Below are 144179 nucleotides of genomic sequence, written 5' to 3'. Positions count from 1 at the left end.
ACACAGACTGATGCTATAGCCAAGGATCAAACCACTGACCTCTCATTAATTCACCTCCTGAGCCTCTGCTCTCCGCAAGCTTCCTCTGACATGAAGGAAGTTAGTCATATTTATGGATGTTTTGTTCATTTCACTCTTTGGCATCATGTTCATCAGTTAGCCTACAGATAAATAGTTGCTTTGGCTCTGTATTTTGAGATAGGGACATTTTCCCCCTCCAGTGCAGCTTAAGTGTAGCTAAAACAGCTCCTAACTGAAACGTAATCTTCTTTGTTCCTCTGTTTCCCCTGAAATAAATGATGTTTTCACTGTCATAAAGCCTCTGGGTGTTCACCAGTTGTAGCTCCCGCCATGGTAACACTGACAAGATGCTTGTGGTTGGCATCGAGATGTCATATCCCTCAGAGGAGAGTGTTGTTTGAGCTGCATTCTCTAGTTTTCTTTTATTGTGTCCTGTTTTGTTAGGAGAGCATTAAGAAGCAAACATACATTCATGTTTGAAACATTGTTTGAAACGTTGTTTTTTTTGTCACTTGGGGTCATAAGATGAGCTAACATGCTGAGTGTTACTGTTTGGCTTGTCAGTGTGTTTAGAGCTAGTCTTAGTCGGACTAACATACATAGATAATGCGATTCATAGTCCAATTACTCCTGCATGTACATGCTTAGTTGGACTGGAGTTGGACTTGGTGTTTCCTCCCCGGACTTTGACCTGGAAGTAGAATCAGATGGAAATCATACAGTGGCGGTGGCATCTTTCTTCGGACAACACAACAAGCACAAGAGTCAGACTTGATCTAATTTGTATCATGATTAACACGTACAGCAGGTACAAAACATACAGAACCACAGCACGATCCATCTCACTGTTCGCTATTTGTTTTTCTGTGAAGTAAAGTTTAACAGGGAACTGATTCAATACGCACTAGCTTATAGAGAGATACAGCGCCACCTATACTCAGACTCGGCAAGTTGTCCGATTGCCTGTCTTAGTCGGACTACGGTCATATCTCGATTAAACTGTGCATGTAAACGTACTGACTGAGAGTAAATGTTAGGAACATCGAGGTTTTGTTTTTTTAATCACTTTGTTTTTTTCTTCCGATATCTGATTCATTTCATTTAATATAAATGTAGGAGAAACTTTTCAAGTGTTCCACAGTACTTTATCCAGTCAGGGTCAAGGGTTCATGAGGTGACATAGGGAGAAGCGAGGGGAATGTGCAACAGACAGGAAGCTTGTTTAGCCAAAAGACAACATTGCTACAGGTTTAAGAGTTATTTCCCCATTCGGGAGCAGAACAGACAGCCTTTGCCCAGACTGATGTCATGAGATCACAGTGTCTCGAGTTATTATCAATTATTTAAATGTTTATGTGCTGAAATAACTTTTTGGAGGGGGAACTTGGTGAAGCTGAAAAGCCTCGCTTTCCAACCTGAGCTGGTCATTTCCATCTGGAAATCCATTTTTAGTCCTGTTTTCAATAACATTTATACAAATGTTGGAAACTCCAGTTTCAAAACAGGAAAAAAACATTGCACATCCACTTCTTAAGACAGGTACATATAGAGGAAAACATAAATCATGGAGTAGCAATGAGGCTCTCACACTGTCTAAACTTGCAAGAATGATTTCATTGCTGCAACATTTCGGTCCTAGACCTCCAACAGGCAAACAATTTATAATTTTTTTCAAAACGAGAAACCATCGTAAATAGAGTGCGGCTGTAGGAGTGAACCATCCAGTGAAATCAAAATCATGATGAAATATGACTTTAAGAGGGATTCTCATTTAGAAGAAAAAAAGATAAAACATGCACCAATAAAATCATTCTTGCAAGTTTAGACAGTGTGCTCTTTGCTACTCAAGGACACTTCCTGATAAGCAAATAAGGAACGGTGATACTGTTTACACATTGCACCCACCTCCCCCCTTGCCACGATACGCAGAAATTATGGAAATATGGAACGGGACGTTTGGCAACCCTACCATCAAGAGCATTAGCATTACCATATCCCGCTCATGTTTATTGAAAAATACAACTGACGGCAACGTGGCTGATACGAGTGTGGATTTACGACGCAATCCGTGTAAATGTGAAGCAGGTAATCAAAGGGATTGCTCACATGAACATCTGTTGAACATGTTTGTTTTTGTTTGGCTTTGGTTAATGGATTTATCTGGAGAAACTTAACAGTTGGACTCATTGTCAGAAGCAGAGTGGCCGAGTGCAACATAGGATGTCGCTTACAGAGGAAGTGGCCTGATTTAGGGTTTCTGGTAATTCTGGTAATTCCCTGTGCAGCCTAGAGTGGGTGGTTTTGTTTTGAACATTGCTCATCCCTGAAGTAATTAGAAATAAAAGTGGAAAATTGTGCCTCGATGGACAAAGGATACTTGAGATGGCCAAAATCAGTTTTCTAAGCACATTCCAGTTTAGGACATAAACTCTAGCTGTGTATCTGATTGGCTGCTGTAAACATAATTACTGTTTGCTTACTCAGCAGGGGTTTTTTCACGTTTGTGTATCCTCAAGGCTTTTAAGGCCATCTTTAAACACTGGAAGATATTGCAAAGTTCTCTTGACCCTGTCATGCATTCTCTCAGTTTTTCTTCCTGTCTCTCCTCAAAACTTCCCTCTCCTATTTTTAGCTGCTTGCTTGCCTCTCTTTTTCTCTATTCCCCTCTTCAACAAGTTTAAATCTCACCGCTTACATGCTGTAGAATAAATCACAATGTGACATTTAATACAATACATTTCAATAGAATCGTACAGTGGACTATACGAGTGTCACAACTTCCATTAAAATATAAGCCACAATTTCAGCATTGTGAGGGGACAACAGTACAGCACTGCTGCATCCCTCTTTTCACAGCCTCCACTAAATTCTATAATTTGTCTTTAAATTCTCTTGGGACACTGACTGTAGAACATTTCTGCATCTTTGGCTGACAGCGGACTGACTTATTGAAAATCAGGAAGTGGCCTTGCATATAGTCAATGAGTGGTCAGCATCATATTAAGTTTAATTGTTAAGTTCAGTGAAGTCTCCTTCACAAATGAGGCAGGATTTGAAACAGGAGGTCTAAATGATCTGAATAAATCTTACTTAAACTTAAAAAAGATAACCGCAGGCTGAATTCCAGGGTGTGGATGCATCACAATACAGAGAAAAGCTAAGATATGTGTATGTTTTTGCCAATTTTTATTTGGCCCTGACTTAATGTCCGATATTTTCATTCCCATTTGCTCATCAGTTCACTGTAGTGCTCGACACAGACGTCATTATTTCTTCCTGTGTTTGAAGTCTTGATCCAGTTTCCCAGGTATCGTGATGATTCATGCTGATTATGCAAAGTTGAGAAAGAGTACGAAACTGAGTGTGGATTTCTGTATGACACAATCTGTAAAATCAATTCAAACTGACACAACTGTTGTAGACTCAGTTACCTTCTTTCTTCATGTGGTTGTTAACAATTACTGTCGTTGTTGGACTTGTTATACAAATGAATGTCAGTGTTGTTGTGACGTTTTTCACCTGTGCATGTACTGTCTTTAGTACTCTACCCCCTTATCCGGTCTGCTTACCCCACATCACACAGCCAGTAATTAAAACATATAATAATAATAATAATAACGATAATAATAACTCCAGTATCAGAACCTAATAGTTACATAAATAAATAACGGGGCTCTTCCTGTGCTGATGTCATGTGTAAATCTAGGCAATCTGAATTGGCAAATCAACTACAACAACAATAGATTTAGTCATGTAGCTCATTTCCTGTAACGATGCAAGCCATTACCCCAATATTTTCAGATAATAAAATCCGACAGATCTCAACAGTTAAACATTAACAAAAGTTAAGACAAGTTCCAAGTTCCCCACATTTTTGGACAATAGAAACAAACTAGCCTCACAGATGTGAGACATTGTGGGGACTTTTAAAATAAAGACAGTTGGAGATCTGAGGTTAATTCCAGTATCTGAAATACACAGTATAATGAAAAGTCCTTCATTCTGGTGTTCACCATGAGATGAGAGTGCTTTGAAAGGGAATGGAAGATGGTTTACTGTATGTTCAACTCAAAACATGCCCATGATTCATTAAGTACAACCTTTTATGATAGATGAGCAAATGTGGATTTGGACAGTGTACTTAAGCCCATGCACCTAAATTAAGAGAGAATCCATTGTTGATTTTTGGACACGTTCATTTCCCTTTCATCTTCTCCCATCCTAGTCTGACCCATTCTTAATCCCCTTTGGAGTAGTATCTGCCCAGTACAGCCACATGCACCTTTCACATTTAAGCCGTAAACCATGTAGTTACTGGTCTGGTTGAGCAAGATAAACAAATCTGGTGACTTTCCAGACCCCTGGCCGTGTATCACACAGCCATTGTCAGTGTGACAGAAAGAGACAGAAAGACCTTAGTGGAACAGAGGGATTGGTTTAAAACATAGAAGGAAACATATGCAGCTTCTTCTTTTTTTTTTCTTTTTTGCAGCATGTGTTTTGTAGTTTTGTGTCAAGTTAAAAACCAGATTTAGCCACAAGGACAAATACATCAAGCTGTCTATGTGATGAGATTTTCTGGCGGGTGAACCAAAAGTTGAATCAAAATAGTCCTTTTTTAACCATAAGGAAACTGTACAGTTTTTTTTTTTTTAGATGTATTTACTTACTTTTGTCACATTTAGCTGCAAGAGTCAAGCTGTCTTTGCGATGAAGATTTTGCAATAGTTGCAATCGAAAAATATGGAACACCTCCCCTCACTTATTCCCCTCCCCATACACACATCCACATGACCATAAGCATTTTTCCTTATGTGTGATAATGCACATTCTCCCCTCATGTGGAAAACAGAATACGTGAATGTAGGTCAGCACCAAAGACTTTTTCTCTCTAACAGACATTTGCCAGGCATTCCACGCAAACTCCAGGTCGGCATGAGCCCACAGATGCAGTTAAGGGAGGGGACCAAATTTGAGTCAGAGCAGCTCACTTGTCCAAACTAGTCCTGCAAGAGCCCGATTATCTGCGATTATCCGATTATCAGCGTCTGACTGGAATCTGCGTGCGTGTCCTTGTTTTGTGCTAAGGATGTATGAGATTGAGTCACAAATGTAGTGTGGCGACATACCATCAGGCCCTCGTGTTCTGCATATGGAAAGTGACGTCATGGCAGTCTGGGTGAATGTAGTTACACCTTGTCCTCTTCTTACTAGACATTTGGTATGCAGTGAAACGAAAAGGAACTGTGTGGACCTGCTTCTCCTTTCGAGTGTGCGGCTTTTCTGGAGCTGCAATGAGAAGACTTTTGGCATACCATTACTGCGGCAGTTGTTTGCTATGAGGCTCGTCATACTGTAATACAGACACACCCAGAGAGCAATTCAAGCGTTAGCCAACAGCCACATGTTACAGCTTTTCTGTGACACCATGTATCTATTGTTGACACCCTAACGTTGTACTGTCTCACGTCTCATTATTAGACATGAATGACTTAATCTGATCACTTCAGATTAAGTTAAACATCTGTATAACACAGTTTAAATTGTGAGCCCACACACGAAATAAAAGTGTCAGTTTCCCTGTTGCTCTGGATAATCAGTGGAACACAGATGGTCTTTGTTCTTTGAATTCCCGCGGGGTAACTCTGTAATGTTGCTGTTATATATGTTAATGTAGTTTTTTTCTGTTTTACTGAGCAACACAAATTAAATTCACCTGAATTGTAGCGTGATGAAGGCAGGGAAATAACTGTCTGCATGGCTGGATACCACTGCGTACAGGTGATCAGATATAGAGTCTCAGATTGACATCTCAAACCTGCCCTGGCAAAACTGAAACAACCGGCATCACTACATACCAGAGTGAGGGGAAGATCGCCGGTTTAACATTTAGGTTTGTGTTCAGACAATTCCAGCTAATTAAAGATCATCATTTTCTTTCTACCCCCAGGCGCCTTTGCAAAGGTGAAAGAGAGCCAGCGGATGACTGATGAAGGGAAGATGGACCAGGACGAGGCAGATGGGATCAGGAAACGCTGCCGGACGGTTGGGTTTGCCCTCCAGGCAGAGATGAGCCACTTCCATCAGCAGCGAGAGGTGGACTTCAAAGACATGATGCAGGCCTACCTCAGGGAGCAAATAGCTTTCTACCAACGTGTTGTTCAGCAACTGGAGCGCACCCTGCGCATGTACGACTGTCTGTAGAGACACCAAACAGCTGCCCAGTACAAGAATGCCGAAAACCGCAGGAGAGATCAAGTCTCAGTGCTTGTTTTATCAAGGCATTTTATGTCGGATATATTTGGCTCAGTTGGAAAACACTTGCAGACGAGTACATTTACTGGAAGAGATAAAAAAAAAAGCCGGTCAGTCCTAGGGGCCATTCACATTTAGCATCTTTGGCATGCACAAATGCATTGTTTCAACGCGCACATGCACAAAAACAAGAGTGACAAAAAGTGACGCATATGCTTTTCTGGGAGCATCCAACCTGCACCGGGATGAAAGAAACCTCAGATGTGACATTGTGCGACCCCCAAGCGCCTCAGTTTAAAACACCTCTGGCTTCGTCCATGCATTTTTAGATGCTACATGCAAATGGCCCTTTTACACTTTGATGGATTCATAGACATTTTTTTTTTAAAGACCTACTGTACCATTTTTATTTTCTGAAATACACATAGGAAGAATATTGTAATTTAAAGTGTTTGTAATATTAAAATAAGAATTCCGATTTTCACTTTTATAGTGGATGTATAGGTGATCGTAGTGTACCACATGACAGCCACGAAACGGGTTTCATTTTGAAATTGTCCCCCTTCTCTCTAACATCATGCACTTTGGCTATTCCACAGACTGATTCAAGATGTTTTAACTATGTTTAACAAAAAACAAAAAAAAATCACAATATATAAACATTCCAGATGTTTCTTTCTTTTTAATATAGCATTGTAGGAGTTTATCAGTTCAAACAACTGTAGTGTAGGGGAATTTCACCATCACTGCCTTTGGTTCTTGATCAGGACTCAACTCGCTCAGGTGTTCACTGTTTTGTTTTGACTCATTTTATCTCTTACTAAGAATCACAGCACCCAGACGTCATGTCATTAGGTTTCATGTGCTTCTTTTTGTTGTTTTTTTCCATAAAGCAAGTGCCTTTGAGGATCTTAGGCATTCTGATGGATTATTGGTTAATGCAACGTCTGTCTTGTTAAGTGAAGTGTTGGAATGATCCATGTTTAGAGACAAGTTTGCACATTTTATGTACTGGCGGGTGAGGGTATGTGTTTATGTGGAGGTGAGTGACACAAGTCAACAACTGTGCTGATCAATTCTTGTTGCCATGGCGGAAAAATCAAACGGACACTTCTATCTTTTGATGTCGCAGTGGATTGTTTTTGCATTTTAATATGAACAATAGTCAGATGGTTGGGTGATGCAGAATATCCCATAATCATTTCATTGTTAAATTACTTAACAGATCTTTGAGGGTTAGTTTTTTTTTTTCTTTAGTATGATTTGTTAGAACTACATTTACTGCACAAATAAACCATTGTCTCTTAAAAGACAAAATATCAAAGTACATTTCTAATATTTCTGAATAAATATTTGTTACCACCCTCATGTTAAATGTGAGAATACATCTATATTCACTTAGCTTAGCATGAGGACTGCCAGATTATTTGTGTAGGACCACAGTCTGTGGATCTATGTGGCTTTATCACTGCACTGTTGGGCGTATAAAGGCCTGACTCAGATTCGTACTGCAGGGTTTTTGTGGAGAGTAATTAATCGGAAGTATCGGAGCTCGATACTGAAACTTAATTTATTGATGGCTGCCAGGACCATAGAAGTGTTTTCATTCCATCAGCAGGACCATGTTGTGCGCTTTCTCCACATCCAGTGATAATATCTGTGCCCCTGTCATCTCCGTCTGAGTGAGTGTTTATCATTAAATAAGTGGTTCCAGGCGTATTACTCAAAGATGTTTCACTGAAACTTGTTTTGCTTTGCTGACCTTAGAGATGTATGTGGAGTCTGCGTCACTGTTACCAGCATTACTTTAAGGAGTGTACTAGTACTTTTTTTCACCTTTTTCTTTCTTTCCTCAAGTGGCTCTGAGTGTTGATTAGTGGTGAGACACTGTTTATTTTGATGGAAGTGGGGGTTGATCTCTCACTGGTGTGTTTGGGTGTGAATGAAAAATAAAGTGAAAATGAGTTTCAGAGTTTGGTTTCTTCCAGCACAAAGACGTGCTGAGTCAGAGTGCAGCAAACAAAATGGGGCGTGCGTGTGAGTGTGTGTGTGTGCGTGTGACTCAGATTTGTGTTGTCTCAGTTGCTGGCGCTGCTTAGCCCACTTTTGCAGCCGTCTCAATGTTGCTTTGTTCATTGTTTGTTGATTTTTGAACAAACCTCTGCTTTTCACGTCAGCATTACGCTCATGCAGTTGGTTTTTTTTGCAAGACCAAAGGTTTTTTTTTTTGGTTTTTTCTTTTTTACACTAAGCTTCTCTCTCTTTTTAAACTCTGTTTTCTGGTTCTGTGATAGAAACTGGAGTCTGCGAGGAAAGAAGAACGAAACATTCCCCAGACAGGTTTCATAGTGACACTTGGCTCCCGTGCTCCAAAGCCTCGTGAGAAGTTAAATGCCAGGCATTTCACATAGGTGACTGTTTCTCAACATGGATGTGTGAGCTGGTGAACTGCTGGAGGTTCCAATGCTTTACTTTATGTCTCTGAAACAAACAGATTTGTGATTTTTCAGTTCGTAGTTTGTCAGATGATTGTCGGGAAGGGGGTTCAAAAAAATCTTAATAAAAGTTATGATGGTGATTTTGTTCTGTCTTTGTCATCTATTAATAACGTCCAGTGAAAACACTGCAATTTGAGGTTTTTTTCCCATGAATGTGATGTGAGCACTGTTCAAATACGTTTTGATATATTCTGTATAAAATATAACACATGCCTAAACACTGACATGAAATGTATGATATGATATTATTTTTCGATTTGAAAGGACTCACAATGTCATGGTTTTCCACACACATACTCAGTGTGTCATGATTGTTGTGAACGGGCTGTAATGACAGATGAAATCCAGGACAACAGATTGTTCTGAATATAATCAAAACAATTCATGACGGCCAAGAGCTTTCATTCACATCTTTGTTCGTGTAAACACACTCGACATAATGATGTAATTGCAAAACTAATGATACACAAAGAAAAAAATTTGCACAACTTGCCAAAAGTCTGAAAAGAGAAGAATCTTTTTTTTTTTCATCATGCTGGAGTCTGGGAATGAGTAATAATTTTTGCTAAGTTTATTATCGGTATGTTTTTTTAAGCCACATTATAGTGCTGTGGCTCTGCAGATGGCAATGCTGCACTGTTGGTTGGTGGTGGACCACTTTGGCCCAGACTGAAATATGTTGAACTACTGGAGGGATTACCATGATGTTTTGCACAGACATTCATTTTGAATCAGAGGCAAATCCAGCTGTTTTTGAGTATCCTGCAAATGTTCTAGTGCCTGCATGAGGTTGAAATGTGTCATTGTATAAAGTCTTAATATCAGTTGGGTGGGGATTTCATAATGTCACATTTTCCCCAAACTAAGTACAAAGCTATTGGCATTCACGCTCAGTGCTTCATTGGCTGTTGCTATTGTTTAAAAGGCCACTCTACTTAAGTTGTATTATTTAATAAGTGATGTAGTGCTTCTCTGGTTAAAGTGCACTCATGTTGGATCCAAGAACTATTCATTGAAAGTTTCCTCCTACTGCGTTGATTCTTTGAGACATTTGAAAAACACCTAACTCAAGCCGAGTACAATATGTTATAATCCAAGCCAGGCCTCTTTCTTTAATATGTTCCAGATGTTTTTGAAGCAAACAAACAAGTGTTACTAATACAACTTGTAGTTCCTCTTTGATTCTTAAAGATCACCACCACATCACTGTCTATATCCTGGAATATCACAGGTGCACTTGGTCATCTTATCTTATCTATCCTTCGAAATGAATCAATCCAGATGTTTCTATTCCAACAGAATTCTTGGGTCTAATTGCATGTGAAGCCATCAAAGGGTATGATGAACTGAAGGACTGGGATGATGTCACCTTCATGACATTTTGCCAGGGCGAGACATGAGCATGAAGAAACCCAAGGCTGACATAGGAAAGAGACTCTGTATTTAAAAGAGATTGGTGAAAGCCAATGTAGATTAAGTTTGTCTGTCTCATGCTTATCTGACGCTCACCACAAACCAGTTGTGGTGCCAAAGGGGCCTCAATGATAGTCAATTGACACATCATAGAAGCTGTTATTAACACTTGCGGTATTGCGAGTCATTCTATTAGCGGACTTCCCTGCAGCAGTAACTCAATTTGTGTGATTGAGGAAGTGGAGGAAATGAAAATCTGTTAAAATTGTCACCCTTGTAGGCTTTTTCCATTGGACAGAAGTGAAGCTTGGACGAGTTTACCGACTTTCCATTAGAAATGAACAGCACTCGTATGGTGTGAAAGAGGAAGTGGTGAAGTGAAATTTAAAAGTGTCTGGAAGGATTAAACTCCTTCATTTATCACAACAAAATAATCCTGTTGGTACTGGATTCCTAATACTTGGGTGTCACATTCAGATTACTCTTGACTCTTAACTCTTAACTCTATTTCATGCCATCAACTTCCAAAGTGACTCGCTTTGTTCCTCTACAGGGAAAAGCTGTTTTCTTTCAGGTCTGCAGTGTGGCTGCAAGGGCAGATGGTAAAAGCGTTATGAGCCAAAGTGCCAACAGATGTCTATTAAAGAAAAAGGAAAAGAAAAAGATGATGCTAAGTGAAGGAAAGGAGCCTTTTCATGTCTGCATAGTCAGGCAAGGTATCACATCGAGTACCTTGATATGATACCTAAAAGAACACAATGTACCCAGAGTCCTCATTTGTTTCCCTTCATTTAAAATGTGTCTGAGCTCAAAGCATTGAAGCAAATGTGTCCAATCCCAGCTCTAAATGAATTTCTCTTCATTTGGGAATAAGCTTACCTGGGGTGTGTGGTCTGCAACTTTGATGGATGGCCATAAAAATGTTGTCTCACCTCTGAACTGTCTGCAGTGACATGGACTTGACCTCCACAGTGCAGAACATTACAGAGTCCTCCTCCTCCTCCAGCATCTGTACAAAAAAGGGCAACAGATGGTCAAAACACTGCACATGGTGAGTCTGGTAATCCCTCCTCCTGCCTAATGCAGGGGGCCAATCACAGCAGGGCTACAAACCAACATTCAAACCAGATTTGTGGCTTCATTGAGTTAATTTAGAAGGAGAATCAAGGCATTGCAAGTCTTTTGGTGTAATTTAAGTCTCCTCATTGAATTACTAAAACAACAAACAATCTATAGAAATCCTACTTTCTACTACTTTTTTCCCCCCTCATGTTTTGATCAATTGTGAGCTGTTCCTTTACTCACAACATTTTAAGTTCATCTATTCGCCAATCATCAAATCTAATGGTGGATTCTATATCTATTCTTTATATGCTGGTAGACTGAGAAAGAGAGAAAGTTATTAGAGAGAGAGAGGGAGAACAAGCACCATGGTCAAGTCAACACCTTGCAATGACAGTAATATTATGAATAAAAAGAATGAAACCCCCAGACCCTGGCTCCATCCATACACCAGAGACCGTCCACAGCAGACCCACAGTCCATCCGGCCCAAACCCCAAAGTCCTCCAGGACAGGGCAGCCCCTCTGTGTCTACCACCATATCCCCCCCAGAGATACTTAAATTAAAAACAAAATATAGAGATAAAAATATTTCTGACTCAAAAAGGTGGAACTATGCGTGAGGGCAACACATTATGCAATAGTAAACACTGCAGTCCAAAACAGACTGCAATGATATGATCTAGCTTTGGTATGGCACATGCCATGTCTAATGCAACAGGTGTTCAGTGTGAGGTACCCCATGGTTTGGTGCTGGGCCCATTCCTCTTCCTCTTCTCAGCGTATTCTTTCCTGTAACTTTAAGACTGATATACTTGGTCACTAATTACACAGTCACAGTCCTATTGGTGACTCAGCATTGCAGAAATCTTGGAGATCATATCTACTAAACATCTGGCAACTTTTAGTCACATCTTTATTGATATTCAGTGAGACTACTGTAGTTTATTAATTTCTGGCATCAGTGAAAAGTCCCCCTCTTGTCTCACATCTCATCCACAACTCTGCTGCCAGGATTTTAACTCTAATAAACATGATGACATATTTGTTTCCTTACCCTGGCACCCTGTTGTTTTTAAAGTAGCTTTTTATTATTTATTGATTACTCACAGAGCTGCAAAAGGCCTCGCTCTAAGTTTTCTTCTTTTTTTTCCCAGATCTCTTATTTTCCTTTGCCCCTCCCAAACAGGGGGTGAATAACCTGCCTGAGGAGGTCAGAGCTACACATTCACACTGTTGCCTTTTAAATCATATATCATTATACTTTGTTGTTTGTGTCAGGATAAAGTAAGATAAGGCACATGACATGAAGGTCTGAAGGACCTTGACTGGAAAGACCTTACATCTTTGCCTGCTTTGTCTCTCTTTCTTACGTTTTATGTCTCTCCATCTGCCCTCGTTCACCTCCCTGATTCATTTCTGTCCACCCACTCATTGATAAAGAGGAGGAGGTGACCTGTGCTTTCAACTGAGTGGTTCCAGATGCATCCTACTAACAATCAGAAGAGAGAGAGAAAGAGCATTTTAGGTTTCTGAAGAGGTTTCTTACCTATGCAACCTACATCATGTGATGCTGTCCCCTATTGTACACAGGCTTGGTCACAAAATATAAATGGGAATATTCATCTAGGCTGCACCAGCTCAGTTTAGCTGCATTATAGTTAACTCTAATCCCCATGCATCTCTAAATAGTAGTGATTGTGTGTGGATCAAACGTGGTAGCACTCTCATGGCTCCACTGTTTGGTCTGATAGTCTTACAGGGCACTTACGATAAAATTACCCATTTTATTGGTCGGATAAAAATTTTAGCTGAGTCATGTTTGGGCTGTGTATTTCTCCTTTTTGGGAGAATATTTGTATTTGTTATTTGTAACACAGTTGGAGAATTATGTCTTTAAAATGACTGGGCACAAATGTGTTGTTAACAGCTTCATAAATAGTCCAAAATGACTGTATCGGACAAATATCGGTATCTGTAGATACTTGAGTTTGTGATATTGGCATCGGACACAAAAAAGTGGTATCGTCCCATCCCTAGTATTAACATTTTTTACACTCTCCCTGACACTCAGCTACCAGAGAGGACTTTCCAGTGGGTTGGACACAAAATGACTTCACATTCTTTCCAGATAATCCTTTGCAAGTTAATGAGGTCACACCAGTCTCAATAGGGCTGCAAGGTAAAAAAAAAAAAGAAAACCTCATAAAAATCATAAAATCGTTTGTTCTCCTACTGACTTAACTACACAAAAAGCATTTAGAATTAAATCTCAGTGTATATTATGACCATGAGAGGCTTTCATTTGTTTATGTTGCTTTACTTAATAATCTCTTCTAACTTCAAAACATTTCAAAACAACTTTGGGCTTCACATCAAATTTGTCCCTGTCAGCTGAGGTTTCCCACCAGTGGATCTCCAGCCAGGCTGTCAACGTCCCCTCTGGAGACAACAACCATTTCCTCAGAACACAGTCTGCATTCCTGAGACATTGTCCACTGACTGTAAACAACATTGTTTGGGGGGAGTTACCTAACTGTCCGATTCTCCTCTCCAAAAATCTTTAATGTGCATCTTCAGCTCGCTCGACTGCCAGTGTCTGTATGTTTGTGGCTTATGACACTGAACTGCAAACACTTAAGTACTTCAGACAACTGCAGTGGATCTGCTGCGACTGTGTTACAAACTCCAGATTTCCCCCCCTTAAGACACTGGTGCATTACTGAGCTGAAAATTCCTGGAGAAGATGTAAAGTCCTTGGTTTTGGTTCCCGGCAGAGACAGCACGCAGTGAGTGGAAGTAATTAAACAAAATTCTGAAGAATGAATACGAATAGGAGGCAATTAAGAGGCAGCTGAGGAAAATCTGACTGAGAATGTTCATTTTCACAACATGAAATGAATATACTCTTGCGTACACGGATTCATTTGTGTCCCACTACAAATTGTAATGTGGGGCCTGACACTCTTTATGCAGAGAGCCCATGTCTTAAATTTTGAAGACTGTACTTAAGAGACAATGCACAGGGTTTATGAGGAAATCATAAACAAAACTGCTCTCAGTTCTCCCATTAATGTGTGCATAATTGTTTATTTCATGACAGCAGATGGCAGGACCTTTGACTTTACACTTAAACCTTGATAGGAAATGGACTGAAAAATGCTGCAATAATGAAGCTGTCATTGTGTTAGCATCAAAAACCAGTGTAAACAAATATCGTGGAAAAAGCTCCGTCTTGACTGCAAAATGCAAGTACAGTTGTCCATAAGGGATGACTGTTTTGTTGTGAAGAGTAGAAGCCAAAAACAGGTTTCGAAATCCAAAAATCTGAGCAACTGACAAAAAAATAGCCCAAAACTAAACAAAATCACATGCTTACTGATTGATGAACAAACTGATTTAACCTTCAAAAGGGAGGAGGCGTGGCTGAGCGCTGGAATCACAACAGCCCCAGCCGTCCAAACACTCCAGTCTGGTCCGGTTGTCTCATACTAAAAAGGCTCTGCCCCCAGTTCCACAGGGACGGAACAATCTGTCTGTGGAATGGACAGAGCAAATGCCAACACTGGATATTAAACTGTAGAAATTACAGAAGCAAGCGTGATTAGAATGCTATTCTTGTTCCAATAACACTGACATCCAGTCATAGTTATTCAATACTCCCTGATGTGCAAAACACATTGCTTCATATTTCCACACAACTGCAGTTCAGCCAGTATACATCACCACTCACTTTTAATGAGTTTCACTTTCCTCGCCCGCAGTGCTCAAGATTGTGACTCTTTTTTTTTTTTAACAATTTGTTTTCCTAATCTAGGAAGAACACCAAACTGTTGTCAGGCAGCTTGTTGGTCAATATGCATGAGAAGGCAGATTTAGGCATTCATACAGGAGAACTTGCATAAGAGCTAAGGCTAGTTTTCCCCAGATAACAGGCTACACTCATAAGTGTTTTAAAAGATGGTGAATTTACGTTAAGTCAGATATTCCCTTGTTAAATTGTATTACGCCATAAGAAAACATACATCGGAAACCAAAGCAGGACCAAAACTAAACACACTGCATCCTTCTTTTATCAATTCAATAACACTTTAAAAGGTCAAATTAAAAGTAGGAATTAGATAGTATTATCAGAGAGTGCACAAATAAGATTGGGTCATACAGTGCAGTGTCGGTGTTTAATCTGTTCACATCAAGCCCTGTACAAATGTCAGAGCTCGGGGGGGGGGGGGGAGATAAGAAAAACTCCTCCTGCTTGTTCAGCTGTGGAAGTTTGCCAACATTTTTCCCCTCTCGTCTGCAGCTCGGTGACTTTTATTTTTTGTTCCACTATGCTCTGCTCACTGATTGTGGTGTTAAGCATTCCTGGGTTGTTGGAGACTAAACTGTGAACAGATATTACCATCAATTAGACAGACAGAGTTACACACTTAAACATTGGAAAAATAAACGTTCTCTCTTTTGTAAATTTTGTCATGACAAGAGAAAAAAAAAAAAAGATAGTCTCATGTATATCTGTTTTAGTTAAACATCTTTTATTGCTCATTAGCAGCTGTATAATTAGCACAAAAAAAGAAAAGCCTTTTTTTTCCGTCCACTGTGCGACTTCACATTGTGGCGGCCTGTATAATAACATCAGTGATGAAAAACAGTGGAGTCAGACAGCTTTGAGTGAATTTCCAGAAGCCCTTTCCCTTAAAATAACTTCCCAGTCAGTCCCTGCATACCACGTCTCTGTGTGTGCGCGCCGAACCCCCAGCCCGCCCTGATCTGACCACCGCCGCGTCTCTCTCTCCCTGCACATACACCTTCAGAACCACTCTTCCCCTGGTCCGGTTACTGTTTGTTGCCTTTATCCTTTATTACAAAAACCCGCCGTTCACAAAACAAAAACACAAAACTGTGACTGAAAACCTGTTCATGCACAGGCTTTTAAACTGGTGTAGTTTGTTCCGCTGCTTCCTGTAGTGACACAATAAACCCTGGAGTTAGATCTCCACCCCATCAGCTGGAAAGGAGCTCCTCTGGAGCTCTTGGGGAGAGGTAATGAGGGTTCCACCCTGGTGTTTTCCTGCTCGGTCCAGCTTTTTGGCCCGCCTTCATGGACTTTGAGGGCATTCAGATGGATGAGGGGATAGTGAGGAAGGAAGTGTGCTTTCTTTGACGGTGTCTTGTCTGCTTGGTGTTTTCATATGTAATGTTGCAGGCAAGGTTGGAAGGCAACGTTAATTATGTTCTTGGCTCTTTTCTGCAGTGCGTACCCAGCCCACTGCAGGGTATTACACACACACACAGACAAACTCTCAGTCGCACAAAACACAACAGACATTTCCATGACAATAGTGTTCCAGCCAGTGGGAATAACAAAGCCGGGCGACCACAGTGCATTTCTCACCGAGGAGGAGACGGCGAACGTGTCACTCAGAGCCAGACCAGCGGAGTCATGTCACGTCACAAAAGCAAACAAATAAGCAGTAGGACTTCAGAGGGACGTTGGTGCAGAGGCAACGCTGAGGAATGAATCGTGTGAATAAATCACTGGAAATCTTAATTAAGTGATTAAGAAACTGCGTCATGTTATTTGATACTACACCACGGCAAAAATACAAAATAAAACCGTTCCTGCAGGATTTTACAGTGATTCTTTCTGTGGGTATATCTCTGATGTCAGATAGTTTATAAACCACATTCAGGCTATCGCCTCAGTTGAATCCATGCCTCTGCTCCTACAGCCACTATAGGCGTGTTGCCTTTAATGGCATTTCGGCACAGAGTTAATGTGATTCTCATTAAAATGGTATAAGATGCCCAACTGTGAGTGGAATGTAGCTCCGGGGACATAGTTTATGGTTCAAAGGGAGGCACAGAACTATAGCATCCATGGTCGTAATGTAACATAACCTGGTCCTTAATGGTCTCATTAGCTTTGTCATATGCGAGACAATCATCCTCACTCATGTTTCATGCTTTACTGACAAAAACCTTTAAACATATCCAGTAACCTCTTAAATCCCCATCTATGTGGTTTGCAGGCTCTATTGTGCAAAAGCTACAACGCTATTTATTAACTGGGCTGCGACACATGGTGAAGAAGTGGCTCGCACCGTTGCCTTGCAGCAATAAGACTTGGGTTTGTGACACAGTCCGACTGAGGGCCTTTCTGAAACCGGAGAACCCGTACTCCAGATTCTCTGGTTTCCTCTCATAGTCCCAAAAACATGCAGAATTGGACCCTCTGAAAATTGGACCAATAAATTGCCCATAGCTTTTTATGTGAGAGTGAATGGTTGGTTGTCTCTGTGTGTTTACCCTGTGACGGACTAGTGACCCGTCCAGATTGTAACCCCGCCTTTTTGCTCCATGTCAGCTTGGATCGGCCCCCCGCGACCCTCATGTGGAGGATAAAGCAGTAGAAGATGAATGAATGAATGAGTGAATGTTAATGGTTGCAAATCATAAAGAAAGCAAACACAGCACATGGACATAATGCGTCCCTGAGTTGACAGCTCTTGTACTCCACAGTTAAATATACAGTTATATTATTATTACTGCTGTAGAAATGTGGTTCTTCGTTTTTTTTGATTACATATATTTGTAGTGATGAATCATGACTGCTCTTCACTTACAGATTGTTTTTGGAGTGTGAGCTTTAACACAACTCTTGTTTTGTTGTCATTTTGTGACATATTTGACGTGTTTAATGTTATTCCGTGACTCAGGAAGACAAACTAACCTCCAGTGTGTAGGAATTTGGGACATCGCCACTCAACCTCCCCTCTTCTGCACTCTGTCAGAGAACGACATTGGCCTTCACCAAGAAGTAAGGATGTTGTCCTTCTTTGTTTGGGCAGTAAGCTTCCACTTCAAAACCCTCTGTGTGATTTGCTGTAGAAACATGACGACAGCACAAGATGGAAATCTCCCTGAAGCCTAACGTACATAAAAAAAGGGCTTATTCTGAAGCTATGAAACCAAACAGCTTTTATTCTAAAGCAATTATACACTTACACAAACATACATACGAGTATTATATTCCATTTCTGCCAATAAACCATCCTAAATGTTACACAATGAACCTTCACATGAAAGTAAATGTTTTCATCAGGAATGGACAGATGTAGTGTGGACATTTTAAGAAATGGTGACAGGATTTGTTCTTTTTGAAGATAGAATGCACACACACACACACACACACACACACACACACACACTGTACAGTGGGTAACAGGCAGAGCCACAGAACACCATGGTTCCTCCAGCTGTCTGTCCTTATGAATGAAAGAGCTTTCTTTCTCCAGGACTGACCGCAGCAGCAGGCTGGTGTGTGTGTGTGTGTGTGTGTGTGTGTGTCTCACCCCAGCCCGGGAGCTGACACTCGTCTTCTGACCCGAACATACGGCCCCAGAGAAAACCACCTCCTCACTAACAGCTGTGTTTTACACACGTTCACAACGGATCTCTGAAACCACGTTTACAGTAATCACAAATTATAATATTATGACTTATTATTACTTTAGAGCATTTTATTGTCTAACTGTGGTTTGATTTGGGATGATCACAACAGATAGTGAAACATTCTAAATCAGTTTTTCTGTTCCACGCAAACTTACTTCTCTGACTTTCACACGGTCAAAGACGAGCTCGGAGACAGATGCAAAGTTCAATGTCCTTCAGTTAAAATTGGCACACAGGAAATGAGTCCACACAACAAAAGGAACCATGGGGTGAAAGATAAGACGTAAACTACAAATATTCAGAAAGGATTCAAAACACTATGGGACTCTTTATGAAAAGGCTGTTACATGCACTCAGTCGTACAAACTGAGGCAGGAAACACAGGAGAGAAAGATGCAAAGACGCCTGAAATTAGACATTATGTATTAAAAAGTAAAAAGAAGAAAGAAATTACAAGGAAGAGATTCAACTAACGGGATGTCTTAGAAGACTTAAGGAGATACACATTAAGTACATTTTGATGAACAGGGTCAAAAGGTCAATCAGTGAAAGCTTCTTTTCCACGTACAGCTCTGCCTCTTCTTCCCTGTGACACATTGTTTTCCACTGAACTGAATCAGAACTCAACTCGCCCAAAATCTACACAGCACGACACGACGGCTCCTCCCAGACTGTTTAGATTCGCAGCAGATACCTGAGAAGTGCAGCAGCACGGCAGCTTCTCCAAATGTAACGTCAACCATTTTCCCTCCAGAATGAGAAGTGAACAGGAACTTGCTGGTGACCACATGAATTTGAGAGAAGCTGTCTGGGGGATTAAGCTCGACAGCAGTGACGCACCACTCAACCAGAACATGTTGGTTTTTTTTTTTCTTCTCTGAGGTTGCATCTTTCCGTCATGACGCGAGAGATGTCAGGGGAAGGTGAGAACAGCATGCATCGAAACACGTCCAGGTTCTGTGGTTTGTTTTCCGCTCATTCCACAAATAGCGTCTCGAGGCCTGATGGAGCCTGGAGATAATGTAGCCGAGTGAAATCCAAAGCAAACAGGCATGTTTCTTGTACTGGGGCTGACTCAGAGCTCACGCCAATGTCAACACACGCAGCTCAGACTTATATTGAAGGTTAACAAGCAAACTAATATTCTGAGAATCTGAGAGGCCGACGAGAAGCTCACTCGGTTACCTGATACTCTGCATTTATAGTCATTGTAAATGATTGTTTTTGAATCAAAATGACACCACGTTGTGTATTTTTTAACATAAACTGGCACAAGTACACTTTTGTTTCTTGTCCTTAATTCCCACAAAAGGTTCTTTTTCTTTTCTTTTTATCTTCACCAGCTCCTCCTCCCTTCCTTGAGTGTTTTCATTCCTCTCGGTCTTTAGGGAGAAAAGAGGAGGCGTTTTGTTTCCAAACTGATGCTGGATAACATCTGCCAATCAGCAGCTCAGCCTCTCCAACCAGGCCAAAGCATAAAAGAAGAGTCATGGTTTGGAAAAAACAAAAAAAACAACAACACATTTTCATCCAAGTCAGGAATCTGGGATCTACCAAAACAAATTCAAAACTCCAACACATACGTACAGTCCAGTGTGGGAGTGGACAGTGGACAGTGGGTGGTGTCACTCACTAGTAGGAGGAGAACATTATTTTCTTCCTTGTCCATGTTCCCACAACAAAGTTAGTCGTCGAGCTGAGATAAATATCACCATAATCACTCCTTATAACAGGAAAAAAACTATGCTTTTTTTTTTTCAGTCAAGTCTATATTTTTTTAGTTAGACTTCCCTGCTGATGATGAATATGTTTAATTTTGCTGAGGTCACATGCACTAAATATACCGTTGAACTGAAATTATACTGCATATGTGCTTCATAACAATCCCGTGGGTTGTTGCTTGTGTCACAATCACTTTCACCTCCATTTTGGCTCATTCAAAAATAGCATAATTCAAATGGACCAAGTCTTTCTGCTAGTTTTCGGTTTTCTAAACGTTCAAAGTCAGGTCTGGAATCGCAGTGACTGTATCTGAGGGATCGGATTCACTTTCATTCTTTCCTTGTGTTCTCATATACTGAGTTAAGTTTAGAATGACACAGGAGAACCTTCTGTGGTCGAGGACTATGACCTGGATGACTGGGAACTTTGTTGTGATCATATGCAAAATACATTCAAACTTGAGACTTGACATCAACAGCACAGACAATGACACACGCAGACACGTGGAGCAACAGCTGTAAGGGAAATATCCAGCTGCAGCCCGAGCGCGTTCCTTAGACCACGCCTTTCAAACAAAAACACGCCCATTCACGGCAGGAGAAGACGTCCAAAACACGCCTACATCTCCACCCCCCCTCTCCCTCTAAACCCTCACCCTGCAGTGTTCATGCTTCCTGGCTGCAGCGGAATATTCCTGTCAGCATATAAAAAGCTGCAGAGTGAGCAGAGACTTTTCAAAGCTGAGAAAAACGTTAAAAGCAAAAGGCCACTCACTGGAAACAATGACGGACGGAGGCTGCAGAGGACTCGCTCACTTCTCTGGCTTCTTCTCATGTCTGTCTGACTGGCTGCTGCTTCACCCTAACGCCATCTGATGGTCAAACTATGCACAGCAGGAGACAATAAAATGTTGACAAAAAGACGTTTCCCTGGGAAAGACGCGCCACTTTTTTACGTCCAGATTTACCCTCTACAGATGTTTTTTTTTTTTTATAACGCTTTTAAAACCACTAGGTTCAACACCTATACACTTAATTGTTTCTGCCGAGGAGGTGATGTTTGTGTTTGTATTTGTTTGGGGATGTCAGTTATTTAGACCACCAGCCAATGGAAGGTTTATGCACAGCTGCTCTAAATTAACAGCATTGGTAATAAATAATTACCAATACAATTATTTTCTGTAATGGTTAATACACCAGCATGTAGAAACTCTTTAAATGAAATGATATTTTTAATGCTAAAATGTAATTATTATTGTAGTCCATGCATTTTCAAATGTAGTGTTTTAAGAGAAAACATTAAAGCACATTATTATTTCTTGATTAAGATGTCAAATTACACCTATTAACTTGCATTCCTGAACAGAACATGTTGTTTTAGTAGTTATTTAGTAGTTACCCAAATTTGGGTTACAAAAGGTGAATTCAGTTTGTTATTTGCCAAATAAATAACAACATTTTAGTTTAAAACAGGTTTTTGAAAGATTTCTAAAACATTTGTTTTCTCATTTTTATTACAGGAGGTCTAATATATAACCAGTTATGAATAAAGGGTGTGTGTGGGAAACATTGTCTCGGTGCATTTTCCTGTCTTCATTTCAATTCATCTTCAGACAGTCAACAAAAACACTGCACTATAAAACTGTAAAAATGATCAAGTTATATACGCCTGCTGCTAAATAATCACGTTAGATTGACTTGTTCTGATAGAATGCAGCACTTTACAAAACAAAAGTTGCAGCATACTACACACAAAATATCACAGGCACTAGAGCAACACAATAGGTATTGTCTCAAAACAGTAGGATAGAAAAGAAATGATCAACTGATGTGGAATATCTAGCCTAACAGTATGTGAACAATACGTTTCTCTGCATGAGACTTGATTTATGATATAAACCCAATGTAATTGGAGGCAATGAATGGAGGTGTTAAAGTATTGCACTTATTCGTTCTTAGAGGACTGCCTGCATCATTTTCAACCATGAACTGCAGCCTCTTGGCCGGGGCAGGAGTGAATCAATCCCAGTAATCTAGCTGTGACAACACAAACGTATGGATCCAATTAAAAATAGCAAAATAACAAAAAGACTCATGCAATGTGATAATGTATTCTACATGTGGCACGTTAACAATAGCTTAAAAACAAATGGAGAAATAATGTTCCTCCAGAGATGCAGGGAAAACGGAACGATTCAAGGAACACACAAACAAACAAACAAACTACACATGTGTAAAAGTCACAACAATGTACTTGATCAGCTGCCGTGCATGTTTAACCTCGTGCAACTTAGAGAGGGAGAATTTCGGCCGACGTTACAAACTGATGAACACTTCGTTTCGTTGCATTGAACATTTTATTTCCATTAGTGCTGCGAACAAGCTCAGAGGCATACTGAGGCATACTGAGGCATACTGAGGCATACTTTAATAGACGTGTGTTTCGTATCTGCAGAATTGAAACACTGGTTTGTGTCGCCACATTTTTTTCAAAGGTAACCCGCATTTTTACAGACATTTGACAGTGAGTATGAATTGATGTGTGGGGGTGAGAGAAACAATAAATAACGAAAACAAAATGAGGAGTGATGATGAAATTTGACAACGTGCACACACACACACACATACAAACACTTCATACTTTGTAGTTGACCAAATTAATTAATTAATTAATGTGACACCCCCGCCCCCTGCCCCTTTCTCTGCGATACGATTGTTAGAGATCATTTTCCTGGAAATACACACAAACCTGTCTCAACTCTGTGCCGTCTGTACAGTCTGCACTTACCCTTCATGCTCTCAGAACACTACAAAATAGAAAATCAAAAGGTGAATATGGCAATAAAATAATTCTATATTCAGTATATGACTAATGAAAAACAAGGTGTCATTGGTATACAGTATGAGAAAAGAAATATACAGCAAATTGCAACACACTTGTCTTTTCTATAGTGGACCAAAAAAAGAAGAAGTATTTCTTAAATTCTCATTGTTCTACCTCAGCTTAAAAATCACATAAGTTATCTGTGAGTGACAAGAGAAGATGACAAGACAAGTCTCATTTACAGTAATGCTCAATATACACAACAAGTCCAAAGAGTTAAAAAACAACAACATCCTGTCTCAATGTATGAGAATCTGTATATTCAGCTTACATGTGGAATGTTTGAAATGAACAAAAAAAAAAAAAAATAGCTTAGATTTGAACTCTGTCAGTGTCTTCATTTCAAAATCTCCCAAGTGGAGGATGTTATTCATAATCCACATGACGTCTTAATTGCAGACTTGGAGACTTGGAAACATCCCACTCTAACATGACTTCACCCATGCCTGTCGAACAACACAGATATGTTAAAGACAGTTACTACTGAAGTAAACACACCACCCGCGGTCTACAGCTGTAGTTTTGCTGTCAGTGCTGTGCCAGTCCAGTGAACATTAACACGCACGCAGAAAGACCTATTGACACATGACAGACGACGACATGACCCAGAGCTAAATCCAAGGAGAAATAAAAGTTTTTCACACATACTAATTTGTGGGTTGATGTTTAGGATTGGATATTTTGCAAACTTTCTTGTTGAGAGGGGTTTGATACTTACATGGACATAATTCACGAACGCTTGTGTAGCATGGGTTCGGCAAATTGCGACATTATGGGAGTCTTCAGCTCTGTTGTTTGGTAATCTCATGCTCCCCTTTAAGAAGAAGTAGCGTAACCATGGTAAAAGATGTTAACACCATGTTGAGCTGTGAGTTGTGAGCTGAATTAGTGACCACACTTTTGGGTAAACATACTTTTTTTTGCCAAAAATGAAATGACCAAACTTTCTTTAATCTGAATTTAGCCCTGAGAAGCAACATACAACAGCAACCTTAACATATTAAAAATGAAGAAAAAACAACGAGAGCAGTTTGTGATGATCTTCTTCACAATGGAGCGACCTATTCACCTCATCACGTACTTTATGTACATTAACTTCTGATAAGCAAACTAATACCAACACTGTAAATTACCTACGCGTACCCACTCCGACGAATAATACTGCTTTAGGATATCATATCGAATACAAGGACAGAGCACACTCAAAAAATATGTTTTGCAAACACTTGGCATGTTTATGTCTTCGTCCATGCTCTTTGACAAAGAGGAATGATAAAACAAAAATAAATAGACATGGCAGGAACCTTCTAGGATAAGAAACAGCTTCTTTTTCTTTGCCAATAAGTATTCAGTGTTTCATTGCCTGAGAATTTGTCCACAGTTGTGTTTAGTGAAGTAAACAATGGCCATCAAAAACTATTTTCATTTAAACTGCTGTGGCAAGAGGTCTATAATACTGAAAGGAATGATTTGAGAAGGCTTCCAAACACTTGAGGATCCACCTCAATGTGTGCTTTTGGATCTCAAAGTGTCTCAGACCCAGTACTGGTTCTTTTTCAGGGCCGGGTCTGTTGTCCGACAGTGCTGCAACAACTCCGGGTCTGTTTCTTTGGAGTCCATGTTGGACATAGGGATATTATTGGCTGGGTCAGTCTTGCGAAAGGTTTCGGCGTTGGCTACTTCTCCGTTTTTGGGCTTCGAAGCCGCTGTCTGGACATCATGCTTGCCTGTCTTGTTTTTACGGATCAGGTAGTAGGCCAAGACGGCTGCCAGCAGCAAAAGGAGGAGAATTACGAGGATGGGGATGAGAATAGACCAGATGTTGCTGCGTCGAGAGACATGTGGTTTCCCATGGGAGTTCGAGCCAGAGGATGCTGTAGTGGCGGCATCTCCATGGGGCCAGTCCATGTTGCTTTTCCAGTGAGGGCTAGCTGGAGTGGCGACTGGGTCTCCTGAGGGAATCCTCAGCAGAGTGACAGGGTAGACACCAGAGGCATTGTAGGGGCCTGTCTGAAAGAAAAGCACACATTCGGCAGGAGGCACCCCATGGGCTTTGAGCAGAAAGCGGGCTTCATCCTGACTGACACCATCTTGTGAACCAGAGGAGCCATTTAGGATTTCCATGGCTACATGGCCTTCGTCCAAGTCCCTGTGGCTGAACGTGTCCACTGGCTGACCTTCACCAGCACCTCCAGACCTAACAAAACGAGCCCCTCGTGGCTGTTGGATGACAGTGAATGTGGGGGATGCTCTGGTCTTGTTTGCCAGTGGAGATGCATCCAGAAGCTTCCTGTCCAGCTGTACAAGAGTACCTTGGGGTAAGAGAGGATCCTGAGCAATGTTAGCCAGTGGCTGCACTGTGATGTTGAGAACAGAGGAGACATTAGCAGCACGACTGCGGGCCACAAACGCGACACTATCTCGAGGTGATGTGGACTTCACAAAGCGGACACTCACTCTGCCTTCCTTGATCTGTTTCTGGGTGAAGGCTGAAGTGGGTTGCCGGTCCACCATGACAGCCGCATACTTAGGAACACTTGTGATTTTGTAAAGGATGTCCTCCTCCACCGCACCCCCAGTAGTGACCTGCAGCATTTCTTCAGTCACAAGTGTCTCATCATCACCTTGTTTCACCTTGATCTCCGGAGCTTTGTTGAGAAACAAGGTGCGAGCCAGGACACCGATGTGGAGCGTGTGTGGCTCTGTTTGGTGTTCTCCATCTGACACGATGAATTCCACAAAGCCGGCTACAAGGCTTCCATCGCTGTAAAAGCCCACTTGCCCACGATTGATCATCTCTTGTGTGAAACCAGTGATAGGGCCTCTCGTGTTTGAGTCGACCAGTCGTCCATTGCTAGGGGCTTTTGTCACCTTGAAGTGAACCTCATCTGGTGGACTGTCCTCATCTTGAGTGTTGAGGTGCTTCTTGGTCAAGATAGTCATGGAGCCCTGAAGCACCTCCAAAAGCATGTCTGTAGTAACAAGTTCAGGGGGATCAGAGCCTCGTTGTTTGATTGAGATGTTAAACATCTCCTCCAAGACCACAGCATCGGCAGGTGAGGCCACATCATGGCTCTCAGACTTAAGACGGGCCCTAAAAGAGAAACTGTCAAAAGTGGCCCTTGAGTCATCATGGAGATATTCCAGCTTTCCTTGATTCACATCCTCCTGCATGAAGGTCGGCGCATCACGAGGCAGGTCCTGACCCCCAAGGGTTATACGACCACGGACTGGCAAGCGCTTAATCTCAAAAACTACATCCACGTCATCTTGCTCAGCCTCACGTAAGCTAGCCAGAAGGTTGGAGGCATCAAGGATTGTATCATCAATGGTTTTCCTCTGGCCCTGTACTATTTCCAGACCTGAATGGAAACAAGAAAAACAGACAGAAAATGTGATATAAACGTCATCATATTCAGTTTTCGGAGACATTGTCCATCCAACTTCGTCTCCTTTTGCTGTGTAATTATGCATCACAGTACATCAAGGCAGTTGGCACATTAGGAGAGACAGCTGTAGCAGAGTGCTTGTTGTTTAGGCAGCGACAGATGCAGGCACGATAAATCTCTTTATGTGGACTGTTCGGGCAATTACAGTAGATAAAAAGAAAGATTCTCTCTATGAAAAATTCAAATTATGAACAATAAAGGACACCCGAAGCCATTCCCCAGCATAATGGCCAATCAATCAGAAAGGGACATAAATGCAATTTCAACCACAGAGTAAATTAAGATTCAAAAAGTGCTGCCATTTTCAGATCAGCGGCTTTTTAAGGCAAGACGGCGTGTTGAATGATCAGACACTCAACAAAGAATAGAACATAATATTAATGTGAAAATATTGTGTCCTCTATCATTTTGATATTTACCTTTGTTCTTCCACAGCTGTGAGGAGACGTTGCTGTGAGCAGCATAGTAAGAGATGGTGATGGGCAGAATGTGACGGACATCTGGAGCTGGTTGGGAAGACAGCGCAAGCTCTACCGAGTCTCTCACCACCCAGAAAGGCTCATTGGGCATCTGGTGCTCATAGTAGATGGCTCCTGACTCCAACTGTGGGGGGAGATAGATAAATAGGTGGATGAATGGATGGATGGATGGATAGATAGATAGATAGATAGATAGATAGATAGATAGACAGACAGACAGATAGATGGATAGATGGATAGATAGACAGACAGATAGATAGATAGACAGATAGATAGATAGATAGATAGATAGATAGATAGATAGATAGATTAAATGTAAGCTCAGGTTTTAGAGTGTTGTGTTTGCAGTCACACTGATAACATATATTTTTTTAACTTAAGTCATTTTACAGACAAAGACCAATATATTTTTAAATAAGTTTTACTGCTCCCTTTCCCACTGACATTGGTAAAACCCACAGTAAGAGGGAGCTCAAATGGCTGCAGCAGTGGTTTGGCTCAGCTGAGCTGGGTTACTGGTTGGAGACTGTGGAATGTGATGGCCTGCGTTCACTCTCTGAGGTCACCGTGTCCTAAACTCAACTCTCTCCTTTCTACGTCTCTCTTGCACAAACAAATGTGCATGAAAATATCCGCGTATGCACGCACAAACATACCGCTGAATAGTGCAACTCATCAAATCCTGTTTTCAGCTCAGTCTACTGTCACTATAATCTAAACTGAGCAGTTCGCATGTGAAGCATTTGTTCCCGTGTCCGTCCAAGTAGGCTAAGACGTCAGGCGTGGAGATGAAAGGATACGGCCTATGACGCATACACGGTCAACTTGTTTAGCTGTATAATCTTAAACCACTATCAAATACACCAGCGATATATATGTTTTCTTGAATGCAATCATCTTATTCACTGGAACATCACATGTTTAAGAATATAGAAAAGTAGCAGTGATCATTTGCCTTAATCTATAAGATAATGGCCTAATGCTCAAGGGAGTGGAGATCCTGGTGCTAAGCAGACTGCAATTAGAGCACACAATAAAACTTAATTTGTACATAATCAGGTGATAAAACAGGTCAGCATGAAGTTGCAGGGTTTCATTGGTTTAATGTTAATTAATAAAAGGGAGTAATGAGTGTGGACTAATGTGTTTGGACTGGGTAAGGGTTGCAGAGAGTAACTGATAAGTATAAAAATTGCTAGTATTTAAAAATGTGTCTCTGTGTTCATTAAAGTTACAACAAAACAGATTGTATAACAGTTCAAATGTGCTTTTCTAATTTGTAATTTCTTCGTATAAGTGCTGTTAGGATTTAAGAGACTATAACTATTGAGTTAGACACAATAAAGTAGGAAGGTTGCACTTCACACTACTGCGAGACAGGTTGGGAGCTTTTGTTGGCTTTAGTTATCCTTTTATCTATGCACTGAGATATAATAAGATAAATTACCTAAAACTTAAATGTCTTATGTCTAATGTCTGTCTTATCTTATCTTATCTTATCTTAACAGTTTGAAGCAAGAGCATCTTAGGGTTTACTGTTTATCCGGAGCTGCAACTTGAAACATGACACAAACCCAAGCTGAGTTTTCATGCGTTCATGTGGCATTACGTTGTCAACAACTGGACGTTCTATGACTCCAAACCTGTTATTTATTCATAAGAATGATAAATATTCAATTCAAAAGATTATCAGCCCTCGCGAGTGTCTTCGATTGAAGACGCTATTATAATAATTGTTGTTTCAATATTTACTTTCATTCCAGAATCGTTATCATTATTACTGTTATGAAACACTAGTCCAAGGAAGGGATACTAGTTTAATGTGTGTGTGTGTGTGTGTGTGTCCCACCACCACACACTCAGAGTGAGAGTGAGAGTGAGGGAGAGAAAGAAAGTAATTACCTGTGTTTGTGAGAAGCGTGTAATTTCCTCATACTGGTTCCTGTCATTGGCCAAGATGAGTCTTCCCAAACGAGGTGGGCGGATAAGTGAGTAGCTGATCTCGTTTCCATCCTCGCTGGTTACAGCCCCCAGGTTGGCACTCGTGATGGGCTGCCGTGCTCCTGTGAAAACACAGACGCGCACAGACAAGTTCTTGACTGCTCAGGTGATTCTGTGGAAAGTGCACTCTCTCTCTCGCTCTCTACAGTGTAGTTGAGGCTTGTAAAATTAGGCAGTTCATAAATGTCACAACATTTATTGCCGGGAGTAAGTTATGTGCATCACTGTAAGGAAGCACATCCTGATGTGTAGTTAGTTTCATGACATCATTTTGTCAGAGCTTCAATAAAATATTTATTATGAAAAAGAACTTAGGTTACTGCCTGTGCTGTATCCCTATACCATCACTTATTGTACTACACACTTTTATATCATAAACTAGAAATTATACAAATAATATATCTCTCTGGTGCACAGCAGCTTCTGAAATAAATATTCTACAGGCACGGTGACATAAAGAGAATTGTCACTGTGTGACAGTCACAAAGAAAACACAATCTTATGAATCGTATCGTCTTATGAAGAGTTGAATGTATAAGCAATAATTCAATGTAGTGCTGCTCCAAAGTAATTTTGTTGGTTATGAGCAATAGAAAGGGTATATAAGTAAGAACGTATAAGAGCACATAAAGTTTTAAGTAAGATAAATACAACTTTACATGTGGGGGAAAAAGCACTATAGCAAATTGTTGATTGTGATGTCTAAATGTGTTGATAGTGGAGTTATAGAAGATATATTCCAGTACACACACTGTAAATTATATGGATACAAAAACAAAACAGAAGAAATATAAATACAGTAAAAAAAAAAAAAAAAGACGCAGTCGCCATGGTTATCTTTCCATCGCTGTGGTCTTCACAGTTTAAATTCTAAAAAGGGTTTTGGCATCATACCTGGAAATACCATGAGCTCCTCCTGCGTTACCATGGTGATGGTGAGAGGCCTGGCTGTGATGACAAATTGGTAGAGAGGAGACGTGTGCTCTCCATCTGTCACAGTGAAACTGAAACCACCAGACTCCTCACCTACAGCAACAGATAAGACGCTTGTTAGTGGCCATTTAGTTCACTCAGTGTTCGCTTCCTTTTTTTTATTCCTTCTGTTTATGTTATTCTTTCATTTACACACTAATACACTAGATTACAGAGATTACCAGATACACTGGAACATGTATTTTCATTTGTCAAATGCAGTATCACAGCATATCTGTCAGGACTCAATAGAGTAATTGATCAATACCAATTGATTACTTTGCTTAGTGAGACTCAGATAGTTGTATAGAAGCTGATCATTTGACGCTGTGTTGCTATTATTGTGACTATAATCCTCACATGTTAGTGTAACATACACTGCTAATGTAAACAAATAAACCCTCACCCTCGTGAATGAAGACGACCTCCCCGTTGTTTATGTGAGCCTGGGTAAAATTCAGGGCGCTCTCCTCCGGTGCCTCCTTCAACGCCACCATCCCATTGGTCGGCGCCTCTACGTTGTAAACCAGCTTCTCGGCTGGAGTGTCAGCGTCCTCAGTGTTCAGCATGCTGGAGGTGATATCGGCTTCCTCCCCAGCAAGAACCTGTGAAATGGAAAGAAAAAGAGAATTTTTCTTTAGAATTAAAAAAAACAAACCCCTCTTTAGTTGTTGATACAATCAATAAAACATGAATTAAGACATACAAAAACCACTGTAAGAAGAGTAATCTAATTGTAGTCATGTTTTTACCATCCAAACTAAAATGTTATTAACTCGTCATCCAAAATATTGAGATCAAGAGAAAAGATTAAAGTCTGAGTTATGTTTGCAGGTTTGTAATTCAAGCGAAGGCTCAGGAGTTTGTCTGCCGATTGTTAGAGGAGATGCCACATAAATAAGATGCTACACAATAATGTATAGCTGTTATCCCCAGGTCATTTTTTAGACACGATAAACTACAGAGAAAGTGACATAATAACAAAAAAACAAAGCCACAAAAATAGAATACAGACAACCGTGTGCAAATCAACTATTTAAAAGTGTAATTATTTCTCTGTGACAGTCTGGATGCTCCTGTTTTCAGAAGATGGAGCACAGCGCCACAGACTGAATGATTCTCCCTGGGTGAAGCAGCTCTAATGGACATCTAATGGTCGTCTGGCTGAAAGGAGCATTAATTGAAAAAAATGGGCCACGTCCCCCCAAAAAGACATTCTTAAATAGCTGGAATCAGCTGAAAAAGTGAGACGAGGCTTCCTTGCTGTAAGAGGTGCACATCGGTCTTGAAAGCCATTTGCCCTCTGATACCTTTCTCTCTCTCTCTCTCTCTCTCTCTCTCTCTCTCATCCTGCTTTTTTTACAAGTAACAGAACAAGAATCTCAGGAGAACAGGAGACAGGAAGCTTTAGAGGTCCATGTCTGTCCTATCCACCTCTCTGTGACTTAATTCATTCATCAAATGAGGATGGCTGTCAAAGGCTCAGGTTTTGTTGATGTTTTTTAAAAACGCACAAATGCCTTGTTGATATTTCCGCTCCTATCATACACAAAAACACTGTGTCTACCTGTGCCCAGAATTTACAAAAGGCACCACCAAATAACGCAAGAGGGCTAGAGAGGCACGGCACATTAACAACAGCTGCACCGGGGAGTGGTTTATTGTTAGAGCCTAAAAGCCTAATTTGGTATGTGCAAGTCTGAAGACTTATGTTGAAACACAATTTAGTTCAAAAGTATGCAGCACACACAAAGACACACACAAGTCCCAGTCAGAGGTACATACAGGTGTAATGTTTAGCTGAGGTGGATGGCGGGATGTTTGTTGACAAAATAAAAATATAAAGCTCAATATAAACTCATTGGTCAAGAGGAAAGTTGACCGGTATTATGTACTGACCAAACCGGTAAACATTCCTCCAATAGATGCCAGAACACACAATATTATGATTATGTAAATCAGTTGAAGATAGAGAGGAAGTAACGGAGGATTCATTTCCGGGAGAATGACAATGAAGACAATAATTCACAACCCGATGTAGTTCTGCAATAATGGAGCTGGGATAAATATAAACAGTCTTTAAATTGCCTTAAAAAGCCAAATCAAAGGGTTCCAATGTTCAAATGAGGTCACATCACTGTGCATGTTGTCAGTGCAGGGCGCAGCCCACTTTTTGAACAGTACAGTCCACAGTTCTCAACACTAGGTGGCCTCATCATCCCACTACAAACGCCAGCAAAGCAGCAGACAGGCGAGGGCAGGTAACCTGAAAACAGCCTTGCAGATCGAGGGGTTTATATAACAATCAATGCATTTAGCGCCTAAGAGGATGGGCTGCAAATTTAATTTGATCGGACACAAAGGCTAATATTTCATTTGGAGGAAGGAGTTACCATAGACAAATGACTCCACAGAAGACCAGCGTCTCTTAAATGTTTAAGACTGTGAGTGCGGCTCGGGCGACCACAACTCTATCTCCCTCCCTCTCTCTCTCTCTCTCTGTCTCTCTGTCTCTGTGCAGGCCTGAGAAACCTTAAGTACAAAGCACCAAGAGTGTTTTTAATTGCACGTAGGGGGAGTGGGAGTTAAGGCTGGACAAGCTGCAGGCAGACACCGACAGGAGAGATGATGATAGTGGCTGCTGTAGCTAAGAAGGAATGAGGAAACTTCAGCTTCAGCTCCTCGTCCTGTGTATTTTCCTCTGAGACACTGATATTCACCACTACTTTTTTTTTTTTTAACGTACTTTTGACGTAAAACACGTAATATAGCAAGAGATTAGGCTGGCATTCAAACAGTCAGACAGACAGACAGACAGACAGACAGACAGACAGACAGACAGGCAGATCCAGTGGGGAAACTATTCGAAATGTCACCAAAGTCAAGTTGAAGCAGACGGAGACAGAGAGAGAGAGATGGAGAGTGAACCCTAATCAAGACCAGCTGCATCCGGCAGACCAAACAGGATCAATGTTGAGCTTTAAACAGAGTCTGATCACGACCATGTTAGTCACCATGTCTGATCATCACTGCACACACACACACACACACACGTACACACTTGCACACTTCCTGCTTTAAATCGATCCAAAACGCTGCTGGGCGAGCCTTGGCTCCCGTGTATGGGATAGAACATCCTCATGGAATTAAGTCCGGCACAAACGCACCAGCAGAGGAGGCACGGGGACTGGATGCTGCTCCTAATGCTGCTTTGCCAGAAAAGCTGCGGTCTCATCGACCATCTTGGTTTTTCCAAAAATACGGGTTGCTACGGAGACGTGGGAAGAGAGGGCTGGATGACACAGTTGGTTTCCAGTTCTGTGAGCTGATTACTGCTGCCTTTTTTTCCAACAGCCCTAATCCTGCGTAAACTTTTCTTTTATGACTGACAGGAATGAAATGTGACAGTGTGTCACAACACACACAGGGTGAACCTCCTATAGACTTAATTAAACAAGAGGGTATTGAATAGTGGAGCGTCTGTTTGACACAAGTGAATCACTGCCTCCTACTGCAGTTGTTGTATGTGGCGTATAGTGATTTATTTTCCCACTTGTTAGAGCTAAAGAGCCGAGAATATGCTAATCCACTTGTGGGTCTTAATAAAAAACAAACAGACAGGTCAGTATTCTTTAGAGTGGAAATAAAAAGTGTCTTTTCACAACTGTCTGCATGTTGAATTCTGGACTGTCGACGGAACTACACAATATGGACGTGGGCAAGATCAGTAAATGATGGAGTTCACACGGAGTTCATTATAGCCCTGAATCTTAAATCTATCATCCAATATCAGCTCAGACCATTTGACCTCTGGAACCAGTAATCTTAAAATGATCCAGATGTGTTTTCACGTCTAATGTTACTCAAGTTGGCAGCTATACGTCATGAAATTCAAACTGTCACAGATTTTCTTTTTGTCTCTTATTTTTATATTTTTTAATAGGATTTTTAAACGATGCAAAGTCTTGGAACGGGCGGGGAACGTCTACGGCATCTTAAATCACACATGCACAAGTCTTTTTTTCACTCACATGGTCTAAAATATTAATGACAAGACAAACTATATGCTGGAAGTGGAAAATGTCCCCGCAGGGAATGAAGTTATTGTTTCCACATTGTCATTTTTAAAGCATAAAACAGTCACACGATACAAAAAAAGTGTGTTCTTCCTCCATCGCTCAAAAAAGGACGGCTTGAATTCCAATCAGCTGAAATGTAGAAAAAGAAAACAACAAAACTGGAAGTGTACACTTTATAGGTTTAAAAGATTTCCCCATCATTTAACATTTAAAGCCGTCGAGTATATCTTTCCGAGGAATGGCTCAGAATATCGGCTTGCATGTTATCAAAGAGCAATACATTACCTCCAGGCCCGTGTTACGTGTCAGTTTTGGCGGCTCGTCGTTGACTGGTATGACAGTCACCGAGATGGTGAGAGGGAGGCTGCGACGCTCAATCTCATAAGCCGAGGCGGAGAGTGTAAAGCTGTCCTCGGTGCTCTCAGTGCTGTCATGCATGTAGTAGATGTTTCCAAGTTTCACCTGGAGAAGACAAAAAGGATCCAGATGTCACTCAGATCTGAATCACATGCGGCGGCGAGGAAACGAACGGGAATACAGTTTTCCATTCACAGACACGGTGTCTCTTAACACCTATAACTAAAGAACACCACTCTGTCCTGGGAAAACGTGAAGACACTAAATTGGGAAAAGTAAAATAAGGTTTATGCTGAATTTCCAGTACTTGGACTTTCCTCAGATAAAAGAACCTCCTGTTTGGCATGAACACTACAAATTTACAACTCAGTCCGTGTTACACAAAGGAGCTTGAAGCATGCAAGTGTTTACACGGAGTGTGTTGCTGGGTTTTGTTTGTTGCACTGTGGCAAGTGAATCTCCAGTGTCAAGCAACTCTTTTACGGGGCTTATTTTCGAAAATGTTACTTTGTTTGCAAAGTTCCCATATAAAGACTACAGTCAAGGCAAAGGCAACATTTGGCAGCAGCACAGGATCAAGGAGAATCTCCCCTGTTGAACAAAAACCTTGATGGAAACCAGATGCACAATGGAATCAGTCATAGTGTTGAATGAGCTCGATGGAAAACAGCACCTGTGGCCAGGACAAGCCCGCTCTGTTGACGCTCTATATATACACAGAAGAAGAATGTCAGAGTCCAGCGTGGCTGTGTGCTTGTTCTCCAGCCCTGCTGGCCTATATCCCATAATATTCCATCTATCTCTTCTCCCTCTGATCCTTTTTGACAAATTTACAAAGATTCAGGCTCCCGCTGGGATGACAGTGAGAGCTGTTGTCTGATGAAGTCAATGAGCCGCTATGAGGGGACTTGCCTCACAGAGCAGGAAGTGTCAAATGGAAACCATATGACGGGCATCACTGTGGAATAACAACCCCCTTCATCATTACTGATCGGGTAAAGTCGGGGAGACAATCAGTCTGCATGCTGGCATAATAAACAGTGGGTGGTTGTTGTGAAATGTGGCCCTCGGATTTATCGGGAGAAAGACTGATGCGGGTGTCAATATTTGATACTAGCTGCTGTGCGGGTTTATTTCCCTTTCAGTGGGGATTATTGTGAAATAATGGTGGATGCTTACCTGGTGTATTTGGGAGAAAGTAGAGAAATAAAGCATGTAAATGTCCTCTGAAACCATTTTATGCTTTGTGAAAAATAAAGGCACCTGTGTTTGCACAGCTAGGGGAACTAATGGAGAGTATTTCAGCAAATTGCATTTCTTCAAGTTGGCTCCAACCCAAAGCAGCGTTATGTTACTGAATGTGTACGTTGCTTGCGTTTATTGTCCAAACTGTTTTATACTGACTTTGTTCTTATACTCGATTGCTATTTTAATGCTTTGATATTTTCCCCATCTCGTTTCATTTGTACGATACATGTTCCCGCATTTTGCTTTTAAATACTTTCGTTTGGCTCGCATTCCTTCTTTGTGTCTTGTAAAGCACGCTTTGAAAGGTCCTATATAAAGTTTATTATCACGATGATTACTTTGTTTGCCAAAGCCGGAGTTAATCTTGTCAGTATTGTGGTTTGAGCCATACGTATTTTCTTCCACTGATTGAAGCCTTATGTTACACATCGGGTTACTTTATTTTCTTGTTAATCTCGATGTTGTTACCTTACTGCCCCTGCCTTATTGGAACACTTATGATCTGGTTAGAATGCAGTGCCGACTGAAGCGTGGGCATTTTATCATCATATGGGAGAGCTGACCATTTCATTCTCTAAGGCTAATAGTACAAAAAGCCACACATTTAAGTCTCCAGAGAGTAGTGATTTTTTTTTTTTTTTTTCCTTTCCTTTGTGACCTTTCCACACCGGAAGATGATGATGTACGTTCATCTCCTCACCGGCAACATAATCGCAACTATGTTCTGAAGCCATTCAAGCTGCACTTTAGGATATGTGACACACTATAAGTGTGTCTGGCAGTAGCTAACCACAGGAGGTTTTTGTGCACTCTCACATTATTATAGGAATATACTGGGCCAGTTTATTTTGGCTCCAGGCGGTCAATCGCGTCGTCAGTTTTTCCACAATGGTTCGGCAAAGAGGAGCGAAGAGGCGGCAGGGAGAACAGGGCGAGATGTAGGAGCTATAAGATATGTGTCCAGACATGTGTGTTCCACTAAACTATGTGGTCCATTGAGAATGCATGAGGTTTTTCCACTGGTAGCTACTCATGCATTTTTAATATTTTCCTAAAGCTGGGGACTTGACCACATGGAGGGAGACCAGATAAGTGTGCAGCAGCAGCTCCACAGTCTATCTCATATTAAATCCAAACAGTACTAAGTAGTAACTGGGGAAAGTTCCACAGTGATGCCATGCAGTCACAATCCTCTTGAACAAACCACCATGACCTAGTTGTGAGAGAGGAAGATGTTTTGCTTCTTGATGTTACTAAGACAGGATAAAATATAGATAATTGCTTTTTTTGGGGGGTGTTTAGTTTTGTGGCGGATGGAATAAAACGCATGAATCTGAGGAAACTTAGCTGTTTGGTACGGGCAATTATAAATGGAGGATTTAATGTTTTGGTAGCTTTGGCAATATATGTGGTGCGTGGTCTTTGCTAGAATCTGATGCAATCGGACTAAAACAGTTTGATTCGAGATGAAAGTGAACAGAGCAAAAACAAATGCCCGAAGGAAAAGGAAAAGTGTAAACAATAGTTTCCTATCAACAGTGAATAATGTTACAATTTGTGAAAACTGCTGCTCAAAGTGAAAAACATCAAATCACCGTGATCACCCACGCTTAATGCTCCACTCAGGTGGAGCCAGGTTGTTGCGTCCTTGAGTGGTAAAAGTAATTTACATTACTAAACCTGGAATATACAACTTTTTGGCTTAAACTTGTCATTATGATGCCAGGGGGGAACTCTGTTCCAAAGACTAGAGCTGCAACTAACGATTATTTTCATAATCGATGAATCTGTCTATTATTTTCTCGATGAATCGATGAATCATTTGGAATGATTCACTTTTAATGATTTCTTTGTTATCCAGAGCAAAGAAATGAAGAAAATACTCACAATACAATCAGAAATTTTGTTTTGATCATGAAAAAGCTTTGAGCCGATTAATCGATTATCAAAACAGTTGCCGATGAATTTAGTAATCGATTAATAATTGATTCATCCATTATAATTGTTTCAGCTCTACACAAGACTGGCTGATAGCAGTTTCTTTACTGGTGTCTCTGCACCATCACGACAGTGACACAACAGGAATCACTATGGCCACAGCGCCAACATATAAGCCTTGAGCTTATATGTAAATGTAAATTGTAAATTTGAACCAACGCGTTGAGTGCACGCTAAAATGAGTGCATTAATCAAAGGAGCTTCAGAGGTTCATTAACTGCCAGCAAGCGACCGTCTGCTCATCAGCCAGCAGCAGAATAGCATCATCATCATGTTGAGGCACAAAAATTATCTTGATTGTTGATTGAAGTTTACATAAATAATAATAAAAAAAAAAAAGGAGCAGCAACATTTAGATATGTCATCGTTGTGTTATTGTCTATGTGTGAATGTTTATTTTCTAAATTCCTCACGTAATGAAACCACATACCTCTTCCCAGGTAAAGTATGAGAGTACGTCTCCATCGAGGTAGCGGATGTCTCCGTGCTCCGGTGGCTCCTCCACGAAAAAGTCTATGTTTGCTGAGCTGTAGAAGGGATGTGAGATGTTTATAGTCTCAGCAGTAATTGCTCTGCTGAGGCCTTCCTTCACAGTTAAATTGAAGGTCTGGATGGGGATGAGCCGGGGGACAATGTTCACCGAGATCTGCAAGTCCTCCACCGAGGTAAAACCATTGCTGACGTCCACCGTGAAGGCATCACTGCCCTGAAAGAAACGGAAGTATAAATACGTGACGATATACTGCAAGTAAACCCTTACACTTCAAACACATGAGAGGCAGAGGTGTGTGTATGAGAGGGGAACGATGTGCTGCAACACAATAAATGAAACGACAACAAACCTGGACGGACGCAGACACATAGAGGATGTGTCCCTGGTCAATGTCCTCTTGACTGAAGGTGTTAATGTAGTCGAGGACAGGTGAGGCCATGCTGTCCGAACTGTTTGTCAGCTTGACCACGTGACCGAGCTGCGGGGGCTGTTTAATGGTGAACACCATTTCTGTGGGCAGAATATCGGCTTGCCCCACCTCAAAAGGGAAAGGCAGAGTTCAAAAATCAGCGCAGTTAGTCTACAACATTGACTTAATTCAGAGTAAAATATATACTTTCTTTACTAATGAAGTGTTAAACATACACACATAATTTAATTTTTTTATGTTGTTTGTCAACACAGTATACAAATTGTGAAAATTAAACTGATGATTAAGCCTTTCTGTGCTCTGAAGACAGATACTGTTGTCCCCAAGTACACACACAATGGAAGCAGACAAACCTCTTTTAGCTCTAATATAGCATAAGGGTATGCAGCTCTGCCAATGACACTTGGTAAAAGAAATCAAAACAGCAAATGGCATTTACTCTAAATTTAGCGTGAACGACATGGAGTTAGATACCTTGTACCAAGCATGTGTGTCTGTGTGTGGAGATTATGGAATCACAGTTGCTGATATTGTCAGAAGATTGTCTGTAATGTCTGTACTATACTGTATATACAAACAGAGTGCATTGAAAGTAGTCCTGCTATGGTGTAGACTGATGAAGTTTGAGTACAGTACGGCAGAACATGAAAAAGTCAATGTGACTTTTGGTTACATTCAAAGCTCTGCTGCAGACTCAAACACAGGTAGAGGAGTTTGAATGAACTCCTTGATGCCTTGGTGTAGTCACGAGTCATGCTTGGGTTCATACTATTTTCCATTGCATAGTAAGGAGACTAAATGGAAATGTCTATGGAAGCCAAGTCAATATTTTGTCTTTCAAAGCTCATTCGGCTGAGGCTCTGCTGAACGCATATTTCAAGAGAATGTGTACAAGCTGTTAAGGGTGTTTCCCAGCCAATACTGTAGATTTAAGATGTATGAACTATTGTGAAATTGAACTTTAAAAGACAGAATACTTTCATTTCTAAACTGTTAAAGTCAAGCTATATTTACAGGGAATATGTAATGAATGGGCCGACAATTTAAACCTCATTAATCCCTTTCAAGATGAAGTGCAGGCAGACTCCTTTCATAAATTACAGTGGGCTTCAGAAGGCTCCTCGGGGGATGCTTAGTGCTCTGTTTTCCACACTCCATAGACACTAATTTAGTTCATAAACTAGATTAAAAGAAGTAACTGCATAGTCATATTTAGCGCTGCTTTCATGTGGTAATAATGTAGATTAGGGAGAGAGTTTAAAGTCATGCGAGGGGCTGAAGATCGTCACATTATTACTTCATTGCAATAACACTAAGTTATGTCTTTAAAATAAACAAACAAACAAACAAACTGCGAGGGTTAACGCTTTAGTGCTTCATTTGTTCCTGAAAAACGTTTCAGTGTTATTTGTTGAAACAACATAGCCATCAATAAATCAAGTTGTCTAGAATATAGAAAAAAGGAAAACATGTGAAACAGTAGGGGTTTAGAGAAACTTGCAAGACTAAACATTATCATAATGAACTGCATGGGTAAGCAGGTGGGTGAGTGACAGGTACGCGAGTGAATCAATCCATTGTGGACTGAATTCAATTATTGGTTGTGTTTTAATGTGAGGGCTACTGACACAGGATTGTATTTTTTATTTTTTCACAGACAACTTAATTCAATGATGGTTATGAGAAAATAAACTATATTTAAATGCCATTAAATAAATCATATACAAAAGTCTATGGTAGAACATCCAATGCCACCATCAGTAAAAGTTACCTTAAGTTGATCCTGGCTGATGATGGTATGTTCTCCCTCATAGGAAATTAGGACCTCATTGGTCATCACCTCAGGCTCAGAGAGGTAGCCTTGCTTGAATATTTTAATCCTGAAGGTGCCTTGTTCATAATATCCACGGGCTTGGACAGTGAAGCCAAACGAGTCCTTGGAGCTCAGGCTCTCATAGTTGTTCTCATACGACACAACGCCTTTTTTGAGGTCCTTCTGGGAGAATGTAGAAGCCTCAATCCCACTCACAATAATCTTGCCATCACTAGGTGGGGATGTAATCTGGAACTTGATCTCACTTTCATCCCTGATGTCCATGTTGGTGTCAGCGCTCAAAACTGTTGTGTTCAGAGTCTTAGTGCTTCCATGGTCGATGACAAGGATTGTGTTGCTCACCATTCTTAAGTAGGGCTCACCGGCCTGGATCTGAAGCAGTGCCGTGGTTTTGTGGAAACCATCTGACACCTGGAGTGAGAAACGCTCCTTATCTGCTCCGTGGTGAATGAAAAGGACTTTCTTGTCTCGCAGGTCAGCTTGCGTAAAACGGAAAAGAGGCTGTGATGGATTAGACATTGAGACAATATTGCCTGAGAGAATTCCTTCCCGAGCGTAGACAATTTGAGTGTCATTGAAACCCGAGTCATCGTCTTTAAACTGGACGACATCAGTTGTTAGTAGGCGCTGACCGTGGCGGACAACGTTGAAGACCTTTTCCACAATCCTCACAGGAGCGTGATCATTCTTGGACTGGATTGTTATTCTAAAGACACCATTTGCCATTTCCTGTGTGTCTGAACCTTCTGCTGATTGATCAAAGGCTGAGAAATGGAACTCGTCACTGTCTGTCTTGTAACCATCATGTTTGTAAACAAGCCTGCCAAGATCGAGGTCTTCATTACTGAAAACTCTAATTGCCCCCTCAAATCTAGGCTGACCAGGAGGTGAGTCCCTCATCAGTCGGCCATATTTTGGCCCCTGTGTGACCCGGTAAAGAAAATCTGTTGAAGTTGGCGACTGCATCCAAAGGTAATTGCTGTTCAGAGTTTGCTCACCACCCTGGAGGACAACTAGTCTCTCATTGGTCAAAACAGGGGCATCTGCATTGGCAAGGATATTAATTGGGAAGGTGTATACAGGAGAGTACTGATTCTCAAAGAAGAGCCTGAACTGAAACTGGTCAATACTATCCACAGCGCTTTGCACTCGAACCTTGAAGCTAACGGTATTGTCCAAAATGTCCTTTTGGGTGAAGATATCACCCTCATATAGTTCTTTGTCTAACAAGAGGAGACTACCCAATGTTGGTGGTTTGACAAGGACGTATTTTACGTGTAGCGGATCTGGGTTTTTGCCTTTGACTTCAGCCTGAATCTCTGTAAGTCCAATTGTTCGCTCCTCCCCAGCCTCCATCTCCAATGGAACCAGGGTTGAAACTTTGACTGGTGCAGGAATGATCTTTACTAAGAAGGTGTTGTTCCAAATGGCGAACAACCCCAGGTGGGTGTTGAACTGAATGCGCTCCACGACAATATCTTCCTGGTCGCTTGAGTCTGTGCTGACATAGAAGAGGCGATTTTGCTCGAGATCAGATTGATGGAAAGACGTAACCTGCGTGTACGTCCCATCATTTGCTCTAATCTGTAGTTCACCAAATAATAATGACTGTGTGACGTTATATAGTATAGCTCCATTACGCGGATGAGCAAGAACAGCCAGATTTTGAAGATCTATGGACGAGTTGCTTCCTTGAGTTAAGAGAAGGCCTGTGTTTGTGACAAGCGTGATATGTGGCTGGGTGACGGACATCTTTAAAGTAGTTGAATGGCTTACTGACTCTCCATCAGACACTTCCAGGGTAATGCCGGCAGCAATACCCCCTCTATGTACAAAATATATATTCCCATCTTTCAACTCCCTGCAAGTGAATTCGGAGATGCTTCTTCCCGGCTGTTGACCATTTTCTAAGTAACCAACATCCATGGATGGCTCTGAGGTTACAGTTACTACCAAGTCATCACAACGGGTGTCAGAATCCATGATTTTGATAATACTGGAGCTCAGTCGAGTCCTGCCGTTTTCTGTGATGATAATTTCTTCTCCACTAAGTTGTGGTATATCGTTGACAGGAAGGATTTCAATTGGAAGGATATAATCATGGGCCGTTTTTAGACATTCTGGAAGATAAGCATCACTGTGAGCAACCACCTCGAGTTGGATTTGATCTGCGTGCCTTTCATTTCCATCATGCATGTACTTAATCTTTTTATTAATAACATCCAGAAGAGTGAACTTTTGCGTGCGTTTTAGGTTGACGTTCACATCAACGAGGCCATACGAAGGATCATTCAGGAGAGTAAAGATAATCTGTGACTGCCGCATTCCTGCAGCACTGAGGTCAAACGTTGGGCTTAAGTTATTGATATCAAGAAATGCTTCCCCACCTTCCGGCACAAGCAATGGTGTGACATTCAGAAGTTTTGTAACGTTTTTGAATATGTCCGGCATTTCATCTGTTGGGTAGCAATGTTGGTCATTCAAGTCCAGATCAGCAGATGTGTATATGTGTACAGGGGGAGAGGTGGTAGTTGTGTCTGCATCATAATAACTCGAGTAGTCATAGTCCTCTCCTTCACATTTAACGTGAACATCCTTGGTCACCAAAGCATCCTGGAGGCTTCGGTCCTTCTGATTCACTTTGATTTCCCCTAAACAACCGATGAAGGATTCAGCCGTCATTTCGTCCTCTACACGACTCAAGGACCCGCTTTCACGGAAAACCTCTTTCATTTTACCGTGGATGCCTCCTAAATACAGATTTCCAACTAAGTCGAGGTTTTGCGATGAGTTGAAATGGAGGTAGGAAGGCTTGCTATCTACATTAATAACAAAAGAATTCTGACTGATTTGAACCTTGACTCTATGCCACTGATCATCATCCAGCTGCACCCAGGTATTCTCCAGTACCTCCAAGCCATTACCGAGGTCCAGGGCACCTTTGAGATAGCCTTTCATGACACCAATAGCAATAAAGTCTGAATCTCTTCCAGGGTGGAATACAAGCAATGCATCCTCAATGGTAGTTTTCATGAGGAATTCCAAAACCCTTGGAGCACCACTAGCACCACTCCAGGTGGGAAAGGAAACAAAGGAATCAGGAGTGCTGAAACTAGTTGCCTCACCATCACCAGCCTCAAATTCACTGCTGCAGGATTCTTTTGTGTCATGACATTGTTTAAATGCTGTGCTGAGAATATCAAACTGATGGGACTCAAATTTAACCTCAGTCATACACCCACGGAAAGGGGGGATGGCATTGCTGAGGTAGGGAGCAGACAATTCTCCTGTTCCTCCAAGCCAAATGCCCAGGTCAATATTAAGCTGTTCCCCATCATCATCCACGGGAACATATGTTGGAAAGAGCTCATCGATTATCATGGTGAGCTTGTCATCTTGCAATGCCAGGGAGATTTTGTGGTCCAGGAGGTTGTTCAGTTGTACTCCCTGGGATGAGGACAGTGTCACCTCACCAGCTCCTAAATTCATTCGTGCCTAAAGGAGAAGAAAAAGATAAGGTTGTTAAATATAAGGCACACACTTATGCTTTTATGGTGTGACAAATAAAATATCCCACACACTGTCCAACTTGCATCGGCAAAATTTATCGTTTGCTAATTTACAACACTCGACCTTCATCAGCCTTTTTTGGTTTTGGTTTCATGAGCTTTTATATTGTGGCACATGCAGTATTAAGTGTTTGACATTTGTTTGGTCATTAAAACTGATTAAAACCAGATCAAACTATGTTTATCATGGAAAATCTGAAGGATCTAACCCTAACCCAAATCTGAATGCTGAAGGACTATGATCACAGCATCTGATGTTATTTTTCATAATTAAAGGTTATTACTACAGGTTTAGACTTCTGTCTGGTAACACAGGGCCCCATACCTGCTCAAAGGATGCAGTGAGCTTTCTTAAAAAACATTCTTTCTGATGAGATGGTAGCTAGAATAATTGGGCAATAAAGTGGAGATGAAAGTGACACATTGTGGTCATCCAATGGGGACCAAAGTCGGAAGACAAGTGGCTTTCCACACACCACAAACAGGAAAGTAAGCATATATTTAAAACGTCCATTATAAATCACTCCCACAAAACACAATAAGTCAGACCGATGGGAGAAAGTCTGCAGACGAAAATGGATGAAAGTAAAAGATCCAAGAATCTGCAGTGCAAATGTCTTCCACTGTCATTCTGCCATGCAAACCGTGCACGACAAAATTTCCCTGGTGAAGTGCATGCTGATACTCTTGAGTGGCGCCTTGCCAGAGGAGTGAAATGCCTGTGAAATAGCGTCACACGGCCAGTGTGGTGACAGGTGTACAGCCAGAGGAATTCCCTGCTCTCAGCAATGCACAAACAGGCACAAAGCAGCCATGTGTGCAACACAGCAGGACAGTGTGCACACTGGTGTCCATCCCGTTAGACCACGAGACATGATGGAGTCAGGGAGGGGGCAGATAAGTCAGTAATAAGTAATTACACTAATACATTTTCATTATAAAATTGAAGTAATCTCTGTTCATGCGAATGTTTAAGCTCCAAGCGAGATCGTTTTCTGTCAACACTAACAAGCCCAAAATCACTTGTACAGTTTAACTGTACAACAGCTGGTAAGGACAACATGGTAAGCAATGTTTGTAATTTGTTATTCATGTTCCATTTAACACTGGCAGTCAATGCTGATTCCAATGTGTTTCCTCCTTGAAAAGGAGCCACAATGGAGAACAGTATGTGAGTTAACAGATAGAAGTCTATGTCTCCAAACTTTCAGGCAATGTTTTATTAGAGGTTGATTAAACACCAATCTGTCACCAAAGGCCCCTGAATGAGCTCTTTAATATCAAGAGAATGGTATAGTGTGTAAAAAGAATAGAACAGATCATCTATTTCCTCTGAGGTCTTGGATCAACAGTCAAATTCTCCTCCTGTTTTAATAGTTCTGCAGTTATGATCATTCTCAAAGTAATGAGTATTGTCTCATATGCATACACGCCAACTAACCTCCACTTATGACTCACTTGAGTCTAAGCACAACTGAAACAACATTAACATTAATGACTGAGTCATCCCGGGTTTATTATTAACATGTTGACTAAGCCATAGATTAAAGATTAAAAATGAAAAAGGCTCAAAGTTAAACATTGTTCTTACAGTTCATACACATGCACGACAGGCTAACAAGCAGAATGAACACAAGAATAATTCACACATACCATGAGATGCCGCTACATTAAAAGCAAATATTTTGTCTTTTGGGTGAAATCACTGTAATTGCAAACTTAATTGTGCCGATTTGTGAATGCATCGTCATTGACTTTGGTGGAAATATTTTTTTATTCCAGTTAGACGACAACATATTTAAATGTAACTTAGCAAAAACGCAATTGCTTGATTTGAAAAAGAAGAAGAAGCACCAAAACTGTTTCATTCATCATTCACAGTTTCTTGAATTATTTATCGCTAATGTGCAAATTATGTGACCATTATTTCAACTCTTATTTTAAGCCGTGCTTCTATCTGACCATAACTAGAGTAGTATTACTGCAACTCCTAAAGTTTTTTCAACTTTGGAGACCCACCAACATCCATTAAAATCTGAAATGTTTCAGGCTTCACCACAGTTTGTGAGACACTCACCTGTACTTTGCCATTTTGGAGCTCAAGGAACAGATAGTCCTCCATTCCTGCAGCCAGCAGCAGAAGCCCACTGCGCCGACTTGTCTTAATCTGCAGTGACAGGTGGAAGGTGGAGACGTCTTGGTAGACTTGTAAACTGCAGGAGCTGTCCCCAAAGTAGGATTCTGTGGAATAGTAAAAAAAACAAAACTTTACAGCATATAAAGATACTAGGTAAATAGGTATAATGTCTGTCCAGAGGTTAATGTAAATCACATTAGTGCAACAGAACTACTTTGGGTGAAATTCTGTGGCAGAGTGGGGCATGAACTACAAAAGAACACATTTGATTTTGGAGAGGATGTTATTAAGGGGACATTAAAGGATCCATTTAGACTTTCTTAACAGTTAAGTGTTAGTGGAAGTAACACGTCAAAATATATCATTTTCATTAACTGTGCAAACATACATTTCTTTTTAGGAATTGGAAAGACACCAAATGCTCCTGACAAAAAGAAAGAAACAGAAAAAAACTGTTATGTCACTGGGGCAACATAACATAGTTCTCTTCCTGAAGATAACCCACACATACTCGTCAGTAAAAGCCTACAAGGGCTGATTGGAAGCTCTGCTTAGTCTAACATGGAAAAAGGAGAACAAGCATTTTATAGGCTTGTTGCAGTGCAACTGCTCAGGAACTAATGTCTGTATTATTAGGCGTCTTTCAGCTGCTCCTGGTTTTAAGAGCAGCTCCACTGGTCTCAAAGGGATTCTCTCACTGAGACATCAGTCATTGCCCCTGTGGACATCTTCTGGGCACATGGAGTGTTGGGGTGCAGGATTTCCCAGGCTTTACCTCATCTCATTTCCAACAATATGCAAATCCAGCCACCTGCCTCAGACTGTGCTGTCAGGGGCCCTCGATGAAATGTAAACTGAGGAAGTAATTTTTCTCAGCGCACATGCTCCGAGATTAAACTAGACCACTTGCAGGACCCTATTTCCGCAGCATGGGGTTTCCACGGCCTCAGCCAAGAGACATAGAAAGGGGGCTTTCCATCAGCCGCCCCCTCACCCTCTTTGGGATGACACTTCAAGACACAGAATCGCATTGGAAAACTTGGCAAATTTGGAACAATGAAGCAGAGACACTGCTGTGTCAAAGCTGGAACATCGCTGAGATCATAAAGGCCAAAACATTCACAACATCAGCGTCCAGTAGCATGACGGATTAATGCCATCAGGCCAAAAAACAACTTTTACAGACATGGGAGTCATAAAATAGATGATGAGAACACAAGAAACTAAATCTTCACATTCATACAGTGGTATCCAAATGTGTGGGACCACTTTCCTATAAAATGGTAAATTGAAAAAAAGCTCACAAGACCGTTTGAAAGTGTTTATCTGAGAGCGGTGTGTACGCTGAAGCCCTTTGGAGGGGCAACCTGTGTTTGTGTTGCATGTGCAAAAATGCCACGCTGCCAACGTCATAACGTGGAAGGCTACGTTTGTCCTCTGGCTTTTCATCCTGGCAGTGAACTCTTCCAACCCCGTTTCTGCAGCAAATATTGGAAATGTGAAGAAAGATAATCATTTCGATGTCAGGGAGGTTAAAAGCAAAGCTTTTACCGTCATGCCCAGGCTTTTATGATTTCACTCAGAGGCATTTGCTTTTGGTTTCAGGGCTGCGCTGTTATGAACAAAGTCAGTGATGAACAGTCTCAGCACAGACTGCAGTCACAGGAATGCCTCGGTGGTGGCGATAGGAATAAATATCACAGGGTGCGCGATCACATGTTGATCCATGTTGATCGAAGACAAACTAGAGCATTAATATCAAAGACGGACGGACACACCAAATCAAACTAAATGATCAATGTGTTTTTCCTCAAATGTCCTTTTCTCAGAGGCTGTCGGAAAAAGTGTGAAAGCCTCAGAGAGTTTAGAGTATTCGTGATAAAAAAAAGACCAGTACTAATTGCTCAGAGGCAGAATCCTTTCTTATAGGCAATTGCATTAACACAAAAATGCAATGAGCTCCCTTGTTCTTAAACCTGAGCTCTTGTTGGATTGTTCACTAAGCACGGGGATAAAAAGCGGAAGGAGAGAGAGCCGATGCCAAGACAATTCTGCTAGAGGATTTTCTGGTTCAAATTCAGCTTGCTGCTTTTGCCTTCGGGATAAAGAGCACATTTTCTTACAATATGATACGCACAATGGGTTCACTCCACAGCGTACCTGGAGCTGGCATTCATTAGTCCACAGCGAAGCCGTTTCAAAGCTCTGTAGAGAATTGTGACAAAGGCATGTTTTCAAATGCCCTACATGACTCTATGATTTTGTCTCTGCACCTTCTCTTAAATGGTTCCTGCGTTCACGCTGTCTAGCAGGTATATGCGACGAGGGAATGAAGACGGGATGAAAGAAAAAAACAGAATCACGTATGGCTTCTGAGAGCGGGACTGAATCGCAAGCCTCACGTTTTCTATGGCAACATTACAGTCAGCTATATATTTTCCACGCTCCACAGACTCCTGGGTGATTTTGCTGACATGGCATCGTTATCTGAAAAGAATCACGTCTGCTCTCAAGAGTGGCAAGCGAGATATGTGAAGCTGCTGCCACTGTGGGTGTCGGTCTGCGTATGGAGGTTGAACCATCTAAGAGGACAGACTCTGATCCCCTTAAGCTACCACACCCCTCCTCACACTACTTTATTGTGTGTCAAGCAGAGTCCTGGTCTCAGGCCAGTGCAGATGGCTATAATTTGATGACTGACTACGCTTGTATTTATAACGCTTTGAGGAAATGGAGTCTTCCTCTCTTTTATAGATGGCTGAATGAATTACCCTGTTGTCCTTCTTCCCCTTTCCTCCTTCTCCTCCTCCTCCTCCTCTTCCCTCAGCCTCTTTTGGTCTCAATCAAGAGACATACAGTATGTCCGGAAACGCTATGGGGACGAGAGGGACACTGACCACCAAGTGCAGGAAGATTTGAGACATTCAGTGGACTTCATCGTGTGACTTCTCCGTGGCAATGCATCACAGTCACATCAGTCATGCAGAATAAAGTCTTAGGACTCTTATTTTGTAGACTTGACATTCCACAGTCTTTTCAAACAGTATGACGTGTAAGTGTTAGGCAGAGGCAAGGATGCGCCGTGTGTGTTTTACCATGGTAACACTGTCTGAAATCCAAACAAACCACCTACGTGCATAACCCATGGTTAAAATATGGTTAGCCTGACTATAAATAGTGGTTATGTTGGTCATTTGTTTCCTTTGCAGGGCCGTGTCTTCTACAACAGGGCATAATATAATTATATGAAGGATAGGGTGTTGTTAACCATAGACAGATTTGGAGAACTTTGACGGGTGTAATAGCATTTAACATAATGGCAACATGGTGCTTATGACCTACAAGTATCATTGCCACCTGTATATAAATCTATTTGTTCACTGACTGATGGAACATGTGTCTTCTAAATAAATTCTTTAGGCAACAACGCCAAACATTTTAATTTTTTAAGTAGTGATTGTTGGACAAAATGAGACAACTATAATTTATAGATTAGTTGATAATAAAAGTAACCAATGAAGTTTCAGTTGTTTGGTCGACATGAACAGACAGAGCTGCACAATCATTCAAATCATTGCAAATTACTAAAAGTCTTTTACATCCACTAATAATTAAAAGTTACAAAAACATTTCTCAACAGAAATGTTGAGAATTCACATTTTTATTTTCAATTTATTTCCTTTTGTAAGTGATTATTTTTTGCAAAACATCCAGTTTGAGTCAACGTTCATCCAAGTTTATTTAAAATGGTTATTTTCAGATGAAGCGTACTTGTTGCACTTTGAAACAAAAAACAACAACAAAGAAACAAAAAAAAATATACATCGCACTTATGACTAGCACTTTATATAGTTTTGTCTTACTTGAAGCTCTTACTTACTTACTTACTTCTAGCTCTTGTTTGTACCCAAATGTTTAAATACACTTATTGTAAGTCGCTTTGGATAAAAGCGTCTGCTAAATGACATGTAATGTAATGTAATGAAACAAGAAAACAGTGATTCTTGCATTGTTTATATGACCAAGCTCTTTTGAATCATGTACCTAAACCTAACTCCACGCAGGACTTTTGTGACCTGATCTGACTTCCCTGCTTTGGGAAACACATGAAAGTGCTGCCACTGAATACAATCTATGCAGTAATGACAAAATGAGGAAGCCAAATTAATAGTCAGTGTCTTCTGTGGTTAGTTAGTTGTGGCAAATGTCTACTTTACTGTCACTGCGAGTGTCGTTCCATTGCGATTCTTGGAAAAACACTTTGTTTCTGTTTGGTAACCGACTGTGTGTTCATGCAGATCAATGACTGACCCCCAGTCATATGAACGTTGGATAATCAGACATTTTTTCAGCGATAGATATTCGCACACTAATTACAGAACACGAGTTTGCTTTTAAAAAGCAAGCGTTCATGTTTACAGACCGGACTTTGTTTGCGGTAGTAAAAAAAAATACTGCTAACTCCAGCACCATTAAACAGCAGAGGGCAGAACCACAACTCTGTATACTTTGACAGCACTGCTTTATAAGGACCCACTCCTTCCCCACTGACTTTTCAGAAGTCACCAGGGACACACTTTTACAGGCTTAATGGAGCCATTTCTCAGACCAGACTATGTCAGTGTGAAAGCCCACATAGCATCGTTTTAGCCCCCTTTCACGTCCCCATCTACCTCTGCTTCAGAGTCAGTCTAGTGCTCGCCAAAGTGAAGCAATTCAATACATAAAAAAAAAGGGGCTTGTAGAGCCACAGCGTGTGGCCCCCTCTCTGGCAATAATTCAAACTTGTCAGGTTCTCTCTTTGTCAAACTTGCACTTACACAGAACAGTGAAGGGGTGGCAACAGCTACGAAAAATTATGACCTTTCCTTGTGAAAGGAGAATGGCGGTGTAATGTAATTTCAGCGTAGGAAAATGGACCTGTGAGTGAAGGGAGGAGAGGCAGGATGTGAAGGACTCAGTGTTGTCTGGGTTTGTGCTGTTAATGAGAGGGGTTCAGAGACGCTGGGTTTCCACACAAAATGAACAGAAAGGGCCATGTTTAAGGATGGATATGGAAAAAAAAAAGGAGGGAAGGAGGCTTTTCTCAGTAGCATAAGGAAGATCATATAACATCCATACCTATCTCGGGAAAAGAAGGATCTGTCTGATTTATACTTCACAAATTCCCCATAAACTCTTTTTTACAATCTGTACTTTCTTACCAAGGAAAATGTTTCCATAAAACTGTTGGCTGCATTTCAGGTCGACGTTAACTTTAGTGTTCCGTATTTTAAGGCGCTTGAAAGAAAAGATATATTGTCCGTCTTCAGAAGTGCACAATGGGACATTCTCAAATGTTCAAACTCGCGCTTACGTAATTCCTTCAACCCGCCTATTCCGGCCAAACGAGGTGTGTGACAAATGCAGTTTGTTGGCGCATCACACGCAAATAAAAGAGCCACAGGTCAGAGTGACTTTGGACTGATGATTTCACTCACCTCACAAAATTGCAAGACAAACATAGCCGTGAACAGAAGCATTGTCGTGACTCAGAGTTCTGCAGAAGTTTATGAGCGGCCGATACAAAGCAAGCCTCTGTCAGCTCAGCCGCGCTGCGGAAGCCATCAACCGCCAAGGCCCCGGTGGGTGGGTCCTGTTAAAATAATCTCTCCGTGACATCAGCAGACTGACCCCCCCCTTATACTATGTCAACCTACATCTCTCCTCACACCAGCTGATCCCCTCTACACACATACACATACACAGTCTCCCACCCACACACACACTGTCATTTGCCAAATACTGTTTACTGCAAGAACCGTTCTAACAAGTGATTCTTTACACATTGAGCTGTGACTTTCTCTGTTTTCCCTCAGCTCGAGCGGGGCTGTTTATAGACTGAGCTGAAGGACATTTTAACATACCAGTAATGAATTACAATGTGAAATCTCGTAGCATGTCAAGGGAGAGGATAGAAAGGAGGACAGAAAAACAGCAAAGTGAATCGCTTACATCACTCTACTCTACTTTTGCTCCTCTGCACCAGTAATTACAGGTCATCTTATACAGTCACAGTGGACATTATATAATGCATGATTGGGCAGCCTGCTTTGGCTTTGTTCCACAGCACTGATGGTCTAAAGTAATAGCAGCTAGAAATTAGCGAGCAGTTAAATGTAGTCACTTAAGTCTAATATTTACAATGTCAACACAAAGAGGGAGAGCAAAGAGGTTCTGTGTTCCGGGTTATTGTTATACCTACTGATTAATGTGGATAATGTAAAAAATACGTTTTTTTAAACCAACTGTTTGAAGCTTGGAGGATATCGAAATCATCCCCATGTTTTTAAAATGTCCATTATTTGCATACATTGTCATATTTTCTTTAAATACTGCCAAGTACGTACATGTAGGACCCAAAAACACCAAATTATCCTCAATTATAATCACCACAAAGATAGATTATGGTTTTTACAATTGCTACATATTGTAGCCAATTTCAGTTGACATCATTTAAACCACGACAGAACAAATTATGGTACCCACTTTCTCATCTTCCTATGGTTTTCACCTGCAAGGAAGCGTGAAAGAACTAACCCCAACACATGAAAGTGGTTATAGGGACAGGGAAGAGGGAGGAAAAGGAAACCAGTGAACAATGGTTGTGCATCATTTGCAAAAAAAAAAGTCCTGGCCACCAGAGTAAACTGAGCAAAATCTGGGTCACCCGCACTCTTCTGCATTTGTGAGCGATTTATCAGGTAGCCACATAAGCTAAGATCCACAGAGGAGTATTATACCAGATTTGACATTTACAGTTAAAATAGAGAATGTTGGGAAAATGCACTGAATGAGCCGCGTGTGGGAGCTGCAGTCCAACCTCCATGCATATCCACTAAGTTTCAGAACAAGTTGTTTATATTAAACTTTTTCTCAGTAAACAGTAGAGCAAGTTAAGTTAAAAGCCTCCAGGCGCCAACTCCTTATTGGAGGTTTGGACTCGGACTTTAGCGGTGTTGATCTTCTTATCTACCTCTCGACAAGAATTCTAACGAGACTATTAAGGGGCAGCATAAATATTTGATGGCCGAAATTTTTTATTTTCAGTGGAGGAGTCGACTACTTTAATCCTCAAGTAGAGGTTTCCAGCTTTCAGACGAGGAGTCACACTATCCTGAATGTAGCAACTGCCCCAGTGCCATGACTTAAAAAAAACACCTCAACTTCAGTTAATGTCACCAGACTGCACTTTTGGGGTTTTTCTTCTAGGTCATTCATTGGGTTTTAAAGCGTCATTGCTGTTTAAGTGCAGTCAAAGCAGCCTTTGACAATCTACCATTATTATTTTCCATCACTTTTTTCCCTTCAAACGAATTGAAGACCATTAAACATTACAATTAATTTCTGAAACCTTTTGTGGGCACTTTGTGTTGTGTGTGTGAACTCATTTGACAATGGTCTGACTGTAACAAACCGCCTAATGTTCCCGTCTCTCACACACACACACACACACACACACACACACACACACACACACACACACACTCTCAGCTGTTAAAAGGTGTTAGGATTTTCACACTTGCAGGTACGAATGAGTCAGCATGTCAGCATGTCAGCCATCACACCGGTCTGATTCACCTACCATTAACGGTCATTTCTGACATATTCATAGCTCCATTTAGCCTTCACACAGAGTGCCCTTATGACTGTAGTTATGAGTACGAGTGCAGGCATCAGTCACTCCGCCACTAATTATCAGCATGACATTGGCTTTGCAGTGGGCTGGAAAACACTTTGCTGAGTAGCAATTGACTGTCATAAATCCCTCCACTTAAACATCAACACAAAGAGATTTAAGACTCGCATTCAAAGAAACGTCCCTCAGATGGGGAAACACTGGATAGAGATTAGGTTTAAGTCAGGTTCCCAGGCAGATCCAATATGTTAACCGATGTTCTCTATTTTTGTTGCATGTTTTTTTTTGTATTTTATCTCTCTCCAAGGGTCCATTTATTTAGAAAAATGCAAAATGATTTGTAGATCTTTACAGCCAAGGTATTCTTTACGTTTTGAGTTTCTTATAAAGGCCAAAGCTAAACCTTTTGGGTGGTTTACTTTCAGAAAAGGGTAACCAATGTCCATAAACGAGACAATAAACCTGAAATTGCTCCCAATGGCCAGACCAGCACCTTGTTCATGAAGTTCGAATGTGACCAACTGACAGCTTCCATGGTTCATCACAGATTCACCACCTCAAGAGTAAACCAAACAATTCAAGAAGGTTCCTGACCTCATTTCAACTTCACAATGATCTAATGCCTCGAGGCCTTAGACTGGATTTCACACCAGTTTCAAGCTCCTCAACTCGACACTTTTCCATGACTAAATCTGATAGAGAAGCCTTTCTGTAAATGAGGCCCCCGGTCTTACCAGACTCCAAGTAGCAGAACTGTGATACAGAAGCTGCAGTGAAGGGGCCTCCGAAAAACCCATATCCGGCTTTGACTAGGGCCTGCAAAGTCATTTTGTGTTCAAGATCAGAGTGTCACATTAGCCCCGTAATGAGAACCAGCTGAAAGTACACTCCACCAGACTGACCCTGTCCAGCTCAGACGGAACCCCCTCCCTGAACTCACCACTTCACCCCAGCCCCCCCGAACCCTGGAGACGCCTCCCTCTCGCTTAACTCCACTGAATTATGCCTCCTAAATAGATGCTTTATCCAGATGCTAGATCTCAAACCCCTCCATCAGCCAGCGTTACTCTAAACCATCCTAGTGCACACACCCACAGACAGAAGTACATGATGCAAACATAAACTCAGCCATGTGTGCGTGCACACACACACACACACACACACACACACACACACACACACAGTCATAACCTACTGGCTGAGTCAGCCCACAGCCTCCCGCCATTCACACAACCATTTTCCACCAGGCTACTGTTGAGGAGGCGCACCCTGCTCCACCCAGTCAACCCAGACACTTTTCTCCAGCTCAGCTCTCATTCAGTTGAAAATTTGGAGCAACTCCCTCTCACAGTTACCTCTTTTTCATGACCCTCCAATCTACTCTTACCTGGAACAGAACAGCACTCCAGTATTCCAGCTCCGGCATGCTACACATGACAGATTAATTTTTCCACAATTTGGTTTCATTATTGAAAGGACAGAGGGTGGCTAGAACTGGTTTCAGTGGAAAATGTTAGTCGCTGGTATAGTTGACATACAAAGCCTCAGAGGATTTAAAAGTGAAACCGACTCCTCTTCGTCTTTCTCTCCAACTTGAACCCTTGCAACAAACTGTGATGTGCGTCCAATGGGACACACCTGACACACAAACACACAAAAATCCCATTTTTTAATCAATACGGATGTTTTGTTAAAAGACTGAATTACACATTAGTTTACTTTTGTTGCGGGGTGGCATGTGAATAATTACATACTGTTGAAATGTTATGACTCAAACCAGAATAGTCAAAACAGCCGTGATTATTTGAAAAGGCACAATTGGGGATTTAGTCTGATGTGAAAACGTATACTTTATTTATCTAACCGTTCTTTAAACTGATTAACGGAGCGTGACTGTCTTTTTCAGGGAATGCCTGACAGCACATGGTTCCATACACATGCCACACGAGGTAAGGTACTCAAGGAACCAGCGATAGGAGTTTTAACTTCCGTCATTCAAATTTGTTCCGAAATAAAAGTAAGCTTTATTTTTCCCCCCCTCAGTGTAAAGAAAAACTAGTGCCATCCATTTCAGACACATAGCATATAAGACTTCAACATGCCGCATCTCTGGCAATGGTTTTAACATGTGGTGACTAAATGGCCCCACGGGTAACAAACTCTGCATCACTGCCAAATCACTCACTGACAGTGACAACTCTGCACACCACAGTAAACCTGAGGATATGCCGTGGCAACGTGTGTCCTCTAACAGAGGCCACTGTTTACATGCATTTGGCAGCTGTGTTTGTTTACGTATGTGACAAAACCCTTTGTTTAGAACAGAAAAAAAATATGACAGGTGACTGGGAGAACAAAGGCTTTGCAGTGGTGGATCATGAAAGGCAAGTTTACTCAAGGTCTCAATACCTTCAGTATCAGAACCAATACCGATACTGACCGATACTGATTCCCTTTCCTGGTATTGTTTCGAAATAATACCAGGGCAGGGAATCAGTATCAGTCAGTATCGGTATTGGTTCCGATACTGGTCAAAATCACTAGATCGGATATAGGTCGGATATACATTTAAAATCCAATACAGGCCAAAAAGCCTATATACCACATGTAAAAATGTCAATACAAATCAGCAAAAGCATTTTAGCTGAGTCATTATTTCTTCTTTGAGGGAGAACAATATTTGTAACTCAATGGGTGAAGTATGTCTTTAAAATGACTCGGCACAGCTTCATAAATGGTATAATAATAAAAACGACTGTATTGGACAAATATCGGTATCGGTAGATACTGGAGTTTGTGATGTCGGTATCGGACACAAAAAAGTGGTATCATCCCTAAATAATACTAGGCTTTATTCAACAATATTAGGTGATACAGAAATGGCAGTAAAAATAGTCCGAAACCTTATACTATACACTCATTCATGATTTATTTTGTGAATTTAGTGCAATGGACCATCATCTTAGAAAGGTGCAAATAATGAGAAACACTCATTTAGACGACATAATGTGGTTAAAATGAAATAAAAAAAAACTACTTCAATTTGCTTTGCTGTGTATTGAAACTACTTCAATACACAGCAAAAGCTGTCTCCATGTTTTATGTGAAACTCTTAGGACTAGACCAAGGTCAGGAGTAAGGACCACAGTACCCTGGGTTCATCTGCACTGCAACATTCCATGTAGAAACACAAAGAGAGAATACAGAAAGACTGCGAGCTACATTGCAGAGCTTAATTTCATTTTGCCTTCCCAGCAAGTTGGCACACAACTTCCAACAGATAGACAGACAAGGTCCTTGTTACACTCAATTTCGATTTAGATGATAACAAGTGCAAAGAGTTTGAGTGGGCTGTTGTTCCAGCCACTTCTCCGTTTATCCAACAGATGTAATCACACGTAATGCACCTCATTGTCTCTAAGTGATGACTGTGTTATTCCTTCATTTAGTCTGAGAGGAGCTGCTCACAAGCTTCCTTTGTATAATCTCCAAATGTGCATGGCGGATTCAAACGACGGCTGCTCACTTTGTTTGAAACAAGTAACAGTACCACCCACGTCAAGGATAATCAGATCAGTTGACTGCTTTTCAGTCACGACACTGATCTGTGGAGGTGAGTGACCTGGAAGCACCAAAGGCTTTGACTGTTGGGGTCCTGTTCGGGTCTCTAAAGACACAAAGTAATGGGGCCTTTGTCTTACATTGTGCACCGTGTCAGATTGTGTCTGATGATCCAAATCTGGGGCATCATTTCAGCCTTTCATCCATCATCAGGTAGACAAACCTTTAATCTCGCCATGACACAACTGTAGGTACTGATGGGAGTGCTACACACAGGTGAGTCATTTGATGGTATAAGTAAGACGCGCCATAAGCACAGATGGCTTGTGAAGATTTTGTGCATAATACACGCATCACCACACATCATTTTACATACAAGGCTGACAGCTCCTCGGCTATATTTAGATTTATGAGCAAATTTGTTCATCACACTGAGGCTCTGGATGGCTTTTTGCCCACTTTGGGGCGGCGAGTATTGACAAGACTGTCCGACTTTGATGAATTCGGGGGTTGGAAGAGAGCAATGTTGAAACACAGCGTCAGTGAAAGCAAGTGTGAGAGAGGGAGATCATCAAAAAAAAAACAACGTGTTTTTATTCACTGCTGGAGGAAAACGCTCCATTGAGACAGTCACTATCTGCACTGAAGACTAAAACAAAGCTCAAAACTAAAATCAACGCTCACGTTCACAAAGGACCTGTAGCCTGAAACAAAACTGGATCGTAGCAAACACTGTGGACTTTGATGTTGCAGAGAACAAAAAACATAAATAACCCTAACCCCAGAAACATAAAAAGTCCACCTGGATACTTAATAATGTCAAGTACTGACACTATAAAATGTGTACATATTGTAATATTTATTGCACATTTAATAAAGATAAAATAAAGTGTAAATATCAATGACTTTAAAGCGGGTGCAAGATGTTGTGTTATACACCTCATTTTACCCAATGCAAACAACTTCACTGTTAAAACCTGTATGATACACTGTCAACTGTGGTGTGAACATTTACAGTTTGTCATTAGTTGTTTCTTTACGGACACGTGAACCCATACACTTGCGTTCACCTTCCTAAAAACGAATTATGCACCATATATGCAAATGACTCTCATTAAATAATCGCCATCTACTGCTCCCTATAGGCGAGTATGGAAGTCAGGACGGCACTATTACAGATAATGGTCCCTTCCGGAGCGAATGTTCTGTACTTCACCTTCTCATTGTCTCTTTAATGCTTTGTGAACATGTGCTTAACATGCTGTCGTTTGACAGACATCAACGCCATGACGGCACGTGTTTAACGCGCCTGTAGGTCAATTATACAGCGCTGTATGTGTATGTTGACTTGTATTGAAGACATAATATTATTATGGGTGGAGCTAAAAACACTTCCCTCATGAGACCCTCTTTTGTGACTTTTAATTGCTGATATTGTTGTAATGTTGGTCATGTCTGGTGTAGCTGAAGATTTCATTGATTGGCATCAACCATTGTCTAGTGATGTATTGATTTGTTCCTCAGCTCATTCTGAATCAAGGACCGTAACAGGGAAAAAAAACGGGCGACAACCCCTTTGGCAAGACTTCAGCTGTATCTGCGATTCCTTGGTTGTTACTTTAATACTGGCTGCATAAAATACACATTTCTACTCCAGGTAATATACTTATCGTATCTGTGAAAAGAAAATCACGACCGGAGTAGGAAGCCGCCTACAGCATAGGCCAGCGCCAAGCATCTGCACATGTGTTTACTGCTGCTTACGGGCAAGACATTGTCTGAACATATGCATTTATTTACATATCACACCTCACAGGCAGATGGCAAATTCATGCCAGCAGATACAGTAATCATAAATGTGAGGATTAGCTTCTTTTTTTTGCCCCACAGATCTGGACGATCCGTCAAGCAGGGAAAAAAATGGGCTTCCTGTAAAAAGTTTCAGCTTCTGCTTCAGCCTTTAGTGAACAAATGATTTGTCATTTGACACAACACGTCTAACCTCCAATTACTAAACATTGGGTGTTGTCTTTCCCCCCCAAAAAATATCTACTTATCTTTCAAAGATGAGAGTTTTAAGAGAAACATACAGTGACATGTTCAAGTCACTAAACCAATCATCAGGGTCTGATACAGTGTATGTAAAATGGAGACTGCATTCAAATACGTTCTACATTTAGGTTCTTATTAATTGAAAGGAGTCATTGGCTACCTGTGACGTTGTTGTCTGCTTGTTTGCTCTGGTTTGAGTTTGCAAAATAAACGAAAACAGCTCAAGGAAACCGTAAATTTAACCCACGCCAACCCAGTTGAAAGCTATCTGAGTGTCATTAAAATTCCTCTGGATTTTAAATGCATTCTCAAGTTCTCATGATAATGGGCCTTTTGGGAGCGTCTTGCACTAATCACAGAGACTGAGGAGTGTGTCTTTTTTTTTTTTTTTAACGTTAATGTGTGGACACATGATTTCAGTGGGATACTCTTAGAGGCCGACCATTCGTAAAAAGTTACTTTTTACGAATATTTTTTTTTTTTCCCATCGTGTGTGGGTGATATTATCTCTGTCTCTTGGTGTTTGCAGACTTTCTTTGATCGCTTTGATCCCAGCGACTCTTCGAAAGAGACAACAACTTTAAACCGGTGACAGCTCGCAACCAAATTTATGCCAGATGCAATAACAAACATGAACGTCGAAGGAAAGAAAACAAAAGGGAGGGAAGAGCCTATCTTGGCAGGTTTGATGCCGCGTATGTTCCGATGGTTTGATTTTGAGGCATCTTTTGACAAATTAAAAAGCAGAGAGACAGTTTGTTCACACTGCTGTGCTGGTCCAGGCAAAGAACAAGCAGCATATGTAGATGACAGGAGGTAGGAAAAGGTTGGAAAAGCCAGCTCATTTCTCTCCGTCTTCAGAAAACCTGGTTTAAAACCAAATTTAAAACCTACAACAAATAAACAGCCACACTTTTCTCACTATTGGCGTCCCTACCTGCTGAGACAGTTTATGTTCAATCTAATGTGCACAAGCTCGGTAATAGCAGTGTAAACTGTTAACAAGTCTTTGCTACTGAAAAAGTTGGCCGTGTATGTGGCTCTCTTTTGCAGAATTGGCTTTTAAAAGGCACACACAATGCTTAAAAGCCGCATGACCATTTGTTTCCTTTTTCTGATTCACATACAGGGTGTGGTGCTGGATCACAGATGCATCCCAGTCAGTTATTTAGTTGCTATAGTGTTGTTTTATACTGCACAAACTGTGCTGTTTTAACTTCCATCGTCAACTGCACAGATCTCTCGTCCGTTAAGGTATATTTTAGTAGTGTATGATTAGGGAGCATAATTGCTCTCACCAAATACCCAATGGTTTTCTTTCCTGAAGGAAATATTTATCCATTTTGTTTCTAAACCATGTTTCTGGCAAACAGGTTTGTGAAAAAAAAAAAAGTTTTTCACAGACCGCAAGACATAAATGTGGATAAAAATAAAACAATGGAACTGAATGCATTGGCAGGAGGACAAGTGAGAAGCCTCAAATCTACAGCATGAGTCATCCGTCTGCCTTCGTGCTTCCAGCAGGCCACACACATGAACACTCAGAGATCCACACATAAACATATAAGGATCCCCATTTCCTGCTCTCAAAGAATCCTCCCAGTGAACCACAGACACACTCACTTCAACTCACTCAGACCAAGCCAGATGCAAACAAATAGAGCCTTTGATACAGACGAAGGATCTCGTGATTAAGCAAAATCATATGCTTATGCTGGTGGCGTGAAGGTTATAGGGGAGGGTTTCTGACTACAGGGATGACGGCTTGAATCATACAGAATAAGCTGAGGGTTGAGTAAAGCTGTGTCCTCCCACTTCAAAGGTCCAATGAGGTGTCCTCGAGGAAAAAAAACATGACTTTATGCAAGATGACGTACAGTAGTTAAGACTGGTGGCTCCCTGGTGTGAATGTGCTTAACGACATGAACACGGAGCCGCATTTCCAAGTACTCATCACACTCTACAACTGCCATATGGAGGGTTCTGTATATCAGCAATTATGGTTGTGCAACACGGAAAACAAACAGTTGTGAAAATGGATTCAATAAATCTATACGCGTCATCTAAAGTCATCACGCTATTTAGCAGCTGAACGTTTGGTGACAGAAAATGTCTGCACAGCTTCACGCGGGGCGTGGTAAATAAACACCAAGCGTGAAACTTGACAGGATTTTGGAAAACGGCATCGCACGCCGACTCGCGCTGATTTACGGTTATCAAACACACATCCTTTAGATGGTGACAAGTAATGTGTTTGCTATGTTTTCCAGCATTTGTCTCTCGACACTGCCAAGCTTTGAGGTGGTTTTTCATACGAGCGCAGGAGGCTTTTTTAAAAAAACAACATTTATAAGCTGCAGGGCACTCCATCCAATCCAGGCTGCGGAGGAAACCGCCTCCCCAAAAAAGCTAACCAAACAAATGGCACAAAACGTTATTTTTCACATGGCTACTGTAAAAGGAGCCTTTGTGTACTCAAAAGGCTGCTCCAACCGACACTTTACCAACTGCAGAAAAGGAAAGGACAAATGGAAAGAAATACTCAAAATGAAAAGTACGCCATGTACCCAGTGGAAGGAGGGGATTTTCTGGTGAGCAGTAAAGATATATTTTGGGGGGAGAGAGCTCCTTCCTGAGGCTTCTGATCTGCTGCTTCACCAGAAGGCCTTGGCTTATTGTCAGGGCGTTGGTCTCGTTTCCAGCAGCGGCACTTTCGGTGCGACAGCAGCTTCATAAGACCTTAATCATGTGTTTTATTTTTAACTGTTTCAGTTATCTGATGTGGCCAATGCGTCACGCAGCAGTCATGGTCAATGAGAAGCTGCAGTTAATGTGAAGCACATATTGTGGATTCACTTTGACGGCAATGCTTGTCCACGGGTTCCTTACTGTGAACACCAGCGCTGAACAACAGCTAATGGACAGCAATGTTTGTGGCTCTTGCCACGCGTCTGCTGAAAACCCATTTCAAGCTTTTAGCCACTTATAACAAAATCATATACTGCGAAGGCTAGTCTCAACAAGTAGAAACACTGAGTACAGCGAGGCACCTGGTGCGAACAATGTAGAGCTTCTCCATCACACTATAGAAATCTCTTACTTTTAATACAGTTAATTCAAATGTCCCACCTCTCTTAAAAAGCACACTCACAGCTCAAACTTATCTAAGCCAAACCGATAAAGGTGGACTAGGCATGTCATATCTCCTATGACTATGCATGGCAGGGACGTCTGTTTCCCTGAGTTAGACCTAAGACCTAGACCTAGACCTTCTGCGCCTCCTCTGATGGCTCCTTAGTGGCCTTGTGGAGTTCGGCTCCCTGTAGCCCCGGGTCTTTCAGGAGACGTGATGTTGCGCCCCCAACAAAGCCTCTATCTTCCCACTTCCACAGGATAGAGCTTCACAGCCCATCTGCCTTCCCTGCCCTCTGCCACCACGTCTGCGTACTTCACCCTCTTCCCTTCTAACCCCTCTTCCCATGGCACTGTTATCTCTATTAGATTATTCTAATATGATAATCATCTCTATTAGATAGATGATTATATCCACACTGAATCACACAGTCTATTCCAATAAGTTGGAAACATGTATGTAACAAAGAGTGTGTTACAAATGAATAATAACTCAGTCTTTATGAATCTTATGTTTAAATGACCTGTGGCCTTGAGTTTTGAACACATTTTCAGTTGTTTCGTCCAACTTAAATTAAGTTGAAGGATTGAATTTCTCCAGAAATCTGTTGTGCAAATATGTACTGGTTCTCAATAATCCTGCCAAAGGCATCCATTATCACCCAGCTGGCATTCAGATGTTCTGCAGATGCGCTCAATTCAGCAAGAATAACAGCATCAATGCAACATTTTCATAAAAATAGAACAACTGGTTCTGGAAAGTTCATACTGTTAAGGTCAAATGAGGTGACCACTCTTCTGGACATCCAACTTCTTCTGAGACAATGGAATTTTGATTTGCTGCCATAAACTGATTGTAGACTGTCACTGAGTTGAAGATGTGAGCCATGCCCACACTTCTGGGGAACAGGTTTTCAGATATCTGTAAAGATTATGACTGGATGAAGGCACAGGACACACAAATAAGATATTTGCAATTATTATTATTATATAAAATTGTCTCTCTTGCTGCCAACAAGTAACTGCATCAGTGATGTCATATGGAACAATAAATCACTACTTTCCTATTTTTCTGACATTTGGACAAGATCTGTTTGGGGTGTGTGAGGATGAGACAGAGGAAAACAGAGAAGGGTGTGGCAGGGCTGGAGCTGGGCAGTGAAGAGTCAGTCCTGGTCAGTAAAGGAAATGAATAGTCCAGCTCTGTGTCAGCACAGCATCCACCTCACCAACATGTGCTCCATGCCCTCAAACCATGTGTCCCAAACCATTTTGGACTCTGGTTTGAGATTATTTCTCAATTATTTCACTCAACAATGTCTCGGAGCCCTGAATCAACATTTTGAAGCTCAATACTTACAGGAAGGAAGTCAACGATCTGTCACAAAGGACATCTGCTTGCAGTTTATGCCTAATTCATAAATCCAGTGCATACGCCTGTTCCAGTACATATACGAGTACATACCACTACGTTTGAAAATGACTTCACTGTGGAGCGATCCAGGAGTCAGCGGTAAGCTCATACAGAGACCAAAATCAATAGTTTATGACTTGCATTTAAAGTAGAGCTGAGAAGGTCTCTCTGGGTTCAGGTAAAACCACAGTGTTCTCTTGATATAACATAAAGTACATGCAGCCTTAGAGGGGAGCACAGATTCACATCACCAACCACAGAGGCCTGAATCCACTGGCTTTAAAGAAGGTGGCTGATAATCAGAGAGGTCACTTATTTAATCATAAAGGGCTTCAATGCATTAGTTAGTATTATGCAGATACTGCACTTACATTATAAATGTAAAATGATTAAAATGGTTATACACTCACACACACACACACACATAATGATCCAAGAATCTAAGATTCTTATGTACACGATAGTGGAAAATCCCACCCATACTCTAAATTTTGTTTTCAGCTAAAGGTTACATTAGGGATTTCCCTAATTCAGTAGGATCAGTTGTCTTGTAACTGTATACAAAATCAGATATCTCGATCTAGACAACGTTGCACTGGATGAGCTGACCTCATCCAATGGGTATACAGTATGTTTGACCCCACGACCTTGCAAAACTTACATTTTTATCTTTAGACAATATTGCTCCACAGAGCAGATTCTGGGGATTTCTCAAAGCAACTCTTGGATTGGACGAGCAATAATTCTTGCAGTATGGACAGGGGCCAATACTTTAACAGCGCTCATGGGTACATGAGTGTTATTTACAGGAAGGAAAGACTTGAAGATATGTGAATCTATCCTTTAATGGTGTTGTTGTTTTTTTCTTATTTAGACACCAGGAATCGGTGAAGGTTGTTGCTTACAAAAACCTCTCGGGACTAAATCCCAAACCCCACAGACACATCCATGCATTTAATTTGCTGCATCAGCTCCCTAACTGTATCCACTCAGGCCAACAGACGGCTCAGGAATGCTGAAATGCATACACAAAGACAGATGTCAGGTAACGGCTGGACTTTCCCTGGCAGTAATGCATATTTCAAGAGAACGCTGTACTGTATTTTCATGTATCTTTCGACATCATACTTTTTAGGCGTTATGTTGACAAACGCCTCTGCTGCAGTGTGATATGGATGGGAGGAGTCCAACTAAAACATTTGTGAAGATATCTTTTTTTTTGCAAGGTATGGCTGGTTGCCCCCGCAGAATCTGTGCAAAAAGAGAGCAAATCACAAGAAAAATAAGTAACGGGTTCCAATTAGACGGGAGGGGAAGGTCACGATGATGCCACCATGTCTTTGATGACCGCATTAGTTGTAGGGCCTCAAGCATAAGTGGTAGTTGTGAAGTCAGTAATAAAGGATATTCGTAATTAGGCCCAATCACTCACTTACTATTCAGAGTCCCTCTTGATTATGTATGATTTCCAACCATTGTTATCACACTGATTAATCACCAACATAATCCATGTTTTCTGCCACGTGTCGACTTATCGTGTCCATGCAACAGGGAAACAGACACACTACACATACAACCTTGAAGACAGTGCGCTGTTGACATCCATGTTCAATGGCTGGAAACGAAGTCTGTAATTTGGCAAGCCAGAGTGAACCAAGATTATTCCACTTTCGGCTGCCAGGAAAATATTTGCGCTCACGAGTAGCTGCTAGTTGGATGACACTTAAGATTTCTGTGCAACAGCAGCTGTTGGGCAAGTCACTGTTGAGACTTTCACCCAACACGCACAAAATGACAAACTGTAGAAGGGAAATATTTACTGCCACGGAGATAAGAATACGTCTTGGTGTTATTTTTGAAGCAACTATTCATATTTCTCAATGATTGACTGTATCAAAGTCATCAGTTCTCTGAACACACCAGCTGACGTCGTATATAGTCCGATTATGTCTGGCTGCAAAGTGGAAAGCATTCATTTTGATTGGGAAAGTTTGCCAGAGCAGTAAAAACCAGCGTTTTGATAGGAATAAAATGTAGTCACAGGAGATGTTGACTATTTTAAAGTCCAGGCCACAGTCTCTAGCCATCAAATATTTCCACGTTAAATTGCTGACCTCTCTTTTACTGTCTTCTAAACTCAAGGAGAAGCCTGTGTGTGTGTGAAACTGTACACCAACTCCCCTTAAACCTGCTTCTTCATCCAGTTGACTCATAACTTCAACCTTATTAAACCTGTCTCCACCCCTTCACCTACAAGTCTTTAAGTGTGAACTGAGGCCAATCATTCAACATAATAAAGGGCTGTCGCCTCCACCAGAATACATCCGTTCATTCTAATATATAGATTTATATGATATAAACCAGTTCAGTGTATTAGGGCTAGGACTCTTTCCTCATTCAGCATTCAATAAAGGGACATTTGGTGAGAACAACCCATTAACTATTTACTTAAAAAATGTTCTTTTCAAAGCATCTACAAAATAAGTGAAGACATTTAATCAAAGGCAGGGCGAATAAACACCAAGAATGTCCCATTTTTTATAATATATGGCTGTACATTAGAGAGTCAGGCAGTCAGAAAAGGCTGGCCAAGAGCTAATTACCATCCAAAGGTTGTTGATCAACATACAGCATGTGTGCAAATGAGCCATCCAACAGCTGTGCAAGGATCAGACCACATTGCTGTTAGACTGAAACTGCTAAAGAGGTCAAGTTAATGGGTTCTGTTCTGAAAGTAAATGGATGTTGTGGCAACATCTCCATGGCGTTTCAACCCCACTGTCCTTTCGCCTTCAGCAGACCATCGAAACAAAACGATAATAAGCTCACAAACCTTAACTGAACTCATTGGTGCGTAAAACACTCAGTGTGTTCCCTCTGTCGTGACTCGCACAATAGAGATTAGTTCTGAGGAGATGCTTGGGAATGCAATGTTGGCTGCAAATTGATGCTCCATGGTCACATGGTCAGCTTCCCAGTTTCTGTATCCCTCCCCAAGGCCCTATTGCCAAGTCTGGTACAATATGGAACATCAGATTGCACACTTGGCCACAAAAATACAGGTTCTTCTTTGTGCACATTCATATGTACTGTCATCTGCATTTCTTCTGGTTTGGCTGATGCTTTGTTGTCCTCAGTGTGTTCAGCTGTTGCTGTCAGTTTCCAGTTGGTTTTAATTTGTCTCTGTGACTTCTTACTGTACTTGAGCTCAAGCCTCCTCCACTTTCACATGAAAAAGTACAACTGTGGATTCACATCAAATGCACATCAAGTCAACCAATATCTAGAGTTGAGTCAAACATCAATATCTCTACCTTCGCTGTTATTTGTTTCAATACCTTGAGAAACAACATTATTTGCTCACATGAGAAGATTGATCCCGTTCTCTTACAGTAAAGCTATATTTAGTTTAGCACAAGGCCTGGCACCTGGGAAAACAGCGAACAGGGGGAAAAATATCACTTATCATGCTTTTATGGATTAAAGAAAGAAGATAAAGTGAGCCTGAGAGCTCTTGGCGGTCATATTTTGTGACCTTTTAGTGACCCAAACTAGCTTTTTCTGTCAGTTCCCAGTTAGTTGAAGACAACAGGCTACTATCCAGCATGGGTGTGGTATGGATTTTTAAAACAGTCTTTATTCTTTATAGATTGACAAATAAAATGATCTTCCTTTAGCCTATGTGTCTATTCTAGCAGTAAATATGTAAAACTGAACTCAGGATCATATTTGAACTAATTATTCTAAGTATTTTATTTACCTTATGTGCATCCTTTCTTCCATAAATGTGTGAAAGATTTAACACACGATTACACAAGGAGCTTGGTTGTCTGCTTTGGCGAACCAGTGACGTGTGCGTCAGCTGAACTGTGCAACTATTCTCTGCTCCATACGCTGCCATACAGTCACTCAAACCAAATGGGACACATCTTGTCCTCTGGTTATTTTAAGCCTTCATCACCAGCAGGGCGATGACGTTTGCTCGAGCCTCTTAACACTGGGGTCTGTGTGAACCGCAGCACGAACAGAATACACACCCTCGCACACACACACACACACCCTGATTCCCCTTTCCTCCCCCTTTCCATCTTTCGTCAGACCCATGTAGCGATTTTGTCTAACTATATTTATCTGGTGCATGCTATTTCAGACTGTCATCTGGTAGATCCCAGGCCTGGTGCTATCCCTAGCCCCACATTTCTGTCTGAACCCAGCCTGTAATGAGGCCGCCTGGCATCAAATTACTCTGAACACTTCATGGTGCCTTGGCAGTGCCTCAGTGGTGCTGATGAAGATTTTTAACCAGATGGGAGCTCGCGTTGATATGCCTTCATGTCAGCATGTTGTGAAAAGTAGGGTTTGTAACGGCAGCATCCCACCGCCGTGTCGAGACGATATGGAAGACTATATGGAAGAGAAAGGAAGGATATCTATACTTATTTTATATGACTCAAAACCATCCCACTGGAAAAGAAAGTCAACTTGGGAGGAAAAATGTCAGGGAACAACAACAAAACAAATGCACAGAGTAGAGCCACATAATACCGCCTTCTGCTAAAGCTCAATTGGTTCCCTTGTCTTGGAGCAAAGGCTAGTGATGTTTAGAGACAAGACCTAATTAGAATCACAAAAACTATTAATTCATAGACAGATGTCTCATGATTAACCATGGCTGCCTTGTGCTTATGAGTCATATGTCCCCAGGACTGGAGGGAGTCCCCAGACTTACAGTGAGCTTCTCTATATTTAAAATAGTGAGTCATTCTCATGTGTGAGCTGTTCCGTCCCTGGCTGCAGGACTTGTAAAAATAGTAGACCCCAGTCTTAAAGGAATAGCTGGGTGTGGAATGAAACTGAACACATGTAATATGTAACATGGTACACATGAATATTGAAGAAACTGTGCGTGGCTTAACTTTCTAAAAGGCTCGCTGTGGGAACATAAAACACATCAGATAACAAGCTCGTCTCTCTATTCCCGTTCCAGCAGCTCCTTCACATCGAACATTCTTCAAACGTTGGCTAATTGTGGCGCACACATACTTTTCGTTGTCGTTGTTTTGTCTATATTAGGCGAGAGAAACAGAGGGACAATTTGATTAATGCCTCCTGCTCTGGCTCGGTATTAGCTGACCGAGCCACATCCAGATGTTGGAGTGGAAACCTCTCTTCTCATAACACATCTCAGACGAATCAGCCCAACAGTGGAGACGTATCCCATGATACACAACAGTCTGAAGCTACTGATCGTGCCTTGTGAGGCAGACGACAAAGCAGGCATTGTTTTCTATCATCATAATTTGGGGCAGCCACATGTCCAAGAGGAAAAGGACTGGGCACCGGTTTAATGCCCCCGAGCAAGGCCACCAATCTCTAATGCCCCCCGGGCGCAGAGAAGTGCTGCTCCTGCCCTTGGCTTGTGTGTTAACTATCACTAACTGGTTTGTGTGGAAAAATAACAAATTCCAATTCTTAATATGAGGATGTACGATAATGATGGCATTACCAATTGACAACATTTATGATAAATGAGTGTGGATTGGGCAAGTGACCTGATTCCACATTAGGAGCAAGAATACTTTTGCCATTCACTCTCCATTTTAATTATTTCCAATGGATAGGAAAACCAATGGCAGCCAGGAGAGAACTAATTCCTCCTTATTCACTCTGCCTGCCCCCCCAGAAGAGAGATAAAACATATCTGAAAAATTAAGAAGGTTAAAACCAGTAGAGGCCACTCATATCGAGACATCTACTCATGCATAATTGCTGCTTATTGAAAACTTGGCTGTTCAGTGATGAGAATTTTCATTTTGGGCACTAAACTCCCCAGCAGCTCTTATCAAACATAAACACACTAACTGCCCTTCATGCAGTTGCTGTGGAGGAAGAACATACTTTTTTATTGGTGTTACTGTTTTGAACTATTTTGTAAACCCGTATTATTATTCTAATATCATTTAAATCATTAACGTAAAAACATGGCCCCTTGACTCTCTCGTCATGCAGCAGATACCCCAATGAGCATGGCATTAGTGTATGGTTATCCAATGTCATGACTCAAAATATGTGAGTAGGATTTTGTTGGCAAAAGAACAATTTTTGTTGTGTCCATGACTCAGCCAACAATGATTAAGTGTAATAAAGGTAGAAGTTAGTTTTACCATGGTCTATGCTAAAATGTAGGTCAGGGTCTTGAGAACTGTTCATTAAATACACTTCATGGTCAAAGGTTTGCTCCTTGAACTCCAGGAAATACACACACACACAAAAAAGTCTGGTGACGAACAGTTTAACGGAAAAAAAAGGGTAAGTGATTTTCTCAATGAAACCTTTGATGAGCATCTGTGACATTCAGTTTTTTGTCGTAAACAAATAAATACAGTCGTTTAACTTTATTATCGTACTCGTACGCGCCAACACAGAGAAACATGAACAATCTTCACTGGCAACACTCCTGTAGCTGTAAAGCTCTTTGGTCGCCTTCACCAAAACATTCACCTTTTCAGTGCAGTGCTGTGGAATAAATGTTGACTGCTTTTTATAAGATTAAGATTAAGATTGACACTGTGAACTCGCAAACGACGTAAAAAAATGAAACCGTTGATGTAATCTGCAACAGAGGCTGTCGACATGTGTGCTCCAGGTTAAGGAACTGTCAATATAGACACCAAGATATTTGTACGAGTGGGTTTGAACAATGGTTTGGTTGTGGATGACGACAGGCCTGTGGTCACCGACTCCCCCGAGGGTCAAACACCATCTCTTCAGAACAAGGTGGTTATCGTCGCACCAATTCACAAACCTTTGAATTTCCATAAAGTAGTCAGATGGGTCGCAGTTCTTTTTCAATAGAGATTAAAATCCGAAAATGTGATGATATGATTATTTGAATAAAAACTTCTACACTCATCTGTGTATAAGGTAAAAAGCACTGGTGAACTGACACAGGTTCAGATAGAGTCCCATTAACACTGACCTGCTGTCTATGAGTGGTTAAGAATGAATGACACCATTTAATAATAAGGGGGTGGACTTTAAAATCATTCAACCTCTTAATTAAGAGATGTGGCTGCTTCGTGTTAAAGGCCGAACTAAAATCAACAAATAAGAGCATTAGTCATTGTTCTCTTTAGAGCTTGCTTTTTTGGGTACAGGAATAATAGTAGAGCTTTTCCAGATAGAGGGAACAGAATGCATTTTCCTCCTTCATTCATACAACTATCACCTCACACTGCTTCTGCTGTAGCTAAGGTCCGGCAAACCATCCATCACCAAACTACTGCGAAACTCATTACCATCATGATGTGACAGGGGTTAAAACAACACTGGAATACAGCGTGAGATAGCCTTTCACCTTCCACCTGGGGACAGAATCTGGGCCTGTGTTTATGGACAGAAAATCTTCTGTGTACAAACCTGGGGCTAAATTAAGTCTGTGTGTGGGCTGTCTGCCTGCCATGAACAGATTATGGCCTGAAAATATAATCTGAGCAAGACATTGACAGCCAGCAAACTCAAAGAGAGCAATGTATGTGGGAAAAGATCATCTGCCTGGAGGGTATAGAGTCCTCAAGGCCGAAGACATGGCAGTATTTCTCTTACAACACACTGAGAATGCATTGTTGTGCATCTGGCACATGTGCAGCCCTGTGATGAACGACTGTGACCGATAGCTTCCTCACATGCTTCCCCCGATATAAAGGATAATTATGCTTAATTAAAACTGGGTTCTTATTGTTTTTGTTGTTATATTCTTAGTAATGATAATATTTTTGCCTGCTAAATGAATTCTGGAAGGTGTAAAAGATGCCACTTGGAGGAAAAGCCTGAGCAGTCAGATGTTCAGACTATCTTTAACGAATACTGCACACTGGGTCTGATAAAGAGTCTTAGTACCTTAAGGCAAAAATCAACTGGTTGGTGCCTGTTGATCACTAATGTCTTCAATTCTATTACAGTAGAGATTAGTGTGGTGAGCCAGCTCTATATGAAGGTTAAATGGATGTATGCATGATTGATTTAAAATGAGTAGAAATGAATAATAAAGGTGTTAAACGAGATGTATGCCTCTCTACACATCAGAGGAGTCCTTGTTGAGGGAGTTGCCATTAGATTGTGCAGTTCTGCGGCAGCATTAGACAAATCACTTTTGAAAGAGGAATAAATACATGCATAAAAACGTTCCTACCCATTCTGTTGGTTGTAAACATCCATCACAGTCAACAGATCATTTTTGACCTACATACACGCCATATCAAGCCACATGCTTTTGCCACAAGTTTTTGTCACTTTCATTTAGCACATCTGGCCTTTAGCTGACATCTCTGTGACGACAGCAGCTCCCTGTCATCAGGCAACATTGGTCGAGTGTCTTGCACAGGGAAACAGCAGAGTTACAGCTGGTAGAGATCAAGCCTCTAACCATTTCCATTATGGACATGTTGTTTAACTACTGGTCATATGTGCTTCCCGCGTCATTGCTGCATGTCAGATAAAAGAAATTCGACCGAAATTGTGGAGAGGAAAGGAGTGGGGGTGAAGCAGGTTGCTGATACAGCTTTTACAGCTTCTTGCAACGATGTTTGCCTTGGGCCAGACTTCCCCAGAAAAACACGAAATGAACTACGATGACTCACTGCAATTCCAGGAAGTTATTTCACAATAGAAAGTACAAAAATAATGTTTGTCTCCCATGATTTCATTTTCAGTAAGCAGTAAGTTTACAAATTCCCCTATGTACTGTAAACTTTCTTTAGTTTTGGAGGGAAGGTGCTTTCTCTGCAGCAGAGAAATCTCCAAGGGCCAGTTATGGGATAGTCAGATAGATTAGACAGACAAACAGATCATTTATTGCTGAGTTGTAAGTATTCATTGATGCGAGTGAAAATGACAACAGCATACAAAAACGTACGTCTAAGACTTACTTCATAATGTGTCTAGTCTAGTTTCTGTACATGCTGTCCTTGGGTCACATATGGAAGGATTTCCTTGGAGAAAGAGCAGACAAGAAGCTCTGCATTTATAAACACTGATTTCCTTGCATGGATCTACTCCCAATGCCCAGTTTTGATTCTGTCCTAACATTGTGTGGTGTTTAAACTAAGAGGTGAGGCGAGGGTCACACACACGGCGCGTCTGTGGGACCAACACAGCGCACTCGCAACTCTAATCTCATCAATTTCCCAATGCAAATATTGGACTTAATAATCTTCTGTGCAGACACTTGTAGTCACACCATTCTCTCTGCCAAGTCTTAAGGAACACACAGCAACCTTGTATACAGACACTTCACAAAGCTCAGGCAGAATCTATATTTATTTTTTTCTTGTAACCATAGTGACAAATACACTCGAGGGGAGACAGCAGGCTCATGGTGTTTCAGGATGCAAATCCCTCCGGTGAGTTTTGCAGCTGACAGTGCAATCACATTCAGGAGCAAGACATCGCTAAAATACTGACATTTGCATAAGCCTTGTTTGTAGCAGATGTAATAATTTTTGTTGTCGGATGTTATTTGAGCAATTTTTGACACACATTCAAGTGGCAGCTGACTCGGATCGATCTACACGAGAAACGTCCAAACTTTGTGCGCCTATCGACAGAGAGAGAGAGAGAGAGAGACGGGAAACAATTTCTATTGCCAGGCCAACTGAAAAACACGTAAGCACAAGGGAGCCATTTATGGTTCGGAAAGAGCTGCCCTGTCATTTTTTCCAAATTCTGGCGGAGTGGTGGTTAAAGGGGAGCCTTAATAGCCACGGACGAAATGCAGAGCTGCAGGGCATTTTTGAGACTCCAAAAAGCAACATGTCATGTCCACTTTCAGATTGAGCCGCGATAAAATATTCATCCCTACATCAGCCCTAAAAAAAAAGCCCGTCTCATGTCTGTCGAACACAAACCCCTGCGCGTGGCATCCACTCTAAACTCAGTCGAAACATAACACTCACTGACACCAGTATATCAGTATTTAGTCAACCCAGGTAGATGGAAGTTTGTAATATATAGATGCACTGAGCAGGAGGTTTGAGAATGAACGATAGAATACATTAACTCAGGAAATGACAGTATTGATCTGGTGAGCTCACACTACGGGAAATCGCTTGTTGCACCACACCAAGACTTATGAAAACGCTATAACCAAAACAAAGTTCCCTGTTCCGTGATGACTATTTGCTTTGAATCAGATCTGTTTCTGTAAGAAAAGTCTCTGGGTTGTTGCGGACCCACTTTTTCAGCATGGGCTGTGTGTTTGTTCTTTTTGTTTTTTTTTTAAATAAAGCTGTCAGTCCTTTGAAAAACACCCAGGTATGTGGACATCACGTGGCATGTGGCCTGCGGCATTTGAAAGACGTAAACACGGGGAGGAGATGACTGCTGCGTAGTCAGACGAGTCCCCCGACAGCTTGTGGCAAGCATTTTGTTGAGAAAAGGGGAGGGGGGGGCGGCAAAATCTAATCAGTGACTTGGTACATCTGGTCAACATTAGCATTTAGTTCTCCAGGGTCAGTGGGTGAATTCTGTTCACACTGAGGCAGCAAGGACTGTGCCAGCACATAATTAGATGAGGAGGAATTGTTCCTTCATTCAGTTATTTCCCATTATATTGTGCCATAATTTTGATTAGAGGAACATTTGGTTTATATGTGGGAAAAACACATGAGCACTATTTGCCAACTACTGTATCAGTATCTGCATAAAGACGCTGCAGAGTGATGCGAGAGGGTTCAGCAAATTGCCGTCAAATGCAAAGTGACCACACTCAATCAGCAGCCACTGTTTACCCCGGCGCATGTCTTATTCTTTAGCAGAAGCGCAGCAGAGAGTGGGGTTTATCTATAATTGAGCAAACAGAGGGGCAGATGACTCTTTTCATGCTTGTGGTGAAGAGATCACAGTGAAGAAAAAAAAAAAGGAAAATTGCATCCAACTCTGCAGCTGAGGTTTGATTCTGTGCCACGGAAACAAAGCAATACTCCTTTGTTCGGGTGAAGAGACTCGGTTTTTTTTTCTCTCCTTTGGCTGCCAACGAGACTCTTATGCAGAAGTTTTCCCAGACTTAATAGGAGTGAAATTTGCACCGAGAGTCTGCAGATTTGACAGCCGACGGAAAACAATGGGCTCAACAGCTGCTCGGAGTCCACGGCTCATCCCACAAACTCTCCATATGTGCAGTTTTTTTTCACCGAGGTGGTTAAGCGGTTTCAAGAATGCAGAAGTACATCCACATACTGGATTTACCTCACTGAGACACTGTACTCGGGCTCTCAAGGGAAAATACAAGATCTACTGCATGGTCCTTCTGTAGCTGACTTTACTGCTGCTGTATAGGGCCATTGTATGATTTGGCCTCCTAGCATTCCCCTCCCTTGCATGTATATGTGCAGTGCACACTCATAGCCTCCCCTCAATCCCCTCGCCTTCTTTCACTCACTTTCATCTCTCCTCTTTGGGTGGAGTGGACGCAGTGCCTGCTGTCACTGTGCACTTCCCTCTGAAAGAGGCATTCATTGCTGCTGGCAGAGAAACCTCGGCTCACCTCTCAACCACAGAGGGCTTCAGCTTCACTCGCTCCTGCCTTTGGCAACACTTTCAATGCAAACATTCTCAAGGTAAATGCATTCACACATTCAACTGGGAACAGAATGAAAGTTGGAGGGAAAAAAAGGCATTCGATGAGAGTCCGACAGATGTTGTCTAAGACCTTGGAACAGGGTCTTACCCTTGGCACATCTTTTCCACCCATGTATTAAGTTTCATCCAGGAAAATAAAGGTTTCAGGACCGGGCACAGTATAGTGAGAATGGAGAACGGGAAAAAAGGGAAAGAAAATACCATCATGCCTGAACTCTGTGTTCAATATTGTAATTGTTGCAGGTTAAAGTTTGTTTAGTTCGAGGAATGAGCTCGTCAGTTTTGACTTAAGTATTCAGGGGGAAGCCTCTCAGAGGACAGTTATCTGATTTCCTACCACGCATCTGTGACAAATGTGAGCAGAATGGAGGAACAGCATACTAACACAGTCATATGTGGTTTCACTTACCTCCATGACCAGCGCTGGGGAGACAGAGCAGCAGGGTCAGGACCAGGACTGAATGAAGGGCTCTCATATTTTCGTGCTGAAAGTTAAGTCCTCAACTCACACGTTAAAGACACGCCATTCAAAAGGGGACTGAATGAGTTTCAGTTTTGGGACCTGCTACAGGATACTCCTCTATGTGAAGGGGCAGGGCTGGGGAGGAACCATAAGAGGGACGCCCTTTTTTTACTTAACCCACACACACACACACACACACACACACAGGCCTACACTCTGCAGTACACTCACACACATCTTCAACATCATATCCCGTCCCTCTCTGCTGCCACAGTGCTTACACAACAACTGTCAGTAGACACACATGTGCAAAATGTCACACATACAAACCCATCCCTTTAAAACACAAATACATACATTTATACAAGTCATGCTCCCTGTACCATACGTAAATTCCAACACACAACCACAGAAACAACACATCTCTTCTTCTCTCTCTCTGTTCCTGAATCTGTAGAATCCTTCCTTTTGTCTAACTCAGTAATTGGAGTGGACTTTAGAGACCAGCCCTCTGCAAGAATAAACCTTTTACTTTTAATTAAAGAAGAAAAAAATCAGGTTGCTTTATTCACTCTGTGCTTTAACTTTTTTTTTTTTTTTTAGCTCTTCCCTTGATCAATGTCTCATTCTTTATATTTTTTGTTCAACAAGCTCAGTCCTCAAGCGAATTAAACTCACACTTAAGCGTGGAGTAGCACTGAGGTTGTGTTGGATTTGCATTTACTATCTCTCCTCCACTGATCAAGTCAGGGACTCTGGAGAAGTTTTCTAAAGCATTCACTTATGGTGAGTGGCGTCACTGACTGCTCTCCGCCGTGCATTTACTTGCTTATTTTTCCTCTATGAGGTTGGCAACACTCTTCACAAGGACTAATATTTTGTGGTGGAATGCTGAGATTAAGTTGCTACATTCGCTATGAAAGTCTCAGCATTGATTTTCACCCATTGTTCAGTCTGCTAGTTTCTAAACACTGCCTCTGATGTGATAAATAACTTTGACGTCAGCTCTCGTCAGTACTTTGGCGAGAAAAAAAAACGGTTCCTTCCTTCCTTAATTATCTTCAAATTAGCTGGCTTATGAACAATTATATCATGTGTGGCTTTTCTCATTCATTTGACTCAATCGGAGGGCTTTTCCTTTGGACCAGCAGCACCTCCAGTGGCACATGACCTAACTGTTCCATACCGGAGGCGTATTAACTTGTTGGGAAAACAGCCACAGAGAGAAACACAAGAGTGTGAATGACTGTAGCCATAGGAAAACCTGTAAACTAGCACATGGCAGCTCCAGCGTGACACAATTTATTGCAGAGACGCTTTTCTGACACTACAGCCTCCGTGATTATTCCGGCATGACATGAGCTACAATTAAAATGCTCCCTCTGAGGCTAAGCCAAAACGTTTGCACCAATGTCATGCTCTTGCCTCCCCGGGGATGCATAATTTGCCCAAGAGGGATGTCACCCACTGATATGAGTGGGCTCCTGCAGTATGTGAGAGCACATGCAGTCTTATGCAATCTGTGGCTCCTTCAGTACGAGCACTCCACATGATGAAAGTACAAGTGTATGAACCCCACTTCATGAAAATAGGTTAAATCAATTCATGACATTATTATGCAGTTATTTCATTTTGTTTGTGCGTGTTGTGTGGAGTCTTTATCAGCCGAATGTAAAGAGAAGCCTCTTGTTGTTTGTTTATGGTCAACCGTTCTCACCAAAATACATCATTGTAGCCTCGAGGACTTAAAAATCCCCCAAAACATGTTGAATGCATTTACTTCCTCATAAAAACCCCTTTAAACCTGTGAATGTGCTTTGTTTTTATCAGCATGCACTCGTCTTCCTTTCATTATCTACCTTTATATCTTCAGTGCAACATTTAACAGTGAAACTTAATTTATGTAACCCCCCCCCCCCTGCTGTGCATACAAATCCTCGCGTTGGTTAAAGACGAGATAAAAAACAACAACACAGGAACTCACTTATGAAAAACATTGCACAAACAGAAACAATACAAACACTAAAATATCTCGCAGTTCAACAAGCTAAAAGCATCACCGGATATAAAATGTTATTCCTAACTGTTCGGCATTAACTGATAAATACATCCAGCACACACCAAGTAACATTAGTATTCATTAAGGAGCTGCTTTACTGTTCTACTCCCGGGTAAATGACCTGGTTATTATGTTCAATGGTCCACTGTGTTCGACAGCCCAAGTGTCTACAGTATCTGCTGCTCGGCACAGGTCAGGTATTGTACATCACATTTAGAAGAGCTCTTTTCAGCCCAAAGCGATCGCCAATTATGTATAAAAATGAGCCGAGTCTGCAGACCAAGAAACTAAATTAATGAGGAAAGAGAGGCGACACAGAACTGCCTCTTTGTCCTTATGAGGGTCACTAAATCAATGTTCATCTCAAAACGCACATACCCATGCATATATTGAAAGTGTCATTGGTCACCATGATTAATCCTCCTCCTCCACGCCGACAGTGAACTAATCCCTTACAAGTGTGGAAAGACAGAGGACGAGATAGTCCAAACATTGATTCAACACTTTAGAACAGGCCGATGTAACAAACCAAGGGACCAAATCTCCCAAAATAACACAATCTTTTTTAGTATGAAATCCCTTATTTGCCTTTGGCTCAGCAGGGGAGACTGTCTCGAAAGGAAGTCAAGACCCCCACTTGACCAACTCAGTCTGCAGGAACCCAACGTGAGCATCAGATAAAGTGTAGAATTCATCTTGATAAGCAGCAGACAGTAGAATTTGTCCCCCGGGGAGGAAAACACTGCACAGTCTCGCAGCGCTGATCACACTGATAACAGCGCTCACTTACGTCCAGAATTAAAGACACAATCGCGTAAATGGTGTCATTGGAAACCTAAACAATGCTAACATATCCCAAAAATAGGTGCACACTTGTGCAAATATGACTTATACTTGATTCTAGCAGCTCATCTTATTACTATCTCAGTCAATCCACTGAGGTTGGAGTGGGTTCAGCAACTCTTATCAGATATAATCTCTTCTCCACTTGATGTAATCTTCACACAGAGAGGTAACTGGGGACATTTTGCTGAAATATCAGCGAGTTATCTTGGGCAACGCGATGGAGCTCAGTTTTCACCGCACGTTCTCAAATATCACCCTCCTGTGTGGCTGCTGCACCCGTCTGGCCAGACCACCGCTATCTTCGCAAAAAGCTCCAGACTTGATTAAACCGCAGTGAGCATGTCGGCGTTGTTTTTCCAACAGCAGGATACGCTCCTGAGCCAAATTCCAGATGATTACAGCGGTCTGTGCAGATTTCAATGACTTACAATACTCTGTAATAATCAAGTAGTTTCAGAAACAGAGAGAACTTCAATGGGATAGAACCTTACAAAGTACCCTACAATAGAATTGTTTCATTATAAAATGACTTCATCTGTTCAGAAGATATCACTTTCCCATGCTTTAAAATGAGCCCACTCAGTTACAGTGCAGCGGCTCACTTGTCATAGCTCTCGTGGTTCTTTGAGGGCAATTCAGAAAGGAAGTGCATGGAAAAAGGATCTCGACTGCTTCACAGTCATTTGTGACTCCTCCACCAGAATGAGAATAAACTGAAACTACCTGCACAACGTCAACGGGTCCCACGCAAGAGTAGAAAACCTTTTAACCCCGTCAGTTATCAACACTTTGATGAGGAGGTGTGAAGGAAAACAGCACAGAGAGGTGAAGCTCACAGGAATCTTGATTCTGAGCAGGACAAAGAAGGTTATTTCACAATGTAATCTGTGATGGATCATTCATTTGAGAAAGGCCACAACAGAAGAAAGGATGAAATAAGTCATACTTATGGGTTATTGTTTATATATCACATTATGATGGGCCCGTTGTGAGCAAGTTGACTCAATTTACAATTTTAGATTGAGAAACACCCTTGAGATGTAACCAACTATTTCCAGATGTTTCATAAATATACACCCGTCATAAAAACGAGAAAACATAAATATTATAGAAATCGTTCCGAGACTTTGAGTTCACTTTTTTATACCCAAATTTGAGCCGTCTCACTGGGCTTCTTCTCTGAGAGGTCAGGAAATGAATGAAGCATTCAACCACTAAAACCAATGTTTCTGTTCATGAATGCAAGTAAATAACTCTAATTTGACATCTTAATCAATTCTGTTAATTTAGGGCAGCTATGGCTTTGGGTGGTGGTGTAATAAACAGTGTTAAGCACTGTCTATACCTTTACTTCCTAATAATCAGTAATCTCTTCACATGCGTATAGTGTGCACACTACCTTCCTGCTCTCACAACATCGTGACATGACGCATGGCGGGAATGTTTATGAATTTTAAGTGTTTCTGTCTAAGAAGCTCTGGAACCCAAAGAGGCTTTAAGATAAGATAATTCCAAAGTCCCATATATAATTTGGCACACGGGCTTATTGCCAAACAGCTAAATATGTCATACACAGACGATGTTAACAGGCTTATATAGATACATTTTAGTGGAGTATTAATTCAAATAAATCCATTTTAAGCTTCGGGAATCTGCCTGCCTACAGAAAGTGAGGTGTTACAGTGTGATAAATATGCCATAACATTGCTGTCGAGGTGTTGATTGAACTTCCAGTCTGATGTTGTAGCCCGGTGTTTATATGGCAAGCAGTTACAGGGAGGCCGTACAAATTAGTGAAGGGTTTTTAATTAATAAATCATCCAAGCTACACTGGTTTTCTGCCCACTGACTGAAAGTCGCTAATTAATTCCGTTCACTTACAGGACACAAGTTTCAAATAAGTCAGCGACCAACAGCGAAATAAACCTTCTATTTTGTGCTACGACACAATCAGAAGGCACTTACTGTAGTATCTCCTCACCATAAGCCTATTACTTTTCCTTTTTGACAATCCATTGGCATCAACTTCTTTTGCTTCTCTCAGCTAATGCATCATCATCCAGTTTGTTTATTTCTTTCCTGGCAGGTTTTTTGACTGAATCTCCATTAATTGAGGAGTGCTATGACGGGGGGGATACTGTCTGCAGAGAGATGGGTTTCCTTAGGTGTGACACACAGTGTGAATAACTGTGCAGAAGTGTTGAGGATTGTATTTTTACGAAAAGCACTTCATTCTCTTCTCTGCCTCAGCTGATTCGCATCGCATACCAAACGATTTCCAATACAAATACAAATTTCTGTTGTTCCTGAATTTAAATTGTGACAAATCTTTGCTTTGTTACAGAAAAAAAACCAAACACGAGCATTACCGCGAGACAAACACTGCAGCTGATCGACTAAAACTGGATCTTCCGTCATCAGAGCCAACGGAGCAGCAGTGTGACAGAAATCTTTCTACCAATTAACCAAGTGCCAATGTCTGCGTACACACGGAACTAAATTCAGTCTTTCAAGCGCCATTTCACTAGATAGAGAGAAGTGTCATTTGTTCAGCTGCTCGCCTGTGGATTCACTAAATGGCAGGAAAGATGGGAGCGAGGCAAATGTTGTTACTGTTAACACCGAGTCTCCCCGCTGAGCTCCGAAACATCACTGTGCTTTCAAGCAGCAAATATGCAGCATGAAGATGGAACATATCAAGCTGTCAGTTATCTTTGGAGAGACAGTTGGGCAGTGATTGAAAGTGGTTTTTCTTTTCTAAAAACATTTTTTTTTTTTAAATGTTCTCAACTCAACTGACCTCAGTAAGTAGCTATAGCAAATACTGAAAAACCCCAGAAATGAAGTTAAGAGCAATGTGGATTTATTCTTCACGGCGGTGGTGGTGGGATGCATGAGTGTTGTGAACTAAGACTTATGTGATTAATTAGTCATGGAAACTTGAATCCATGATCAACAAGCGTGGACATTCTGCATGTGGAGGAGTTCAAAACCATCAAGGTTATTATCAGAAGCAAACACGCTTTGTTTCTGTCAGTATAAATCAGAGTTTTAGAAGTAAACACATTTTGAACGACAGCCAAGCGCATGAAGTTTGAACTGCACTGTGGTGCATGTTGTATTGGATAAGCACCATTTTAATCTGTCTATAATTTAACACAAGACAGAAGAGTGAAAAAAGAATGGGAAACGCTATCAATCACCCCATTTATTCTGTTAAAGCTGTCGTTGGGATTTAAGATTTCTCTGTCCTGAGCTCCTACCCCAATATAATCTCTGAAAGCCTCATCAGAATGCACATGGATTTGTTTCAGTGTACAGTTGCCGCAAATGCTATACCAATGTTTCCACCAAAGGAACGCTTAAATGCTGCGGGTTTACTAGAACAGCCAATAGGAGCACCTGCTCTCTCTGAACTGCTTTGTGATTGGTCGAAATCGGCCATCACAGGCCAGATTTTCACAAGACTAAACAGAGACTAGGAGAGATGCAGAATTGCAGTTCTCTCTCAGATCACTTGACTTACAGTACACAATGATGAAGTCTTTCATTTCAGACAGGACAAAAATAAAGCTCCACAGATGTGGACACAGCCGAACTGGACATTAGCCATCCAAAGCCTTAAATCACGTTTCCCTGATGTTATGATTTCATCCTTCATGAACTCATCTTTCTTTGCAGACATACTACTGTATATAGAATCCTTCTTTCTTTGCAGAGCTGCAATTTATTAGTGTCTCAGAGAGGTTTATTTTACAAGTCTCTACTGGAGGGACAGAAACCATTCTTCCAGAGACATACAACAATCTGGGATTTGGATGACAGGGGTGAAGAGTGCTGTCCAAAATCCTGCTACAGGTCTTCAATCGAGCACACGGTCACATTATTTTCATATATAATAACACCAGACGCGCTACAGATGGAGGGGCTTTGTCATCCAGTTCCCACAATTAGTTTCCTGGTTGTTTTGGTCTGTATATCTCAAAATGTGAAGTCAAGACGTAGCTTGAATGCCAGGCTGTGGGTGGTGAGACACTCGTCTTTCCAGGGGTCACGACACACGGCTATAGCAGTGAATAAACAGGAAGACGAAAAACTCGGCTCGCACTCCTTAAAAGTAAACTACTGATAAAAAAATGCAATTTAAATTTGTTTTTGTGTTTTATTCTTTTGTCAAAATGTCTTATTTTGTTCTCTCGGGTGTACGACACAATATAAACAATATATATATATTTGTATATTGTCTCAATTACCCTATTAGCTGCCTGTCTTTAGACTGTGGAAGGACAAAGACAGACTTTACACACCTGTATTATCCTCCTCTAAACATCATTTACTTCCTGTCTGTAGCTTGTCGTTGCTCTGGGCCTCTGTCAAAACGTAGAGAAAAACATCATGATGCACTCAGCAGACTTGAAAGACTTAATTACCTTCTATTCTGTTACCTTGATCGACGGTACCGTGTGGCGACATCCTTCACATTTAAAAAGACACCTGCCGAGAGCCTAAAGAAAATTGTTCGACTGCCTTTTGTGTTTGCTCCGAGCTTGTTTGAACACAAAAGACACATTCAGACTCAAAGAGTAGCACAGTGCGATGAGGCGATTATTTAAATAAGCTCAATTGCAACACTCAATGACGCCGTGCAATCCACTTTTCTGACACTGACCCAAAGCACCTCCTATCTATGCTTTGTGAAAAAGGAAATGAAGCTTTGTAAAGTCAAGGAAAAGGGAAGTTTGACTCCACACTCTCGATGCTTTACACTGCCTCCTGAATACCAGAGTACACTGCAGGACTACAAAACAGACTATATTGCATGCACTGATCACAAATAAACACAATTTTGATTCTGGGAGCAGAAGCCACTGCAGCACCTGGGGGTTGAGCAGAGCTCTGAGGTCAAGAGAACACTTAGCACTGCCCTCTGGTGGAGGATCAAATGAGCTTTGATGACCACCCATCAGGCCTGTTTGCCTGCACATACTTGAGTGTGACATTGCAATCACTGTTGTTTGGGGGGGGGGGGGGGGGGGGGGGGGGGGGATGTTTCCCTATTAAAGAGCCTGTCAGACACACATTATTCACCAGAAACGGTTCCATGAGAGAATTCTTACTTCAAAGTCTTGAGTAGAAACATTCTATGTTGCCTGTGCAACACGTCAACCGTATAAACAAAACTGTGGTGGGTAAACAGTAATTTCCGGTGTGTTAAGCCGAAATGGTCAGAAATGCTCCGTGGGTCAATGGGAACAAGGCAGTGCAGGATGCTTGTGAAATTGGATCATGCATGTGAAGATAAAGCCGTTATTTATTTGTGGTCAAAGGTTGACGTTAGTTAAAGGCAACTTTAAAAAAAAAAAAAAAAAAAGTCAAAGAAAATGGTCCTGTTTTGTGTGAGCAGAGCAAACTGCTATGTATGAAACTATACTGCATATACATGGGCTACAACAAGTGATTTCTCACTTTTCACTGTACTTTTATGAATAAAAAAAAAAAACCCACCACAGCCCATATTTTCAGTGAATTAAGAGTGAATCTGCACAAGGCTTCCCATCATTCAAAAGCCTCCTTTCTTATTTTATGAGCTGTGCACAGCCATGTGGCAGCCCATTCACAATTCAACAATACAACAGCGCAGAGTGATAGAAGAGGGTTCTGCTAAGCACCATAGCAAGATTATGCACAGTGCAGCATGAATGACTTCTAAATCACGGTTTTAAAATGAACACGATGGCCTCCTGCGCGCCTCGGTTGGACTCTGATGTCTTAAAATGGTATTGACGGTGAAGTCTAAAAGGCAGAGTTGTTTAACAAAAAAAAAGAAAAAAAAAAGGGGTCCCCTGTGCGAAGATTTCAATCCAGACACAATTGCATCAGCGTGATACTGATAAACTATGTGGAGATGTGTAAATGAACGTGTAGGCATTGCATGAAATCAACACCTTCTCCTGTGTCCCGGCAGCCTTGTATCTCAGTTCTATGAATACGCAAATGTTGGGCCAATTTTTTTATGTTTGAGAGTTATGGAGTCCCCCCCCCCAACATCTATGTCCTCTGTCTCCCCCCTTGTCTTCCTCTCAATGCATGGGGCCCATTGTAAAACACTGGCCCGCGTCCCAAACCCTCAGGAGGCTCAGGGGCTCAGGGTTGACTGATCGCTGGATTTCACCACAAGCTCCTCGACCGGGGTTTGTTCATGAAGCTTTTCCTTCCCGCTGAGACCCCTGTGGATTAGGGATTCCTGGCTTCTGCAATAATAAGGCCTCACACACGGCCAAAAGACAATTCTGCAGCAAAGCTCTGCGCTGCTCTAACTGCAAATGTGAATTTGTACATTTTGCACCTTGCACTGTACGCAACTTTTCCCTTTCTTGTGTCTTTTTCCAACTTTCTTCTTTATGTCAGACTGACCGTTAATGAGTTATTGCAGTATACCCAGCAGTTATCTAGACATCTACACTGGAATAACCACTAAACCACACTATTACAATACAACTTCCTGTTCATTAGTTCAACAAGAAACACAATAAGCCAGAGTTTTTGATTCACAAACAGAAGTTTTAGTTTTACAGTTTGCCTCTGGAGAAGACAGAAACACAAACAGCATCAGTAATATTGATTAAATGTGTAAGGTAGCTGTGTGAAGGTGAAGCATCTAGATAAAGCAAATCCAGATTGTAAAGGTTACAAAGTGACATAAAAAAAATATATACTGTTTTCTTTGTCTAATGTAAGGAGTGGAAGGAAGGGAAGGATTGTCCAGATACAGTTCCACACCATGAAATATTAACGGATATTTTTTTACACCCCTACTAGTACTGCAAAATATGCACAACATTACTTATTTCACAAACAGCTCATGTTGACTTTGTCAGGTACATTTTTCAGCTCAGTGTGCTTGCACTTGACCGGCTTAATAGCTATCTTTCTTGCAAACGTGGAGCAGCTGTGCAGGATGCGTGTCCAGACAGTTTAAAGTCTGTTGCACCTTGTTTGGATGCTGTCATAGATGTCTTCTACTGTTAAATAACGGTGAAACACTATTCTGTATGTACTGAAGAATCATGTCCCCGTTTAAAAGAAAAGAACAGCATTGTGACTTGTCGTACTTGCACCAATAGCGACTCTGTCGCTAAAAAAAAAGAGGATGAAGAAGAAGCAGATCTGTATATGACAGGTGAAAAAATTAAAGACATGCTCGGAAAAACTCAGGTTCCACAATGAGCACAGGGGAGGAGATATAGATATAGAGCAACCAAGTCACCGGCAGCTGCCTCCATGCAGTGCTCTTTATCTGACGCGGATTGGCTTAGGTAAAGTAGCAATACTCATTGTTACTGGCATATCAGGCAGCAGCCATTGTGCTCCATTTCCAGATGGTGTAATCGTTTTTTTCATTCAAATCTGCAGCTGAGACTGACCGACATTAGATCTCTATTAAGATCTGATTCCATTAACGCCATTGATTACATTATAGCAGATTTTCTCAATCAGCGTTTATTGCCTCATCATCATTGTGTGTATTTAGCATCGCAATAAAGTTAGAAAAATTATGCGCGATTTGTTGAGGTTGAAGTGTACCAATGACTGATCTTTCGGGTCCAACCCGAGAGTATAACCCACAATAGTGTGTTGTCACTATACAATTTGTAATAAATCTCAGAGATGCAAGTCATTGAGAAGCCGCCTTGTTGCAACAAAAGAAAAACACATTTTTTTTTCGAAAAATAAAAACCCAATTTTAACCTCAGCTTCTTCACGAGTGTCTCCATGTGTGATTTTAAAGAGAGGGAGTCGTCAATTATGACACCCAAGTATTTATACATGTGAACCATCTGTGGACACTGAGGGGATCATTTGTAGACACTTCCTAGAGATGGAAAACAACATTGTCTGCATTGTTCAGGTTAAGTAACAACTGCTGGACAGCAACAAAGGCTTTCTGCAGGGATTCAATGGCCTGAACAACAGTTGATACACAGCAGTAACTAACTGTAACTAACTGTGTCATCAGCATTAAGGTCCGACACCTTTAAACCCAGAACATTGATATACATATTGAACAAGAGAGGACCTAACACAGAACCCAGAGGCTCCCCCTTGTGGACAGTAACAGACTCAGAACACTGACCATCGTATTAAATGCATTGAGTTCTATTACTAAGGTCATTTGTGCGACTGGTGAAGGAGGCTAAGTTTTAAAATATCGTGGTCTACAGTGTTAAAACGCTTTCGACAAATCAATAAAAAAGTGACGCATAATGTTGTTTCTTGTGTGTTAATACAAAGAGGTGTAATTTAATATGAACAAGCAATAACATGCTTATTAGCACTACTGAAATACACCAATTGTTAATTAAATGGAGTCCTTGACAGCTAAACAACACGGAACCGTCAAGCCTCTCCATGCTTAGACCTTCAGAATAGACTGATCTGAGATACTTCCCTCAACATGAGCAGTGAATTCTAATGTAAGCTGGAGTGAATACAAGGAGACTCTACTTCCATCACACAAAAGCAAGGATTACAGAAACCTACTTTCCTGAGCTCCCCAAGGTCAGAGTCAGAGGAAAAGTAATTACTGGACTTTTGCACCTGGTAAATCCAAGCCAGAGACAAATGGACAACCTCCATGCTTTCGCCTCAAAGTAAAACTAGTCAATAATTCCTCCGCTAATCCTTTCTCCTTGCTTTAAGAGCTCTAAAGAGAGAGCTGAAAGACATTTAAGCGGAGGTGGAAGGGATAGTGGTGGATCATTATTTTTCTCCCAAGTACACACAAAAATAAATAGGTGTTTCGTTTTCCTTTTATTTTGAATGTGATTTATCAGGCCCTCTACAAGTAGACCTTCACAGGTTTACTGTTTCAATATCTATCCAGGGCCATTATATACTGTGGAGGACTTATTTTACTTTCTAATGACGGTAAAGGGTTATTGATTGCCTAGTTTTTCTTAAAAGTACCAACATATTGACTTGACCTATTAAACCATCCCTCAAAAGCAGATCCTGTTTGCACATATAGATAAAAGAGCTGTCGGTGTGAATGTTATGTCTTTGCAGGTGTAAACACACAAATATTCACCCAGGCAGCCATCCAGAGAGTTTTTACCAAATAAACTGATGTCTAAATACGAGCAGGTGCACATTAATATTAATTCATACAAACTTACTTTTTAGTCTTAGACATAATTCCCTAGCTCCTTACCCTACCTAAACCCAATTCCAATCCTAAAACCAGGTCTTAAGCCTGAAAAAGCCCTTAAAATTGTGAGGCCCTGACAAAAATGTCCCCACAAGGTCAAAATGTCCATGTTTTTTGGACCTCTCAAAAATATAAATACAAGTACACACACAGTTCACATTTTCATGTGTCAACAGAGCCCTGTTTCGTGTATCTTAAACCAAAGCCACGTAATGTAATGAAACATAAAAGATTAGCCACCTTTGTTCCACGTACTCATGCGATACCGAACTCATAATTGTACGAAAGGCCACAGCTTCAGAAGCAATTCAGTCACATCACGAAGAAGAAGTAGACAAGAGTTAAAAGGTTGTATAAGTAATTGCAATAATATCTTCATACACAGTGAACAAAAAAAGGTGAATATCCCAAACACTATCACACTTCAACGCAACACTTTCACTAAATCGGCAACGAGGGCATTGGTGCTTGTGCTTAAGATGAGTGATTGCAACTGGAAAGGGCCACACAATATAAGCTAAGTATACACCAGTCATCTTTCTTGGAGCAACATACAGTACATATTAAACATGTGAGAACGTCATCTCTCACCTTTATCCTCCACATGAGGGTTGTGAGGGGCGCTGGTGCCAATCCGAGCTGACATGGGGTGAAAGGCGGGTACACACTGGACAGGTCGACAGTCCATCACAGGATAACATAGAGACAAACAACCATCCACTCTCGCACTACCTGTTACATAAAAAAAAAAAAGAGTCAATATTCTTCTGCTTTTTGTTATAGAGGTATGGGAGGACATCCTGGCCTTAGATAAGATACACCACGTTGAGGGTGGAAGCACCTCTGAGGAATGAGGTATCTACCTTTGGCTACTGATTCCAAATATAAAGCACCATATAAGTTGGCCACTGAATAAAAACATGTATTAAAAACATAAAAATAAAAATCCAGTTAACTAATCTATAAAACACATCAAGTTAAAGGTGAAAAGTCTGTGTCAAAGTACAAGTACTATTTCTACAACCATTAAAAAATGACAAGCGATCCTAATTTTCAAACTCTATAAAACCCTTGACTCCTCAAACCTCGTCTTCGGCTCCTCTACGCAGTGTGAAAATGACAGAAATTGATGACTATCAAGCGGGAAGGTAATAGCAAAGCCTCAGCTCCTATAATTTACTTAAATGGCAGTTAACATGAAGGGTGAAGTTTTGGTCTGAAAGACAAAGAAAACTTTCAGGGAGAATAAATGCCCCGTGACTGCAGAAGACCTTCAGAAGTGATGGTGCACTTGTTCGACATACCTGCACAAATATAACCTTCATGTAAGCGTCTAGTAACGTTTACTGCATCCTCGCAACATAATGATGTGTTGGATGTTTGCAAAGAAACATTTCGTAAAAAGCGACCTTGGTGGTGTGTAATGATGTCAAAATTAAACATTTTTTGTCTCAAATAATTAATAATAAAAAAGGTCTCAGGAAAATATTAGCGGATGGGAATGGAGCATTTTTTTTAAGCTACATCAGCTCACATTTGTGAGTGGTGAGACACTCCACAGGATTCATTTTCAAACTGAATATCCTATCCTATCCTACTCTATTAAATTATGCGTAAACACACACACACACAATGCCAAACAAAGCATTATTCTGAGACATTCTTGCAATGTCAGCTCATCAAATATCGATGAGTGAAACACTGGTGCAGGAGACTCACAGGAAGGTAAGGTGAAGGCTCCATTCCAACACGCCTAAGGCTCTCCTCATCGAGGGTTGAGTGCTCTGCGACAGGTTGAGTGTCACTCTGCCCATAAGCCTTCACCTGCAAACAAACCGAACCGACTGCTCTACAAATGTCTACAAATATAAAGTGGACTTGTCAGCACCTGGGAACTGTCTACACCAAAGCACAGGGGGGGAAAAATGAACAATTATCTGAAGGAACTGTCCCTCAAGCTTTAAAATGCAGACATTTGTTATTTCAAGTATGTCGCTAACAGCAGGAAAAGACTTTAGTCTGTCCAAGGCCGACCATTGCAACTATATTTAAGTGAAAAAACATATCACAATGATTAGAGACCAAGGGTAACGTGAACACACACAGCCATAGTAACCGAATGTGTGTATATTGTACAGCAACACCAATGTGTCGAACACAGTGTTAAAAATAAAGCTGCTTTTTGTGTTTCGCAACATGCCCAAGTGTCAATACCTCTGTAATTTGTTAGAAAAAGCAGCTGAAAAATATTTCTCCTATAAATGGTTGGAAAATATGTGTTAAAATTAATAAACCCGACTTCAAACTCAAACGTTTAACCATAATTAACCGAATTCTCACTCCCTGGATTATTTATTGTTATTATTATTGTTGTTGTTGTATTATTCCATACTTGAGTTAATCTTTCCACACTGCCTGTTAATGACAAACATTCATACACATGTATTTACAGCCACAAACACACATCACCTTCATATTTTCCTCCACCGCTACTGCGTCCTCATACTTCATACTAATGTCCTGCAGCCTGGTCGTGAGAACACTCAGTAGGTATAGCATTATCCGCTATCTATCCATGCTGGAGGATACATCTGAGGACACAAGGGAGAGGGCAACAGATGATGAGGATACGTCTAGTATGGCATTAGTATACAATCCATTTATGTTAAAAACTGTAGGAGGGGATACATACCAATCATCCGAACATTTTGACACTTTAACCTGAATTTCAGGTTAAAGTGTCAGTTTCAATCAGATATGAAAAGCACTGGAACAAACGCACACAGCTTTCTGACAATTATGATAAAGACATGTTTCTCCGCTCAAGTGAGCGAGAGAAAGAGCAGCGCAGAGAGGTGAGAGATGCTGAGGAAACAAGGGGAAATCAGTCTCTGTGAGGAGGAGGCAGAGTTGGCAAACTATCGAGTACTAGTCTCTGAACTGCTCCCATACAAGGAATTGAAATGGGTGGATATTTACAGCAGTGGGAATATGAAATCCATTTGGGTCTTTCTTGGCTCATTAAGGATGAAAACAATGAGGGCATTAGTGAATATTAAATATTAATCATTGTGCATTTTTCATATTTACTGTCTGACGTATATGAAATGTATTGTACGCAAGCTTTGACAACCTTACATTCCACTTTCATGTATTTATTATACTTGTGTTGAAGTGGCTATTTTCGGTGGAGACACTCTGGAAACACTAAGAATGTATTGTGCATGCTATAAAATGTACATACGAAAGTGAAACGCATGACACATGTAACACACGTAAACACAGAAAAGTCTCTATTTCAAAATGCATGCAAAAAGAAAGTACCATTGGGTTTACTTAGTCATCAGAACATTAAATTGTATGTGTGAGCTAAGCAATAAAATGCAACTTTGCATAAGCAAAGGAAAGCAGAAAGTTAGTAAATCATACCATATATGTTTTGTTGTACTGTTAAAGTAACTGAGCACAGTATAGAGATGTATAACATGTGTACATAATTATATTAATGGCCATTTGCTCTGTTTCAGGAAGGAAAGAAAGAGGAGACAGGCCAAAATCCTCCTCCAGGCACCTAGACTATGTAGTTCAACAGACCCAATTCTAATTGGCCCTACTTCCTATTACATTCTTTGTGACACTCATTTAAAAACTGACTGGGCCCTAGAGGGGGAGCTGTTGCCCAAAGCTCAACATCTGCTGACCTTGTGATCAGCAGATCACCAGGCACCACTAGAGGGCTAGTTTTTCAGTCTGTGGAGAGGCAGCTTTTCACACCACAGCTCATGGGAGCTCACAGAACTCATTTGCAATCAGAGTGTCAGGAGTTTAGGCACTTAACCCGATGGAGATGGTTCAACAGCTTGATGACATGACTTCCTTCCTCTGCTGCTTTCCTAACCTCTTTTTTTCATTATCTCTTAAAAACTGCCGGCTGGGCCTGTTTTATTTGTGCCCCCCTCTCAAAATAATGGTGATTGTTTTAATGCCGCTGGCTCGTTACAATTAATATTTTTTAAATACCGCAAATCGCTGGACGGATGCAAGGAGGAACGGAATCAAATTAACATGGCTCTTGAGCTGAGCCAACAATTAGATGCACCATTTGCTGAAGTTCACATATCACAATATATGCAGGGACACGTCAACCTAACAAAATCACACTGAAGCAGACCTAGTGTGACATACAAATGAATATGTAAATGGTAGCACAGTTTTTCTCCAACGTGGTCCTTAGATTTTATTTGGAAGAAAAGCTGCACTGAAAACACCTTATTCTATGAATTATTATAATACCTGCTGTATATAAGTAAGTATTATAAAACCATAATACCTACTGTAACAATGGCAGGAGTGATTAGTCAGCATTGACTTGACACTTTCATATATACTGTCATAAAAAAACACACTTAATACCGTGATATTTCTGTATTTTATGCGCGCCAGAGTGAAGCTACAACTTGACGTACAGCTGCCATGTGATGAGTGGTTTCACGAGCATTTAACTGGAGAGTCTCATTCCTTCTACGTATGTAAACACTAAGTGCCATCGCACAGTAGGAGATAGATTTAGTGTAACACTGCTCACTCTGTGTTCCATAATAGACAAAAAGCCCAGCCACAAAGCAGGCTCCGGCTGACTCTGAAGTGTTTTTCGTTCTTTAAAGACGCCACGAGACATTCTGGAGAAAAGGCTTCTGCGAAATGGAGGCGAGACACCTTCAGCACTTCAGTGCGGGCAGTTTGTCATGAGTCAGTCAGTAATCACTAAAACAGATTGCACTTTTCTTCCACAGCTCAAAGGCACTGAGAGAAGGAGTGGAAAAACACGAGCTGCCATCTTTTAGTGTCAAAAGCTGACTCAAGTCAGAAAGCGAGTGTGTCAACAACAGCAACGCGCTGCATATTCATATTCAGTTATGCACAGAATAAAAAAAGAGGTCAACAATTTAATCTCACATCTCTTTCCTATCGCTCCACCATCACGGGAAAGGGAAAGTGCTTTTACTTAAAATCAGCTGTGGAGCTGCACTTGGATTACAGCTTAATTTGATAAATAATGGAAGAGCAATATAATTCTGCAATAAAGATTTAACATATAAATGACAGCGTAATGTAATATTTCATCTTAGTGAGATTCTGGCTTTCAAAAGACATCATCAAGCCTTTATTAGGACACGGAAAAAAACAGTATTAACTATTAATATTATGTATACATATAGATGGCTAAATGAAAAAGGCTTTTTTGGCAGATTTGTAAAGTGATGAAATATCAGTGTTGGGAAACAAATTTATTTATGTTCATTCCCTTGTCTCCAATTTTAGTCTTACACTATTTGGGAAGGAGTCTGTAGCTGCCAACATCTGGATTACGTTCACCAGCTCGTCCCTAAATGTAATTTATGTGGTGCACAGCAGTTTTAGAGTTTTGAACAGTTGGAGAGTAACTCAAACTAACAGTGAGACTGACGTGAAAAGCATAATTTGATACTGTCACTATAAAGATATACAGTAGTAGCTGCAAGACTAATTTTGATTCATCCTCTTTCAATTTAGATTGAATATCTAATGGCACATTTGAGGAGGATGCTGCAGCTCAGGGAAGCATGAACATCGTGTAGTCGGTCCAAACACACAAAACAGATTAAATGAATGTTCACTGTACAGTACTTTGTCAAAATCAACGGAAGGAGCAACACAAGTGATAAGAATATGTTCTATAGTAATAACCTACACTTCTGAGTATTAGAAGTTAAAGTATTTAAACAAAGTGAGGAATTACAATTTTGAATATGACATTTATTGTGGCTTCTTAACAATACAAGCATAATAATAGGTACAGGCGAACAACTTAAAACAATATTAAAATTAACCTTCTGTCATGAAAGTGACAAATTCCCTGTGTGCTTGTATTTTTGAAACTTTTCGGAACTTTTAGAGTCTGTGGAGCTTCTACACACTGTGTTTTAATTCAGACTGCGGTTTTTCTGCGAGCTAGCGTGAGCTCGCTGGCTCACCGGTTAGCCGCTACGCTCTCAGCTAAGAGCTGAAACCCGGCGTCCGGAGTGTACAACAGAAACCCGGAGACAGGAGACCAGAAACCCGGAGACCAGAGCCTCGGTGTCGGACACGGTAAACAACGAGCCGCTGATGTGTTTTAAGTCCACTCGGGGCCGAAATCTGCGGCTAACAGCTGGTGCCGCTAAAAACTAGCGACAACAAACAGACATTACGTCGCCAGCTCAACTTTTATTTTGTAGTAACGAGTAACGAAGATGGTTAAGGGAAATGTATCGGAGTAAAAGTACACATTTTATTTAGGAAAATGACCGTGCCATTTTTCTTTTTCTTAGCCACCGACTGACTGCTCACTCTCCACCGTGTCCGCCACGTTTTCGTTCAAATGTCTGTTGTGATGCGTAGCGTGGGAGGGACAACACTACGTAGTAAGGTGCGTGATTGAGCAGCTGAACTAAGCTTTTAGACTACTACTTTTAGATACATACATATATATATGAGAAAAGCTCACAGAAGTGTTTTTAATTAATGTATTAATGTTTGCCCGGGGAAACAGAGCCCCTGTATTATCATGCATGTGTGGAATATTAACCTTGTTATACTGTTTGTTGTTTTTTTTTTTAAATACAATCAGACACTAACATCATTTCACTGTTGTGGTGTAGTGCTCGAATCAGCCAGTGCACTGGAGGTATTCCACCAGTGGACTTTTCTTCCTTCCCACCACCAGAAACACCCTCATATGACTACTGTACCCATGTCATAGCAAACTTAAAATAAAAATGAATATCTATTTCACAAAAGTCAACCATTCAACATGGAGGTGACAATAATATAAATTGAAAGGGAATCATCACTCTTTATGTACTAATCTGAGTTAAAGTACAGTTAATCACAAGTTAATAAACAGAAGCATCTTACCTTGCAACTGCCACAGTACTGTTCTTCTGGACTGTTAGGAGCCTTTACAAAAAGGTTTGATATTGACAAACAAAACCCAACACCTGCGGGAAGCTATTTGCATTTTCTACAATCAAATGATTGCAACTTTGTCTCATTAAGAGACAGCATGTTCAGGATTAATCACAGGAGGAGAACCACACAGGAACACCGGTGCTCCACCAACCTGTTAGTGACTTCCGTAGGTCCCCTCACCTTGTAGGCCAGAGTGCTCCTGGGTCCTAGTGTCCTTGCCAAAACCTCAGTGAAGTCCTGTATCTTCACCACAGACAGCATGTTTCCACTTTTGCTAACGGTATTAAGAACTGTGTTTTGGTTTTTGGTGTGACTTTGCAGCTCACATTCACAGAGGAAATACAAAGATGGGATCTGGAAAACAAAGTGCACGATGCATCAGTTTTTGGACATCTGTCCACCCTGAAGGAGAGTTGATGGACATGTCCGTAAGTACAACAAACCTCTGTGGGCTACATGAGCTGCCGTGCTTGTCCTGTTTGTTGTGGGTTTAATGTATCATATGTATGTGTCATATTCTGAATTGTGGTTCAGGTTTGTTAACGTTGGCTGTCTACATACAGATTAGATCAAGGCTTTTCAGTTCCAAATTCAGTTGGGCCAGATTTTCAAACCAGGTATGCTGGGCTGCAGCAAGTTAATAACACATTTAAAATCAACACAATTAATTAATGTGTTGAAAAACACCTAATGTTTATACATTGTTTGAGTAGTTTGGTCACATCTGGAAATAAAATAAAAGTTTTGATCGTATTTGACAGGCACATCCCAGTGCATTTAACAGAATAACAATAAACTATCAACACTGTCAAATCTATTAGTGCACAAACCCATAACAAGTGACAACAGTAACTGACACACGTGATGCAAATCTTTCTACTAAATCCCTACTGGGAACATGTTTGTTTTAAATCACCATGTGTTACACATCCCACATTATGTTGATATGTAAACTACTACTCATATGATGTCAATGCAATCCAAAGGATGAAGAGCTCTGTCCCTCAGTGAGCAACGAGAACTTCTTTTTATTGAGTTCAAGTGTATGTTGATCCAAACATACACTGAGCAAGATGATTGCTACCTTCTTAACATTAGTTTGTTGACATGTGACTTGGACATGTGACTCAGTTGACACTGATTGGATAGACACATGTGATTTTAGGTTCTTTGTAGTCTGTGTAGTTGTTGGCTTGTGTCTTCTTTGCTTTGGCTTGAAGTTGTGTTGTGTAATATGTGTCGGTGCAATGTTGTGTTGTTTGTTGAACTATAGACGTGGAACCCACTGCTGCATTTTATATAGCTTTTGTTATGCACAATTCGTCATGTGAAACTTCTACACTACTGTACATTAATGCATATGACAGCCCTGTCAGAGACCATTTTTGTAGTGTATGTTGTGCACTATTTAATGTCTCAGTCTGCTTTTGGATAAAAGCTTTTCTGCTTAAAACAAATCATATTTGCAATGATTGCCACCATGATATGGTTGTGCTAGACAATCTCACATGAATGAAATATGTAAAGACTTGGCACTTAAAATAATGTTAGAAAGTCCTTTAAACTTTGGAAAGTGGTTACATTTTTATCCTATCCTGCATATATGGACGAAGACACTAAAGAAAAAGAACCAAGACAAGAAAGAACATCTGTCAGAAAGGGCATGACATCACTACTTAGTATAACCATTGCGTTGGACATTTTTATACTATAAGCTTTTACACTGTTCTCACGTTGCTCAACCCGAAAACATATTATCATTGTTTTTTTTGCATAGCTTCATACAATATGTATTTTTAATACAGTCAACATGCAGTTTCAACTCATTCTCCTTTTTTTCTCCAGTAAATTGCTCTTAATAGTGCACTCATTATGCTTCTGCAAACTGCAGCTGTCAGTGCTTTCTGCTTAAATTAAACTGAATGTAGCAGTTCTTGTTTTCCTCCATCTTGTGCCAAAATTAGGAACAGTAACAAAAAAAAAACTGCTTCCACTTGGGTAAAGTAATCCAGCACAGCAAGTACCTAAAATCCTAAAATTTAATTTGTTATTGTTCATGTGTTTATTTCATTCCGCTTGAGTGTTTGTGTTTGTTCTTTTTTTGCACATCACTGCACACATTACATCACGCTCTACTTCCTGTCAATCATCTGATACCCGCAGGAAGAGAGGACGTCTGTGTAAGCATGTGGCCTTATCTGGGACATTGTTGTTGCTGCTGATGCACCAGGCAGTTTTAAATGAGTTTAAACAGCAAAGTTTATGGTTTTAAAGCTACATGTAGAGTAAGGTAGACAAATGTAAATATGGTCAATAAAGACCATGCGCAATTAAGCCCTCACTTGCACCAGTGAGGCATTAAGGGAAAAATGACATACGTGAACAGCTACACATGTTGAACCAAATAATGTTAGCTGAGAAATGTATGTTGACATTTGCAAATGTACCTCGGGTTTTTAGATCTTGACCTGCTGTTACTTCTGAAATCCATTCAGCTGCTCAGCTGGCAGTGAAGGGTCTGGCTTCTGGGACTTGTAGTATGTTTGAGTCATTTTGTTTACTTAAATGAGGTGTATATCTTTGTTCCATACTGTGTGACATGTTGCCTGAGTGGAGGCATAGTTATGTCTACTGTCTATTGTACGTCAGATACTCGGATACCACTTTATGTTGGTATGTGTCACACATCTTCAGAGATACTGTAGTGGTTAAAACTCTTGCCTTTGCAACAAGAAGACCCAGGTTCGCAACCTGGTCAGAACAAGGGCCTTTCTGCATGTTCACCCTGTGTGTGCATGCATGGGTTTTCTCGGGGTTCACTCCCGCAGTCCAAAAACATGCAGATTTGGGGATAAGGCAAATCGGACATCTAAATTGACTATGGACTGACAACCTGTCCAGGGTGTACCCCGACTTTTGCCCCATGTCATGCCTACAACCCTTTATGTGGAGGTTAATATTTGAAATATTTTTTGAACATTTCGAACAGCAAATTGCGACTGTTATTTTCCGGATCGTGGTCAATTTTCCTGGGCTTCCTTTTCAGACGAATTGACAGCTGTCGTACAGCTGATGTAACCAATCAGAACGAGTGTTGTCGTTGACGTACAGTTGAAACACTTACCAACACCGCAGCACATCGCTAGATAGCCTGCTCTGATCGCAGACGGACAATGATGCGATTTTTTTCCCCCCTTGTCCTCATCAACTACTTGTTTATTCGCATTGCGCTATTCGCATTGTGCTTGAGGTGCATGTGCTCTTAATACTAATAATAGTAATAATACTTAAATACTTAAATACACCCCTTACTTTTCAATATAAGGGGTGAAAGTGTGGATAATTCGCATCCCAAATAGCCAGATACACAGATATCCATGTGAAAACACCTTGACTCCCATTTTGAGGGACGGCAACGTCCACATAGGCCATATACTTTTAAATGTACCTCATATAGCTAGTGAAATCAGTTTCATTTAAATATAAAGTGGCCATGTGCCCACAAGATGATACAAGTTGGTGTCACTGCCTTTTTATTTCCTGCCCACACAGAAGTAAACACTGGCAATAGAAGCAGAACAATAATGAAACTGCATGTATATTTGATTGGATGACTTACTGATTCAGTAAGTGTCTGAAATGAATATTTTAATGAGAGGTCACAAAAACACAGGGCATTTCTATCTTTGCTGTTGATAACAGAAGGTAAGACCGGGGAGGAAGGTATTGTAAGAGGGATGAGATCAGGAGAGATGTCACTGAAGCCACAGGGAGAGAGAAAGAGAGAGAGGGAGAGGGGGAGAGAGATGGTCAGAATGTTACTGAGGGATGAAGAAAGTAGACAGAGAGCCAGAAGAAACCAATTAGAACAGTGATGGGCACTTAAATCAGGCTTTTATTCAGTACTGGGGGTATTACAGTTCCCTGAAGGTTGATGGAGTAATTCTTGTGTCAAGTTGACAGCGGCTTAAAAGGGGGATAATACTGATTTTTAGCTTTGTGTGTTGCTCTTATGCTCCAAGAGAATGGTCTGTAGTGAACATTCTTTGGAGCCTCTTACTGCCAGGAACAAGCACAAATCCTGTCCTGCCTTAGACACTGTAATGTAGCACCTAGTGTTTATTTTCTCTCTGAGCAAACACACTTTCTAAAAGATTAGTCCTACAATAAAACCTGTTGTGTATTGCTAACCAGTTCTTAGTCCCATTTATTCATGAAATACAACAGTTGTGATCACATTGTCAGCATCTGAGCATAAATCGTGCTGGTATTGTATTTATGTGTTTTCAGCAAGAGCTCCAGTATTTAAGCTGCATTAACAAAACACTTTTTAGCCACCTTTTCTAACAGAGTGAGTTGAAAATAACCTTGAACCATCATCATCTTTTTTAGAATTATGTTAGCATGCAATTGCTTTTTTTGTCTCTTGATTAATTGATAAAAGGTTCTGCAGACATTAGTAATGATTCTGAGGTTGCACACTAATACAATAACACGTTTGAGCAGTTGTTAAATTACCTTTAAAAGTAAACACTCTTTGCAGTAAGATCAATAGATGATATTGCATTAATTATCATTTGATAATGTGATGAGATTACATTTAATTGCTCCATGTGGTGAAATTCAGTTATACAATGCCCTAAATAAACAAAACCACTTACAAGACACCTACGAGTGTGATCTACTAAAGAGCTGACAAATTACCAACATTCACTTGTATGTATTATACAAATTGTGTCAGTTGATGAGTGTTGGTTTGAAAACTGATTAGGGCTGCAACGATTATTTTAATTGTCAACTGTTTGATTATCGTTATTATTATATGATATCGTAATTGTTTTTTGTGTTTTTTTTTAAATTAAAAAAAGACCAAACAACAATTTACTTCAAATGTTGTTCCTGTTAACAGTGATGCAGCTATGCATAAATGTGTGTTTCATTCAGGCTTTGTAGACACACCTCAATCCATAGTTACTGCTTGCCTGATTCTTACTCATAACTTAACCTAAGCCTATATGAAATATATGCCCCACCCTTTAAATTGAATGATTTATGTCATTTGTGCTTTTCACTTCCATAGAGAACTGCCCATAATGCACATGTGGCAACATTTAGGTCCTCACAACATGAGTAATACCTCAGTGACACACACACACAAACAAACCATTCTGTGCTCCTGCCTCAAGAGATCTAATGGAATTACTGAGTGTAAATTACAAGGTATAAAGAGGGAAAGCTTTATGTCCAATCGCCTAAGATCCGTGAGAGAGGGCGCTATGAAATCACAGCCAGGCAGTTTTTACGCGTTAGTGACTTGTGTTTGTGAAGCCAGCTTTGCACACGACCCTATGAGATTGATCCGATGCTAGAGCCAAAACAGGAAGAAGCTGAGGCACGTTGCCCTATTTCAAAGATCTCTTTATTTGTATTGATTTAACCGGCGAGTCAGCCATGAGCTCTCTGTATCCCCTGACATGCATTAGTCTTGTCCTCAGCAGACCTATATTTGGGCGCTGGGCACTTTATTGCATGGTTAGTGTACAGTGACCAGCAGCTGGGAAACGGCAGAAACTGATGCAGGAAATGCATCCATCTTGCCACACAGATGCACAGTAGTTGCTTTGTTAGCAGATGGCTCTTTCGTAGAAACACAGAAATCCATACACACTCAAATCATCAGGTATGTTTTTCTTAATCCATATTAAAAAGTCGCCTGACAGTATAGCCTAACAAATAGTCTGAGCCCAGCACAAGAAGATAGAAAGCAGCAACAGAGTTTGAATGCAATTGTCATTTAGTGTTGCTTTTACTCATGCTGCCATCATTTATAACATACTATACCTGATGAGATGGATGGTAAAAGGTCACTTCAAGGCCATTTTGTCCTGAATAGCCTACAGGAACTCATCTATAGGAATTACCCATGGAGTTAAACATCACACCTGATCCACCGTGGTTTGACATAAAATATTAATAATCAGAATTATGCATCTCATTTATCTTGAGACCAATTTTAAATTATTCATCGAGTTGAGTAGAAATACTAAGATGAAAGTTAAGAAAATGAGATATAGCTGCGTAATTTACGGGTTATACTGAATAAAATGTGTTTTCTTCTTCTTCTTACCCATACTCTTGTATGAACCTGACAATAGTTATTTCCATTTACCTTAGTTTATGAAGTGCATGCTGTTGTTTCCATTTTAAACCCACACAAGCCATACATTGATGTTGGGTCATGTGGACATAAACGTCAGTATAATGATGCCGGTCTGCACACAGTTGGAAGGTCATGAGTTACTGATAGACTTGGTAGATTAATCATGACACAGTGTGACCCTGTGGTGGTCTGTTTGGATGACTGTATGAAGATATTTTATGGATAATCATCATTCACGAGTTTCATGAATAATCAAGTTCACTGAAGCGTTACAGTTATGACCAAACACTCAACTGTGCTGACATCTTCATATCATTGATCAAGTATGATCGTAGGCCACACGGGGGAGTAGTGGCCAGCACTGACACTGGTTACCAGTCCAGTTCCTAAATGGTCTAAAATGACTGTGTCGCACTGATATCGGTACCGGTAGATACTCGAGTTTGTGATATCTGTATTGGACACAAAAAAATGATGTCGTCCTATTCCTAATTTATACCAGCAAAACTTTAAAGAGATGTAATGCAGATCATTACTCCTGTGAATGCAAATGCTGAGAAAATGAAGAATGTTAAAAATCTTTGTAAAATGCGGGATAGGTAAAAAAACCTCCTGTGTCGGATAAATAAAAAAAAAATTGCCTAGTAACATCCAAACAGATGCTTTCCTTGTTTACTATCCAGCAGGTTAGTAAAATATCATAATCCTCTAGTGCCCAATTACAGATGTGTTGCAGTACATCAGCAATTTATAAGACAATTTATAAGTCTTTGGAGCTGAAATAAGAGATTTGTGTCTTTCCGCAAGTCCCTTTGGCATATGCATTCTCACATGCTTCAGTACGTACCTTTAACTCCACTAGTAAGAAAGTGCAACACCTCCACAGTGCTGCAACACACTCACTGGTGCAGTAGGTTTACTAACAGCTTAACCATGTCCTTAATGTCATGATCAGCACCAAATTGCCTGTTTGACATCTTCACTGTTTGGTTTGGTCCCTGTCCTTCAATTGCAGCAGCTAACTCACAACTCATTCAGTGAGAGGCTCGCTATATCCTATAGTGTACGAGGTGTTAAGGCATGTCTGAAAGTATCAAGTATGCTTGTCTGATCCCACCTCAGTCAGAATATATCAACTTTGTTCTTATGAGCCCCTATACCTAGTTCTGGCAAGGAGGTTATGAGGAGAATGATAGGCCAGCTGGGTGGATGAGCCCTAGTTTCAATGTGGCACGACTCTGTCAAACCTGCTAGGAGAGGGAGATGGACTGCTCCTGCAGCAGGAGTGGCATCCGCTGAGGGTGACGAGGTGGAGCAGATAGCAGACTGACAGCTGTCATCAATCACTCGCCCTGCTAGCCAGATGCAGGTTGACAGGAAGGGGCAGGATGCCTGGAATGGTGATTCGTACACAGTTTACCAGAGATGTCCTCTTGCAGCCTGTCTCTGGTGGAAAGCTCTCTCTCATTAATCCATCCAACCATCTATCAATCAATTACTTTTCCAGGGTCAAGCCTGAAATGTGACTTGCTCCATTTCACTGTAATGTGGAGCTTTGTGCTTTGTTGATAACATCCGAGCCAACACAAAGAGAAAGAAAAAGAAGAAAAAAAACTGTGCATCTCACCAGCATCATATCACAGTTTGTCACCACATCACCGCAAAATCATGACTCAACAACATCAACATGTGCGGCAGCCCGTTCTGTGTGCTTGAACAGGCGAAAACTTTGAAGAAGGTTCAAGAGTTTCTCAAACAATTCTCAAGCCCCAACCCTGAGACTCTCAAGACAAGGAAGCAAAAATGTGACAGAATGGATTACAAAAGGCAAGTTAAGAGGATAGACTGAGACAACCAGAAGCTAAATAATGCCAGTCCTGGGCAGCTGGATAGACAGCAGGAGATACTACTTTGTCTCTGAGGAGTTTCCATTGGTTGAAGCTCACTGATGCTGAACACTCCAGACAGCTTGAGCTAACTCTTAACAAATCTCGTTTTCACAGCCTCCACTATATAGGTAAATCTTCCATCTCTCTAGACGGCAGGCATTCATGTTTACAGTCTGCCAAACAGCAATGAAATCAATGCATCCAGGACATGTGAATATTACATGAGAAGGATTCATGTGCAGTATACTGTAACATTGAATAATACATATTCATAATTGAAGATTTCCATAGTATTAGAGCCTCCAGAAAACATTTGATAATATTTAAAAAAATTGGTTTTGGCCTTATTAACTTAGCATATATTGTGCAACACATCAAAGCTCCATGCATTTATGCATTATGTCTGCACGTGTTCTACTCCACACAATAAACAGGTTTTTTCATAGAAATCAGGACATTCAAAAGATTTTTTGGTTGTCGGAGGCTATGGTGATCATTTAGGTCAGATTCTCTGTGCTTCTCTCTGTGAAGCATCACTAACATCTGTGCAATGTATACAGGGAGGCTTAGATTTGCCGCTTCAAAGAAGGCACTGGTTATTTGTCTTTCCGCATGGCAGATTGTTGTGTGCAAAATACTCCCATGTACAGATTTGCTGTTGATTGATCTGCCTTTCTTGCTTGATGTTTGAAATGATGAAATGTGTGTTGGTAAAACCTTATCCACTAATCCTTACTAGTAACGTACTACACTGGGCCAAGTTCAGTGGGTTAATGGTAAACTGCAGTGTCATGTCTATGTGTGGTACAAAAGGGCTCAGCCAGAGGATTTGGATGCCCGTAGTTTACCCAAGGAGAAGGTCAACTTCCATTTTACAAGTAGGGGGTGTATATGTTTGCGTTTAAGTGTCACAGAACACTGAGGTGACAAGCTCTTTGGGATGTGATCAAGTGTTAATATGATTGGAGTGCAGCGGAGCAGTGATGGCGCTGCCTCTGGGATGGGCTTTGATTATGCCAGGAGTGGCTGCTAAATCAATAGACCTTGACACCATTTCTTCACAACACACACCCAAGCTTTTATGCACATGCCTGGTGTGAGAGCAGGAGACGGTCGGTCCAAATTATCTTGTGGTTCTCTGGAATCAAATGTATATGAATTTGCCCCAGTAATATTATTACTATTATTTCTATTTTTTTTTATTTTATGAGTTTGACTGGACTGTGTGGTATATGTGTATATATATATATATATATATATATATATATATATATATATATATATATATATATTTATATACATATATATGTATATATGTATATATGTATATGTATATACGTATATACGTATATATGTATATATATATATATATATATATATATATATATATATATAACAGAAAAGCCCCCCTAAGCCGGTTGAAACGCAGCGTGGGGGATCAAAATCTCAGTGTAGGGGCCCCCTATGCTCAACTGCGCTGGCGAGAACCCTGATATATTGTTGTTTGTCTCTATGTGGCCTGTGATGGACTGTGACGGAGAACCAGACACATATTACACTTTCTTTTTTCTTACTGGGCCACTTGAGCTGAACAGAGCATTGTCAATGTAGTTAATAACACCTGTGCTTTATTATGACATGTCGAGTCAAAATGGGCAATTAGCCATCGCTATAAAAACATTTCATTCTGTTGTTGGATTTACAGAATTGCTCAGACACTTTAACTTTTATTGGCCTGAGATTACAATGCTGCACCGTAGAGCTGAGCACAGAGCAGTGCCATCTGTGTTTCAGTTGAGTCTTCAACATTTGAGACCTCGACAACATAGCTCTGCTCTGCAACAGGCATGTTAGAGAGCGACACATTTTCACAATAGTGCAAAAGGAGGATAAGAGACTTCCCTCTAGGTGTCATTTATCTGCTGGTGACTAACAGTGGGTGGGTTATCTGCCAGCGGGTGAAATAAAAGTAAGAAGAAACCAATTAAAACAAGTCAAGGAGAAGAAGAAATCTGTTTTTGGTGCTGCTTTTTTTCCCCGTTTCCACCTACAGCCGACAAATGAGCTTTAGCGATTACATGTTTCACTCGCGTCTCCTTCATTTCAGCTGTGCTTCATTTTTAGCTGTTGATATTAGTCTACATCTGCTGTGTGAAGTTATGAGTGGGTGGTTTTGTCATTGTGCCCGGTTGTGGAGCTCATAGTCATGTTGTTTGAGAACTGTGAATAACATGGAGGCATTTTTTTTTTAACAGCAATATCTCCTCTCCTTCATGGTTTTGTTTTATAGAACGAGAGGTTCCACGGTGTTTAACGCATCATTTCCCTTCTCTCTGTGAGCACAAAGGGGAGAGCAGGATGATTGGTGAGTGGCAGTGCAGGGTGGGCCCAATGTCCCTGCATTTTATCTCCCCGCTCTCGTCCTTCCAGCATGGCTGGTCTGAGCAGTGTTACAAATAAGCAATCAACTCTTCATTACCTATATGACCAAAAGTCGGAGGGGGGGAGGGGCTCTCTGTTCACAATGTTTTTTTATATTTCATAGTGAAGTAATATCTTTGAGGGATAAGCAGTCAGTGGTTCATGAAAAACAAGAACGTATGAAATTAGGAGGTAGGATTAGATTTAGTTTCTAGATGGAATTAAACTTCACACTGGCTTGGAGAGAAAAAAAAACAAAAAAACATTAAACACGATATCACAATGCTGCTTGGCCAGGTCTGCTACAAGATCACAGTGGATCAGTCACTTAGCTTAATAATGGTACTTGAAAACTTGGGTTGTTGTGCTCCTTAAAATGCAGAGACTTGCATGCCTACACTGAACTCATGAACCTTCAACTCAAGTTTCAAGTGGGTCTTGCCTTTAATGAGCCAGAACTAACTGGTTTTACATTTCACTTCAATTACAGAGTGCTAATACGCAACGGCTTCAAATTGTTCATAGCTGGGTAATTTTAATTTTGCTTTCCTAAATTGATTTATTTGAGCGTAATGGAAGTGTTATCTTTCGAATGAAACATCATCACTATGGCATCTCATTATGGTCACACATTAGTGCAGTCTTTTCATGGCAGGAAATACAGTAGGTCAAGAAGAAAACCTGCTGAATCTTAGGATAAGTTTAACAGACATGCTGTTTTTGAAAACACAACACAATTTTTTCCCTTTAAGTATAGACTTTGGTTGCCCGCCAACAGTTTCATAACGAGCAATGTTTAACCATTTCATAATACGTTTTTACACTCATACAAGCGTAAAGATCTCTAACGCAGTGTGGGATTTTTTTATTTTTTTTTTACACCTGGAGGCCAAGGCTTCCGGTGGGTCACCAGTGCACAGTTGTCTGGACATCTGGATTTGCCTGCCTTGCAGCTCACCTGATGACATGTGGGCCGAGCTTGTGGCTGTTGCTGGGATTGGTGGACTTAGGTCTTTCCTGCCCTGTGGGGCTGCTGGATGACCCATGCATTTGGGTTCTGATGGACCCGCTGCCTGGAGTCAACCGGACACTTACTCACCCACCTACTTTTAATTCCAACTACATCCAGCGACAACCCCAACGCTACAAGAAACTCTCCCCTTCTTCTTACCTTCCTCTGTCTGTCTAAAACCCCCCAAAAAACCAAGGATGTTGATTGATCTGTCATAGCTGGTCTGGCCATCAGGACCATGAGAATGCCTGTCACATCAGTTGCCTGTTGTACCTAAGATTGTATTGCATTTGTTTATGTGCAGGCAATACATGACATACCAATGTTTTTGTTGCTGTGTTTGTTCCTGCAACAGGCATCCAGTTCTTAGTTTGCAGGCACACCTCACCACAATGAATGTCCTCTCTTTACGCCTGTTATTGTTGCACTTCTTGTACCTCTTTTCGATTAAGTAAAACAGATGGTAATGGACGTCAATTATATGATAGAACACGCCGCTGTCAAAGGGGAGAGCCCATATCCAAGATCTCATTGATGCTGAACAGCACTTGGTAACAATGTTAACTAATGGTGAAAATAATGGTAGCAATCTGAAGGGCAGGTCTCTATGTCTTAATCTGAGTTAATCAGTGACACCTCATCTCGCTGAGGATGGCAAAGTCATCCTGAACAGTTCCATCAACTGTTTATTTCCCTTCTTCCTCTCCTTACAACTGTGACTGACAACTGTGACCCAGTACATGAGGCATGCAGTTTAAATGGCCTTCATTAAGATTAGTCCGAACAACACAGGCCTTATATTCTGTCAATTTCCTTTTTCAATGTGACATCAAAAGTCATTTTTATTCTCCCAAACTAAAATGTACAATATAATATAATGTCCAAAAGGTGAAGGGGAAGCCTTTGTTTCTAGTTAGTTCTATATACTGACAGAAAGTATATTAAAACTCTACAATGTTGCTCCAACAGCCTGTGTCATGCACTCAGACCACACATTTGACACATTTCTGTCCTGCTGTCGTCATAATGCAATTGGTTTTAGCTGAGCTTGGAAATTTGAGAGCTACACTGCGTTGAGATGTTTTTCCTCCCCTTTGTTCCCACACTTCCTGACAGGGCAAAAATTGGAGGGGGGGTGTGGGGGGTGGGTGCAGTTACAGCCCGTGATGAGCAGGTAATAACTCCACACCTTCGTACGCGCAAGGAGACATGACTTAAATGAATTCTGACATACTCTGGGTACAGCCCATCAATATCCTCTACCGCCATTAAATCAACATTAAAAAACTGAGCCGGATACCTGATCATAAAGCTGCAGTCCTGTGACAAAAGATTTGGACCCTAACGAGAAAGCAGGTGATGGATGCATAAATCTTGTGATGGGTGGGTACTGAGGAGAATCACTAATGAAAAGGGGAAACCTTTAAAATCTCCTGCTGCATTCAAACAGACGGACAAAATGTCTGTGGGTTTGATGGATGTATAAATGTGGGTGTCAAAGCTGTACTGATTAGGAGATTGCGCGGTAAACTCTAATCGAAAGGATCAGTGCTGCTTGGCTGAAGGGCATCGCTGTCCCTATCGTTCAGTCGCACTAATTCACTGTGAGAACAACACTTCTGGTCCTTGGATACTTAATAAAACGGCAAAACAAAATTTCACAGCATTTTGTTTTATCTATCGCTGTTGCAGTGTTTTTCTCCGGGAAGATTTTATATTTAAAGTATCTTTCAGATTCTCAAATGATTAGTTCAGAGTTATGGCTTCACTGTAGTGTTATGTTCATTAATGGGTACTAAATGTGTTAAATTGCATTTTTTTTTAATGAATGGTACTCACATTATATTTTCATTGATTAAAAAGACACACGATTAAAGAGTTTTTTATATATATATATAATTCAAACAAAGACCTAATCTAAATATCCTAATGTGTACCCATCTCACAGACCTGAGATGTCTTAAATTGCTCCACACCACATGAGGTAACATAAATTTAAGATGGCAGGTAATGCTATTTTGCCTATACTGTAAAGCCATATCTGTATCTACTTAAAGCTGCGGTGAAACATTATCTAAACATCTCACAACAACAGGGTATTGCTATTTTGCTTACAGATTCAGATCTAACCTCACTGTCAGTCACCCAATCAATATTTTGAAACACTGAAACAACTATATTTGTTTTGGTTCATAATCACACTGTCCATCTTGAACATTTAAGGTCTTGTTGATATTGAATGTGAATGAGGAAGGTCCTCTAATTGTGACATTCATGCTTGGAATAGTAAGATTCTATCAGATGTTACATCTTTACAGGTTTGGTGTTAAAATCAGCTTGATGAAATCCTCCAAGACCTTTTTTCTTAGGTTAGGTTAGACTAAAATATCCACAATTTTAGTCTGAAAAAAAGCTCTAAATCCAAATATTACCACCAGAATAAGTATTGAGTTACTATAGCACATTCACTACAATGTGACTCCAAAAAGTTGCAAGAACTCAGTGCTCTGCCCTTGTACAAAGAAGAGAAGGAGGGCCACACGGCCGAATCAGTCATACAGACAGCCTACGCTGGACCAAGTCTGTAATGTAGATCTATGATGCTGGACAGGGTCAGTGGAGGCTCTGAAATATGTTTTAGTGCACCGCAACCTCAGACGAATGGGCAAGGTGTGGGAGTATGGGAAAAATGAAAGGGAAAAAAAACCCCACCAGGCTCCACACAGCTTTGTTGTGAAGATGAGTACTGAAGACATGACTGTTGTATTTAACGAAGTAGGATGCAGAAAAGAATGGATTGGCATTCAATGTCTTTTTTCTGTATAATTTAGGTTGCCGCTCATCACGCAAAATTGAAAAACTATGGAGCCCTCCAATAAAGGCCTCATGTCTACAGGCATATCATTTAGATTGACAACAGGCAATTGAAGTGAACTTAAGTCCACCCAATTCCATAAAAATAACATTTAATCCGTCTTTGAAAGGAAGAATTGGTAACGACCCGTAGCGCTTTTTTAATACATCACGTTGCCTTGAGCTACATCCTACACCAATAGGATATAAACCAAACAGCTTTATATTGTCTACAATAGTACAAAAAGATCAGATCAATCAAAGATATTGCGATACACCAAAACTTTTGACTGGAATGTGACAATCTAAGCATGTGGAAAACACTGCAGAGCACTGTCGTCCTTTGATGTATAATCACAAGTGTTAAAACGTTAGTTTAGATATTTGAACTTCAAACTGGGGATATGGTCGCTAAATATGAAAATGATTTCATGTGCAAAAAATCCAATTAAGATATGATCTCCTGCCACTGCATACCAAGTCCATGAAGGCTTTTTGTTTTTCCCAAGCAGTTGCTTTATACATTTTATGATTCATGTCAACACAAATATGCTGAGCTCTGTGCTTGGAATGATAATGGTGTCATATGAGGGCATGTCAGCTGTCTGCTTTGTTGATGTCGACTGCATACCTCTTATTTTTATCTTTAACTGTAAAAGATAAATGGTCTAAAACCATGTTTTTTTTCCCATCATAATTACAGAGGAATGGCTTCTTTAGATTTGCACTTGTGCAGAAATCCATTATAGAAGATACACATTTCTTTCCTCACAGGATCCTCACTTTGCCAAAAGACACATCATATTTTGTGTGAGGTGTAGCTTTGCCTTTTTCCCCTTTTAATGCTGTTGCCATCAGCCTTAATTGCTCTCTACACCTACTTGCCTAACCCATAGCGGAATGTAACACTTTCCATCATGTTCTCTGGGGCTTTTTAAGTCATTGTGTGCAATGTGGAAAAATCACTTACTGAATCAAAAGTGGACAAGGGAGGTTGAGGGGAAAATGGCACACAAACAAAAAAAAAAAGAAATGACACAAATTCCTGAGAAAATAACACCTGGGAGGCACTGACTGTCAGAGTATGATGTGTAATAAGATTTTAGTTTAGACACAACATAGGAACATACAGATGTGTCAGTCATGATTAACACATAAGAGTTCTTGAAGGTGAATGTCTTTGTAACTGCCTCAAACGAAATTGAGGTTGGTGAGTTCCATTCTTTGTCAAATTAAGTTTAAGTTGTAGTCATTTTAGACTTAAGTTTAAGTCCCTTTCTTTCTCATTAGATTTCATGTATGTCAATTACTCTACTGTCTCTGCTCCGCTCTCAGTCTCTGATTTAAGTTGCTGGAACTCAAAATGCATCATTTTACCTAGCCAGTTATTTTGACCCTGTGTATATGAAAGTGTTTTTGCTTTGTAGAAAGCAGCCATTTTCATTTGTGTTAACATTTGCCAGTGAATTCAAGCTGGGACTAAAGTCAACATTTGACCAATAAGCGCATGAGCATAAAAATGTGAAAACAAACAAGCAAACAAAAAAAAAGAGTCTGTTCTAGTCAAAATGCCTCTCTCATCTAAACATAATGCAGTGGGTGGCAGGAAATGGCTGTGGTTCTTTTAGATAATGTTGGCAAGCTCTTTGTATTGTCTGCCAGTGGACATGCACGGTGTCCAGGTGCACAGTCCACAGTCACCCCTCGAGAAATAAAGCCTTCATTATTTATTAGGTTACAAAATGAAGCTGCGAGAGGGGGTCAGTCAGCCGTGAAGTCGACAGGAGGCAACGTTGCTTCCTCGTTTGCCAGGACGATTTTGGAGTGCAGGTTGGAGCACTGGGCATTTGCTGCTCGTAGATGCCCAAGCAGAAGATGGGGGGGATGTTGGATTAAATTCCACTTACTGTGAGTGACAAGCCAGTGAAGACACATATAGATGGAGTTGTCACTTAAAAGTTGGCACTCTCTCCTTTACTCCCTGAACCCCACCTCCCTAAAATTGACCACTTAAGATCCCAGATAATCTTACATCATGCCCACTCATTCTACATTATTTCTCTTTTCCTTGTCTCCCTTGTCTCCACACTATTGAAATGGGTCACATCCGGACCCAGCACCGTTTTTTTATTCTATTTAAGGCATTTTCTTCACTTTGACAAGGACGTTTCCATTAGCCCTGACTTTGCCTTTCAGGCTCAATAAATGTAATTTGGCTTCCTGTGCTCTGGTCAGTGAAGAATAGGAAAATGGAAAGCTTTCTCAATAATTCTGCTGATAGGGGGACCCAAGATGGCAGCTTGAGGGAAGGTCTTGTCAAGCTGAGCATTTTACTTTGCAATAATCCGCTCGCTGGCATGCTTACTCACAGGCTACGATCTTCCAATTTCTCTAATCATAAGGGAGGTGTGGCCTCTTTCTCCCTTTATGTTTGCCCTTGCTATAGAGCTGTTGGCCGAGACAGTCAGAAAGAACTTTAACATACACAGCCTAACTATAACAGGAAAAACAGCATGAAATACAGTAACTCTTAATGCTGATGACGTTTTGATCCTTCTCGCTAAGCGTTATTCACCTCCAATCACACAATTTCAACAGCCTAAAATGCCCCCTACTTTCAAAAAGCATATAAAGCAAATTTCGACCGATTGCTTGAATGTATCAGATTAGATTTGGAGAGATGGAATATACTTCCTATCTGTTGGCTAGATTGTGTGGCTCTTTTAAAAATGAATATGCTCCCTAGACTGCTGAATCCATATTTTCTCCCAAACCACGGAAAATCCGAATAGCTGGTTTTGTTTATTCATATGGGCCAAGAAGAGGCCTCACCTCATGTGACGTGAGGTGAGGACATAGCAACATTAAGTTTAGCATCCTCTAAGGGTGGTCTTGACCTTCCCTGCATTAGACAATAGCAGCTTAGTGTACACACACCGCTTTATTTCTGACTGGGTTTACAAAGACCCTGCATCCTTGTGGCTTGACACAGAAAGCACGATGTCCAAGTTATCTTCAGTAAATGTATTATTTGTCAAAAGAAGCTTGAATCTCGATAAAATACATGTCATAACCCTATTATAGTCTGCACTGAAAAATAGAAGGTAGATGTCAGTTTACTTAAATTTTTACTCCAATATGTGACAACTGTGTTTTTTGCCAGAATTACTGACCCAGCATTTCAAGTATGGACAACTAAAAGGCTCTTGGTTTTAACGTGATTTGTTGAGTTAATCCACTTTAATATAAAAAAATATGACTTGCAGAAACATAATTTTTTCCGCTCTTTACAAATAAGGGACTTTCCTCCTTGACCAAAGCACCTCATGCATTGAACAGCAACATTTCTTACAACATAGGGAGCTGATTTGGATGATGAATCTTGTGTATCTGTAACAAAGTAAAAGCAATCCGTTAACATTTCTGCTCAGAACAAATACATATCTCTCTGCTCCCTCAGTGTCCTGAGTGTTGGACAGAGGTGGGCAGTCTCACTTATTGCCTTCGGTTTTGCTTCTGGTATATTGTGGGACAAGAGATACAGTATATACATTTCTATCTACGTCAGATATGGGAGTCTTTTAATACACTTTAAAGTCAGTACATAACTCCTGAGACATCTGTCTGTATGTATATTTGTGTTGGAGCCGAGTGGTTGATTACTTTTTTTTTTTTGTTATATGTAATGTTAATGTGTTAATAAAAAAATCAATACAGATGTTAAAAAAAATGATATTAATGATGCTGATAGAGCCACCATTTTCATCTTGGTATACCAATTGCATCGGTTCAATTGTCTCCACGACAATCTCCTACTGACTCCAAGTGTTTCATCTAGACATTTGCCCATGCCAAGATATTTAATTTAGATATACATTTTAATGAATTTTAGCACATTTTGTATTTTACATATGACACATTTTTACATATTATTCCATCTCATGTGGCAACTTAAATACGTAAATATATACATTTTGGAAGCACTGGCTTGCCACACTGTGCCACATGAAGACATTAAAGCACATAGCTGTCGGCTACAACCTTTTTCTTTGTCCCCATTGTCCTGCCAGATCAAACCATCATGACACCACTGAGAAGTTATTTGTAGGGGACTAAATAAATGTAATAAATTGCATATCAAAGTAACACATGCCTTCTCATACTCTCCACTGACCAAATAGGATCACACTCTCGTGACCTCACTTCCCCTTTCCTTTGGCAAAGAATCATACAACGTCTATGATGTTTGCACTCACTCACTCACAATTTCTATCTTCATCTTCAGATGGAGTGGACAAATCCAATCCTGAGGATTTGAGAACATTATTTCAGGAATCTGGATGTCTTCCAGTGTGATACAGAACAAAATGGTGCCTTAATGCCCGTATTAAGATCCAGATGCTTTTGTGTCCATGCAATGGTATAAACAACAAAAAATGGATGGGAATTAGAAGCTAAGCTGCATTACTCCATGTGGACTGATGGCAGGATGGATATGTTTGTGTTTACTTGATAATAGATGTTAGCTGCTGCCTGCTGCTGCTACCATGTGTATGATTATGACATTAGTTCTGCTTCTATTTATAGAAGTGTGCATGCTCTTCCACCAACCTGGTCTCGACAGCTTCATGTTCTTCAGTTCAGTTCTTTTCGAGGCGAGAACATGTCTTTTTCTCTGTTTGTGTAGAGAGAGGGTTTTTGCATTTGACAACATCGTGCTCATGTCACTAAATCTCAAAAGAACAAGCAGAAAAGGGAAAACAGCAGCCTTCAGCTTCAGAGGGAACCATGTAGTTGATAATAGATTTGTGGTTCCTCATTTATCAAACTTGGTGCAGATTCAAGTGCAAATATCGCCCCGCGCCCATGTCTCACGTGTGATTCATGAAACGTGTAGAGTAGAGATGCATCGAAGCAACAATGTGGAGAGAAATCACAAATGACAAGCTGAGTTTTGGAAGCTTATTGCTTGATGTGACCTCAAAATCGCCAGACCCCAGCCTGTCACTGAGGGAGGAGTGTCTGCTTCAGTGTCACACGGCACCACTGAGGCAGATAATGGGGAAAAAACATTTAAACTTGCCACGTTCACAAGAAGCACACATTTGCAGAGTTTGAATATTTTTTGAATTTATTATCAACACAGATCCGACATAATCAGATGAAGAATCCTGTGTTTAGAAATCAGTCTGGAGCTCCACAGAGCCAGGCGACCACCGGCTGAGAGACGGGTTTATGTCCTCCACCTCCACTTCCAAGACCCTCGATTCTCATGATTGAAAACAGGCAGAAATTTGCTGGTTAATTACTGCCATAAATCGCTCGCTGATTGCAATAAATGACACAGTGAAATAGATTAATAAAATAACTACTATGCGCATCACAGAAATGTAATCAATGGTGTGCAGTGTGTTTTCCTCACTACTTACAAAATGTTTGATAAATGAGGGCCATTGTGAGTAACACTTACCCTTTATGTCCTTAAGTTCATTTTGTTTTTCTACCACATCCTTACACACTTCCACTTCCCTCCTGTATTGTTTCCGACATCCTCCCTCACAACTTTGGTCTGAATATTTCTCTCACCTCCCTTCTTCCATGCTCTCACCTTCTTTGTGTCTCATCCTGTCTCTTTCTCTCCTTTTTTTTTCAGCTGTCAGTGTAGGAGTAAAATGGATTAGTCAAACCAAAAGTGGGAGCAAAGCACTAAATCGTGGTATTGAGTTCTGGCAAAATAAATTTGGGCTTCTCACAAAGTTAGAAGTTATAGCTAAGCCAGTGCAGTGTCTCACACATGTAACATGATAACTCATTTCAGAATTATGGTTATATTATCAAAACGCTGTCACTATTTAGACTAAGATGATTCAAGATAAAAAAAAAGATGTTTGTGTTTGTCGCTTGTTTTTGTTAGATCACTTACTAAAAATTCAAATGTCTTAATCCACTGACTTAAGTTACTTTGAAATGTGTTGACATGATCAATAACAGAAAAAAAACAAAAAAAACAGGGCAAATAAAGACCCCCCCCACCCATAACGATTGGTATCATTGTAGTGCACTAGTGTACTTGGAAAGTAAATGGGCTGTTGTTCCGAATTGTAGAACACCGACACAGATTTAAGTTGATAAAAGCAGCTATTTGAAGAAAAATTGTCCTACAAAATATGGTGTATACATTATATACACTCAAGTACTGTACTGAGATTTGACAGGAACGATATACTTCAGGAAAAAGAGGAAGTGAACAGCCTCACTCTGAATAAACAGTGTGAACCTCCTCAAAATGGCAGATGGCGCACCCATTGAAGGGACACTCTCCCAACAGATGCAGCCTTTGAAACCGAATGAAAAAGGCAATTTTAATGAAGGAGAGAAAATGACTGGAGAAGAGAGTGACAAGTGTTGTCCAGGGGACGACCATAGCCATTAGTGAGCTGCAGACAAGCTGGTCCTGCAACAATACTGTAAGAGCCTCTTTTTGCTGGAAAGACTTTCCCCACATCATTAAAAGTTGTGATACCTCTGGAATAGTGAGTGTGAGGCAGCCTGCATGTCTGGATGTCTGTTGCGTCTGTTTGGTGCCCTTTTTGATTAAAATGGTTTTCATAAGGAAGCAGTGCAAAGGCAGCTGGGTGATCGGATCAGGGGAACCATCGTCTTCAACTCTTCGTCACAGCATTACAAACCACATCCTTGCTTTTACCTTGCCATTTCATGCCTGTGCACGCTCTTATGTGCACTGTTCATCCGAGGCGTGCTCCTCAATATGCATACAATTACCTGTCTTGCTCATTAATGCTCTGTGTGGTATCTGTATAACGACGTGCCTCGCACACTTACACATCTCACGCACACTGTCAACACCCTGAGATTAAACAATTTTGTGTTCACTGGAAAAACCTGCAATCTTGCTTCAGCATCTGAGGAATGGCAATAATACCACATGGAAACAGAGCAGGCAGTGCCTTGGTCTCTGTAGATGTATTGTTTTCAGTTATTGCATCTTAGAAATTGTATCTTGAATTTATTTGGCTGTCTAAGGTAAGGTTTATATAGGAAGTCATAGAGGGGTGACAATGGAAAATGTCAACAAGCCATCAGGGATGCTACACTATAGACTAATGCATGTCAGTCCTACGTCTCAAGAACTCAAACAAAATACCAAATCAAATCTTTATCAAATAGGTCATTAGATATTTCACTGAGCTGATGGGATGTGTATTTATAGCTTTGACTATTATTTGTATAATGTGACAAACATTCAAAAGGATCATAATAATGTCATTTGGTAAAGTAATAGTCATCATTTGTGGATTTTGAATCCACAGATTGTCAGTGTATGTCCATGTGTAAGGAGTGAGCTTTCTCTAAAGAGGTGAATGACAAATTTCAAACCAAGCTATGACCGTGACACTGGTCAAGGCAATTTTGGTTAGTTGGCTCGCCAGTCTGGTACAGTACGTACTGAAATGTCTCTTGACAATATAATATTGGATGACATGAATTCAAAGTCAGATGATCTCTGACTTTTCACTTGATGTTAATTAATCAGGACCTTTGTAGTTTGTTTTGTGCTGCAATTTATAACCAATATATGACTTTTAGACACTTAATTACAAAAATGTACTGTTTTTACTGTAGCATTGTCATTGTTAGTATCTAAGAATACTGACTTGAGTTAAAAGTACCAGGGGACCTAGATGCTCGGCCAAAAAGACTCTATTGTTTTATATTATGACAACAAACAGTGAGGTAGCTCTTCAGAAGGGCAGCAATTAATTGTTGTGCATGTGAGTTGTTGCACGCTGTTGAGGTACGTGAGCAAATGTTCTCTCTTTGTTAATGGATGACCTTTTGCAGATGGATAAACACTGTAGGAACCACTCGACTGACCTTGGTGAATTTGGCATCACGCTGTCCTTACTACAAGGTCAAAGTCTGGACTGAACTTTTCAAACCACGAACACTCTGCTTGTGTCCCTGTTTTTAAGGAATGTGGCTCACACACATGGTAAACCATCTGTCTCTCCAAACCCAACTCTGCAGTCTTTGGATGGAACTTGACTGTGCAGTATGCTCATTCTTAAATCAGCTGCATACTTGACAGTGAAAGCACAGTGTGGAGAAGAAAAAGTGACCACACAAAAGTGGGGTGCAAGCTGTGGGAGAATACCTCTGCAGTGCATCTGCATTACTCCTGCGTGACACTAGGGGGCCATATTGTGCTTCAAGAAATGCCATTGTTTTCTTATCTAAGTGAGATAAACACCACCCCGAAAACACAGCTCAACTTCCCATTGACGACTCTGTAAATGTATAGTTTTTGTAGTGTTTTTGTAGTGTAGAGTATGTGATATGATGTGAGATTTGAATGTATAGATTCAAATCTGTATAGATTTGAAATGTATAGATTTCAAGGAATAGTCATGATTTAGCTGGTGGCTCTCCAAAACGGAGGGACACACGCCTCTGCTGCTCAAAACGTTCATTCTCTAACATGGCAACTCTGGTAATAGGAGATTAGTGTGTGGAAGAGGAGTCTGAATGAGAGTGGATGAGAATGACAGAAGGAGTGTGTGGAGGAGTAGAAGACGGATGGAACTTGGCAGCAGGGGGGTTACAGAGGGAAGTGAAGGACATCAAGTGACCAAGTGACTGGGAAACGAACGCAGGATTCAGGCCGCTGTGTCAGCTGGGATACATTTAGCATGTGACACACTTATTTTGACATCTAAGTAATGCTGGAATTTTATGCCGTTCTTAATTTTCCAAAGAAGATAGTGAAAAGTCTGGGGATGGGGAATGAGGGCACAGGAAGATTATGCTAAAATGAGCTTCATGTTACTTGTAGGCTAAGCTTGTTTGTTCACCAGTCAGTTTAAATGGTCAGTTAAGTTGAAGGCTACTGTGTTGGCACACCACGTTTCACAGATGGTTTAAAGCGAGAGACCACAAGTACGTGGCCACATTTCCTGAGTATATCTTAATCAGTGTTCCCATGGTAACATCTCTGCATGGCAGCTTGTCATGGGAAGGAAAAAAAAGTTCTGTGTAATCAATCAATCAATCAATCTGTCACCTAATACAGCACCACAGGGTCTTGCGAGAACAGGTGGAATCAAAACAACCCTTGTTGCACTCCTACGTCCGAAACCGGGTTAGCGTTGCTCTGATCCCAGCGCTCTCCTCTTTCATTAACTACTATACTGCAACCTGAGCTTATCTTCACAATTTGTCTCACTAATGCAACACATAATAGCTTACACATGAAGGCACTGGCCTCTCACAACAAATAGGCTAATTTGCTCTGAGGCTAGTGGTTGTGTTGTTGAGGAGAGGAGAGGAGAGGAGAGGGCAGGAGATGGCCAAACTGTCTCAGTCAAAAAGAAGAGGCCTCTTTAATTAATGTAATTATAACAATGTTGGTTTACTTCAACAGATAGAGAGAGGGTCATTGATTTGGGATGAATTGTGCCGCTCACAATAGGGGCAGGAGAGGCAAAGAGGGAAGGTCGGAAAGTGAAGAGAATACAGTGAGACAAGAACCTTTCAAGATTAAAACCTTGGTTGCAAAATAGTTCACTTGGCAAATACAAAATGACTGTTAAAAAAAAAAATATTCCTTATTAATTGATCCATCATTTTGTAATCTGCTCAACCTCCCCAATTTCAATGACTGGTAAAGTGAACTAACTTTCATCAGATAGTTAGATCATCTGATTTAACAAAATGATGTAGTGAGACTGTGGTCCATACTGTTTTTGTGATGTGAGGTAGTTCTTATCACGCTGTGTCTGGGATAGTTTTGCTTCATTTCTGTACAGTGGTGAGAAGGTGCAAAGTTCATCTTAATACACACTGAGACTCCAAATGATCAGAATTGGTGACAATGTGGAGTCTCATTTCGCTCCATGCATAGAACTGAATAGAAATAATTGATGACCACTTTTCTGGAAGCCTGTTCATGAGACTGTAACAGCCAATAAGGCTACTAACTATTATTATAAAATCAGGTCTGCTACACTGATGCCATTGTGAGTTATGCACTTACTTTTAGCCATCGAGTGTATCTGCTTTTTCAACTTGTCTGGGACCATTAGAAGTCTTTAAATACTAATGACAGCCAATGAGGTGGAAGGTGAGGAGCATAGATGCAGCTTCTGAAGATTTGTGTACTTTAGTGTTTCAGAGAAGTGCACACTTAGCTGGGCGCTCCCTGCACCAGTCTGGTGCTAACATCAGTGCCAGCTCTTGCTTTCCTATTTACCTAAAATGGCCCCCTCCCTCCTCCTCCCTCTTCTTATGCTGTGAGGATGCAAACGCTTTGACAACTTCTTTGTTTGATAGACAGCAATAATAGTTCACGGGAAGCAGGTGACAAAGAGAGGAATTGAGGGGGGAAAAGTGCAAGAAGAAAAGAGTGAGAGAGACGGTTGAAGTTGCACTTAGCTGAGGGAGAGAAAGAAAGAGTGGAGAAAAAATATTCTTTGCTTACCCTCCCTGGTAATGAGACATCACAGACGGCAGGCAGAATGACAGACAGTGAGAGCGCAAAGGAGGATACTGGCTGGGAGAGAAATGAGGATGAGAAAGGCTAAGAGGAAGAGGGAAACAGAGTATAGTGACAGAGATGGGAAGATCTACAGAAGCAAGGCAGTTGTTGTTTAAGACCACATTCTAAAAAAAAGGCACACACACTGAAAAGCAGGTCAACTGCAGAGCTCCAGCAGAACCTCTGTTTATACAAAGAAAGCCTGCACTTGTCTTCGTCGATGTGTGTTTTGGTGCAGATACACTTCTCCATTCAGTTGTGTTGATGCTTGTGTGTATGTGCATATGGAACATTAATATAATTGTCGTACGTATGTGACCAAGGATGCTTGAATGGAGCAGCTGTGTATCTGGTGGCTGACCCTGTATGGCAGGCCAGATGACGGAATATTCCAGTGCCTCGTCTGAGGCCTAAGGCAAAGACATATGGAGTTTAACACAACGGCATGTGAATGAATATTTGTGTGTCAAGTGCAAGTAAAGAGTGTTTGTGTCAGTAAATGCAAGTGTGATATGGGGGGGGGGGGGGATAATGCTGCTCTTTGTGGATGCAGCAGAGCTGTATGTAATCATCACTTCCTCTTGTTTATGCCATGGGCGACGTGTTGTTGTCCATTGAAGAGAGCCCCAGCCAACATTGTTGATCCAAGGTCAAACACAGGCATGGGGCCTGGGTTGCTTTGAAACGGATGTTAGCCCCGCACTGACACCTCTTCCCCATTCTCCCTCACACAGTGGCACAAGCATAAATGTGTGTTGCCTGTGACAATGCTGTGCAGGCTAGGGGTGTTATCAAATTCATACAACAGACTGCATAGATTTCTCTCTCTGACCAAAGTGCATGCCTCTAGGCATAAAACATCCTGCACATCTTAAATCACGACGGGCCCTAGACCCTCCACATGCCCTCCCCTAATTCGTGGACTACATTAGAAGAAAATCCTCTTTTTGTGTACATTTAGTCGAATTTGGCAATGTGTTGATACTGCACGGTTTAAATAAACATGACAAAAAGCCAAACAATATACAGACATGACATGATTTATTCATTCAATTAAATGAATTAAATAGCACAATAAAGACAGACATGCAGTATGAAGAGGGTATCCTATTTAACAATGACAAGTTGGAGCATAAACAAAAACTTTAAAATATATGAGAGCCACTTCTGTTTGGATTTACTTATTAATAAACCAAAATATCTTAGATCTTTTTCACCTTTAAGTAGATTGAGTGTAAAGAGGACACGTAGTCTTTGAATATGTTTTCAAGCACAGGACATTCAGTGACAAACATTAGCATGTGCATCCGTGTCAATTGAACATCGACTTTTGTTGTTATTGATTATATACATGTGTAGACACATAGATACTGTGTATTATACCAGGGTCTGCAAGGACATACAGGTCCAGTGAAGCAGAACACCTTGTCTGCTTATTAACTCCAGTAAGGGTTACGGTGGATGCACAGAAGAAACCCCTGACATGTGTCCTCACAAAAAGTCAGCAAGTTGACATTTTCACACGAAGCTTGGGCGGCATGAAATAACCACAATAATCTGGGTGCATTTCAGCCTCCTGTTACCTCTCACATGCGTCACATGCGACAGCGCCACATTCTGCTGCAACATCTCCCTGCAGAACATTGACCTTTCACTTGCATCCTCATTATAACAATGCATGACGTGCAGGGGATGCATGCAGAGCAGTTATTAAAACTATAAGTAGAGTGTTCTGTCATCAGGTAGTGTTTACGTTTAGTATGTCTGCATTTGAGTATGATACATACTGTCACACTGTAAGATACATTCCCCCAACTGGTCTGGTTGGCAAGGGCAGCAAAATGCTGCATAATTTAGGTAATCACTAATTCCCCGAATGCATGTGAACATATGCCAGGTTTTAATAAGCTACAAATTCAGCTCACTATGTCTTCCAAGTTTGATAAAATGGCGCCTTGCTATCAATTTACATTTCAACCCTTGGTAGGCAAAATGTTCGAGGGAAAAAGAAAAATCATCACAATCGTAATCACACAAATAAATCCCGTTACCCATGTAAAATCAATACCTCAAAATCAATCCGAAGTCATCTGATGAAGTGAGTAACGGAGGATGGGAAGTGTGCTTTGACCCCAAAGTAGAAATAAAGAATGAAATTCCCAGCTAAAAACTATCACCATTACCACTAATGGCACTTTTCCATGATACAGTTCTTGCACTACTCTGCTCGACTCGACTCTACTTGTTGTTTTTTTTTTTTGCTTTTCCATTAGGGAGAGTTTTTGGTACCTGCTCTGATGATAGTATAGCCGATAGTAAAATGTGACGTTGACAGACTGGCAGAGAGTGTCATCACGGGAAGAGTTGTGAGTGTGAATGAAACCGAACAAACTGAACAATGTCGGACTGTAGTTAAAAGACTTCAAAATCCCGATAAATGCGCTAATCTCCAACATTCAACAAGGAACTTTAGGAAATATCAATATTTAACAGAGCAGTCTGGTGTATTTAGCGACAGCACTGCTGAAAGCCTGCAATCGTGAGCCGAATCATAAGCCGTTCAGCCGTAAGTTCAGTGACTGTGTCACGCGGAGTCTGTGCTTCGGTCATGCAGGAAGTACTGAACGGTTCGGCGAACAAATTCCCTGCACCAAAATATCCACAGCCATTTGGTGATTCTGATTATGAATGAAGTCCTTGCAGAAAAGATTACACGGGGAACTTTTTAAAACAAGCTCTACTGAGCTGTATACATCGTCATGTTCTCACTTTACCTTTCATTGAGGCAGTCGCGTGCGTGCAAACTCTCTTAGAAAGTGCGCTTTGTTATGTGGTTCAGCCAGTTGATAGAACGGGTATGGCACGTTATCTAAGTGACACTGAAGGCAGATTGATTGAGTGGGCAACCTCTTGGGGCTATGCGTCCGACTCTGTGTTCACTGTGAAGGGAAAGGACAACAAAACCTGTGATGCTATTAAGTCAGCAAGGACAAACATCACAGTGGACTGTTTTCACCACCGTGTTGATTGTGTGCTTTGAAGAACTGATAAAATGTGGTGAAACCACAAATGGCTGCATCCAAGTGGCTCACACATTCTTTTCTGTGCCTACTAGTATTATAAAAATACATATATATGTATATAAAACTAAGAAAATTAATACTTTTATTTATCATTTATTGACGATTGTTATTAGGAAAATGGACTTAATGTGCATCATGATATTATTGTTGTGTTGGTTAGTGTACCACCTCTGCTTCTAGTATGCATATGCTATATCATGTCATGCACTGCTTGCTTAGAATAAGAAGCTTTTGTAGTCACTCAGCTGCATTCTTCTGTCTCATAAATGACTACAGGAGATGAATTGAAATGCATTTCCTTGTACTCTTGAGAGTTCAAAAAGGCATCAATGAACTGAATTGAAAAGTTTGCTAAGGGCAGGATGTCTCAACTGCATATCTTGTCTCATAATAAACACAAGTAAAATATCTCATGTAATTGAATAGTTCACACAATTTACTGGTTGCTATGGATCCTTACATTGTTATTGCTTTTACCAGTGACATTGTTTCCTTTGATTAGGACCCTGGTGTGCCATAATTGGGTCAAGTCTGATTCAGTTTAATCAACTCTTCACTGTTTAAATAAATAAATAATAGAATAGAATAGAATAATAGAATAAAAATAAGTATTAGTTTAGCACGCAGAACATATTTTCAGAAAGTCAAATTTGCTGCTTTGTCAGAAACAGGCATGATTAGAGTCTTCGTCTTGTTAAAAAAAAAAAGAAAAACAACAACAAAAGAGAAGACAGTATGAGTCATAAAGGGAGTGACTCATCTCCCAACTGTGTCGATACAGTATATGCATGTTTGCTTGTTGTCAGATGAGGCTGCATGTGAAACAGAAACAGATCCGGTAAATAAGTCTGCATGGGAGTGAAAACTAATTCCAGCCTGCCTGACTGATTTTGAGGATACAGATGGAAGGGCCACGCCTGTCTGTGCTTCTTCCTGCCACTACACTCAGACTCGGATTGTGTGGGACAAAATGCACTGAAGCCCCATGATGTTACTTCTCAGTATAATGTACTCATGTTGCACACTGTCTTTTTGCTCTATCTGATAATTGTGTGTAGCACCTACAATGCTTATCTTACTCATGACATTTAGTATTTGACAAACAATTAAAGCAGGCATATTTCCTAAACCCAAGTCCAAGTCACACGTGTTACAGTCACAGGCATGATTGTGCTGTCACTTTTTTGTTCTAGTGCTTTTTTGCTTGCTTTCCGGTCGCACTAATTTAAAGCTACTTTGCATAAAGTAACACTACAGATATATGCGACCAGCCTGAGCATGAATAATGACACACATATTCCCTTTCTATTGCTTACACAGAACTAACAACAGTTTCTTCTGCACTGAATTTGTAGGTGACATATTTTCATCCCTTTTTGCCCAAGTTCTTGGTGCAGCGTGCCATTGGAAATGCTGACTCAAAACCTGCCCTTTCTTTCTCTTTTCTCAGTGTGGAATGCTGTTTTGAAATTGTTCCGTTTTCCGAAGCTGTTAATACTCTTTTGACCTGAACACTTTCACGTCTGCCTGCCAGCTATTGTGACATTGCCATTGCTTGTAGGTGCCTTTTTGGGTGACTCAACAACTGCCAACTCTTTCTATGATAAAAAGAAGAATTAAAATCATTCTTCACTCCATTCATCGTAGTGCAGTACAAAGAAAAGCAGAACTAACGCTGGCCAATTTAGTGTCCTTGAGAAATGAGGCGTGCGATGGATGCGTTTTTGAAAGCGACTGTATAAATTTACAGGCCCATTTCATTTTCCCATTGAAGTTACAGAAGTGTTTAGAGCAGGAGTGTCAAACTAAAAGAACCTGGGGGCCTACAAGCATCTGGTCTGGTCAGAAGGTGCCAGTCTAGAGAAAAACGTGGGGGAAAAAAACAATTATTCAGTGCTTAAAATGATAACACAACAGAGACATTCATGATGATATTCCACAGAATTTTAAAGTGAAAATGCTTGTTTTGATATGGAATGATGTAAACACATTCATTCAATTTATATTAACTAAATCATATTGTGGACAGGTGTAATTTAAACAGCAAAAAAGCTTATATACTGTGTATAATTTAATGCTCAATGTATCACCACACCACATATCTCGCTGACACGGCCATAGTGCACAGCGAAACATCCCTCCTACCAAGTGAAGGAACTGTTATTAGTGGAAATACCATTCCAAACCATACCATACTGTACCAAATCGAACTGTACCATGATGGAAACACGGCTTAGGTCATACACTGTTTTGGTAATTAGTCAGAAATGAACAGGGGGATATTTAAAGCTCACACTGGAGCTTTTAATATCACTGTTGTATCTTGCGTTTTTAGTGCACCATCTTTAGTGTCTAAATGATGATAAATAATATTCATTACACCAGCTCATATGGTAAACTCCTCTCAACTTTTGGAGTCAAACTCATACACAGTTAAGCAGCAATAACTTCTTGGGATATTTGAATGTTGCAACAGTGGTGATTTATTTACCTTCAAGAACCCTGTGGTTTAATATTTACTGAATAGTAAAATGTGTTAATAATAAAGTTTATTTTGCATGTTAGCATTCATAGATAAACTAAACAAACGACCACTGTGGGGCGGGATATTCAGTCTTGTAGCAGTGATTTTCAACTTCATCATATTATTTTCCGTAATATTTTTTTTTTCATCTGTGCACCATAGCTGAAGCTTCAACTTGTTGTTTGGGGAGAGTTTGTTTTTCTGGTAGGTTCACTCAGTTTAGTATTAATACACAGGCTTGCTGTGTCAGTGTCGAAAGAATGCAAAATGCATGATGGTTCTGAAGTATCTGAAGTCTCAGAGGTTCTGGAAGTCTCTCCCTCCAGCACCTGCTTTTATTTCACTGTCAATGGGATTCTTTATGTATGTACGTCTTTATATCTATCTATCTATCTATCTATCTATATATATATATATACATACATATATATTTATATATACAGTATATAAACAGATTACAGATTGGCCTTAAATCAAGTCATCTATTTTCTGAGAAAATAGGTCCTGGTGGCCAAGATAATAACATAGTGAAAGCAAGGTTTGCAGGGGATTATTATAAGAGCAGATTATCATTTTATTGTTTCTATAGCCATTAGTGTGAATCCGTTTTCCAGTGACACATTTTCAAGTGACACATTTAAGTCAAAGAGTGATCTGTTTAAGCGAGTACTGCATTTTACATCAGGAAATGACTTTGGTTTTGTGATGACTTGATTAAGATTGTCCATCAAAACTAAAGTTACAGCAGATGCAATGCTAATTTCTGTGCAAAGAAATTAAAAAATATAAATAAATAAATGCCTTGTTAGCGCATTATAAGTAGAACTAGTATCGGTGTTTCTTGCAGTTTACCGAAACACTGTGGTCTCCTTAACTGTTCAGTTAATATGGTAGTTTATTCACTGCATCCAGCAGATGTTTGGCTTCCTAGACAATCATGACAACAATATATCTTTAATCATATTTCTGCAAAATGACCACATTAGATAAAATGGCATTTCAGATTGGTGATGAAATTTGCTCTAATCAGAAATAATTACGCGGATGTAGCCTGGTAACATTAGGTTATATAATGTTACATTACCCACGACTAGCCTTTAAGTGAGGTAAACTATTGATGTGCACACTTTGAGACACTTATTTAAAATAGGTAGGACTGCACGAAATCCTGCAGTCACGCTGAATAGTGCGATGATGATGTCACTCGTTACAAATAGAAGCGTTTGTTTTGTTTTGTATTGATATACAGTAAATGATAAGATAATATAACAAAAACGGTAAAGCAAGGTAAAAAAGTAGTGCTCTCAAACGATTAAAATATTTAATTGTAATTAATCACACATTTTTATCTGTTTTTATTTACCTCATTTTATATATTTTATCTAATTTATATGTCGCCTGATTTCTTTTTGTCCAATTATTTTTTTATGGTTTAATGTGTTGTTGCCGTAATGAGCTAATCCGAGCTAAAAGGAGCTACCGGTCTGCGGAGGTCTCCTTACTACGGTTCTGGGGTCTGCCGTTAAAATGGGTTTGCCGTTAATAACGCGTTTAACTGACTGCACTATAAAAAACAAAATGATCTAGGAAAAAGTGCAAGTTATCTTGGAAAAAGGTTCAGACGGACCTGCTTGTCATGATGTCATAAGAGGGTTAACTTTGTATGACGCACAGGAGCAAAGACTCTAATAAAGACAGAAGTCACTGTTATGATGATGATTTTAGGCAGGCAGGTAAGACAGCATCATTATATTCTTATTGTCCATTGTTTTTTCAATGGGACATAAAGAGCGCTGGCATAGAAGCACTGGATGACACTGTGAATGTGACTTGTTGTGAAAAGCTCTTTGAGTGGTCGTAAAGGCTGGAAAAGTGTGATATAAAGGGAGTTCATTTCAGAGACGAGCTCTGTCATTGATGACAAACCCATTGACTGGCGTGATGACAAACAACTTGATGCTCTCATTCAAGGTTTCAAGAAGTCGAGAACAGCAACTTGTTTATGCTTATCTTCTCCACGCTGACAAGTGGGGGCATCTTGTAAACAATAAGTGCTCAACAGCAGTAAACTGTTTCTGTGAGCCATTATCTGGTGGGGGGGGGGCGTAAAACCGTGGATGTTCACTATGCACACTATGTTGTTGTGGTGAAGTTGTGAAGCAGCCAACACTGTTTACACTCCTGAGTAAAACAGGCGGTGTGTGGGAATTTCCACTGGTCAGGGAAAATGATTGGTAACTGACACACTTGCTGGACTGCTGAAATGTAAATGGAATAAATACTCACTCACAAAATGATGAGAGTGAGGGAGGGATAACAGGCTGCAGGCTCCTGTAGTACGGCACTGATCATTATTTCAAACACACACAAAATAAGTGTGCATCGTCTGCATTAGTTACATGCCTCCTTGTCATAAAACAATGTGAAGTATAAAAAGCAACACCAGATGTTGAACATCTTGCAAGACATTGTGGCCAGAAATATTAGGAACACATAGTTGATTATCATTTATGTATTTGTTTTGATACAGCAGTCTCATACTTGTTCAGGGGGGAAAATAAACAGCATTGTTCAGTAGTAGAGGCTTTCATTACAGTGACATTATGAGCTTTTTAACGTTACCTAAAGTTTAGGACTTTGTGTTTCCTATTCTTTTTACTTTCTCTAAAACTTGTGTCCTTGGAATGTCCATTTCAGATTTTGAACTAGTATCCTTATTTCAATGCTATTTTGAACTTGGTATTTTGTTCACCGTTAATATAATAATAAGCAAACACAGCCATGAGAGGATCAAGAGCCATTCACATAGTCTTTTGGCTGAATTATTCAAACTTTTTCTATTACTGTATTGTATAATTTTGGTACATTTTATACGTCACGTTGAGTTATTCATCCTTTTGTCCACCCTTAAACTTGCTTTGATGGCTGCTGGGTCCAGATGCAGCCAGTTCGGCCAGCTCATTCTCATCTCAAGAGCACTTTATACTGCCGCTCTGTCAATTCCATGGGCGTCTTCATGCAGATGCACAGGATACCCTTCCACATCTGAAATAGATGCACCGGGCTTTCAAATAAATACACTGGTGGCACATTTAGATCTGATCTGAGTGTCCATTCACACATAATTCACTCATTGCTGTGAGCCTCAAGTACTAAGCAGCCATTCAGTTGAACAGTTGAAATATATACTATATTATTTATGATTGATTATTGATCATGGAAATGTTGGTTATTTAAATAAAATAAAAATCAGCGTGTGAGCCAGCAGTGGATATCCACAAAGCCTGACTTCGTCATCCTAGTCCCTAACCCGAGCCTTTTCACTTTGAATGGATATACTATGCATGGATATTCCACACTCTGCTCTCAGTGTCTAAATATGCCACTAGTTTATTAAGAAGGGTACCATGAGCGTCCGACGTGAGTGACACAGCAGCGTCCTGCACATGCATGAGGACGACACTCTTATAGGCCAAGGACAACATGACTAACGATTCATCAGTGTGATCAGAAATCTATTTTGGGTCCAGGATCCAATGTGTCAGAAGTGCAAACAGCATCCAGGAGTAATTAAGAGTCAGCCTAGCACTGAACGATATGTTGTCTGCGTTCAAAACACGCTCACATCATCGATGCTTTATGTGACAGTGATATTCTCATATAACATAGTAGACAAGAGCTTATATATGCTCACAGTGTGAGCTGTGTATTCCTTGGCTCAAAGCAGAAGGCAGATGGTAGCATTTTCTTACATCTTGACCAGAAAACTGCTCCCTTCAGGGTCCAAAGCTGACTTTGCCCATCATAGCCATCTCCAGCAAGTGGACAGGATGACGCGAGGGAGCGGAATGATTTCACCCAAGAGAGCGCCATGAAAGTGCTCACTGTGAAGTTGCCTCTGAGATCTGAAATGTGTCCTGAGGTAGACTGCACAATGATATACCAAAACAAACAAACAAACAAACAAACAAAAAGACTGAGAAAGGGAAAAAAACAACTGCCAACTTGAGCAGGACGAGTTGACTGAGGAGTCGATGAGAGACGGCCGCTTGTTTGCACTGCTATTTTCCAATTTACACCTCTGTAAGAAGCCATTTAGTCGAGGCCAAACACAAGTAATCTGTTGAAACAGAGCATGGAAACCATCCTGATGGCAATGCTCTTATCTTAAGTTTAATCATGAAAACATTGCTTTTATTTATTTCATTTCAATATGTATTCAGTCACTCTTTCACCAAAGGGAAATACTGAATCTCAAAAGAATAAAATGCAATCATCAGTGATGGGCTACTTTGTAAGCATTGCTGCCGAGGCAGCTGTACGCGGCTATGTATAGATCAAATTCAAGGTCATATTGATCAGAGAGTGAAAGCACAGGGCTCTTTTCCTGAGGTAAAATATTAGTCACCTCAGTTATGGTTTGTTATATCTTACACTTGACCTGCTGTAGTGACTATGTCATGATGCTTGTGAATCATCTGTGCTTGGTTTAGCATAACCTGACATGCCTTCTCAAGAGTTAACGAATGGCCCAGACCAGGACCTGACATTTGAAGCATGACATCCACTAACGGATTGAGCGTGTCTGCTGCTCTTGGCCGCGCTCCTTTTTGTTTTACCAGCACATTGTTTAACAACGTCAATGTCAATCCATGGCTTTGATCTATGCAGCCTAATTGTTCCTTGTTGTCTTTGGGCTTTGGGTTGATAAAGAACTCGCCCTTCACTTGGGTGAATGTCTTGACCGTACAAACATTATTGAGAAACTCAGGGCAAGGTGCACACGCTGGCCTTTCCATGTGGCAACACTGCTGTTTGTGCACTGTCATCCCACATAACTTTGTCATTGATATGCAGGGCTGCTCATCTCGTTTCGCCTCGCATTGCGTTTGGTTTTGGGGATAGATCAAATTCTTTGTTTCTGATAAGGTCTGACTGAAATGATTTTTTTTTATTGCATTCTATGTTTTGCGAAAAATAAAGAAATATAAACATATTAATGCGACCCTAACATAACTTGGTAGAAGGACAGTAAATTACAGCTGAATTGCAATGGCAGTTGGTCCCACCCCCCCCCACACAGATGCCATTTGGCTGTTCAACTATAGCTTAATCTGCTTAAGCTGTGCTTGCTCCTGAAGTCCAGTGTATCTGGCACCACTACCTGTTGAGAACACGTACCACACTGAGCAAGACACTAGTCAGAGCAGCGACACGACACCATCTGTACACGCAGATAGGAATCTGTGCTGTCTCTTGCTTGTCCTGGTGTGCGATCAGTGATGGATCTTCATTATTGTGAGCCTGTTGAGTCGTAATTGTTTTGATACATATATGCAAATGTCTTAGGGCACCACCAGCTTTCTTGTGTTTATCTGTCAAATTGTGTGATCACTGGCATTTGGATTGGAATAATGTGACTGAAATATGGCATAAACAGGGTTTTTGATATTAAAAAGTAGGACACAACATTTGCCAATAAAAATGAGTTAGGGTTCCACTCCAGTTTTGAGTCAGGGTCATGCTATGTTTCAAGTGTAATGGTAGGTCACACTAATATTTGTAATATTATACTATAATTTAAATTACATTTTAATATTTTATTTGTATTTTCTGGATGTGTTGAGAAATAATTATACTATATGCTCATTATAGCATTGCTAAAGCAACACATCTAACTAGCATTGTGTCATCATGATTATCAATATTACTAGTAGCAGTAACCGTTGAACAAGTCACCTTTGGTGATTCAGATTACTCCTTTATTATGTACTGTATTTAAAAGTTGAAGGTTAATGTCAGTGCCTATGCTGAATAGAGCAACTCTGACCAAGAGATAAGATTTTCATGTTGAAAGATAGTGGAAAAAAAAACAACAGAAAAAACAAGGAACTCATTTCGGCCAAGTGCAGTTATTGAACGCTTAAACCAGGCTGTTTGCATGCTGGAGATAAAGAATAATCTAAAAGTCCTAGATATCCAAATAGTGTAAGGTTAACCTGGGTGATACACATTTGTGCTGAATGTTTTGCTGGTATGAAACACAACACATACATAAAAACCCAAGGAGGAAAACATCTGAGAGGCTACACATGTGACTGGCATGCGAGGATCCTCGGCACTTCCCCAGGCAATGCGTCTCAAATGGCCTCAGTGAGCAAGTTCTGCTTGAGTAACCAGCACAAAACAGCCAGAGTGCATAAAGTGGTGTGAGACCTGGAAGTTAATATCTTTCGCTCTGGCGAGCTACTTTAATAGAAGCCGTCCATCCCGGAGAGGATGAGAGACACAAAACATCAGAACATGGATGGTGTGTCGGCTAATTTGACCATTGTCACATTTACACACACATGTTAACTGAATTGGGACTCGCATGCTTTGCTATGGACGAGCACAACAAAAATTACCAAACTGTGTCATTCTTGTGGAATCACAATAATATACTGTAATCTCCCTCAAAAAAACACATTTGATTCTAAACTATGTCAAGGGACTTCGTGGTTGTCATGCAATTTCATCCTGTATGCTTCACATAAACATTTTTTTTTTTTTTATTTTAAGCTAAGACATTTCTTATGACCTGCATGGCAATAAATTAAACATAATGGCTGAGTAAGAGATCAACAAAGCTAACATCAAAACACTTCATCTAGGCTACTTCCATCCCTCCGTCTTCGGTGGTTTCCCCTGGAGATCAATGAGATTGCATGCATTCAATTTATGTCACGTAAACCGAGTCTCAAAGACAGGCATTATTGGAGTCCACACTTTCATCTTTTATGCCCTTTATCAAAACTTGGTGCACTTCAGAGAAACACAACCATAGTCACACATGGCACTTTCAATGTTTTATGACCCAGATTATGTGGATTTAAGTGAAGGAAGAACATACAAAACAATCCTTGGTCACACTGCCCACACCGGTCACTCTGCCCTGCAACAAAGAATACTGTTTTGCCTAAAGGCACGTACATGAAATTAAAATTACCTAACCTCCAAAGCACAGATGGTGCACAGCAACCATTTGCCTGAACTATTACATTTTAGTTCTTTCTCCATGATTGATATTGTGGTACATGTAGACCATGTACACCAAACCAAATGTTTTGATAGTTAGGTCACTGAGCTGCTGTAAACTCATCATCATAGCTTGTAAGCAGCACAATCTAATGAGCCCTCTACATGTTTAATGGCTACATCTCTATGTAAATGAGCTACAGGAGAGTTTTGACAGAGCGCAGGAATGACCTGAAAGAAAAGACTTTGCAGAACGGTCTCCATCACAGGCTCGGTGCTGTCTGAGAGGATTTGGTGCAGATGTTATGGATAGAACATGCAGTAGAGTTTCTTTCTGAATGGTTCATTTGGTCCAGGCACAAGGCTTAAGTCTTATTATAGTGTTTAGACCCTGTGTAAATGCACTTGAACCTCAGCTTACAGTACAAAAAGTAAAGATCTTACCATGTCTCCAAGCATACTCTGAGCTTCTGTTTGCTGTAGAACAAAACACTGTGCAAAATCCGGATGTTGAAAGTCCTGGAAACAAAGAGCGACAGAGATGTGGCACAAATGTTATGAGGTTCTCGCCGTGATTCACTTTGATCCAGTCTTTTGAAGTGACTAATGCCTGTGCCTTTCAAATGACCCGTGTTCAGATTGGCTTGACTAGGAGACAGTTTGCGATGTCAAATGGGTCTGAGAGATGGAGAATCTGTATTTTTGTCACTGCACTTGAAATGAAATGACGATATGAGAGTCCCAACAATAAAGACGATACTGAATATCAGTTCTATTTTTTATATTGCAAGTCCCAACATCTTAAGACAGGGCTGTCAAACTCATTTTAGTTCAGGGGCCACATCATTTGATCTCAAGTCTAATTTTTGTTTTACATTGAAAGTATCAACATGACATTTCTTGAGAAAAGTAAGTGCAATTTCAACATTTAGTCACAGGTATGTGGAACTGAAAAATGTAGTATTTAACATTATGATTAGATTGTGTGATGTGATATTAAATGTTCATAAAGTCGTCCCGGGCCATATGTTTGACACCCCTGTCTTAAGAAGTTTAAATGTGAGCTCATAGATATATGTATGTCACAGCTTAACTTTTCAGCCAGCTTCCATCTTGTATTACATCTGACATTAAGATATTCGTCCTCATCTCTTAAAATTGGTATGTGTCAGAGAGTGAAATTACTTATTGAGCAGGTGAGATTCAGGATACTGAATTAAATAATATTGGCTCAGTATGCTCTTTGTATTGATTGTGAGTCCTCAGGATGGACATGCTTAGAAAAAAATGAGTATGAAGTTAGTTTTTCCTTAAATGGAATAAAAAGATGCATTTTGACCATGACCAATTCTAACTGTATGTCTTTATACAACACATTCTGCTGTATGACTATGGTGAATGGTGGGTGTAAAAAGTGCATTATTTAGTGGTTTAATTTAAGTGTTGAATACATAATATCGTGTCTTAACAGGTTTTGAATATAATATGGAATCTCTATAGTGACATGAGTTGCAGTAACTAAGCTTCAGCCTCATCGCTATGATGATGCGAGAGCTAGCTGGGGTGTTGTTTTTTTTGATGGATTGTGCTTAATAAAACTTTAGCTTTTTATGCTTTTGTTGGGTTTCTGTTGAAGTTTGTTTTGCTGATATAAGCAGACTCCATTCAACAACTCACTTGCTACTCACTGTCAAGCCCTGATGTTTACCTGAAGCATATGGGAGCACCTGTAACATAGATTTTTGCAGAAAATAGGGTCGTCTCCAGTTCAGCACAGCCCATTATAGACTAGAGGTTGAACCATCTTGTATTTAACCCCTCTGACAAACCTTATTTGCAGAGTAAGGCCTTTGTATAACATTTGCTGTTGCACATTTGTAATATATGAATGCAACTTCGAGGAGACATAGTTTCTAGATTATTTTTTGTTCATAGTTCATAGTATTAAGTTGCTGTTTTACATTTCATTTTTTGGACTGAATTATTGTCATGGCTTAACAATTACACCAACATGTCATATAACTGTATTGCCTTTGCAGTGAACTTGGTGGTTTCTCTGGTCATTTGAATTACCCCCATTTAGATCCATCTTCCCAAGTAAGGGAACACAGTTGGAGAGCCATGAGAAAATACATTAAAACCAGTGTATGACATTAAACAGAATGATGGATGGCCTTTGAGACAGCAGCCTGTAAATGAGCAAACAGGGCCCGGAGAGTGAGAGAAAGCATGCACCGGAGTGAATAAAGATGGCTACATAGAATATGTGGGTCATTCAGCCAAGCAGTGAGCTGTCCCTCAGGCATGCGCCTTGATAGAAGACTTTGAACAACTTTAAAGATGGATGTTTTAATGAAGACTGCAGACTTGGCTCGCACAGAAAATTGAAGAATCTATTTTAAATTGTTCAGACTAAATCAAGATTGAAGCAGGGAGGTCCTGGCCAGACATATCATCTTCTGAAAGAGTGCTGATTCTAGATTATTGGCTAGGTCTCTTCAATACCTCATTGAAAATGATCCAAAAGGCTGGTTAAGGATCATTTGCTGAACAACTCTTGATTTAGTAAAAAAAAAAGGAACGCTTTGAAAAAGTACAAACAGGAATATAAGTAGCTGACCTGTGGTCTGTAAAAGTTCTCAGTCATCTAGATCAGAATATACTGTACATACAAGTGGGGAACAGGGTTTGCCTGAGTTTCTTGAGGATATTTCACCTCTCATCCATGACGTGACTTCAGTTGTACTTGTATGGAAAAAAAAAAAAAGCTTCTGAAGAAGCCTCTGTGATGAGCAGTGAAAGGTCATAAGACCAACTCATAGTAGGTGCTTTTGGATTCAGGATGCATCGACATCTCCGGAGACGTGGCAGCTTGTGAAAGGTACAGCTTGTCACACAGCTGAACAAAAAAAAGCCAAACTCAAAATTCTGAGCTTGTTCACGAGAACCGATAAGGTTTTTTGGCTCCATGACAAAATCCTAATGGAATGTCATGCCTGTCAACTTGCAGATGGGGAATCTGTAACACCTGTCTCTTTTCCACATTAACTACTTTTGTTAACAGTGCTGGCTTCAATGTAGATCGCAGAACTTGCTTCCGCATCTAAATGCATTTTCTAATGTCCCAAGCCACAATGGGGTTTCTAACAAAGGCAACATTTCAAATAAAAGAAACCTTTCATTCTTTTGTCTTTTAAAGAGTATACACATATATATTTAGGTATTACAAATACAGTACATTTTTATCACTATTAGAAACCACTAAATGACTATTTTATTCCCATTGCATGACATTACCATTCAACTCGTGGAGAGAAACTGTAAGTGAATAACAACACAACAATCACATGAAAAGTGTCTGTTTATATTAACCTCGAGACAATCACAGAACATTAATTTTGCTTCTAATTAAAGACCCCTTGAAGGACATTTCTAATGACCTCTCTAGGGGTTGAGCTAAACTGCAAACAACCAACCACAGTGGGATCACAATACATTACATAGGCATCCCATGATAATACGATCTTTAATAGTGGGCAATTCATTAATCAAGGTGTTTGTGCTCCTGGGGGAACCTTGAGTTATTTATTTTTTTTATAACATGAACATGTTTCAGTTTTACAGGATCGCACATTCAGATACAATTGCATATTTTGAGTAAACTTTCAGTTCAGTGGCCTGATGTCAAATGTCTTTGTTATTAGGACATGTATAATAACCTCACAACTAATAACATATTAAACACGTTCATGGAGATTTTACTTTTCATTTAATACATCAAGGTCCGGCTTTTAATAATGTCTATTTCATGTTGAGATTTAATTAAACCCTGTGTGTGTCACTGGATTCAAAGCAATTCCCATACTTCAGGAAGGGTGTATATGCAGAAGTGAAATGTGGTGCTGCAGTATATGAAACAAGCACCAACAGAAGGCACAGATCAGAGGTGACTGACCATGTGATGTTCCCATCTGGTCCCTGCAGAACTTTTGAACCCTTTTCAAATGGCAGTCCAGTTCTTATAGCTCTACCTCTCTTGTCTTTTTTGTTTGTTTGCTCCGTCCCCGAAGACCAGTTTAAATGTCAGGGACAGGATTGCGAGATGAGGTCTGTATTAGGGTCACTGTCATTGCCTGAAGAAACTGCTGTGATAACTTTAGGTTGAGAAATGAGGAGATTGCTGCTGCAGCTATTGAGTGTCAACTTTCACCAGATGAAGAGTCCGGTGGCTGGAAAAAATGTCAAACATTTGTCACATTTGACTGAGCCTATAAAAGAAGACACAGAGATACAGCTCTGTGCTTTTATTTATTTGGTATCCTATTTGGGGTCAAGAATATATCAGGACTTATTTTATTCTTCAAGTTTAAGTGCATCTTACAGAACCCAACAATTAATTTGACTAAATATTCACGTTATTCTGTTACATTTTAATTTAGCGCTTTCTTTCCTGAGCAGAGTAAATAAAAAAGAACAGTTTGAGTGCTATGACCAGTGTCAAGGTAAGCAGAATGAAAAGCAGCACCTCCAGTTGGCTGTATTATAGTTAAATCAGAGGCTTTTCTGTCTTTGGAGATTTTGTTTAATCATGTTTGGATTTATGTTTCACTCACACGTTCACACTTTCATGAGTACAAACAAAATCAGCATCGTATTCTGTATACATTTAACACAAAACAAAGTCACACAACATTTGTACATGTCATTTAGATAAACATTTATTTTAAATGAACCAGCAATATATATATAAGAAAACAACGTTTTGTTTTGACTGTTATTTAAAGCTGAAATTGACTTTAATTTTAACTTTTTGGCATAAATGTGTGGAAAAAGTGCCAGAAAAAATAATAATATTATACTTTATTTGATGGAATGCACTTAATTTACATTTGCTACATAGTAAAATATTTCATCAGCTCTAATGGAAGTGACCTGGATTATGCTGTATGCATATATAGGAGGAAGCATTGTGGTTTTAAGAGTAAAGCTACACAAAGTCCAAAAAGCTGTGAGATTTGACCTTTACAAAGTCTTAGGGTGACTTTTCTTTCCCCCACGCAGCATCTGTCTGCTGAAATGCCAATCTGTGACTGTTAGAAGACAGATAGCTGCTGGTTTCCACAAGAGATGAGGAGAAAAACTGCAGGAGAGAATTCCTTCATCCAATCTGCCTTGCCCTTATGACCTCACAAGTCCCTGCTTATGAATTTAGCCATTATCAGAGGTGAGGGGTCTGCGAGAGAGGTCTTAAATGAGGGGCAGGGATGAGATTTGCAGGGCTGAGTAGCCAATATTTGGATCTGTCTGGCTGGATGGAAATAAAAATACTGTCAGAGCCACTACATCTAATTCAGGTAATTTCATTTCCTGGAGAAAAAGAGCTGGGAAATCTGTAAGCCGTTAACTTTAATTTACATAGGAAAGCAAAATGGTAAATACATGATTAGCAAGTTTGTACTGTTTCCATCCGGCCATCCATCATCTAATGACAGATATCATTTGAAGCTATCCTTTCAGTTAATTTTGTTAAACTGGTTAAAATGCATGCTATGAAAGGATAATCCCAGTGATCTAAAATGATCACATTTTAAATATATGGTTATGGAAATACAATGACTGATTATATACTACATATGGTCGCTATGCAGTTAAATGGTAAATGGTTTGTATTTATATTACATTTATAGCACATCAATGTGCAGCAAATTTTAGATGACTCATTTTTCATACCCACTCACATGCTGCGTCCACTCACAGACATCAGGAGCAACATGGGGGTTAAATGTCTTGCCCAAGGACACATTATCATCTAGCCGAGAATCAAAAACACAACCTTTGCGTTGAAAGACAACTCGCTCTACCACTGAGACACTGACTTGAGGTATTTAGTGACCAAGTATAGAATTTAGCAGAGGCTTCTAAAAGACAGTGTCAACGTTTTTGACATTGTCTCCAATTGGACTAATGTTGAAAGTCCAAGATTCATGCATGTAGTTTCCCGCAGTTTATCTGATTTCATAATTTAGAAGGTAAGAGATACAGGACAAGATCAGGTGATGGAGATGAGAGGAAGTGCAAGTACTAATCACTGCACTACTGCATATCTCCGTGCTGTTCATCACAAATTGATTAACCTGATCACATTAACAGATAAATATTACACAGTATATGCTAATTTTATAAACCTATTTCCATGTTCATTTACTCTCTTGAGAGAGTTCAAATCCTAATTGATGCAAACTTGAGAATGTAATATAGATACATTGGCTGTGGTGTGTTCTGTGATTCAAAATGGCTGTTAACCTTGCCACTGTTAGCCTGAGTGTAATTATTTGGTGTTTGATAGATAATTCATGTCACTACTATTGACGCTTTTAAGGCTATTACTGTTGCGCAAACGTTTGTCAATGGCCCCTCACATGCCCACGCGCGCACACGCACACACATTAAATCACTCCCACACCTACACAGGTGATGGCTCACAGCTCTGCTCACTTAATCCTACTAAAGATATGGGCCACTAATCAGCGTGTGTGTTTCATCAAATCAGCAGTTAATATTGTCCCTGGTGGGTGGCTGCTCTGCCTTTTGCTGCCGTAATTCCCTGCACACGGGCTACTCTGCTGCTGCAGCTGTGTCCATAAAGATCTGTAGGCATGGCGTGAAGTGATCTACGTTCCAGTCCTCAGCATTAATTTAAGGAAACTTGTCCAATTTAACTCTCCTCCACTCCTCCTCCTCCTCCTCTTTCTCTCCTGTTGTTGTTGCTGAATAATTCACCTTTGAGAGAGAGAGGGAGGGAGGGAGGGAACTCAAACTCGAAGATAAAGGGAGAGAGTGTTATTCATGGGTCATGGCAGGGCCTGTCTTTCCTGTCATATTTCATAGCCTTTTGCAAGTGAACCACACACACTGCACCACACACACAAGCCAGAGGGTTAAAGGTTCATGCGCGATTTTGCCTCCATTGCCAAACCTATAAGGTTGCGGTCATAACTTATAAATGCATAACTTTAATAATAATGGTCATGTCGTGTTTTCATGGCTACTGAATGAGAAATACCAATATATATGTATATATATATATATATATATATATATATATTATATATATATATATATATATATATATATATATATATATACACATATATATATATAATGTCAAAGGAGTAAACACACTTTTGCATGCCAATGGTAAGTGGACTACATTTAAGTGTTTTTTAGTCTCAACAACCTCTCAAAGTGCTTTATACAATGAGTCACATTTACCTGTGCAGACACTCATTCATAAAGAGCCTCTATATACAGCACTTGTCTAGTATCTCATTCAAACACTGATGGCTCAGCTGTCACGGGCAATTTCCTACTCTGGTCAAACCAACAACTCACCCTGGCTGCTGTCTATACATAAAACAATATTGTGTATTTTTAATCAATTCCAGTTGCACTTTTTGTGATAACTTCGCGAGAATCATGCCATGTTAATAGTGTGTGTGTGTGTGTGTCTCTGTATGGAAAACAAAAAAAAACATTGGTGCAGGTACTTTAATGTGTGTTGCATTATTAACTCGCTCTTTAATTCCCTTTGGATGGAAGCAGAGAAAAGGAAATTCTCCCTAAAATAATAGTATTTCTTGACTGAATTGGATAGTAGCTGGCATGAACCAACCATCGCCCTGTGTTGACTCACAGACCCTGAACATGCTGCCAGGGGCAAACAGGTGTAAAGACGATGATGCACTGAAGTCATTTATTCAGCACAAGTCGCCACATACTAATTTTGCAGCAGACATTTATGGCGTGCCATTATCCAAACACAGGCATCCCAACTGCCACCACAACACTTAGACGTGAAAGTAAATGCCCGAGTAGTACTGCTCATAACAGCAACACCGCGGCTTCTGTCACGTCATGACCGAGATGAGGATGGTGCCTATAATTGCATGTTCACTTAATTTCATTGCTTTCGTATTGAGTAGAAAAATATCCTAAACACGTCACATAAACAGCACACGCTCAAATATTTTACATACTGTAGTCATACCAGATTTAGATATTACACTTTGACATCCAGGGGTCACCAACCTTTTTGAGACCGAGAGCTACCTGAAGGGTAGAGAATAATATGGAGGGCTACCATATTAACATTTTATGCAATTTACCATTTAAATGATGAATGTTATGCATTCAATTGCATACACATTAACTCCAGTGCTTACTCCTAATGATTATCACAGTTTTTATAAACAATATCAGGACATTTTACTCAGTGATCATATGGATACATGCAAGTGAGGTGAAGTGAAATGAGCCCACGGGCACCTCATTGGCTGCCCGCGGGCACCACGTTGGTGACCACTGACATCTAAATATACATTTTAAATAACAGTTGCTGAGGGTGCAGACATAGAAGTCACGGAGGTAGCAGCCTATACTTATATTGTGTTGAGAGTATTGTGCATTCCTGTTCTGAACACAAACACTGCCAGTCTCTCATGAACTCTCCACGTTGGGAAAAAATTTCCCGTTTGATTAAAAGAGACAGACAATCTCTTATTTTTAGGCAGCTGCTTCGGTGATTTCTTCTGTGACATGATGCCACAGGTCGTGAGTGCCTGCGAGGCTGAGTTTTACGAGTACAGTCACTAATGGCTGTATAATGTCTTCATCATTTCCCCTTGAATAGAGTATGCCAAATTGGCAAGCGTCCTTACAATTCAAGTTTGATGGCAGCACTGAAGGCATTGATGCCATGCTGGTGATTAAGATAGTGGCAGACTCGAAAGCCCCTCGCTTGGCATTCCTTACAATCACCGCCATCACTCAACACTTCCTCCTTAGTTCTACTCTCGGTTGATGTCAGTTGATGGAAAGCTCAACAAGCCCAGTGGCTGTTTCCAGCCTGCTAATGTAAAGCTTAGGCTCAGGTGTGCCTCCTTACATAGGGGTATTCCCTGAGTTCCACTTTAAAATCACATTTTTTACAATGTGTGCAGTGGGGACTTAATTAACCCTTCAGTTACCATCCTGTCGTCGCCATCAGGATTTGGCATGCGTCCTTCTCGTTACCGTAACTCCGTAACTGTTTGTAATATCTAGAACATTCAAAAACTATGGAGTGGCGATCTGTCCAGGGTCTCCTTTCCCCGTATGTCAGCTGAGATGCACAGCAACCCTGCGTGACCCTCATGTGGAGGATAAAGCGGTAGAGGATGGATGGATGGTATACCGGAAAGAAGAGAAATAGAGATTTGCACCCACACTTGTCTTTACGATAGCCCGCGCGACTTCTGCAGAACGACCGTCCAATCGCAGACAAGATCCGCCAGCGTGTCACATGTTTGTGACGTCACCTTCTCAGTCACGTATTCCTAAGTGGTTGAAGAACTGCCAGATATCGAAATTGAAAGTTATCCTGGAACAAACGGGCAGAAGCACTCACTAACCCTGAACATTGGACAATTCTACAGCCATGCGGTAACTGCGCCACAGTTAAACACGATTATCTGAGCTGTATCTAAGCTGTGTGGAGTGCAAAGTGTGCCCGAGTGCAGCAGTGCAAGTCATTTAACATTTGCATGCACAGTCGCATATGCTTTGTTTTCAAACGTGTACATTAATTCAGAATCACCAAAGAAACACCATTTAAAAATTGAACGCAGCAGTTTAGGCATGGTAATTCCTGGTGTGCCTGTATTTACCTATATGCAAACACAATCGCTGTGTTCAGCATTTAACACACCCATGTGCTCAATTAATGAAGCAATTTGCATTTTAATGTACAATTAAAATCTACTTGGTTAAGCAAAGATCTTAAGGAAAATAGCTCCTAACAATTCTGCCTGTACCAACTAATTGACAAATAACAACAAAGGAAACGATTCACTCAGTTGTAGATACAATAATCTGGCCTTATTGACTTCACCTTTCTTTGAGTCTGGGAGTTAATTATATGAATGCAACATACCTCTCTCACCCATCACAATACCTTTGCTGAACCCCTCTTTTGTCTTCTTCTTTTGTAATTCAGGAGTTGAATGCACATCTGTACCTGAACAGCATTGAGTTATCAGCCAACTTTGCCGTGTGGATGTAATTAATTTATCGACTGGGGTCTGGAGGAGGCTGTGGCAGATGGACAAAATGACAGACACAATCAAGGTAAAGTCTTTTGACGACGTGTTTATGAAGTGTCATTTTGGATTTGGATCAAGGTTTGTGGGGTTTCCAAAAGGGCAAGTGCTGGCCGATTTGCCGGTGAGCCGTGGGGATCTGCTGCTATTCATGCAGAACCACCTGGTTGTTGAGGCAAGAAGAAAGAAGGCTTCATTGTGATGTGCATTGTGATTTTTTTTTTTTTAGGGAGGCACAATATCAGTTTTGGCAGATATTGCCTTTAAAATGTATTATTGGATATCGGCAAACACACCAAGATCTGCTGATATGACTAATGACTACAACAGTAGACTAATTAGGCCGCTACCTCCATGACTTAGATGCTGAACTATTATTTTATTTACGTTTATTTATTTTGCTCAATGACGAAAATGTATATCTACATCTGCTGCCACATTAGTATCAAAAATACTATGTTTATTTCACGTATATATATATCGGTATCGGTTATCAGCTCAAACACTCCCGATATCGGCTTATCTTCTGTCTTTCTGCAGAAATTCTGAATATAAATGTCTGTGCTGTTTTTCAAATAATAGTATTTGTACTATTGTGAAAGTGCACAATGCCACATTGTTGGCGAACAAAATAAAGCAACAGCACAGACAGTTATAATGACGCTTGATGAGATCATTGTAGCTAAAAGATCGGGTCTGACACAGAGCATGGGTTTGCCGAAATGAACCGAGGCAGGACTCACGGCATAGTTGACCAGTCAGAATGAGAAGTGGGACAATGAAAACGTACAAAAGGGACTTATTCAAATAACCGAGGCTTTTTTTTTGGCCATTGTAAAAGCATTACTGCAGACACATAATGACAGATGGAGCACACACCTTCAAACTTGAGCTTCACAGGAAAGGAAGACTTTGAGTCCATGCGTGTGAACAGGATCTTACTGTGTTTGGATTTCTTTCATCTCCATTGTGATAGCAACTGCACTTCTGCTTGTCTTCACTGAGTAAGCGTTAGATAATTATCATAATAAAATGACCATGTTTATTCTGTCGTTCGCTGTGATAAAGACCGACTGAGTTTATATCGTACTTTTCCAACATGCGTCCAAAAGTAGAAAAAGAGTACACGAGCTAG

The 144179-nt window shown here is 40.6% G+C and overlaps 2 protein-coding genes and 1 long non-coding RNA gene across 5 annotated transcripts in view; 1 reads left to right on the top strand and 2 right to left on the bottom strand.

The window, feature by feature from the left end:
* The window catches only part of snx33 (sorting nexin 33), an 18213-nt gene extending 9359 nt beyond the window's left edge, over positions 1-8854 (top strand). Inside the window, exon 2 of the mRNA XM_058645016.1 lies at positions 5972-8854. Within this exon, the coding sequence (XP_058500999.1) occupies positions 5972-6225 (254 nt within the window). The 3' untranslated portion in view covers positions 6226-8854. The remainder of the gene's footprint in view (positions 1-5971) is intronic.
* LOC131469734 (uncharacterized) overlaps positions 1-21372 on the bottom strand; it is a 27874-nt gene extending 6502 nt beyond the window's left edge. The window contains exons 1-2 of the long non-coding RNA XR_009241834.1: positions 21200-21372; positions 11067-11196 (exon numbers count right to left, since the gene is read on the bottom strand). This is a non-coding gene — a long non-coding RNA (uncharacterized LOC131469734). The remainder of the gene's footprint in view (positions 1-11066; positions 11197-21199) is intronic.
* Positions 21373-24522: 3150 nt separating this feature from the next.
* Positions 24523-91009, bottom strand: cspg4 (chondroitin sulfate proteoglycan 4). 3 transcript variants are annotated; one of them, XM_058645303.1, is made up of 13 exons: positions 90874-91009; positions 90124-90228; positions 88996-89136; positions 46295-46458; positions 40586-44143; positions 38734-38922; positions 38322-38597; positions 34574-34750; positions 30616-30814; positions 30132-30263; positions 29139-29299; positions 27177-27360; positions 24523-26670 (listed from the first exon to the last, which is right to left on the bottom strand). In XM_058645303.1, the coding sequence occupies exons 3-13, from the start codon at positions 89090-89092 to the stop codon at positions 24842-24844; spliced, it is 6966 nt and encodes a 2321-aa protein (XP_058501286.1). In that variant the 5' UTR covers positions 89093-89136; positions 90124-90228; positions 90874-91009; the 3' UTR covers positions 24523-24841. The 3 variants fall into 3 exon arrangements, with proteins under 3 accessions (XP_058501286.1, XP_058501287.1, XP_058501289.1); XM_058645304.1 differs by lacking the exon at positions 90124-90228 and having other exon boundaries at positions 90874-90953; XM_058645306.1 differs by lacking the exons at positions 88996-89136; positions 90124-90228; positions 90874-91009 and adding an exon at positions 76238-76376.
* Positions 91010-144179: the final 53170 nt, after the last annotated feature.

The sequence above is a fragment of the Solea solea genome, chromosome 12 (genome assembly GCF_958295425.1).
Source record: "Solea solea chromosome 12, fSolSol10.1, whole genome shotgun sequence".
Lineage (NCBI taxonomy): Eukaryota > Metazoa > Chordata > Actinopteri > Pleuronectiformes > Soleidae > Solea > Solea solea.
The sequence above is the reverse complement of the archived record's forward strand: the minus strand, read 5'-3'. Positions and strand labels throughout refer to the sequence as shown.

Excerpts from the sequence above, each read along its gene's own strand:
- cspg4 (XM_058645303.1), bottom strand. The coding sequence starts at position 89,092 with ATGGACTGTCGACCTGTCCAGTGTGTACCCGCCTTTCACCCCATGTCA. Across the intron at positions 38,598-38,733 it reads ATGTGTCTGCGTCCGTCCAG|GGCAGTGATGCCTTCACGGT; the intron begins GTTTGTTGTCGT and ends CGTTTCTTTCAG. Across the intron at positions 30,815-34,573 it reads CACGTAACACGGGCCTGGAG|GTTCTTGCTGGGGAGGAAGC; the intron begins GTAATGTATTGC and ends TCCATTTCACAG.